The following is a 144,179-nucleotide window of genomic DNA, read 5'->3' on the forward strand; positions in this document are numbered from 1 at the left end:
CACAGTGGTAAAATTATTCCCCTGAAGTAATTTCTTTTGACAAGATCATTTGCCTTGCAGATGCAGTGATTAACTACAGGCCTCAGTTGTGAATACTGCAGTTGTTTTCATCCTCTACACATTCTTGAATTCTTCTCCGTTCTCAGTGTTTCATGACCAAAGGAAACAGCAACAGAGTTCAAACCTGCTTTTATTTTTTCCTTAGAACAAACATTTTGGAAGTGCCTGATGTGGCAACACAGTCAAAACCAAGATACAATATTCTGCTTTTTATGTGTTTAATATTCTTTCGAAACATATCTGTTCTAGACATTCTTGTTGCATAGATCCAAGTAACCACAGGAAATAGGTACTCCAAAAATCCAGTGATTTATTTATTAAAACCAGTGCAGTGAGAAGGGAATCAGCTGTCAGTACCAGATAATTAACTTCCCATATTCTTTGTGTTTATTTTTTGATACTTTGCCCCTTGTTTGAGACTATGGGATTTATAAGTTCCCTTTCCAATTTTATATTGATATGCCTCCAAACTTTTTTTTTGGGAGCATCCTTCTTGGAAATGAACTTCTTCAGTAACAGCAATAATGCTAAACTATGTTCAGAAATAAATCAAAATATAAACTAACATCCAGCAAGACAAGTCTCTGGAGAAAAGGATAGCAAAAAAGCAATTAGGAGCTGCAATGGCATTCCTAGTCTTTAATATTTTTTAATATTTTTTGTTCATTCATATATTTTGACTTCCCTCTTCCTTCTGGAACACCAGTCATAAAGCAAAGCCTACCCTGTACTATTGGTCCATGTAAATATTATTCCTTCATGTAAGGCCAGAAGAAATCTGTCTGGAAGAGCTTTTACAAGGTTGTCTACTCCATTATTCTCTATTATCTAAAAAAGCCCTTATTTGTGATGGAGACTCCACTACATTCCCAGGTAATCTGTTCTATTGCAGTTACAAGTTGCCTGCTAATTGACCTGAATATTTCTTGGTATGGTTTAAGCTGATTACTGTTTCTGCTATCCCATCCTTCCCTTATGTAACAGCTTTGAAAACTATTATTACATCCCCTTTGATCTGAAGTCTGCTAAATAGGAAAATTGCATTAACTGGACAGATTGAAGACCATTCTCACTTTTCTCCCAAAGTGCCAGTTGTTATTTTTCTTGTGTTGATATCAGTGTTCTACAGGAGGCACAGTGCTCTGGTTAAGGTCTTGACAGTGAGGTGCTTGTGTTATAGAGCTTACTTTCATACCAGGTGTCTTTCCTCCCTCTCTCTTTCCTTTCAGAACCTGATTTTATTAAAGTCTTGCTGACATTGTGATTTCAACTTACAGATTTTCTTCTCAAGAACTGATTTTTCTTGCATCATTTCAGTTGCTTTCATGAATTTCTACCATGCTTTGAGATATGGGGAGATGCTCCTGCTGGAAAATCTGGTGTGAGTGTCTCAGTTTTGTGGGAGCTTTGTGCTTATGCTTCTTTTCAGGCTCCGAACAGGTTTGCATCAGCTTTACCTGACTTAAAGTATTATTTCTCCTTCCCAGTTTTGCTTCATAGGATACATGTGTGGGCCTGATATTTTTGGGCCTTAGAGATTTGAGCCTGCTGGTAGCTGCTAACTCCTTTCCCAAGGGAAAAGTTTCTTATGAAAGCTTCTTCCCAAAACAGTCTTGGCAAAACAACTATCCTTTCCCAAAAAATCTTTCTCCAGGTGGTGTTTTGCTTTCTGGTTCTCAGAGAAAAACATCTGGGCTGTTTCTCTATCTTAATCAATGGGACTGGGGAGGTGTCATTCCTGTTCACTGATCATGCTAAGTCTGTATTGGAACACCTTATAAAATTAGACAATTAAAGCCTTTTTTATGCCTTTTGCCTTCTGAAATATTTGGACTCTTTCTTATTTTGTTCGTGTCCTATAGCGACATACATGTTAGCGAAATACACAGCATAAACATGGAATCTTTAATGGAAAATAAAGAAGAACTGAACAATTTCATTTTTTTAATCATTATTTTTTAAGAGCGGAGGTAAGGGTAAAGGGAAGCCGAACCAAAACATAAGGTGTTTAACAGCAGCTTTTGTCAGACACTGTATGTAAATAGTCCCTTACACATTTAATAAATGCAATATGATTATGTATGCAGGTATTTTTTAGAATAGGCTTTACCATTGCTTATTTTTGATACCATATGGAAATGGAATTATGGAAAATACTTTGCGTCAGCTGAAAAGATCTTTATTAGACTTTGAGATGTGTAGTAATCCCTGTTGCAGTCTGATGCATAGAAATGCAGGTAAGACAAGCCAAAGCTTGCTTCTCTACAACAATGTAGGATGTCTGTTGTTTCCTGCTCCTCTCTTTTCTTCTTTTACTTAAGTTAGGCTGCCTCTAACCTGGTGAAGTGAAAGGTTTTATTCAGTAAACATAGTGGAGGACTGCTGTTTGCAGGTGAGATTTTTCTTCAGCCCTCTTGTCAACTTGCTACTGTATTAATGTCTGCAATGCCTTCCTCCTGCTCCCCTGTGAAGTTACTACCATAAATAATACATAAAATTGTGAACTGCCTTTCACCCTGAAGGGGCAGTCCACAACGTTTCTTTAGACACTATTCAGGATTATGTCAAGATTACTAACTCTTTAGTATTCTTTTTGGTTTAACTGCATTTTTCTCTCACTAAAATGAAAGGAGTACTAAAACCTGCAGCTGTATACTTCCAAATAAATATGGACTACAAACTGTTCCTTTGCATTCTGACTTCGAAGACAGTCTTTTTGATAATTTGTTATATTGAATTTGTACTCCTGGGCTGTAGAGACTATTTGATAGCAGCATGAATGTAGACTGTGAATTCTTAACTCATTTCTATGAGCAATTCAAAGGTGGAAAAATATGGTTTCGATACCTAAAAAAATCGACTCAGAATGAGGACGACATCATGATACTCAGTTTAGACTGAGTTTTATTGCTGTTTTCTAATATCTATCTTGATAAAAAGTGTTCAGAAGCATCAAACAAGAACTGGCATGATAGGTGTCAGTTTAGTGATCTAATAAAATGTAAATGGAGGCTGGTGTCATATCTGTGCTTCTGGGAGAGCCTTATGCCCACTCTATACCATGAAGCTGATTGTCCTGTTGCCAAAACAGGATGTGGAGATGCTTTTCCCTTTAGAAGAGATGACAAACCCTTTAGGGATTCCCTTTAGGAGAGATGATTGGACTTCTTACCCATCTGCATTCTTGAATGCATTTTGCCTAAGGGAAGGCCTGGGTGGCTATAGGGTGGGAACTGGCACATGGAATCTCCTAAGAAATTTTCAAAATTAATATTAAAAGCCTAAGCCAAGCAGTTATTTAAAAATGTAAATGAACCTGATAAGAAGTGGTCTTTTTTTTTTCCCTAAGATTAGCATAATAGTCACATTAATTATGATACTGCTAGATTTTAAATTAGAGTTTCCTTTTATGGAGGAGGAGTAGCAATCTTTTAGTCACAGTAGTTGGAGAAACTTAAAGGTATATTTAAGTTGGCAGCTCTGCTCTCAGAGCCTCTCTTTTTGCATTTTTTCTTCTACTCTGCCTCCCCTTTTGCTGCTGAATCCTTTTGAGCTGGGACATGTCAGTGACTGTTTCATTAATTTGCTTTCTAGCTTTGAAGAGCCTAAAAGATGTGTCATGGCCTGAGCTAGGCACAATGCACACTACTACATTGGGATATAATCCTTGCCTCAGAAAATGTAAAATATGAGTTGGAAAAAAATAAGAGACTGGGAAGAGATGAGGATGGGAGATAGGGAATACTATGTTAATGATATAAACAGCTCACTTTTAATGTAATAGCAAGCATCTCAAACTGCATCTTGCTTAACAAGTACCTATGGCAGCAATTTGTAGTATGAATAGATTATTGAAAAGTCAGAGCAAATCTTCAACTCTGCAAAGGCTAGCAGGAACACCAAGGTAGGTCCCTAGATAGGTAGGGGTTTAAAATATTATGAGGATTTTCTTTCTTTAGGTGATTTGCAAGCAGATCTTTAGAAGCCGTTCTTTTTTAGAGATGTCCTTCGACTCTCCCATGTGATATTTCCTGGCTGCATAAAGCTTTATAAAAAACCCATTGTAACATGATATGAGAATGCTTCTTCCATTTTGACAGAATACATTTGCAAAAAATCTAAGGGGAAGGATTTTGTTGGCTTTGTGTGCGTGCTGTTGTGAACCTTGATCTTGAGAAAAAGCAGAGGAGAACCTGAGTGGAACACAATGACAGCGAGGGACTTCCCTGTGCATGCCTTGCCAGCAGCTGTCTTGCATATTTAAATGGTGTTCCCCACTACGGTGATGGCAGATTGACTTCTGTCTCTCTGCCAGTCCTCTTAAAGGCCAAATTGCAAGCTAAGTAGAAGGGTGAAAGTTACAAAACTAGCACCTTGAATTCCCACCAGAGGCTGACAGGAGGTTTGTACCCATGCTGCTGCATATGCACTGTGATCTTGAAGTGAAAATGTCTTCTCAAAAAGGGGTATTAAACTCTCAGGACATTTTAGCCTGCGTGCTCTCAAGCTGTAGGGAGATGGAGGTGTTACAGCAACCCATTCGCAAGAAAAGGTGTCATGAGAGTTGTGGCAGTCTCAGTTAGTCCCTGGCAGGAGAGTGCTGCTTTAGGCAGCTGCTTTAGGGTACCTCTGTTGTGCTGTCATGCTCTTTAGGCTGCCTGCTTATTCCAAAGAAAAAGCAGAGCCTTCCAGAACTTTAGGGCACGTATCATTCTCTTTCTGAATGTGTAAAAGTTTATGGAAATCACCATAGCTATAGTGACTAGCAAAAGTGAAGCAGGTATTCACTATTCCTGTGGGACACAGATGGTAGAGGCTGATCCCCATTTCCCTGTTTCTATAGTTGGACAGATCAGATCAGTCTAGGATCTAACACCTGTCTCTGTTCTGGGTTCCTACTGCAGGAGGTGGGCAAAGCCTCAGACAAGACTGCTGATGCCTGATGGCCCCAGTCCTTCAGTCCAGGTGAAGGGCTAGGGAGGTGGCTGAGGTTGGTGTTGTACCTCCTGTCCCTGACCCAGGTGGTGTGCTCAACAGCATTTGCTGCAACAGCAGCCCCTGAGCCTGCACCTACCCCACCTTGGTCCAAACCAGCTCTTTTTTTTTTTTTTTTTTCTTTTCTTTTTTTTTTTTTCTTTAAAGAAAGGCATAGTTTTTCTAGAGCATTGCAGTTCAAAAGAAGTTGGGAAAAGATCTCAAGGGTATCAAATGTTGCTGAAATGTTTACAAGATCAGCATGGATATGGCATGTTCTCTGACAGCTAAGTGTAACAGTTGATGTGACCAAAGTGGTTTTACTCTGTGACTAAGTACTTAATCTAACTTGTTCAAAGACAGGGAGAAACCTGTAGTTTTACATCCTTGTATAATTTTCCTAATACTAAGAAGGGCTACTAACTCACAGTTAGTTAGGCTGTTTCTGCCAAGACTTCCCACCTCAGCATGATCTTGCACAGCTGTTTAAAGCTCACTGGCACCTTGTCTCTGATGAGGAAATGCTGATGATGCCACCTGCAGTGGATCTGGTGATTCCTATATGGCACTCCCCTGTTTGGTAGGGTAATGATTCCAGTTCATGGGTCATAGCAGAAACCTGTAGCAGCAACCCTAACTTTGGCAAGCAAGACCAAAGCACGAGCAGAGGAGATGCAGTGTTTATCTCTTGAGAATGCTGTTCTGTTTCCATGGCAGTAGACAGCTCAGTCCAGATTTGGGCAATCTTGTCTGCAAAGTAGCACGAAAAAAATTAGGAGAGGAAAAACTTAACTGCAGCTGAATGGAGGCAGTCAAAATTAATCAAGCTTGCATACACTGAGATTGGGTCTGCCATATGAGACTGCAGAAACTAAGAAGAAACCACTTTGCTTCCCGCATTGCTCAGGAGTCTGATTTCAAATCTGCCTGCCTCAGTCCGTGATGCTCTGTGGGAGACTTCTGTGCCTTGAACTCTCGGAGTTGCCTTTCAAATAGGAAAACTATAGCTATTCACAGTGGAAAGACAAAAGCATTACAAAACTAAATTATTAAACTTTGAACCAATAATAGAAAATTATTATTACAAAGTATCCTTCATACACTGATAATCAATTAAATTGCTGCTGCTTAATGATCATCAGTGCAAACATCTTCAGAAGATGATCTATTAAAGCATATCCCTGCCTTCTTGAGGCATGGGTATTATGGTTTCTTCCTAAAAATTAATGAAAAGAATGGAGATTGCTAGTCATGGGAAGGAGATGATAGATGAGATTTCCAGCTGAATTTCAATGAGGCACAGAAACTAGGTGTAAAAATGCCAGCCACCTGAAAACCTCTGTAGTCCTTATAGTGTGTTTCCATTGCTTTTGGTAGCATGTGAGGGAGGGTGTGCTGACTTCCTCAAATAAATCACTGTCATATGTAATTATGTATCACATTTGAACTGATTTTAGAAGATTAGTAAAAGCTAGCATTAACTGAAACATAAGACTGCTTCCAGAATATTTTATTGAATGGGCCTAATCTTTAAGACACACAGACTAGCTTTTAAATAACAGTTTGAATATCCATTAGGTAGCAGATAGAGTATATGCTGGATGATAGATAATGTAATTTACCAAAATAAAGTGTAATGGCATCTTTTCCATTTTTTTCCCTATGAGTCAAAATATGTCCAAGTCAGTTTGATCACTGCAAAGGCTTAGAAACTAAATATCACTTTAAATTTCTTTGCAAGGTTGTTCAGTGGTACATATACAGTTCCCTACAAATTGTCTGTTTCTTAATACAGTCTTTGCCAATGAAATGAAAATGACAGATGTTACAGATGTTTTTGTTTTGTTTAGGGTTGTTGTTGTGGTTGGTTTGGGTTTTTTTGGTCTAGGTTCTCACAAGGCTTCTAAAATTAGATAATAAAGCACTTCTGTTTAGACAAGTTTAGTTCTTTCAGAGCACGCTCTTCTGTAGCTGAAGAAACCTAATTGTCCTGCAATCTAGGTGATTGTTTATTATTTATATTATGTGAACGCTTAAGACTGGCAACAAGAGGCCTCTTTATGCTGACACGAAGTTTTATTATTGATGTGTTGTCCAAAAACTTCAGTTAAAATTAATGAGAAGGATAAATAGAAAATCACAGAAATTTTAGAAGTAGAATTTCTCAAAATTTTCATGAGACTACCAGGAAACAGAAACTCTTCCAAGCTGGTGGAGGCTGTCTTGGCTCTTCTGGCCATGCTATTAGACAAGATACATGACTTTGGCATTTCCCCATTTTCCATCTCTCTGCACTTTCTGAATAGAGATGGAAAGCTTGTACCTGAGAGCTGTTTGGAGGTACTGTACTCATTTTCCTGTCTCTTGGGACTCTGCATGCTTGACAAGGACATTCCAAGAACCTGTTTCTTCCAGTCTCTGTAAGTACTAAGAGCATCTGGAAGAAGCTCAGCCAATGTATTTACACTTGAACTAAGGAGTAAATTCCTGTTGAGGAGCTCAGTACTGTTCTCTCTGCCTAATGAGTCTCTACAAAGACACTGCATTGCTGAGAGGTGCCAGAGCCTCTAGAAGTGGCATCATGTGCCGGCTAGTTGCAAATGAGAAACACACTTCACTGACCTTTACTGGCATGGAAGGAAATTTTCAGGATAGATCAAAAATCATTTCAATTATTTTAGCATTGGACACTAAAAAATGTAAGTGTGGACAGAGCCTGAGGCAATACCTCCTTTTATAAGCAGAATGTACTATCCTAAAGCTCTTGAGAAAATCTGCTTCCCACAAACGTGAATCAGCACTGACAAAGACACTTGAATCACAGCAGGAACAGGTGACTAATCTTGCCTTCCACCATCTTGCATTGCCAACACCTCTGGTGTTAGTACTGGGGGGGGAAAAGGACACGCCAGGGTCACAAAGGAAAAGGGCAGTGACTTGAAGATTCTGGTGAGGTTGATATTTGGCCAAAGGCCATGTGCAATTTACCCCTGATCTAAAGGAACAATGGAATCAAAAGTGAACGGTGACAGTTTCTAAGGGAGAAGCAGGTGAGAACAGGTACCTGTGAAAACAGGTACTTGGGGTCTGAACATTTATGAGCCTGGAGGAGGTGATTTACTGGAAAGGCTGCACTTGCCTGTGTGTGTTCTTGTAGCATCCCAGGCAAAACAATCCTGCGGTGGGGGATTTTCATCCTTGAACACACCAACTTCTCCCTTTCTTTTGAAGAGAGAAACCCAACGCCAGTTTTAATGTATACACACTTTAGAATTCCATCTCCACCACTAGGGAAGGCAAAGATTTAACTATATAGCCTGGGTCTTACTGGGGATTCCAAATTGGGCAATGCAATTGCCTAATGCTCATCTGGTTTTTTTTTTTCTACTGCATCATCTCTTCTCAGCAGACCCCAGCCTTGTGTTATCTACTTTTAATTTCCTTGATAAATGTAATATACAAAGACCTTTTCCAGGTGTTAATTTTTAAATGAGAGACACCACATTCCCCAAAATTTCCTAAGGAGCTGAAATTTGGGGGAAAGCATATGAAGCACATCTGTCTGTATAAAGCCTCTCATACGGAGAACTCCTGAGTGCTTGTATGGGACTAAGAGTAGGCTGACTTCATCATAGCTTTCACATTTTGTATGTCTGTCTTGTCCAATCTTACTTTTATTTATATTTCTCTACAATAAGACATTTTTTTCAATAATGCTGTGTTATTGATTAAACCAAGGTTGTATCTCAGTGGCATTAACTAAAAATGCAATCCTGCACTGGAATTTAAAAATAATAATAACAACTTTCCGCTGGCTTTGTTTTGAGCTTCATCCAATTTAACTCCACCGTGGCTTCTTACAGTTCTATTTGAGATGTTTACTTAATCTATTAATTCAGGGGTTTTTGCAGTTTCAGAGTAAGATTCTGACTGATTGTTAGTGTACTTCATTATAAAGAGGCTGCCATGTACTGCAAGATGTGTGATGAGTTAGTACATGTAATTGTACATAGTGGAGATGATTATAAATAATAAGGGAAAATAGCAAAATACATGAAAGAAACAAGTAGAAGCTTAATAAAATGTTAATGATAGTGGATATTTAAAATAATTAATTTACTTAATAATCAGCTAAATTGATATAAACAGATCTTATTTTATCTGTTGCACTGTCTTCAGTTATAATTTTTGATTATAAACTTGATTATTTTTAATTTCCCAATTACAACATCATATAAATAATATGAAATAGTGATCTGCACTAGAAAAACTTGGTGGCTTCAACCTCTCATGTCCTCCTCAGGATGGCAGATGTTATCTGGCCAGGTTAAACTTCCCAGTGACCCATTCGTTAACAGGGACAGACCTCCACCAGAAGGTGATTCAGAGCATGACTTTAGCTGAGGTATTTATCCTTAAATTTGCTTTTTTTTTTTTTTTTTGTGCATATCCCTTCTTCCATTTACTCTTGTTGTTAGGCAGCTGGCAACCCAATGACTTGGCATTACAGTACTCAAGCTTGGACAAAGAATGATTGCTCCTCATCAGTAAAATGCTCAGTTGCCTTGGGTTTCTCGTAGTGATCCTTATATCTAATTTCATTGCTTTGCTGGTTAAAGCCATAACATAGGATCTTTCCCTTTGTAAAGGAATTATTAGCCAGCAGGGAAAATCAGTTGTGCATTGCTCAGTGTCACTCAGTTCCTCAAATAAAGCCCTAAATTCTGCGGTACGGAAATGTTTCTGCTTATCTTTTAAATGAATATGTTTGAGCATGTGTGTAAATAGTTTTTGGTTTGTTGGGGTTTTTTTCCCCTTTGCAGACATATTTCATGGTAAGGCTCACTCAGCAGACACATTCTCTCTCTTACATATGTCTCATGCTTTCACTCTTACTGGAAGCACTGAAGAGTGCAAAAATTCAGGTCAAACTCTTGTAGGGAGGAAATTAATTCATAAATGTCACTATGTCTATGTAGAATATTGTGATTCAAGAAAATTTCAGCTCTGGAAAGTCAACATCTAACATAATTTCATCCTTCATTGAGAAGTCTGCCACATGATGAAACTACAAGGAAGAATGACACACAGAGAAATTACCAGCATTATATTTAGTAACAGACAAGTTCTAGAATGTGAAAATTTTTATATGACCAAAGGACTACTATATTCTGGAAAAGACCATTCCTCTTCTTACCAATTAGAAAAATTCTTTCTGTTGCTTATTCTTTTTTTCTGTTTCTTATTTTTGTTGCAATAAAACCCCCCTGCATGCTTCACAAGTCTGAAGTGTCAACTGGTTGCTCATAATACATGCCTTTTTCATGGCAATGGCATTACAGGTATGACTGTAAAGATCTTGTTTATGAGATCCCATCCTTGTTAGTCTCAGGTTTCTTAGGAGTTTGGGTGGGTTGTGAGGGTTGTTTTTTTTTTTTTCTTTGGGAGGTGGTTAGTGGGGGTGGGTTTAGTGTGTTTTTGTTGCTTTTGTTATTGTCAGGGCTTGGTTTTTTTGTTTTGTGTGATCTTCTTTTCTGGAGGGGTCAGCTTGTTAACTTGGGCACAGATGTGGGACTTGAGCAGACGGTGACAGTTCAGAAGGAAGTCCTGGTACTCTGTGATGATACAGTTTGTGTAGTGTTTTGGCAGCTACTGCCACCCTATGGTTTTCCATAATGGATGAATGCTGCAGAGCTTTAATGTGTTGCATTTCCCCAGAAACCTCTTGTAGGTCAGAGGGAAGACAATGAATATTCCTGCTGTCTTACTCACTCCTTCTCTATGTCCCCTTTTCAGAAAAATCCCATCTGCAAAGAAAATCAGGTATGGCATGAGAAGCTATAGGTGGCATTAGGACGGTAGAATCTTTTCCACTGCATTTACAACTATGTCATTGAATATTAATTTTGGTTCCAAGGGTTTTCACTAACTGATTATATCTGCTTTGGCAGGATAGATTTTGCTTTTTTTTTTTAGGAACTTCAAAATGTACATCTGGAGAAAGCTTCCAAAACCCATTTCTTAAAGTTGCTGCTGCTTTGGGAGCCTGTGTTTACATCATAGATGCCACATATAGACAGATCTGGGTTAAAGCAATCTGGTCTAAGCAGAGTGTCCTCAGAGCATTGCTTCCAGCAGAGCTTTGCCCTCCAGACGCCAGCAAGTGCCCAGCTGAAGGCTCTGATGCGGAAAGAGGACGTTTCAGATGCCATTATTCCACTCATTGCCCTCCTTCAGGCCAGGGAATACCCTTTGCGTGGAGGAAGACTTTTTTTCTTTTGAGAGTGGCAAGAGGGATCACCTCTTACGTTGTATATCTTCTCTTTGGGGCTGGAAGCTTCTTTCCCTTTGACCAACCCAGCTCAAACCAGCCAGCAGTGTAGGCTGTACAAAATAACTCAGCTGAGGGCTCCGGCAGAGATATAACAGGCAGAGATATGGGACTCTCTGATATATTATAGTGCACAGGCATTGGCTCCCCGCGTATATTACGGGGGACTCTCAAGTTCCATCCCCTCTGCCACACCCAACCTCACACCTATGCAGTGCACGAAGTCTGAAGTGCATTCACTGCCATTTTTCTTAGCCGACACAGAAACAGGATGCCCTCTCCTTACGCCGGTTCCCAAACCGCGCTGCCGGCCGGCCCAGGGCGGCTCTGGGGCTCCCTCGAGTCGGGGCACTCCCCGTCGGCGGTGCCCCGGTACCCCGCGCATTGCCTGCCCCGCCCGCGGGGCTCTGCAATCCTCTCCCGGGGCCTCAGCAGCTCCTCTCCTCAGCCACCTGTAGCTACGGCCGATTTTTCTGCATTTCTCGGAAAAATAGCTATTCTCAGCCCCGCTCCCTTCCCGCGTGTTTTACTCAAGTGAGCCGAATGTCCGCGTATCAGGAGCGGGGCGGTGTCTTTTTCGGAAAGATGCACTGTTTGTTTTCGCTGTCGCCTGCCTGCGCCCCCCGGGCTGGTAGCGCGGGACCAGAGGGGTGTGTAGTGCTGGCTCGGCTGCCCCTGCCTCCGCCCCGGGGCGGAGCTGCGGCCCCAAATGAGGTACGGTTCACCTTTGGGTTCGTGTTCCCGGAGCGCCGCTGGAATCGCGGCGGTCCCGGTGCCCGGCGCGGCGCGGCCCCGCTGATGGCCCTGCGCTCCGCCGCTGGTCCCCGCTCCCAGCCCCGAGGCGGACTGGCCGCACGCCCCTAGAAGATGAGGGGAGCGGGATCTCCGCGCGGGCGGCGGGAGCCGCTGTTACGCCTGCCGAAGTTGAGCATGGAGGGAGGTGAAACAGCCACCTGAACGCGGAGAAACACCCGAAACGACAACAAGTAGTCTCGCGTGGCAGGGCGGCACGGAGGGCGGCTGGGGCCGGAGCCCGCCCGGGAACAGAAGCCGCTGTCACTCCTCCGGCACAGGTAGCGGCGGGGCGGCGGGAGGGACCGCGGGGCTGGCGGGGAGCGGGAGGGATCCGCGGCCGCGCTGATCCCACCTGCCCTTCCCCGAAATGCGCGCCCTCCTGATTTGTCTGGGAAAGTAGCGAGGCGAGCTCCGCAGAGACAGCTTTTCCCAGGGTATACCTGCCGCCTGCGCTTACGGGGTGCTCGGTATTTCTTCGCAAAAAGCAGTCCTTTCCTCCCTCCCACAGTGGGGGTGGGGAGGAAGAGAAAAATATCTAAGCCTTCTTTTTTCCCCCTCGTTAAGCTGTTAGGATAATAAAAGATAGATGCCCATTAAATAATTAACCGTACACTTTCTGTTCCATCAGCTCGGTTCGCACAGCCCCGCGAGGGAGAAGGGGGTGGGGACGGTGGCGGATCCATAGGCGGTCGAAGCGGCAGCAGTGCCATTTCGGCAGCCTGCTTCCAGGGGAAGCGGGAGGCAGCCCGGAGCTGTGCCCGGAGCGGGCAGGCGGCACAGCGCTCCGCGGAGGAGCGCGCGGAGCTGGCCGGCGGTGGGTGGCGGGGCGGGCCGGTAGGGCTCTCCCCGGAGTGCGGGTCCGCGGGAGATCTTGGGAGGGGTCTGGGACAGGTAGCGACCGCGGGGAGCGGTCCTCCCACCGTGGTGCCTGTGGGGCTTCTCCTCGATTTCTTCTGTTTGCGTTTAAGGCAGAAGCTCGTCCCCCGCGGACCTGCCGGCGACCGGCTGCCTCCCGCCCAGCGACCGGCGCGCCCCCCTCCCGATCGCCGCCGCCGCCTCCCGCGCTCTCCCCAGTCATGTCCCACCCGGAGCGATGGGGAAGCTCGAGGACAACGAGAGGGTGATCCTCAACGTGGGGGGCACGCGGCACGAGACCTACCGCAGCACCCTGAAGACCCTGCCGGGGACCCGCCTGGCTCTGCTCGCCTGCGAGTCCCAGAGCGAGTCCCCGGGCGGCGAGGAGCCGCCTCCGGCCCCCAACCCGCCACCGCCTCCGGCGGGCGGCTGCCCGGAGCCCGGCAGCGGCTGCAGCGCCCGGGGCAGCGGCGGCGCCAGCGAGTTTTTCTTTGACCGGCACCCAGGGGTCTTCGCCTATGTGCTCAATTACTACCGCACCGGCAAGCTGCACTGCCCCGCCGACGTGTGCGGGCCGCTCTTCGAGGAGGAGCTGGCCTTCTGGGGCATCGACGAGACCGACGTGGAGCCCTGCTGCTGGATGACCTACCGCCAGCACCGCGACGCCGAGGAGGCCCTCGACATCTTCGAGGCACCCGACCTGCTGACGGGCGAGCCGCCCCCCGACGGCGACGACGACGACTTGGCCGCCAAGAGACTGGGCATCGAGGACGTGGGGGCGGCCTCCGAGGGCAAGGGCGGGCGCTGGCGGCGGCTGCAGCCCCGTGTCTGGGCGCTCTTCGAGGACCCTTACTCCTCCCGCGCCGCCAGGGTAAGCGCCGCCGGCCGGCGCTCCCACCGGGGGCTGGGGAGGCCGAGGGGCTGCTGGGGTCCCCAGCTGGGGCATCGCGGGGAAGCTCGCCCCGCTCGGGGTGTGCGTGCAGAAAGTGATGCTTTGGTGGGCCTCTGCAAGGGGGGGACATCAGTGCGTGTGGGGCGGTGATGCTCGTGCCATCCACATCTGCAGCCCTGGGGTCCCGCGGTGCCAGCATCCTGCCCATGGGAGTGTACCGGGGTGAGGTGGGAGCTGCCCCGAGAAGCCTGCAAGGGAGCCACAGTCACCCCCTGGCCTGTGTGGGGGATCTGGAGGGGGTGACTCACTGGTGGACCTGTTTGTGTGTGGGTGTGAGCAGGAACAGCCCCAAGGCACCCTCATCCTCGCTGAGTGCCTGCATGAAGGTGCGCTTGGGGCTGGGGCAGCTGGCCTGAGGTCTTGGGCTTGGGACAGGTGGTGACAGTGGCACAGGAGAGCGACCTCAGTCTTTTCTGAGCTTTACTCTGCACTGGGAGGTGATCCTGCCTCAACAAAGTAAATGTGACAGGGGGTCACCCTGGCTCTTCCTCCATCGATTTCTCAGGGTGACCCTGACTGGCTCAGTGACTGAGGGTCTGGGGACAAGACAGTAAGTAATCATACAGACTTTCTCTTACTTAGATAGGGAATTTAGATTTTTATGCTCACTACTTTATACTTTGATGACTTGGATTTTAGTTCTGTCTGTTCATTGCAGTTGTCAGTGGTGATGCAGGTTCGCTCTCTAACTCAGGGCTTTGGAGCAAACAAATAGTTGTAATTCCTTTGAGAGAAATATGCTCTAATTTAACCAGAAAAGCAACCCTCAGCAAATCATCCCTGCAATACAAGACAAAGGACTTGTAACAGGAAATGTTTGATTATAAAATGGCAGTAAGTATTTTGGAGTGTATTTATCAGGATTTCCACAAAGTATTCAGAGCTAAACCTCATTCTGCAGAAAGTGTAGTTACGGTGAGTGTAATCTCCTCAGTTCCACTTATTCCACTGGCAGTCTCATAGATGTGCGTGTAACTGTGTGGTTTAGTGAACTTCTGGAATGGTACCCCATGGCATGGTGCAGTTTCTGCCTGCTCACCCTATGAGCTTATTGAGGTAAGTTAAACAGAAAGCAAAAGTCCTCACAGTTATTACTGTCACTTGCAGAGTGCCAGTGTTTATGTTATTGAAGGTTGCCCACCAGTGTGTTTTCCCTCGACAGCTGGCTCCAGTTGATTCTTAAAATGCGTTTTTAATAAAGAATGGGTTCTGAAGAAAAGCTACCAGAAGTGTCTCTTTGCTTATCAGTGACATACCCACATCTCTCATCTCAGCTGTTTGAATCCTAAGGAAAATTTCTCTGTCAGTTACCTGACAAACTTTAGTGTATGTGGTGATTGCAGGTTTTCTTTCACCTACTGTCTTGTGGAAAGTTGCTGAGAGTGTCAAAACTGCAGCTTTTATGAAAGAGAATCTTCCTGCTCAACCTTGCTGGAGAACTGAGAAGTATGGAGTAAATGTTAAATGGAAGATGCCAGGAGAAGTAGGAATGTAGGCATGCTGTTGTGCCCTGGAGTTGCAGTTGGGATTTCAGCCCAGTCTTTGACAGAACCTGTAGGTACTTGCTTTCCAAATTTTCCATCTAAAAATGGTCATCCTGAGCCATTAGTGGCTTGGGTGAAGATATTTCAAGTTTGCAAAATGAATACTGTAATTAACACTATCGTAGGAAATTGCAACATGGCAATATGGATCTCTTAGAAGATAAAGTATTTACCTTTTTATAACTTAACTGGTTTTAAAGATTTTATTCTGATTTCAAACCCAGGCTGCCAGAAAAAGGCAGTGTCAGAACCACAACAACAGTGTCTAAATCTGTATTTTCATTTTCTGAAGATCTGTACTTGAACTTTCAGGTAGGAAGACAATTTCGAGAATTTCTGTAAGTTTTAAAGCATTACAGTGAATTTGTATTTAAGGACTTGTGTGCACTTTGTAAGCACTCTTGAACACAATAATTTAAGGTGATGGTAACCTTCGTTTGGAACTGAGACGATGTTTTTCCACACCTGAAACAAGAGCCCTTATTTTCTGAGAATTCTGGCAAATACACTCTTGTTTTATGTCAGCTGAGATGATGACTAAGTCTAAAAACATTTGAGTGAAATTCTGGGCTTACTGAAATCAAGACAAAACTCTGTGAACATCAATCTTTGCCTCACAGTGTTAGTTACTGACTCATACACCACTTAGATTATGGTGAGGCTCCTTAGTGGTAAACTTTCCTATGAACTGTGATAATTTTTTTCTTTTGGTATTACTGATTTAGATTCACTAGTGTCTTTTTTGGGAATTATGATGCTGTTAAAAATAGGATATTTTCTGTTAATGAAATGGTACTTAATATTTGTGATTTTCTTTATTCAAAACTGTGATCTCTAAAAATAGAAATTTATAGAAATTCAAATATAAGTTGCCATGGTAACCTCTTTGGGGATAGTGCACGCACAAGATTATTCTAGCAAGACCATCCAGTGATGTTATATAAATAGTGGAACTAGTTTGTTGACAAGAAAATCTACTTTAGTCTAGATTCTAAAAAAAATTCAACTTCTAATGCATGCCATTTTCTAGTCAGATAGTGACCTCTACTAAACGTGCGGCTTGTAAATATGAAATGTAATCCATGTATATATGATTGCTTTGAAACCTGCAACACTTTCCTTTGTTTCCCAAGTTCAGGAGTTAGATCTGAATGTTATTTCTGTCTTCACATTATCATTTTGGATTTCATGGACCATGAAATGAAATTAAAGAGTGCAGCCGTACTCCTTTCACTCCACGCGTAATAGAGCGATCATTCACAAAAGCCTGTTTGACACAATGCTGTGATGTGGAGATGGAAATCTACTGGCATAAGGTGCTGTCATGGGAGGAGGAGTGCTGGGCCACTGAATCTTTGTGCGTTGGTTTAAATGTCTCTGAAACAAGACACCAAATTCTTACTGGACTAAAACTAAAATTGGTTAATATCTGTAAGTGATTTGGCACTCCAGTGGCTCTGAAGTGCCAGGTGCTTGTTTGCTTTAGTAAAGTGCAAAGATACATCTAAGTAGTTTGTAAGAAAGCACAAGAGGCAATATTAAGTGCTGAGTCCAAAACGTGTCTGCAGATGTCCAGCAGGAACTGCAATGCCAGTGCTCATCTCAGATATCATATTTCAAAGTAATTACCTCTAAAGCCTTTTTACTTTTGAATAATAGTTGAAAAATGGTGCTGTTTAAAGAAGTAATTAGTATTTGTCATTGATTTTTTCCTAAGGATTATGGATTACTCCTGTACTGAGTGCAGGAATGCAGAAATGGCCCTGAAATTCAAGAGGTCCATAGCTATATAATCCTGAATGTTTTGAGAAGACTGTAAATCCATTCATGGGTAAGGGGACAGCACCTCTCACTTGGGGTAGTTAAACAGTGCAGGAGTCAGCATGGCCCACGGCACCTGAGCTGGCACTGCCATTTGCACCAGCTGAAGGCAGCTTACACAGCCCCTTTGCTGTGGTTTCTGCCTCTAGGAAAGATCATAATTGCTTGGTTTACAAGGAAGTATAAATCCTAATTAGAAAGTGTTTGTCAAGTTTGCTGTAAAAGTAAATATTCACTGCAGTGCAAATAAACCCACAAAAGCCTTGCGGTCTAGGCATCAAGATACATCTTGCAAGTGTTCTTAAAAATACTGGTGCTGCTTCATAGTGACATGGGTAGCTGTATTTGAGCAGTGGGTGGTATTTTTGGAGGAAAATAAAGTTCCCTTCTACTGCTTTATATGATGTTAAATTATCAGAGATTCCTTTCAGTGACCCGTTGCATCTACACCAGCTTTGAACATTCGGTGAGGTGAAGAATCAGCTGAAATGAGTGGGATGGGAGGGGGGGAAAAATACGATTTTATAAATTCCCTCAAGAGGCTAAAGATAGATATTATGTTGGAGAACATTCTTATCAAAGATAACTTATGTCTTTATTTGGTGGTCGCATATGTTTTCTCCAGGTACCTAAATACCTGTTTTGATACCTGACAAGAAAGCCTTGATTTAGGAGGCCTGTCATGTACTATGGTGAATGACTGAAGTGAGTTATATTTTTAGGGCTTTGCCTGTTCTGATGCAAGACAAGTTTTATTTTTGGTGGAAACAACACTGCTGCAGTAGTCTGAAATACTGTGAATGGAGTGGTGAAGGCACATTAGTTTCAGAATATATGTTTGTAGATTAATAGTGAATAGCAAGGGTTTCCTTTCTTAACTGATAGGAAGCCCTTTCATACAGAAATGGAAATCTTTCCTCTGTCTTTTGTTCAATGAGGAAAGCAGGTATACTTTAGATTTTACTATTCAGTTATTAGTTAGGCAGACATCTGTCTGAAAATGGCACAAAGAAAATAGTTAAGGTTGATGCTCCAAAGAGGATATTCCTTTTCTTGGTAATCAAAGCACTGAATTTATTTACAAGGGGGAAAATAGTCAATTACATTAATTTGGTGAAAAACAGTCATTCTGCTTGAAGCATTTATACTATGGGAGCTATCTCTTTTAAAGATACATCGAGATGTGTTCCTAATGACAAAAGTCATAATGAATTACTGTTACAAACATTCATACACTCTGTAGCTTCATGTCTGCATGGGCTGACTAAATCACATTGTAAGTATTTTTTATTAATTTACTTCTGGCATGCTGGCTTTTAAAAGTCCCACCTGGAAATTCTAGCTTAATCCATGTTGTATAATCCACTGGTTTGACCTACCCTAAGTGTAGATGGTCTCTGATGGTACTGACATATCAGTGAGGTAAAATCAGCAAGATTTCTGCCTTCCTAACTTCTGCCTCTTCCTCTACAGCTGTTCTGCCTGATGCTGCTAGTGTTTCCATGGAAACAAGCCAGCTCTTCGCTTCCTCTTCCCATTGAAAACAGCCTTCTCACTGTCACTTATTCATCTGGGAAAAGGATTTTGCTCTGATATAAATGACACAGAGATGATCTGTCCTATCATTTCAGAAATAGATGCTATTAGGTATGTGCATGTGCAATACAGCCAGATTGTCTCTCAGTGACTCTGAAATAATTTGGTTAATGGACTTAGGTTGAATTTGCTTTGGTGTAACTGGAAGTGGAAATCAGCTAATTAGACACAGCCCAATATAGTAACTGTGAGAACTATTTTTAAGTGAGAAATCTGGCAGACAATGTTCTCTTTTTTATGTAGTTAATATGGAATGTAGTATTTGTCATGTTTGTTTACAGTGATAAAATTCTTAATGGTTTACTTTGAGGATGAGAATTTATCCTCAGACTGATTAAGATGGTGGTGGGAGGAATAGCTCACAACTTGGGATGAATATTGTATAGGTTTCAGTGCTACTGTCAGATGAGGAATCACGTTATCATGCACATCATATGATGCAGTCGGAATACAAAATATGCAATGCAGGAAAACTGATATCTTCAAGGTCCTTTTATTCTTAAGGTGTTTGGTTCTTAGTCCAAAGTAAATATATCAATCAATACCCTGTGAAGAAATCAGCATTTTGGTGGATTTGGTGAATTTGTGTTAAGTCATAATCAAAAAAGTTCAGAACTCGGATAAATTCCATATCCTTGATTAATATCCTTCACTGTAGCAACTTTAATATACTATTAAAGAAGTTTGTGTAAAATTTGCCTACCCTTCTCTCCCTCAGTGATCATTGGCAGAGCGTGATTGTTCTCTTCCTATGAAGGTGCCTTGCAACTGGAGTAGAAGAATAAGAGATGAGGAAAGGCTCCTTTTAAATTTTTAATATTTTAGTAATCTCTTACAAAAGTGACATCCAGTAGTTTTAAGATGGACGAAACAAGTTTTTCTCATTATCAAGTGCTGTTTCAGCACTATTCATTTCTCCAGAGATGGTTCCTGCTTGTCCTGGGACTCAGATTCGTGGCTCATCTTAGGGAAGGACAGTTGCCTTCAGCCATAACTGGAAAGAGAGGGTTTATGCTCTCTATATTTAGCATCCAAGGGGGGTAGTGTGTTCCCTTTTAATTCTCTTTACTAAACTTTTATTTAGACCTTGCTTCTGTGATCATGGTTCACATAAACTTGTGGGGATTTCTGCAGGGTTTTGGTTGTTAGTTTTTTTTTATGGTGAGTAAATTAGTTAAGCAAATAAAATACGGGTGTAGTAATAAAAGATCAAGCTGTCAGCTGTCAGCCTACTTAGTGTATTTCTTATGGTTATAAGTTCCTTTACACACTCTAGTTCTTTCACAAGCACACACTTTTCCAGTATAAATCAGTAATTACATAGGAATAAAAATTGTATTTTAAAGAAATGCTAAGCAAGGCTATTCAATAATTTGATATGCAGAGGAAATAGGGGAACTACGTCCAGTCTTATTTATGTGTGCTCTTACTTCCAAAGAGCCTTTTCCCTGATGCAAGGGCTGAAACATAAGAATATTTCACATGTCAGAAATAATTTATTCTGGTGAATAAAATATTCAGCGGTGGTAATGTGCAAGGATTTTTAGCTTGGTGATATTTATCAACAGTGATCAAAGGGATTCAAGTTGTAGTGGTGACCTGGTACATTTTTTTCCCTTTAGTGTTATGCAGGTGCATATATTGATATAACTGAATGGTAATTTTGTCAGATGCTATAGAAATAGCTGTAGAAAATGAACAAGAAATCACATGTTTTTGTTTTTTTTTGGTTTTGTTCTACTAATTTGTTTAATTAACATCTTTGTTGGTACTATATGATGACTAAAGCAGTTTTGAAGGAAAAGCTTCACTTCCATCTGTTAATCAGAAGTGTTAAAAATAGAACACCATCTAATCACATGAAATACAACTTCTTGTGATTTGTGATTTGCTTTACAGATTTCCTGGCTGAAGTGGTGGCTTGAAGCTTAAAAATCAAATGATCTGATTATGTATTATAGCAGTGTGTTGTTATTCCCCCTGCTGCTTTTAAGTTGAAAATTCTGAGATGTTGCTGTGGTTTAGGTCTTTTTACCCATAGCTTAATTATTACAGCAGTGTGATAATTCAGTTCTTTCTTGTTACGGCCAGCCTTTTGTAGTTTCTTAGTGTTTCTAGGTGAAACTTAGATATTGGGTCTTTGATTTATTCCAGCAAAACACTGTAAACAGAGAACAGTCTCTTAGCCTAATGCAGAATAGTGTGGTAGAGTTCACTAATATGCATGAAATATGACACGCAATATGATTTAAGCTTGTTTCTGAAATCAGTGTAGTTTTAAATAAGTATAGTTTAAAGTGTTTACATTTTCATTAGTGTACAGCATAGAGAATTACATTTTTCCACTTTGCCTATTGGAAAAGGGTAAGTATGCGTTGAAGAATGTGAATTTGGCTTGAATAATTTTTAGAGTATTAAAGTTATAGTAGATACATAGCAGTAAACTTCTTTTTAACTGTTTAATCCTTATCCTAAGAGAAATAATTCTTCTTTGGCAATGACTTTCACCCTGCTAGAATGCTTACTTTGATAAAAGCACAAGGCCATTCCCATATTAGGGATCTGAACATACCTTAGGGATTTTAGAGCAAGAGAAATCAAATGCTGAAACTCAGTTAATGGCAGAGAAAATGGCATTGGAGCAGATGACATTTGGTAGAGTTGAAAGAGGGGGCTGCAGAACAGTGCTGTGAAGTGCTGGGTACATGCTGTTGCCATAATGCAGAGCACAGGCTGAGTTCCCAACGATTTTGCAAGGGGACTGTGTTGGTGCCTGCTGCAGCACTGAGTGAGAGATTAACCACCCCCAACAGCACCCTGCTGCTGGTGGGCACTCTGAAGGGGTGGGGGGAATAATAATGTCTTCTAGTCACATTCCTGTTGGCCTGAGTAATTTCTCAGATTGTGGACATTCACAAAATATATTGGGCTTTTATATGCTGTGTACTGTAAGATTGAGGATAACCAAATATATAGTAATTAATATTTTATATAAAACCTGTGCAATAAAAGAACTTTAATTTTTTTTAATGTAGGCATAAAAATCGTTACAGAAAAATATAAAAATACCTGAGTATAAATTTTCTTTAGTTTTTGGACAATATCAAAGGAGATGTCCTCAATAGTCCTCATTTTTACATAGGTATTTAAAAATTCTCTGAACTTTTGAAGTGAGCAGTAGTCTTTATTGGCAGTTGGTAATCCTACTAATATGAATGGAAATTATGTTTAATAATTGGTTTCAGGAGTATCTTCGTTTTCACAGGATAACTGTTTAAAGCTGATAGAGATAACTTTGATATTTTTTCTTAGTGTCATCAAAAGTGTTACACAAGTCTTTTTTGTGACAGGAATTTTTTCCCTATTCTAAGTTTAATCCAGATATGGTATGGAGAAGAACTTTTTTGTCTTCCTGGTTTCTGATCTCATTTGGGAAATAATTTTTCTTGCATTTGCAGTTCTAGATCTGATACCTGCCATCAGATTTTCATTTCAATTTTAGGATGTAATTGATGCACAAGCACACCTGAATTTCACCTTGAACATTCTTCCTTTGGTCTGCAAAACCATTTTTAAAAACTATAAATAACTAAATTGGGATGGAGTTACGTCTTTCTACAACTTCCTGAGAAGGGAAAGTGGAGAGGGAGGTGCTGATCTCCTGGTATCCAGTAAGAGGATTTGAGACTGATTCAAAGCTGTGTCAGAAGTTTAGGCTGGACTCTAGGAACCATTTCTTTACTGAGAGGGTGGTCACACACTGGAGCAGCTTTCCTAGAGAAGTGATCAGTGTCTCAAGCCTGTGAGTGTTTAAGAGGAATTTAGGCAATGCCCTTAAAACCATGCTTTAGCTGTTGATTTGACTGTGAAGTGGTCAAGCAGTTGGACTAGGTGATTGTTGTAGGGCCCTTCCAACTGAATCTATCCCATTCTAAAGAAGTAAGTTCTGGTTTTCCAGCCTTATCTTCTTTCCCTTACAATGGAAGATCAAGTCCTTTCATTTAATAGTGATGGTGTTTCATTTTCTCATGGTTTGAAAACAAAAGCATTTATACTAAAAAACATAATAAATTACATCAACTCTTTTTTTTTAGGGTAGAAATCAAACAGAGTAGGATTTCAGTGTGGGTATTGGACATCACCTTTGCTGTATAACTCATTATCACTTCATTATCTGTTAATATTGTATGTTAAATTGATTTAAACACCTTAGGCATCTTAATCCTTTGGCCAGTGAAATTTATTGCAGGCTGTATTAGAGACTATTTGAATATAGTTTCAAATTTGAGAGTTGGGACTCTTGACAGCAAGACAGGGTTATTTTCCTGATTGTCTAGGTGATATACCTGTGCAGCTTGGAATAGAAATGGCTATGGTTGTGGTTTGTCTGCAAAACAGGCGTGTGAGAGTAATAATGCAGTGACCCGTGAATGGTCAACAAAACTGGCTTGATGCATTGCAGCTACAAGGTCTCCTTGGTTAGTCATTGCATTTTTAAGTTGGTGCTTTGATACCACAAAAAACAAACTGGGGGAATTAAAAATGAAAATAGATATAATAACAGCGAAAATAACGTCTTGGGAAAAAACGAGCCATTATGGACTGAAGCAGAGAATGTGTTTTCATTGTCTTGGTTTGTCACAATATAGCCAGCCAAACTTTAAACTGGCAAAGATATTTCAGGTTGCATGTGTTTCTTTTGACTTATGTTCACTGTTTTAAGGATGGAAGATGCTGGGTTTCTACAAACTGCAGGTTTATCTACTTCTTGCTCCAGTTGCCATTTCCTTAATCTTTTAGTGAGATGGGAGTTTTGATCTTTTGATCCTTTCAAAGTTCCTTCCCTGATGACTAGGTTAAGACATTTCTGAAACACCTATGGTAAGTAGGTACAGTCTGCACCTCCATCCAGGAGCTGTGACAGCAGTAAGTGTCTCTTAAAACTATCATTGAAGATTCTCAGAATTGGTTCTGACTTGTTTCTTCACTCTTCAGCTGCACTGCATTGCATTCAGCATCTTGCATTGTCACTGACCCAATAACTAGCTATTTTAGTACTTCTGAATCAATGCCCTTTCCAATGCTTTTGTATTAAAATCTACCATTTTGCTATAGCTTGAAGTGCAATGATAGCTATAGATACCTGTCTACTGTGAATATTACTTCAGTAGCTGTGTTAGCAGTTTTTCTTTGAAAGTGTGATAGCTTGTCTCACTTACTGAAATGAAAACTCTGCAAAATTCCAGTGACTTTTTATTCTCAACAATTGAAAGACATTTAAATCTAATATTTGGTAGTAGAAATGTACCCATTAGTCTCTAGAGAAGTGCAGATGTAGTTTATGTTTGGTTTGCATTTCATTAGAGCAGCCTCTCTTGCAATGCAGTCCTGACAGATTTGTGAGATTAAAGCATTCATCTTTGAAATGATACCTGCTTTCTTCAAATATGAAGAGCTAATTTTCTAAAATGTGAAGAAATATTAAAATCCTATTTAGTACTGCTGCTGTTTGTGTGCTCCTTGCAAACAGGGAACAGGAGGTGTGTATCAGTAATTATAATGAACAAACTTTGCAAATCTTATTTTGTTTGTTTACGGGCAAAGCAATTTTAAAATAACAAGGCAATGGTTACCATTTCCTAATGACACTATGAGTAAGATGTTACCTCCAGAAACCCAAACCTTGTCTGTGGTTGAGAAGGTCTTTGAAAAGTGTAGACTAAAGGAAAACATGTGACCTAAATTTTTCGTTGCAGTTCTGCTATTCAGACAAGTACAGTGTGACAACTGTGTGCACTGAAGAAATGTGAAAATGGGGTGAAAGGTGCATGTCTGACAGGAGGGAGAATGTTTGGGATCCCAGTCGTTTATACTTCAGGTGTTCTTATCCATGCATATACAAATGTGGATGCAAGTATTTTCTGTGTGTACAGATGTATGTACATGCACAGATACATACATTTATAAACAAATTAATACAAAGGTGTTTCTAACCTGTAATTATGATAGACAATAAGATTCTCTTCCCTTCCCTTCCCTTCCCTTCCCTTCCCTTCCCTTCCCTTCCCTTCCCTTCCCTTCCCTTCCCTTCCCTTCCCTTCCCTTCCCTTCCCTTCCCTTCCCTTCCCTTCCCTTCCCTTCCCTTCCCTTCCCTTCCCTTCCCTTCCCTTCCCTTCCCTTCCCTTCCCTTCCCTTCCCTTCCCTTCCCTTCCCTTCCCTGCCCTGCCCTGCCCTGCCCTGCCCTGCCCTGCCCTGCCCTGCCCTGCCCTGCCCTGCCCTGCCCTGCCCAGCCCAGCCCAGCCCTTTCCTCTTCTTTTTTTTTTCTTTTCCCAATTTGTCTTTGGAAGATTTTAGTGAAGAAGGCTGCATCCATGATTTCATTACTTAATTTAGTGTTCTTGCCTTCATATGTTTAGTTCAGCTCCTGGCTCTAAGTCTGAGTAGAGTTTTGTGGACTGTATGAATATCTTGCCTTTTTAGGCTGTGATGGATCAATATTATTAGATATGCATCTATTTTACAATATTGGCATGCAGTAATTAATTGTGTTTGATAACAGAAGTAGTGTTCCATTCTTTATAAATTTTATGTCATTAAACATGGGATAAACTTGAAGGAGTTACATAACTTAAGACCTCTTATTTTCTGTGAACTGCTATCTCATCGGTGACTCTCAGGGCTGAATAAAGTTATTCCTGTTTGTCAAAGCATACATTCTTTATAATATTTTATAAGACATTTTAAGAAAGTCATGTCTCCCAGGGATGCAGTTTTCCCTTCTTCAGCTTTAGTAAAGGGGCATATTAAATAAAATGAGATTTGGCAGTCATTTACATTAGGTCATGTTGATAACACACACAATGTTTTTTCATGTTTAAAGTATTACAGCCTTTTTTATTATGAATCTTTTTTCATTTAGTTTTTTGTTGTTGTTTGGAGTGGTTTTTTTTGGGTTTTTTTTTGTTTTTTGAAACAGAGGATCAGTTCAAGTTAGGTTCATACATTTCTGCTTCTTGTGAGGATTACTGACTAATGGGAAGCATAAAACCGTGAAGCCAACATTGAAGCAGAAGATGCAGAATGTGATAATACAGTGAAAGCTGGGAATGGTGTAGGGATTATGTCACGATGAACTCATTTGGTCAGGCTTGGAGGGACACTGAGAGTGAAGAGGGATCAGGAACTAAAGTGTTAGCAGGGAGTTCTTTAAATCCAGGCTTACATCTTCTGAGGCAATTAGTGCTCAAATAACAGAGTTTCTAAAAAAGAAGGAATTATATTTTTGTTTTTGACTGTAAAATATAGTGCAAAGGAGAGCTTAGGTAATTTTTAATGAAGGTTGGCGACTGTTTGCTGGTTTCTGTGCCTCAAAATTTAGGCATACATAATCATTTAATAGTCCCTTTTTTCTGTTGTGGTGGTTTGTTTTGTTTTTTTTTTCATTTAGTGCATCTGTGGTAGAAGTTAAGTGTGACTGTGTAGTAATTTGAATGTATGCAGTGATGAGTATGAGAGGAAATCCTCAATATATTGATAATAGTGTTTGCACACTTGAAGAGCACAGTTGGAAGAGTGTATTCAGAGAAGAAGGCTTATATCCTACATCTGAAGAATGCAGAAAAAAGAAAATTTTGACTTCAGTAAGAAAGCAGTGACGATTTTGTGAACTGAGGCAAAGTCAACATGGAAGAAAACTCTTCAGTAATTGTTGCTTTGTTGGATATAAACACAAGGAGATTGAATTAAATTCACAGACCAGTAGAAAAGACCTTTAAATCATGGATTAAGGTTGGGGTTGGCACATACTGGTCTGCTATAGTTTTTCTTTCTAAATTTTATTAGGTAAAGAGTTTAAAGAATCTAGTACTCTTCACTGAATGTCTGCAAAGACCTTTGGTATTCGGCATGTGCAGTTAAATCCCATCACAACAGAATGTAAAGTCTTGAAGTGAAAAATGTTGTTCAATCTTTACAGTTGGCTCTGCTGTCAATTTGATCTGATTGATAAATATGATCTGATCTGATTGATCTGATTTGATAAATATGTTGAATGAGCTCGTGTTGATTCTTGTTGTATTCTGTAGCTGCTTGCTAGGCGATGCATTTTATCAGGCTTTAAAAAGAAAAGAGGGTAAGATTCCAAGGGCATGGCCAGTGTCACCAATACTTACGGTAGCACCTAATTTTGTATTTCAAGAGCATTTGCATTACTTACTGAAAGCTAGTTGCTATTCTTTGCAGCTTTTTAATAGGTTAATAATTTGTACTTAATTATATAGATCAGTATTGGCTAAGCATACAGCAGTGTTGTAATTGAGTTACTGTAAATTTTGGTATGAGATTTTTTTCAACATAAATTAATCCTTAATTCTGAAATAACACCCATCTTTGCGTCCTTGTCTTGTACGTTTTCATGTACAAGAGCTGTAGCTGTAAGTTTTCCCTGTAGAGATGGGTGAATTTTTCCTATATATGGTGAATGCATTTTCATGAGCAAGATATGTAACATGTTAACAGTTTATGGTGAAACAAAGCCAAAATTTTTTCTTATTGATCAGAAATGTGAATTGTTATCTAACGTGAAAGCCGTGGAGAGGAAGAGCATTGCCATGGAAATTGAAGTGTTAAAATGTGTTGAAGATTCCTGGGGGCACTAATGATGTTATTTTGATTTTTTTTCCTTTTCCCTCACAAGGGGAAGCTATACTGAGTTACTATATCACGAAATACATATTAGGGAAACTGTACTGAATTACTACAGGAAATCCATTAATAGTTTAACTGTGGTATTTTCTGTTGGGGAAAAACAAAGCAAAACAAAACAAAGCTAACATTTAGTTACATCTGGCCAAGATTTGAGGATGTGCTTAAAGCATGTGACAGTATTGGCTGAATTAATTCCAGAAGATGGCAGTTGGCAAGGCTTGAGTCTGCTGTGATCGTGGACAGGCAAGCAATTTCTTCATTCAGTTAATTGCTTTGGAACAAACAAGATACAGGATACACAAGTGAGCTCAGTTTCTTTTTCTACCTGAAATGATGGCTGCCTGTACTTTTGACAGAGAATAGCTGTGTTTTGGGTATTTCTTCTCAGGTTTTTGAGGTTTGAACAATTATTTTGTAATGTGTTGTTAATAGCTGTGTAAAGCAGGGCTGGATTTCAGCCCTGATTCCTAATACCAGCGTACCGTCAAAACATAAACCAACCATTCTGCTTAGAATTCAGTGCACATTCCCAGTCAGTGAACCAACTGTAAGGTATTTGTCAAGAGAAAATTTCTAGAACTATAACTTCATGTCTGTCACATATGCTTTCTCTTTTGCCCATTTACTGTGCTGATGTTGGATGTTGTTCTGAATTGGGCAAAGCTGGTTCTGAACCGGGAGTGTAGGACAGATCTGGTTTCATATTCATTGCATATCTTAAAAAAACCCAAGCCTTCCATTATAGGAGTTTAACATGAAAAAATAGTTCTGTGTATTTCTAGTTGTAGTTGCAAATTGCTGGCATGAGTGACTGCTTTGAACCTGAAAAAGCCATGAGCTGGTAGCCACGATAATGGTTTGCAGTGCATTTTCAACTGAGTTTGGCAGTAGTTGTTGAAAAGGCTCTCCTTCACTCCTGTGATATTTATTAGAGTGAAAATCCTAATAAATGGAAGTATTTTCAAGACTTTGTAGATAAATACCTTTTCGTAAAGATTGGAGTTCATAGTACTGTTCTGTTGAGTCAAGGCTGTTTGTGCTAAAAAGAAGTACACTGCTTCCTGCATTAGTTTGGCAATCTGTGAGTCAGGAAACGATTTCCTGGAAGATGCAGGGATTAATGGGCAAAGTGAGCGTTGTCAGACTGGTAAGTTAAGTGTGCTAGAGGATGGAGGTGCACCTATAAATAGGAAACCAATCTGCAGAAGATGCATTCAGAACTTGAGGAGAGAGAATCTTAAAGGAGAAATCTAACTGGGGGATCCAGAAGAAGAGCGATGCATTTGAAATGGCAGTTAAATAAAAAGAAAGGTCAAGAGTGAGAAAAAGCCTCCTGAGGAGGGGTGTTTTGTTTGAATGCTATAAATTAAGTGAGGCTTCAGAAATAAGGTACTGGTGATACCCTGAAATGTAGGTTGTGTTGGTTATAGTCACTTCTGGATTTGTTTTATTCTGCTGCCTAGGGAAGAAATAATACATGTTAACAGTTTTGTAGGGAGAAATATTTGCATTTGTCATATTCCTTGGGAATTCTTCAGCTGATTAAAGTATTGGCAGGGGAAGAGAACGGAGAAGGGCAGAGAGAAGCCTCAGTGTCCACTTGTACAAAGCTACAGTGTTAGGTTTAATTACACAGTTGGTTTTTTACTCTTGAAAAGCAATATATTAAATCTTTGAGTTTACCATTAGTCTCTCTGAAGATTTATCTGACTGGCAAAACTTCTGTGTACCTCTGTAAGCTTTAGAATGGAATCCTGCACATGCATTTGCTTTTTATTTTCTGGAGACCCCATGGCTCTCAATCCTGATGCTCTCTGTTAAACGTGGTACCTGTTCTGCAGTATCTGTAGCTTTTTAGATAAGAGATTTTGAAGTTACATATATAACATACGTGGCATTAGGGTGTAACTGTGTTAGGCAAACTATCTGAGTTAAGTGTGTACCTGTATGTAACAATATAAAGAATATTGTTTAAATGGAGAATCTCAAGAAAACTGAACACTAAGTTATTTTTTGTTTTGATTCACAGGAAAGTAAAAAATAGGTCATGTAGGAAGAAGAGAGGCTAAAAACATAAATGTTTAATATTTGAAATTCAGGAAAACCACTATGTGGAATAGAGTTTTATTTTTAATTTCAAACTCATTAGTTTTTACAAAATGGCCTTGAATAAAATTATCCTAAAGGGACTGTCTTCTACATTCTGAGCTGATATACCCAAATGAAGGCTTTTTCTCCATCTCACAACCTACTTTGGGGCTGTTGTTGAAAGAACATTGACGCTAAGGATGATAATTCCAATTTTTGTGGCACTAATCAATAGCAGAAACAGCTCACTCTGAAATTCCCCTTGAAAATAAAGTAAGACTCATACAGCCAAGCAAAGGACTTCCAGCTCTAGATTACTTACAAGCGTGACTTCTTTACACAGTATCAGAATTAGAGAGATGTCAAGTGAACAGGGAAGCAAACCACCTCTTCTATGTTGCTGTGAATATAAAAAGACATTATAAATCCTAAACACTGTATATTAAAAAAAAATTGCCACAGTTGCCACATTGTAAGTTTACGACAAAAAAAACAAACAAAAAACAAACAAACAAAAAAACCCAACAAAACACTTTACTCTTAGGATACATTTTTATCATTTTTATTACTAGGTTTGGGAGATTTATGTATCCATTCAATTAGGATGAAGACCCAGGGAGAGGAAGAACAGTAAAAATTAAAAATGAAGCTTGGAATTTTGTAATACCCCTTTTCCTGAATTATAAGCAATGTCAATTAAAGTGTCAGACAGTCTTGATAAACTGCTTTGTCTGTGCTCATAATCAGACTACTTCATGAAAATTTGAACTATTTTGGAACAAACAGGAAGAAATAGAACAACCAAGCATATGAAAACTGGTATGTGTGAATGATGATTTTGTGACACCTTTTGTCAGAGGTTCACTTTAGAATGCCTTATTGATAACTGTGTGGAAAGGAAAACAGTCAGAGGCAGTTCTACTTCTGCAATAAATTTAGATTTTTCTTGACTTTGTTTTTTTATTCAAGCATATGAATCATCATCATCCTTATTTCATGGAATTGTTACATTTTGGAACAAACTGTTTTTCTTTGGGCTATTTTCTGCTTTTTTTAATTCACTTATTTTTCTGCTTGGTTTTTTTCCTCTTTTTTTTTATTCTTATTATTTGAGGATTCTCTAAATTTAAGTAACTCATTGCTCCTCTGTAGAAAGATTCATCAGTAAGGCTTCTTCCTGTAAGTGTTGGTCTTTATATGTGTGGAGATAGTGGTGCATTTCATGAGTTCAGATATCTGATCCTGTAATACAGAATAAATGGGCAAAGTCCATACCCCTTCTTTTTCCATTTTATTGAGTAATGTTAAAAAACTCTATAAATCTCTATAGGCTCACAGCTCAGAACTGTTAAGTATAATGAACAATATTATTTTCTTTCCAAACACAGTTAGACTTAACCATCTTAAAACTGCAGAGAGAACTACATCTGGTTTTAAATCCTATCTGCAGATCTGTTATATCCCTGTTACAGAATCCTCTACACAAAATCTGCCTGAAAAGGTCTCAAATGTTGTGGTATTTAGTTTCTCAGTTATATGTCCTGGAGGTGCAATTCAGTGCACCTAACACTAGGAATCTAAGTTCCCCATCTTTTTAATAATTTGAGGTACAGGCCTAGATGATTAAAAATAGCTTAGAGAGATGTTCATTTGGATACAGTAAACTCTCTTTTGAGTGTTTTAAATATAATCCTGCTATATGTGTGACTGAAATGGGCAACTGTGCTCTCTACTTCATTGGACTGCATTTGTTTCCCCATAAGCTCTACTAGTGTGAACTAAGCAATGTGCAAAGTGAGAATTGTATTTGTGGCCTAAATGTAGAATTGGCATTGATCTAACTAAATTGTTTGCTAAAGCAAATTTGCCTAAATCCATGTAGCAAGCTTCTATGACTATGCTTCAATCAGTTAAAGAGTGCCCAGTACTCATTTATGATGTCCAAACCCATTTTCCCACACTTAACAGAATGTACTAGAGGCTGTCTCTGATGTAAATAAGTTAATTTGCGAATCAGTTTAGCTAAACTGGAGAAGTTTCTCTGTGATTTCTGTAAAGGTCACTTCAGGTGATATTAAGATGTTCTGACCCACACAAGATATTCTAGGAAGCCACTGTTTCCTGCCTTAAACTATCAGTTCTAGTCCTGTCTGCCTGAGATGTCTGAAGTACACTTTCAGTATGACATGATTTTCTTGAAATTAAAGTATTTGAGTGAAATCAGATTGAACTGACTCTTATCTGCTCAGCTGCTTCTGAGACACTCATTGCTTGTGTTTAATACTTTTCTTTTTCCAGTCCTTGCTGTAGCCCCTTCCAGCTGTAGATTCCGTATATGTGCAGAACGTTTTTGCCATATGTCTGCACAGATTTGGCTTGTGTGTGTTTTGGATTGCACAGCATGAGCCCTGCTAGGGAGAGTAATGAGTTCCTAATGCAATTCACTGTCAAGTTTGTGACCTCATCAAAGTCTAGCATATTTTAGAGAGCTTGGATGTTCTTTTCTCATCAAGTCAGTAAAATCATCTTTATTCCATTCTAGCCTGTCTTCTTAATGTTAATGTGGAAGAACTGTGACAGCTGCCAGCATACTTTATTGCAATTTATAACATCCCATAACCACCAAGTGATGTTTTTTCACTCTTCACATTGGTGCTGAATTCCCTCCTTGTTTGCCATGCCCCTCAAATGCAGATTGAATTCTCTTGGGATCTGCTGTGGCTGCATGACTCTGCTGAGGTAAATCTCTAAATATCTTCAACATTAGTGATTCCCCTTGGCACACCCCACTTTCTGCGTTTCCAAGCCAGGGAGCAGAGGCTGGGATGGCTGCCTCACATGGGAGGATTTACTCGAGGCTGGGATTTGTTCAGAATCAGCAGAGAAATTCTTGTGGTAAACAGCAGGCTTGTGTTTTTGTGGTGAGTTGCACACAGGGGGATCACAGGTCTGTTTGTGCTCTGCCATGTGGGGCCATGAGAGCAGCAGTGACAGAGCTGCCACGGACAGCTGCCAGGGCAGACCTGTCGAGGGCCACGCAGATGCAGCCTTGGTTTTGTTTTTCAGGCCTTTTTTGGAGACAGAGTAAGAGACAGACCGAAACACCAGCAAATATAAAAGCTGGTTTTCTACATGAAAGAATGGCAGTCACAGTCAAAATGGACGACAGCACGCTTTAATTGTAAGAGGTATGTAAATAGTCTCTGTTCAAAGGGAAAGTAAAGCAGGGTCTCAGCAGGCAGCCCGAGAGGAGCCTGCAGTAGGCACACACCTGCTCTGCAGTGCTGAAATGATCTTCAAGTGGAAGGCACAATGTGCTTATGCAGCATCATGGTAGCTTTATTTAGTTTATTTTTATTTTATGAAGCTGGAACAATTCCCTAACTGTAAATTCTAGATCTGCTGCTTTAATTTTTGTTAAAAGAAACTATTGGTACTGCTTTGCCTATTGTCCTCTTCATTCAACGTCTCCTTTGCACTGCTGTGTACCCCTGTTCATTTTGAGGAAATTAATGTGGCCCTCTGTGTTGAGTGGGCTAGTAGGTTATAAAATTGCAACTTTTATATAATTTCCTCTGTCTGTCTCCTTGGGGAACAGAAACACCAAGATCTTCAGGAGATCTTTTTGTTGTTGTAGATAATGGACACATACTTTTTTGTGGATCTCTTATATATTGTGTATACTCACAATATATAGCCCTTAAATGTAGAAATTACAGTAAAAGGCACCTATTAAAGTTGTACAGTTAGCATCCTGAATTATAGAATACTAAAATTCCGTGTTTAGCAGCAACACCATCCTATGTGTATGTTGAAGACACAAGGTTCTAGTGCTGGGTGGTACTGTTCACTTAGGCAGTGAGGGCTATTGCTGCCTCCACAGTTTGTTCACCAAACTGCATTGCATGGCATAGGCATATTGGGAGGTAGTTACTAGTTCTCCATGTCCTTATGTTTCCTTGAAAAGTTTGCAATGGATTCAGGATCTGGTGTAACCAGAAGCAAGGATCCCAGTGTGGACTGGGAATTGCTTTCATTTGCAAATACAGTGTGTTATTTTGTGCTAAAAGGGTTTCCCTTTCATTAGATTGTATCTATTCTACCTCTGTGGGAAGTGAAAATATTCTTGTGACTTTCAAAGTCTTTGAGCAGATGAAAGGAACAGATTCAGTGATTAAATGAAGAATAACAAGGTGGTGCTGTAAAGATGACTTTGGTTTTCTTGTTACATATTAAGCTGCCTTCTCAACACTGCTGTGGGCATCAGAATGATTTGTATCCATCCAAGCTGACTTTTTAATGAGGTTTACTAATGTGTACACTGGTCTGTATGGACAGTTTACTGTGTAGTGTTCAGCAGTGTCAGAGTAGAGTACAAATGCAGAATTTCTGTCAAAGACTGAGAACTGCCCTCCGAATACTGCCAGAATAAATAAAACTATCATGGAAAAACTGCTTCTGAAGAGCAGCTCCCTATTGCACCTTTGTTTTTCCAGAAGCTGGAAGCCAACACTTATTTTTCTAACTGCAGTTAATGGCTTCACCCATTTCAGAGGAAACTCTCCTAGTTCACTAGAAATAGATTGCTTGTCTCCATGTCATTGTAAAAGTCATAAATATGAAAAAAATCCTTGATTTAAATTTCAAAGCAAAGACCTTAAGCTGTTCATGCAATGTGTAGCTGCGCAGCATCACTCAAACATCTTTTGTTTCCTATTTGTATTATAGTTTATAGCAAATGAGACGAGTTGTGAGAAGCAGGTTTGCGGCTTTACTGGCTGGTGGATGCTTATGTGGTACATTAACCTCATACTGATGTATTTCCTTAATTAAGTTTGTTCCCAAGTTAAGTAAGAATTATTGGATTTTTAAATGTTTGTGCTCACTGTAAGATCTGACTTAGAGAAGTTGATGTTTCATGATTTTGACCTGAGGACACACAAACTTCCAAGGTTTGGCTGTTGCAGAGCTTATGTTTAATTCTGGGTCCAAAGTAATATTTTGTTTAGTCAGGAGTCAGGCAAGGTAAACATTAATGTTCATGCCTCAAGAGGCATGAACTATCTCATTTACATCACTAGATGTTGAAGCCCTGATTTGACCAAATAAACATCAACATGATTAACCCTTTAACTGATAAACATATTAAAAGAAAAAAAAATCTTATTTTTCTGGTTATGTAATCTTATAAAAAATTTAAGTCCATTAACTTCAAAAGATTGTAGCTTGAGGACTAAGATTAAAACTAAATATTCAGATATAGTGATACCATAAAAGATAATGTTTTCATTAATTAAATTGTGAAATTCTGGTATTATGAAGACAACACTATAGAACCTATGCGATTTTTGTGTTGTGGTTTACAAGGTTTTGTTGTTTTTCTGTAAAATAGAGTTATCTAAGTAGGCACAAAAACTGTCTTGAATTGAAGTTGTACAGCTGTATAAATATTTCTTGATGACTCCCTTTGAACAATAGCTGTCAGACAAAAACAAGCAAACAAACAAACAAAACAGGAGAAGAATAAAAAAATACCTGTTTGTATTACCCTGGGCTGTAAACACAACACAACACAGTATTCTTCCCTCCTGAGATTACACAAAGCTCTGTCCCTTGAGCTTTGCCAGTGCATTAGTGCCCTCCTCCTTCTGGTGAACCCCTTCTGAGGGGCTCTTCAGGGCCAGCAGCAAAGTTCCACCTCACAAGGACTTGGTGGCAGTCATCCAGCAACAGGAATAGTTCAGTGATGCTGCTCTTCTTCCCCAGGATGTTTGTGTCAGTGGATGGGCCAGGCTCATTCCATCTTCTGCATAAATCATTTGATCTTTGCCTAAATTCCTGTTGAGTATTATCTTTTCATCGATTATCTTGGTCGAATTCTCAAATGTGCCTGAACTGCTCTGAACTGATGACTGATTACAGTATGTTTGGGGAAAGATGGAAACCAGGGAACAATGTAATGACTGAATGTGATCAAGTCCTCTAGGAAGGCAAATACACCTTTTCTTCATAACCTCTGTTCTTTCAAGCATGTCTGTTTTTATTATGGAGCCAAGATGGAAAGATGTGGACTAGTGGATGCTGTCCAGATCACTAAAGTAGTGAGGAATTGAGAAATTATGTCTTGGAAAGAGTACAACCTAAGGTTGTTTGTCTTAGGGAACAGGATAGTGTAGAGAGAGACAGAGGACTTCAAATAGGCTGCTACAAAAGAAGGGTAAGCTTTTCCAGTGCCTATACCAAGGAGGGCAAAACACAGTAGGATTAAATTGGAGGTGGAAGGATTTAGTATAGGTTTAGTTTAATTTTAGTTCAGTGCTTTACTTTAGCCAGAACAGATTCTGATGATACCGAGCTGAAGCCATAAGCATGAAACACCAGGACTTATTTTGGTTCTGTCTCCTTGCATCTTTCCACATTCTGTGGAGTTGCCAACACACTTCAGGATTTAAAGTTCAAGTTGCAATTCAGTAGCTGGACAGTTATAGAATAACAAATAATTGTCTTGGATGAGAAAATCCATACTTCATTCCCATCCACGCTTGCTTTATGTTTTGTTCTTAATTGCAATAGTACTTTATCAGAGTTTTAAAAATAGTAGAAATTGGTAATAATTAGGAGATTAAAGGTTTCTAGTCCCATAAATTTGAGAAATGCGCATTTGCCAGTGGATTGTAGAATAAGAGAGTGGTCTCAAATTATAGGTTAGGGTTTTGTGTTGTCTCGATTAATCTCTTTTTAATGCATTCTTACTTCATGCTGTCGATGTGTATAGCTGCTGAAAACACCAAGTGACAAAGGTAGTTCCCTATGACTCCTATGGGAGAAGTGTTGTGAGCTAAGAGAATAATGGAGTCAGGCAATGGAGACTGAAGTTATTTGTGTTCATATTTAAATAACTGTGTAAAAATAGTGATGTTGAAGGGAGCAGTAGTTCATGAGGAAGAGTTGGCTGGGAGGTTGGAACTCTGCAGTCTCTATGTGCAGTCGTGATTCCTGCTCCAGGGTTTCTAGTCACGAAGCAAGCTTTAGGCTTTTTTGTGAGTCTGAAAGGTGACTAAGGAGGTGCAGCATCCTGTTGTTTTAGCCACATCAAATTCAGAGTCATCATTTATGATTTCTGTCACACAAATAAAGATTTACAAGCCTGTTTGACATAAGAGAAGATGCCAGCCAATTTGTACCTCTGTATCTAGACTCCATATGAAAGATTTGCACTAGTTTATAAATAATCCAGTGGGGGATCTAGATGAATGCAGGAAAAATAGAAACATTTATAGTCTGTGCCTGTGCCAAAAATACTTCATGTTTACTGAGACATCTATCTTCTCATGGAAAATGGTAGCAGGATTTTTACCTGCAATAATATCTGGAAATAGGTTCTGAAAATCTCGAAAATAATAACAGAAGCCTTCTGAAATACCCTTCAAAACCTTGAAATCAACCAGAGTATATCTCCCATATATTTTATATTTGTTCAACTGTTTCTTCTTTCAAATTTGTCATGCCTTCTGATGATGTACCTTTTATTGTTAGGGATTATGCAGAAAAACGCTTTTGAATGCCCTTAAATGCTTCTCTCGATCAGGGTTGTAATGTTTTCCAGTAGTGAGTGTCTTTTATATGTGGAAGTACATTCAAATGCATGAAAGGCTGCTGAAATGCTGGGTAATATTTATTACTTGGCTAGTAGTAAATTTGTCCAAACTGCAGCTTAGAGGAGATTGAATGTATTAATAAATTTTATGTTGGTATTGTTGGATAATTTTGATCTGGGGAAAGAGAACTAATGGGAAAGAGCAGTGTTTTTAATTTTTTTTGAATCACCTACTAATTCTGAAATGTCATATTTGATAGAAATTTCACTAAAAATTAAAAAAATATAAGATTACTTTTAATATTTTGATGTTGAGAGAAAAAACAAAAAACAAAAAACAAACCACACAAAAAACTAAACAGGGAAGAAACCCAGGAAAATGTCCATTACAAGCAGATATCTTTTAAGATCTACTTTTTCTATGTGTTCCTCAAACTGAGAAGTCCATTATTTTTGTTTTTGAAGTAACTGTCTCTGGTTAGATGTTTAAGGCATTCTGGGGAACCAAGAAGAAGACAGGTGGAATTTAGAACTCTCTGGAGGACTTTTACAGTAGCAGCATTAAAAGACAAACCACGCTTGGATGTCAAACACCCAAGGCAAAACCAACAGATTGCTCGAGTCAGAGAAGAAGGTGTTGTGGGCTCAAGCTGCTTGGAATGTGTACCAGGACACCTGAGCCATGAGCACCTCAGACAACTTCTGCGTGGCTGTCAGGAGAAGGTTCATTAATTTCAGAATAACAGTTGTCCTGGGAAAGGAAAAATGGAAATCTGGGCTAGGAATTTCAACAGATGTTAAGAGATGTGGCAAAGCATTTAAAAAAGAACCCAAAGCCTGGTATGGTTGGTGGTCTTGATGGGTTCATTAAATCTCAGGCTCAAGTAGAGGCAAATTTTAGAACAGTGTAGATGAGATTTCATATTAAACATGAATATATTTCATTAAAAGCCTGTGTAGATAGATGTAGTGAGACTTTATGAACATCTGTTGACTTTTTCTCAGAGTTCATTATGCCGAAATATGTTTCTTCTGCTCATTTTGAAGTTTGGACATTAAACTTAATTGATTCATAAGAAGGCGACATGGATAATAGATTGCTATTAATGTGCATAACTTACGGAGGTGAGCTTTGTTCTGCTGAATTAATAAGTGAATTTTAATGAAAATAGCCCAATTCCCAACAGGAATGGAATGGAATTTCGTTGTATAAAAAAGATATAAATATATGTTATCAATTTAGAGTCTTCTCAGTGGAGGAGAATGACAGAAGTTTCAATATGAGAAATCACAACAGTTACCGTCGCTGTTACAGCAGCTATCCTGAATTAATGTGGTATGAATGCATGCAGGCAAGGGAAGGACTTTTCCTCTTAAAGAGGTAAGTATTATCCTTACAGACACCATTGGGAAAACACCCCAGTGAAAACCCAAAAAATCTGCTTTAGAAAGCATTTCTGCTGTTTGGGATGCCTACTGAAAATTTGTTCTTGTATGCTTCAGTAATTTGTGCCATGATGTCTGTTCTTTACACCAAGAAGTTTGCGTTATTGTTGTTGTGCAGGTGTCACTGAGCTGTTGTCCAGGAGTGTAGGCTTGTCCCTGCCCTGTGAATGGCAGCCATCCTGCGGGGGCTGAGTTACCTCGTGCTGGTGGTGTGAGATTCGGCTGTGGAGTCCCACCTGGCTGCTGTGTTGGCAGCTTGCAGACCTATGTGAGTCTTTCTCCTCTTCTAGAGAACTTTGTAGACCTACAGCGAGGAATTTTCCTTTCCCGTTCATGGGAAAACTAGGAGCTCCAGCCTATGTGCTCTCTCTTTACAAGTGTTATGAAGTCTTTTACACAGCACTCAGTTTTGACTTGGCTTCACTGGTGAAACTCGTCAGTCTCAATTCCGTTTCCAAATGTTGAACGACCATTTCACTTTAACACTCAAAGCAGGAGAAATACAGCATTTCTCCTGCTTTGAAAATAAATCAAATAAATCAAATAAATGGTGATTTTTCACCAAGGTGGAAAAGTTCTGATTGAGTCAGAAGCTTAGACCAGAACTGTTCTTTGCAAGAGTAGTTGGTGGTTGCAGGTAAATAAGCTTTTGAGGAGAAGGGGTTTGTACAACTTGCTGGCAGTTTCATACCAGGGGAATGTAGTGCTATGTGTTCCCTGTGCAAGGAGCCTTTTACAAAAGCATGACATAAAAGCTATGTTGTGTGAAGGAATAGCTACTAATAGAAATCCTAATCCTTAAGTATTTTATTTTTTTTAATTATTATTAACAGAAATTTGCCCAGTCCTTATGTTTGCTATACTGAGAGCTGTTTCTCAATCACTGTAGTATGAGTTGAAATAAGATTTAACTCAGTTCAGTGGTCTGTTGGAGTAACGAAGATGGACAGAGTCTGAGGTGAACGCCTCTTGTACAGGAACATCAGCAGACACATATGCCCACCATGCTGGCTCATTTTGTTACTAATATTTTTGCTCACAGCACTGTGAAGGTTAACTGTCTCCAGCAGATGTTTTACCAGTAGTGATAAATTCTTGATGTTGCTGAAAGGTTTTCATTGGAGAGATGCAACAGCATGTTTCCCTGTTGTTTCCATGTTTCCCTGGTACTCAGTCTTGTAGAAAAATTCCTTTCAGAGCAATTCTGCTAAAGGGAGAAAGAAATGCTAAACTAATGAAAGCATGTGTCTTGAATATTTAAGGTTAACAAGGTCTTTGAATGATCAAAGCTGCATATACTTCAATTAAAATGGGAGGAGGAAGAAAGAAACCCTGAAAATATCAAGCACCCCTTGATAACTATATGACTGGATATATGGATTTATCAAATGAGCCCAGAATGTGAGCAGTGCCAGGATTATTTTGACATCTATGCAGAAATGGGAAATGTGATAATTCAGCTTGTGGTCTTCTGCCTGAGGGCTTGAAAAATGACCTTTATGTCCTGATTTATTGGCTGATTTGCCTTAGAAATTAATAATTAAGACTGATTTGCATTAGAAATTAATAATTGGCTAGGTGAATCTGGATATTGAATCCAATTTGGCCTATAATAGATACAATAGAGAGGAGGTGAGCAATGACCCACATAAGGATCATTTTGAACTGACTCTCCAGAATATACATCATGGGGGGCTTTTTTGGAGCAAAATGAACCTCACGGTTGTTTTCTGTGTTAAGGAATCTTCTTCAGAGAGGGAGAAGCAGTATTAGTGGTGAGGAAAGAACATAAAGGCTCATTGGAAAATGTGTATGTGTGGTTGAAAGGGCCAAAAGTGGCACCTCTGCTCTTCCTTCCAGCTGTCCCAGGAGCACAAAGAGTAACAAGCAGTTCCAGGCCAGTTTTCTAGGAGTGCTAGACAGAATCTGCTTCATATCATTTCTAGTATGTTTATAAACTAGCACTCTTTTTGGAAGAATCTGGTCTTGCACCAGTGAATACAAGATTGCATTGCCTGCAATCAATAGCTTTTTTTTTACAATAGAATTGTATTAATTTTCTTAGTAGAAATGTGTGTTTTGCTCTCTGTGTAGTTTCAGGATATATCCAAGGCAGCGATTCTTTTGATCATGAGTTTCTGGCATTTAAAGAGTACCAAGCAGTCTAATGGGCAAGTGGGAAAAGCATTGGAGAGATCTTTCAATTCCGAGGAAACCAAGTTAATCATGGTAAATGATTTTTTTTGAAGAAATCTGCCAAAGTAAAGGCACTTCTAGCTTATCTGTTAGTGATAGTAAATAGAACTTGAAACAACAGGGTTTATTATGTCCCTCTCTTCTACTTGTCATAAAACAATGGAAACTAGAATAAACATTTAATTTTTCTTAATGTCTATGATATTTGGAACAGATAGAATAAGGTGAGAAGAACAAAAAGAGATGAAAAAATGCATTTTTCTTAAATTCTCTCTGTTTATATCTATCTGGGCTTTTATAAATAAAGTGGATAGTTAGTATGAATAACAACTTACTTAGCCATATTTTTAGTTACTTCAAGACAAGTTGGCTAATAATGATGGGAATAGAGGCTGGCAGATGACTACCCCAACTCCCCAATAGCATTTGTTAAATCCGTCTTTCTTTTTGCTGTGTTAAATAGAGCTAGTAATCTGAATATATTTTCTCTTCAATGAAGAGTGATAACTACTATAATTATTAATGCAATGCCAGTTACTTAAACATGTGGTATTTGGTATGAGTAATAGTCTTTCTTTTAAAACAATTTTTACTCCCACGGTCATAATTTCATTACTTCTTCATGTCATGTTATTATTACATGGAGTACACCTAAATGTTCTTCAGAAAAGATATTGCTGACACTTTCAAATTAGTTTTAGGTCTAATTAAACTTCCACCATCACAGATCAGGTATTTGGGATTTTCCAAATTATCTCTTTTTAATAGCAGATGACGTGCCAATGGAACAGAGAGAGAGAGGGAAAGGCACGTTCCTGTGACTTGATATATTTGATCAACCATGCCAGAGTCTTTTTCCCATGAGGTGAAAATGTTAAATGCGAAGTGCCAAGTGTGTCAAGACACAACAGAAAATAAAACTCTCACATTTGGATGTCAATTGGGATGCCACAGAGCTCTATGAGGCAAAGTAAGAACATTGGATGTGTTGAAGCTGATGGGATTATTGGAATGGGTAAAAGTCTTGGAGAAGCCCTTTTTTGTAAGTTAATAATCACTGTCTTCAAGCCTAGAGCCTGTTAGGTTTCCATTAGCAGGCAAATAGCGAGGTTAGGTCCAAACACAAGGAGTACTGAATGCCCTCTGTTGATACAGAGGCAAATGGTCTGATCTCCTTACATCACAGGATGCTAGAATGGTTTGTGTTGGAAGGGATCTGAAAGACAATCTAGTACCAATGCTCCTGCCATGGACAGGGACAATTTTTACCAGACCAGCTCAGAGCTCCGTCCAGCTGAAACACTTGCTGAGATGGGGCATTCACAACTTATCTGGGCAACTTGTTCTGGGGCCTCACCACTCTCACAGTCAAGAATTTTTACCTGATTTCCAGCCTAAACCTCTCTTTCTGTTTAAAGCCATTGCACCTTGTCCTGTCACTCCTTGCTCTTGTAAATAATCTCACTCCATCTTTCATGTGGGCTCCCTTCACGTGCTGGAAGGCTGCATTTAGGTCACCTGGAAGTCTGCTTTCCAGGCTGAACAAACCCAATTGTCTTAGCCTTTCCTAACAGGAGAGATGCTTCAGCCCAAGTGCATAATCTAGAACTTGGTCTTGTTGAACTGCATGGGATTCCCCTTGGCCCATTTTTAAAATGATTTTTAGGCCTGTGAAACATGTCAAAATAATACTACCACCAGTGAAATTGCAGGAGGGATCACATTATTATTCACATGTTTTATTTGCATGTGTTCTGAGTGCAGCATGAGTTTCTGATCTATAGTAGTTGGGGTTTTTTTGATATGTATCAGATATAAATATTGGGAATAGATTGGAATTTTTCAGCACTGAAATGTTTGAGAATTAAATATTTGAGAAGGGAAATTGTGGATCTATTGCATCCACACTTCTGTAGTTAAGATAAATATCACCTGATTGTCTTTATCCTACATGCAACAAATAAAACTGCTGTCACATGTGACTTCTTTTATTCCAAAGGAAGAATTAAATGATATTCTGGCATTGTTTTTGCTGATGTTCTCCATGGCTCTGAGTTGTGGTTTTCAAAGGAGAAAACCCAGAATTTGTGCCAAATTGTATTTAATGACAATAATGTTTCAGCTTATTAAACTGCTCTGTGATTTCCGCTTGACAGAGGTCAATAGTCCTTTATCACTCATCTTGTAAATTGCTGTAAACTGGGTCTAATGGATAGTCGTTACAAACAAAACTCTTTGTTTACACCACAACAGAAACTGTCTTTTTTATTTACTGAATGCATCAGAGAGCTCTTATTACTATTAATTTATTTCAGGAATTTTCTCCCTCAGTATCATTATCCTTTGTTAAGTAGGAAAAAAGTCTCAGTTTTATATGCAAGAATTCCAAGGCTAAACTTTTGACAGACATTCATGTTCTTAGGTTTTTGCTTGTGGATCAGATGTTGAAAAATAATTATTCTTTTGGATAATTTCGTGGAAAATTGGCTTGGGATAATATTTTAATTTTGGGGGGGGGGTTATGAAATAATTATTTTATATTAGTCCAAAATAAAGTGTATGAGAGGCAATTGCTTAAGGGTTTGGCATGGGGTTCTGCTGAGCATATCTGGAAACCTTTAGAAATTAATTTAGTGTGGGATGGAAGCCAAAATACCATGCTGTTTATGAGACTCTGAACAATTCTAGGTGTAGTCTCAACTTCTTGTTAAATGTCACTGTCACAACTGATGGAAGTATTTCCTAGACCTGATTAGGATTTTGATTTCATGCTCTTTCTTCTTATCCTGATAGTTACTTGTATAATTTGATGATGAAATAAGTGTTTTTGCCATACTGATTATGTATTTATTTTCTTCTAACACTAGTAGGAATTTGAGCCACTTTTTTTTTTTTTTTTTTTTTTCTTTTTCCTCATGTACATGGCACACTTACTGAAGTAATCAGTGATCCCAATAAATTCCAGTCAAATCACAGAATGGCTGGGGTTGGAAGGGACTTCTGGAGATTGTCTAGTCCAAAACCATGCTCCAGCAGGGCAGCCTGGAGCTGGTTGCTCAGTAATGTATCCTGTTTGGGTATATCAAAGGATAGGGACTCCACAACCTCTCTGGGCAGCCTGTGCCAGTGCTTGACCATCCTTGAAGTAAAATGCATTTTTCTTTCATTAGACATCATTTCCTACATTCCAATTTGTGCCAGTTCCTTTTGTCCTGTCTCTGGACACATATGAGAAGAGTCAGGTTTCTGTCATTGTTCATTTTCACTGGTGCATGGCTGAGCTGGGACAGCTCTAAACTTGGCTTGAATCATTGTGATTGATTACCTGCATCAAATTTTTTTTTGGAGAGTCTTAAAGCACTAAGATAAAGATCTAAGTTTTTTTCTAAGACCATATGAGAAATCAGTATTCTTAATATTCCATTTGGTGTGATTTACTAGTGTTGCATTTTGATGATTTTTCAGTGTTTAAAATAAATTATTGCTCATTTGATTAAAAAAAACCCCAAACACTGGCTAAATTGGAAGAAAAGTAAATTTCTGTTTCAGCGGAAGCAGCCCCTTCTTATTGCACAAGCAGCTGGTTATAGTTTTCAGTGGGCTTTTTTACTTTCAGCAAGGAAAAAATACAGCACAGAAAAGAAGAAGTCCAGATGTTTACTTCGCAACTTGGGGAAGAATCTTATTAATCTTGCCTGCCATGCCAAAGGGTGAGAGCATTTTTCTCTGTTAAAGTCTGTGTAGCCTTCATAATTGCCTACTCTGAGCAATGCGTGTGAAATCTCCTGTTTTACAGTGGCAAACATTTCCATAAATCTGCCTGAACTATGAGCACAGCACACCAGCAATACAAAACCATCTTGGATTAATAAGATATGTTTTTGTCTACAGTTTCTTCAATGCTCAGCCATTTCCCTGTTTCATAGAAAATTTTAACAATTTGAAGCAGACTGGACTCAGAGACTGCTTCCAGACTCTTTCTAAAGCTCAGGCCTTTTGATCTCTTGTATTTGGGGTCATCTGTGATCTTCAGAAAAATTGTATTGTCCGGACAAATTTTTTTGTGTAGCATTATTAACTCTACCACTACTTTCTACCCTTGTTCCTAAGCTACTGCAGCAGTTCTTCAAAGCTCATTTAGTTAACACAGTGCTACCTGTGTCCTCAAACAATTTAGGAGATGTCAGTGCTTCTGTTATAAGTCATGGTTTTCAGGATGCCACTACATTCTTTCTGCTCAGAAGTATTGTGGACAGGGCATATTAATAACAAAATTTGGCTTTAATTGATTTATTCTAACACAAAGCTCTTGATAACTTTGGCTCAGGTTCAAAGCTTGTGTGAATCCTGTGGATTGCTGTGTTGCCTCACCCCAGCACACAGCCCCAGCCTTCTATCCATGGTCTTTCCTCTGGAAGGTGAAAGGATAAAGGGCTGCTGTGAGGGCTTCTCTCCTCTAAGTGCTTAGGTTAAGAGAAACAGCCTCATTGCCATTCCAACTAAATGTCAAATTTGAGGCCAGTTTAGTGGAAAACAAACAGTTCCGTTATTAAGACACATAACATGTTTTGCTAGTTTAACTGGTTCATGTTCTCTGCTAAAAGAAAAATATTTATTTGTGAAATCATTCTGCATCTCCAACAGCATTATGAATAAAATTTATATACTTGCTTTTCAGATAAGTAGAAATCATGGCTTGATAGCTACTTTAAGAGAAAAAAGCAGAATTGGGTAGAAGTACCATGGTCTGCTTGTTTTAAGCCTGCGGATTTGTGTAGGGGCATGCACCTTCATATAAATGATTTTTTGATGCTTTAGTGGGACATGCGTGCTTTGAGATGATTCTTCTCTGAAAAGAATATATACACTCAGAGTAACCAAGAGTTAAGGCAACAGGACATTGCAGCTGTTCTACTGTAAGAAGTCTGCAGGTTTTGTGAAGGATAATTACAGTTCTTCTGGGAAATAAAAATCCCTTCTCTTCATCAGCTGCAGAAGATATGATTAGGTATCATGAAGCATTGCCTTGGATTATAACCATTCTGATTGCTGAGCCTGAAAATCTGGTCCTTTGAACTGCCTGCTGTTTGATTATAGCTCTGTGTCAGGATTTGGGATTACAGCAAATGACCACAAAGAGCAGAGGTACCAGAAGTGGATTGAAAACAGCCCTTACACTTCAACATACTCCCGTGTGGCAGGTCAGGGCTGTACATGCATGTGTGTAAATGCTTGAGAGGAGAGTGAAAACTTTCTGTTTATAAGGAAGTCAGCAAAACCAGGCATTCCTTGAATATCTGCTCCTCTGGGGGTAGCTGGGGGTCTTTCATGAAGAGAACAGCCATGGATGGCGGTGCTTAATAGGGGAAATGCTCGGATGCCAAGAGAAACTATATATCCTTGTCTTCCTTTTTTTGATCACTGTTTTTGTGCATTACAGCTTATTTTTTTCTTTTTGTGGACTCTAGTGGCAAAATCAGTGTTGATTTAGGCTAGCTTAGGCTTTGCTGAAACTAGGACATTTCATTCCATCCAACAACAAACATTAAAAAATTATTTAAGGTGGAACTTGGTAAATTTATGGATGGACTTGGGTGACAAAGTTGCTAGAAACTGAACCAACTAGTCCATGGGTGTCCATCTTGATGATATCTCCAGAGGAGATATGACTGGTATTGACACTGTTTATTTCTATCCTTTGTGTATGAGTTACTGCCCACAGCCTACTGGAATTGTCCCAGGGCCTTCTGTTGTATATCCTGTCTTCTCAGGGGTTTTCTCTTTTTTTTCCCTTTTCTCCTTTCTTTCTTTTTTTCTTGTTTTCTTATTTTCTTTTTATTTCTTTTATTTTATTTCTTTTTTCTTTTTTCTTTTTTTTTTTTTTCTGGCAGTTTTTGTTTGTGTTTTTTGGGGTTTTTTCTTGCTTTTTCTTTTTTCCTTTTTTTTTTTTTTTTCTTTTTTTTTAGGCATACAAGATTGTCTGCAAGTAGGTATATAGGAAAAACTGGTGGTATCTGTATCTGTTGATACTATGAGATGTGCCAGTATGTCGTTGATCCCTGTACAGTTTGTCACGTTCACATGCTCAGACATGCCAGCATTCACACCCAGGTTTGAAGGTCAGGAGTGGGTTGGTTGGTTGGTTTATTATTGTCTTAATTCCATTGTAGAATGGGGTCTGGTCACTTCCTCTGATTTTTAGGTCTCTTCTAGGACACAAGTGTGAGGGTTTTTTTGCATGGAAGGGGTTTGTTTTGTTTTAAATAGTATTGTAAAATGTTTGTTAGCAGCAACATGGGGTGGCATCTTAAAAAAAGTAAAATGAAATAAAAATCAGTTGTTTAGTTGCCTGCAATAGTAACACTTACCTACTTTGCCTGTGGGCTTAGGGTTGATGGTGGTGGTAACATGTTCTGTTCCTGTGAATGAAAGTGGAGCTAGTGAGTCTGGCACTTCTGTCTTCTGAGTATTTGATTTTTATGATCTCATTAATATTTTTAATGCCTTTTTTTGTGAGTGGAGAATATAATGCAGAACACTGCTTTGTGCAAAACTTTAGTTTTGGAAAAATACAAATAGAAAAGTATTTCATTCTTTTCAGTTCTAAAAATCTGCAACTTCCACATGTAGGAAATACCTACAAAGGTGATTCAAAATATTTTTTCTGTCTGTGTGGGGTATTGGTTTTTTTCCTGTTGCATTTTCAGTTTTTATATCAATGTATTTATCAGGCAGCAACTTGAAAGATGAAATATTTTTCTTAGATCCTGCTCTTAATGAAAACAAAATATAAAACCAACATGCATATGATTCAACTTCTGTTCCTATAGCTACATTCCAGTCACTCATGAAATGTATCCTTAAAAACATGGTTTTAGTCCTGAGTGGATCTCTCTCAAAAAAGATAAATCTCTGTAAATTAAAATTATTTAATATTCAGTCCCTTTTAATCATTTGCCAATTTACTTTGTGTTGACGTAGTCCACAAATATTTTACCTTTTCATTCAATAGGTCTCTTAATCAAACATATTACAAGATTCTCATGTTAAATGATTTGTTTTAAACTTCTCTTGCCATTGTGTGGGCTGCAGCTGTTAAAAGAGTTGACTAATGATTGCTCTTTTATGTACATCAGTGAAGGAACTGTTTACCTAAATGGTATTGATCACTTGTCTGTGAGTTATGGGAGTATTTATTATAGAAACACATTTTCTTTTGTCAAAAGAAATAAAAAACTGCTTCAAAACCTTCTAAATGGAGCACAGGTCCAGGCTATGTTTGGAAATAAAGCTACTGCCTCCAGAGGATTTGCAATATACCACTATCCCATCCAGCTCCCAGCTATAAAACTCCTGGAAGCTGTCATGTCTGGCACTTTTTGGGGTATAGAAGGCAGCATCACAGTAGCCCTTGGGCTGAAAAGGAAGTGTGCTGTGAACTGATGTGAATTTGCAGGGGTTGTACATGCAGGTGTCTTGGGAAGGGTCTCGAGGCTGGTCCTTCCCTGGGGTCAGCGGGGGCCAAAGATCAGTCATTGATAGGTGACCAGTTTATTCAAAGTATTTATCATGTACTTTCATGTATGGATAGGTAATAGATAGTAATGGGAGAAGTGCAGATTTCCCCTTATTCCTCATTCGACTGAAATTCACATTGGAATTGGGGTGAAGATGTTCTGTAAGTTTTTTTAAATTAAAGGCTTGCTAAAATTTTCTTCTCAGCTTACATTTCCTAATGTGGCTTTTATTTTTTATTTTACAATATTTATTCTCTTCTAAAGAAATGCTTTCCTTAGTTCATTTTGCCCTGCTGTCTGACATAAATTCTGATGCTTTTAGCAGTGTTTCTGCCTGAGTTGGAAAGACAGGAAATTCTACAGCCTTCTTTGTCTGTTTTCCATGTGATATAATGCCTTTTGTGACAGGCATTGGCAAAGAACTGAGGTGCAGAAAACTGTGAAGTACATGAAAATCCTAAAGCCATCATATAAAAAATTGAATATCTAAGTGTATGAAGCTCACACAGCATATCATCCTACTACATATTTAACAGTTTTTCCTGAGTAGTAGGCAGCTAGCTTTGGAAAGGCCATGAATATTTAATTCTATGAGATGAAAAGTAACTGTGTAGCAAACATAGAAGAATTTTTGTTGTTGTTGTTTATTGCTTTTATTTGTGTGTGTTTTGTTTTCATATGGATGAATCAGCATTTAATCTCCCAAAAACCTTCTGAAATTATTCCCATCAACTTAGTGGTACTGATTGCTAAGGCAGACCTCATCAGCTGGAGTTTCTCTTTGTGAATATGTGAGCTAAGATGCAGAGCATGACTGTGTCTTTAGTCTTGGGGCAGTTTATGACAAAAAAAAACAAAGGGAGTTGTGAGACTATAATGCTGAATTTAATTATTAAAACACAGTTTGAACCCTTTTTGCTGCTGGGAACTGTAATGTTCTGTAACCTTCTGAACTGAGGAGAGAAGCAGAGACCTGAGATGTTGGCAAATGGTTTTTTGACAGCAACTATCTGGAGAGAAGTGAGCTGTCCTATATGAGATGTTTGTCCTAGTTCTGGTGTTCAGGCTGTTGTGGTTCTGCTGGAATACAGATGTCAGAGAAACATGATTTACAGGTAGAAATAATATATTTTGTGAGTGCAGAAAGCATGGAGGGAAGAAATAGAAAAGGCTTTGGCTGTGTAAGCCCTTGTCAGATAAGAAACCATAAAAACAGAGATAGTAGGTTGATAACAATTGCTATGAATTTAATTATGTAGATCATCTAGACAAGTCAGAGAAAAGAATTCTTCCTACCTGTGGTGCAGAGTGCTGCTGTGATGGATCATATTGTTTGATCTGAAGGAGGAAAGCCTTAGGCTGGTAAAATTTGCTGACATACAGATTTTCCTTCAAGTCTGTAGATATGTTAGGGGGAATGAATGATCATTTTTATCTGGAAAATTACTTTGTCACTATGCTAGAATTTATTTTACTGTTTGTTGATAGACATCTGTTCAAATTATTGTAATGCAGTTTTAAAATACTGGTTTATGTCTTTTTTTTTACTCAAGGACTATTGATTCTGTTGAACTCTGCCCTCATTTTTTTAAAAAAAGGTGTTTTCTTCTCTCTGTCCCTCTGTCCCTCCCTCCCTCCCCCCCCCAATCAATCTGTTTAGCTTACATCTCACTCTCATTTCTTTTTGTTAATCACGAGTTCTCTTTTCTGTGGCAAGATATCAGGGAAGGTAACTGAACATGGCAGTACAAGTTCCCCAGATGTCAAGTCACATGCATTGTATCTAGAACAGAATGATTGCTCAGAAATAATAAAGAAATTATCTCTATGCACTCTTGTTGGAGGCAGAGGAAACCCTTCAGCAGGTGCCTACATTTATTTAGTAAAGATGCTGAAACCAGGCAATCAATCTGCAGCTGTAATTCTGAGGTGGCCAGGAGATCTTCTGTAGCAGCCATCAACTTACTGTCTTTTAAAAAGAATGGAAGAGCTAGTAACAGGTATCAGATTCCAAAGTGGCCCCTGGGAGCAGAACACATGCAGTAAGACAGCCAAGAGCACCTGCACAATTCGTGGCTGTTGAAGAGGGCAGAAGTTAATGGATGAGACAGTTTGTATCAGCTGAAGATTTGTCATCAGTTGGTGTTTTCCTTCTGTAAGTCTTAAAATATAGAATTGTATTCTAAGTGTGTTATCCCTTGAAAGGAGTAAGCCAAAACCTGCAGAAAACAGGTACAATATCCATAGCTCCTCGTTTGAAACTGAGGATTTGAAACACTGTTTGGAAGAACAGTTCAGGATAGTTTGTGCCTTGTGTGTAATAAAATGTGTTTTGTTTACACAGAGAGCAGTTGGAGGAGAGAAGAGAAGGTTTTATTGAAGAGGTAGTGTATTGTTGAACTGTATTTGGAACAGGAAACCCACTGACCCCACTGCCTTTCTTCCAATTTGCATAGTCTAAAAAGAGGGCTGTACAAATGGGCCCGCCCCTGCCTCCCTTGAAGGGACCTTTGCTTTGCACATCTATCAGGAAAGATGAGCATTGGAATTAGAAAGACACAAAGTCTTTTTCTGCATTTTCCCATTTTTCCATTTTCACTCTTGCTTTTTCTTGCCTTTTTTTCCCCTCTGTGTGTGTGCCTACCTTTCATGGAGGTGTGGTCATGAGGATTAAATGCTCTGTCATAGTGTTGCAAGCTATGCAGGAGCTCCTCGAGTACTTTTGCAGTTTTTCAAGTCCTGATTGCTTTTCTTTTTGCACATAAGCTTGAAAATTTGCAAATCTTCAAAGCCTTTAGGCTTTTTCCTCAGCAAAAGTTAATACCAGCAGAATACCACTGAGTATTACTTCATTACATTCATACCCCCTAATAAATACTGTCTCTGAAGGTAAGACAGATGGAATTTGTTTGCTTATGAATTATGCAAAGTAATAGTTTATTAAGTTCTTGAATTTTGATGGACAAATGAGCCGATGTCTTATGTGGGTGAGCTGGGTACTACAGAGTGTGTAGATGGATGCTTCAATTTGCTAACTATGCTTTCAAGTACACCTGTTCTTCATTGTGGCTTTCAGCTGGAAAATCTGCCATCTAGAATCAGACTAGGTTTGGAGCAACAACAACAACAACAACAAAAGAATGGCTATAAATTTAGGTCAAAACACTTTTTTTCTCAGCTGAAAGAAAGCACTTTTTCATGGAACTTGATAACAGAAGCAACTGTTTGTTGAGAAATATAATTAGAAAGCAGAGTTTCCTATTGCATGCTAATGAATGATGAAGGAAGAAAATGAGAGAAATATGTGAAGTGTATTGGCACCGCTTTAAATTTTGCAGATTGTATTGAGTCAGAACCCATTTCGGGTTGAAATGGCAGTTTGGGGGAATTCCATGTTTTTGATATTCTGAAGGCAGAATATGAGGCTCCAATGCCTTTTTTTGATTTAAAGGGAATGAACTGGAAAAGATAGGAGGCAGCAGATGACAAGTGTGTTATTTGGCTATTGCCTAACGTTATTTGCTTTACATACAGACCCGAGATGTGCATCTTTTTTGTAGCTGGACAAAGTTTGATGCAAGATCCTTTTAAAAATAGTCTTCAGTTTTGATTTTGGTTTTGAAAGACACTGCACCAACCCAATTTCAAAATACTAACCCCAAAGTACAAAGAACTGTATTACAGAGTCTCTGGTAGTGTAGTAAAAGGCAATAATTAAGATGGCAGAATGAATCTGTTAAATTGAGTTTTCATGTAAACATGAAGAGTTAACAGCCGTGTAAACTTAATGAAAAGAACCAGTACGTAAAGAGAAACAGGAATAGTAGGTATTAGCAAATTAATGTTTAGTGGTTAGTTTTATAGATCCTCTTCTTCATGTTGGAGGAGAGTCAGAAACTAAAAAAATGAGCTAAAGTAAGCTTTTATATACACTAGTGCCAGTTCATTGACCTCGTATGATTGCAGAGCTGTAGCGAATACTGAAATGTGGCTGTTAGCAGGGAGCCTGAGTGATAAACCATTTCCTCCACTGCTAAGGGCAAAGGCAGATGCCCTTTCCTGCAGGCATCAAAGACAATGTTAACAGTTACCTGTGTGTTACCACCAGGACAGTGGTTATTATGACTGAAGAATAATAGTTGTAAGGAGGAATAATTTTTCTATTTGTCATCCACATCTTACAAAATGCTTTAGGAAGGTATTTAGAGCTAAGATGAAAAGCTTTGCTTTGAAATGAAATGAAGATACTTATACAGGTTATTTCTTTTCTATGGGACTGATAAGCCACAAGAGAGGATGAGTAACAGGCAGCTTGTTGTAAAACTGAGCCACTCTGATAGCTCCCAGAATAGTTAAGGGTATCTTTTTCCTAGTTCTCCAGTTGCTACTTTTTGGTGATTACTATTTCCTGTTCCTATTTTTATGCCAGAGAGAGTGATTTTAGTTGTTGATTTTGGGGATTTGAAATTTTTCCCCCTTCAAAAGGGGTGTATTTTACTGCTGATGCTGCAGGATTCATAAATGATGAGCACTGATGACAGCTGCTCACTCACATTTTTCATCATTATGTAAACTGCCATCTGCCAGAAATGGGCACTGTCCGAATAAAAAGCAAAAAGCTCAGCTGAATATCAACCATTAGGCTGGGCTGAGCTTCAGCAGAGCTTGAACGATCCTCTGGTTGTAGACAGAGCCTCTTGTCTCTGTGACTGGCTTTCAGACAAAATTGGTGCACCTTGTTTGGGCAATTTGCATGCCTTGCTTGTGGTGCTGTGCTCCCAAATGAACATTCAGCAGTGAGGAACAAGGCTGATGATTTAAATTGTTTCCAACATTGCCACTGACCATGGTGGCCTTTATACCATGTTCACTGTGTACGTCAGTGCTATATTTGGGAGAAACATTGGATGACCTGGTTATTGCTTTTCCAACAATACAGCTCTGAAACTCTGCAAATAAATAATGGAAGCATCCTGTGGCCAGAATAGGACAGGACTAATTTGAAACAGGACAATAGAACTGTTTTTTGCTTTGCTGTATAGTGTAGCTTGGAAACAAGATAGAGAAATTTTTGTCCAGTTAGTTAGCGATTATGCATGAGAAAATCCCAGTTAAATATATTTTGACAAATCCCAGTGACAGTCACAAATTGGTGTAGAATCATCACAAGTTGGCAAGTGTGATGCCCATCTACAAGAAGGTCTGGAAGCATGATCCAAGGAATGACAGGCCTCTCAGCCTGACCTCAGTGCCAGGGAAGGTCATGGAACAGATCATCTTGAGTGCCATCACACACCATGTGCAGGACAAATGGAGTCAGGCCCAGCCATGGGTGAATGAAAGGCAGGTCCTGCTTGGCCAACCTGATCTCCTCCTGTGACAAAGTGACCCACTGAATGGATGAGGGGAAGGTTGTGGGTGTTGTCAGCTTGGACTTTACTAAACACTGTGACAGCATTTCCCGCAGCATACTTCTGGAGAAATGGATTGCTTGTGGCTTGGGCAGGTGCACTGTTTTCTGGGTAAAACCCTGGCTGGATGGCCAGGCTCAGGGAGTGGTGGTGAATGGAGATACATCCATCTGGCAACCAGTCACTAGTGGAGCTGCCCAGGGCTCAGTGCTGGGGTCAGACCTGTTTAATACCTTTGCTGATGATCTAGATGAGGGGATGGATCAAGTGCACCCTCAGTCACTTTGCAGATGATACTGGGTTGGGTGGGATTGTTGCTCTGCTGCAGGGTAGGGTCTGCAGATGGGGCAAGGCCAGTTGCATGAGGCTTGAGCAGGGAAAGTGGCAGGTCTTGCTCTTGGGTCACAACCCCATGCAGCAAACAGGCCTGGATCAAAGTGGCTGGGAACCTGCCCAGTGGAAAAGGACTTGGGGGTGTTGCAGCTGAACATGAGCCAGTGTGTGCCCAGGTACCAAGAAGTCCAAAGGTATTGGGGCTTGTGTTAGAAATAGTGCTGCCAGCAGGGTCGTGGCAGTGATTGTCCCCTTGTACTTGGCACTGTTGAAGCCACGGCTCGAGTCTGTGTCCTATTTTAGGCTGCTCACTATAAAAAAAACCCACTGAGGTTCTGGAGGGTGTCCAGAGAAGGGCAGTGGAGCTGGGGAAGTGTCTGGAGCACAAGTCTGATGAGAAGCAGCTGAGGAAACTGTGGTTGTTTAGCCTGGAGAAAAGGATGTTCAGGAGAGATCTTACTGCTCTCTGCAACTAGGTTGTAGCCTAGGTGGAAAGGAGGTTGTAGCCATGTGATGGTTGGTCTGTCCTCTAGGCAACTGGTGATAGAGTGAGAAGAAATGGCCTCAAGTTGTGCCAGGGGAGAAGTAGATTGGATGTTAGGAAAAAATTTCTTCACCAGAAGGGTTGTTAAGCATTGGAAACAGCTGCCTGAGGAAGTGGTTGAGTCACCATCCCTGGAGGCATTTAAAAAAGGTGTAGATGTGGCATTTAGGGACACGGTTTAGTGGTGAACTCCAGTGTTAGGCTAACGGTTGGACTCAGTGATCTTAGAGGTCTTTTACAACCTAAATGGTTCTATGATTCTAACCTCTGTGCTATTTAAATGCTTTTTTGCAAGTTTATCTCCTTATTTTTAAGTTGCAGCTATGTTAGCAGTAATCTAAACCCAGCAGGGTAATATTCCACATTGGCCATTATACAGTAACATTGTAGTGATCAACAGCTGAGACATTTCCTATAGCAAGAGGATTTTATTTTGTTCACAGGCATTAGGTTGCTGTAATGTTCAAAATTTTCAGTCAAAACTACTGATTGACTGTGAGTCTTGATTAAAAAATAATAGTGAAATTTCAATTTTCTTCACGTCCTGTGAGTAAGAGCCATCAGAGATCAAAGATGCCTGCCTCAACAGTGCTGCAGCATAGTGATTAAACAGGGGAGGAGACAAGCAAGGGCTAAGTTTTGTGTACGTGAGAGGTTTACTGCTCTGTGTTGACAGTGACACAATATGATAAATCCTTCTCTTCATAACAGGCCATTTAAAATGTGATTGGCGCATTTAGTCAAAACCTAAATATAAATAGAACATAACCATGCGTATAAAATGTTTGTTGTGTGTCGATTTTCCCCAGGAGCAATAAATTAGCCAGTAAGAGGTTTTGTGCAGTTTTCTGATGTTTATTAGTTACTGTGGCACATTATACTTTAGGAAAAAACCCACCTCTATTCAATTTGTTGAAGCAGTAGAAGAACCTTTATTTGAATGGTGTGTGACTACATGTCCCAGATGATGGGTGCAGGGAAGAGGAAATTTAATTTTTAGTTTAACTTTGCTTCATCAAATGCTCAATGCATCAGAAATAAAAACATTTTTCATTGCAGTCTACACTTGATCTCCCTTATCTGAGAGAGCGGGTTTTGCATTAAGGAGTTTGGAAGTACAAGGACACCGGTTCGGGGTCTGCAGAGCTGGCCTTGTGGAGCAGAGCTATGGACCACACACTCAGGTAGCACCCAGTATCAACATACAATACATCCAGTCTGTACACTATAAACAGTTCTGTACACACACCAGTAAACACACACAGATTTTCCCCCAAGCCTGGACTCCTCCTTAACCTTCTCTTTGTTTCTAACAGTGACACAAAGTCTTCCTTGTTCACGCTTGCATTATTTATGTTTTGCTGCCGAGCCTTTCTCCTGGTTCTTCTTAATCCACCTTGAAAAATCTAGGGTTTTTTCCTCCTCTTTTGGCTTTGCTAGGAGGCAGAAAGCTACAAGTCAGCTATGTTTTCTTTTTCTGTATTTATTGCAAACCTCTTTTACTGCTTTCCAAAGAGTCACCTTTTCTCAAGAGGTCAGCTTCAGGCATCAAGACCACCTGTATCCTTCTGCTGGTGACTTGACTTTAATACTAAATATATCCACACCATCTTATTGAGTGTGATACATTTTTCAGTAGTCTATGGCAGTCTATACTGTAATGCCTAAGCTTTGAAGTCTCTTTAGTCATATTAGCTTGGGGCTTCAGTTCATGCTCAGCCTCAAATTCTGTACTGTCTTTGTTTATTCAGTTTGTTTCAAGGGATGCAACGCTCTAATCTTGACATGAGAAAAGAGCCAAACTTCTAGTGGTTTTCCCTGGTTAAAGTGGACCTTCAACCAGAACATAGGCTTGATGATTCAGACTTAGATCTTCCTAAAGTGAGCAGAGTGCTTCAAAGCCTTTTTCACTTCCTATTTGCAAGGAATTTAGGATGAAAAGGTGAATGAAACATCCGACATAGATGTGTGAACCATTCTGCTAATGTCGTTAGCTATCCTTGTGTGCCAGATACAGAAGTACCCTCATTCCAAGTGATTTTGTGACATTTATAGTTAAGAAAAATTAAATTTCCAGTACTTGTATAGTATTTAAAATAAACCCGTTCTGTTCCAACAGTTGCAGTGGAACAGCTTCTTCTTTTGTATTGAGTTTGTTTTCTTCTTATTCTTTTCCCTCTTAATTTTCACCTGAGAAATGATTCATAGGATTTGTTAAATCTTTCTCTTACGTGACACGTTTGGTCTGATTCTAAGAAATTTTTAATTGTGCCTTTGCTGTTGAGATAAAATAAGCAAGGGGAAAAATGGAAAACTGCATTGCGGAAATTAACCTTATTACAGCTTTGAGGAAATGACTCTGTAATTAAAGCTGAGACAGATATTTTATTCAAATCCCTTCTCTTCAGCTGTGCATAGCATGTTGAAAATAATGCTCTGATGATTTATCATGTTGATGCCCTTTAATGGACAGTTTGTGGAGAGAATTTGTACCTAATTCTGAGAGAGAAAATAGAGTATTTGTGTGTGTATTTAGACTTGGCTGAACTTTTATAGAAAGTAACTTGGAAGCTGGCTTTAACTTCTTGTTTTGTCCCAAACTCCATGTATACTGTTTCCATGGGTGTTCCTATAGAGTGAATTCTGTCTTCTCTCAAGAGCCATGAAATTAGAGTTTGGGTTCTGACATCAATACATATGATGAGTGATTTACTTTTGCCAGAGTAAAAATGGAAAGTAAGCAAACAAAGAAAAAAAGCCCAAAACAGATACAGTTGACTACTTCTTGCATTGCACTTGTTACAGTACAACATGGAAACTATCCATTTGGGATTTTGAGGGAAAAATAATAATAAAAAAAGGGATATGAGTAGATCCTAGCATGCTTGCTCTCATTTGCTCCCATCTCAGCCATATTTACTATTGAGCTGAAAAAGCCATAAGATCAGACTTTTTTTTACTTGGAGAGTTGCTCTCTTCTGTCTTTCTTTTACAGTTCAGTTCAGTAAGTCAATTAGATGTCAGTTCTCATATTAACAGCTTTTTTTGTCCCTCTTTTAAAACCAGCAATATATATTTTTCCATTTAGGAAAAAATATATAGAATATACAGACAAAATACTGAAGAATTTATAACTGACTCAGACATGTTCGGTAATTAGCTCTTCCCCTTGTTCTGGTTTACTATGCCTCATTTTCTTTTTTCAATATTTTCTTACTGCAGTCACTTTAATGCCTTCTTTTCATTTAACAGCAAGCTATAGCAAACACTATAGTTTTTCAGAGCAAAAAGAATAATTTCAGTTTCTTTGAACACAATGGGAACCAAAACAACTCATAGCTGCAGCCTGCAGTTAGATCATCTGTTATTTTTTCATTGCAATTCCATTTTTTTTTGGTTGCTCATATTTTTCTCAAAAAAAAATCTACTCCCGCTTCAGCTTTAGTTATCTTTGGTGAGAATATTTTCAGGTGCTTTTTGAAGAGAGAGTCTCCAGTACAGGTGCTGAGCTGGGGGGTAAGACTGCCCAGCAACTCTTAACAAGATCAGATTAGTAAAAGGGTAAGCTCCTGTCCTCTTGATCTGTAAGATGAAATTTGTTAAGTTGTTCTAAAAAAATCTAAAGCAGGTAACTTGTTTTCAGTTGTCAGTTTTGAAGATACACTGTGATTTGTAAGATTGTTCAGAAATAATTATTAGTAGTGTCATGCACCAAAAAAGGTCTGTGATGCTTCAAAGGGATGCACAAGTCCTAGAGGGATGCTCAGAGTTACTGCTGTGTGTGATTGCAGAAGAAAGTCATGAGGCTTGAACACTTCAAAATTCAGGGCATGCAAAAGTTCAAGCAGCTCAAGCAAAATCCCCTCCTCCCTTCTGCTTCCTCATTATAGTGCATATAATTGCTCAATCAGTTTCATTTCTTTGTAGCATCTCCTTTAGCAGTTAAGAGGTTTGATGATCTAAGTAAAAATGGAGTACTTAAATTATATTTTTTGGTTTTGAGTTTTTTGGCCAAGTAGAAATGCAGACTTTTTGTTTCATTACTGCTGCTTTGCCTTGACAGTCAGGGTTTTTTTTCTGACTGTGATCTGGTCTATTAGAGATCTCTCCTGTGTCTCAAAGAAAGATGCTGTTCTTAAATGTCTATATTGTGCATAATTGTGCAAAACTGGTGGTTTTTTGTTTTTGGTTTTTTTGTGGGTAGAATTTTTATATGCTCCTATAGCTGAAAGAAAAATTACACATGAACAGTGCCCTGTCTGCCAATAGTCTGCCAATATTTAATCTCATCTATGAAAAAGATTTTATTTCCATACAGAAAAAACCATATTTCTTAAAAAAACATGACTAATTTGTCGAGCTAGAGTCTTAATTTCGTGTGTCCAGAAAAATGACTCTAATGTGAGGAAGACACATAAAGGTTTAAGCCTGGCATAGTTTAAGCCCTCTCTGGAGTGTATAAAGGAAGGTGAAAATATACTCATCGGTAGTACAGATTTATACTTTAATAACAGTAAAAACAACAGCAAAAATTACAATAATGATGATGGATACTGCTTACAACTGCTAGTACTGTCACTTTTTGTTTTCAGTAAGAACACCCAGCCTCCCTTAAGAGACAGAGCAGTCTTTGCCTTTAGTTTCCGTGGTGTAAGGCCACATATAGAAGTGTGCTGGATGTGAAGACTGAGATCGTTCCTCCAGCAAAATAAAATTAATCCATTCTTAAATGTGACCTCAAAAAAACCTATAAGTGCATTGCACTGTTTTTATCCCTATAGAGTCAGGTAAGGATTCAATGTAATGGCTTCAAATAAGTGCTTTTTGACATTTGCATTTCTAGCAGAGCACTTTCCATAAAAATAAAGGCAATAGATGGGTTACAAATATTACTGTAATGGACTTTTATGGTAAGGCAAAATAATCTAAATAAATTTATATTGATTAATTATACTTTAGACAGAAGGGGTAGGTGAAATTTGATAGACTTGACATGTGCTAATTACCTCTGGAACTAGTGGTTGCTGACTTACTAGTTAGTAAAGACATACAGCAATGTCAAATCTGCATATACAAGCTATATTAAAATATTCAGATTTACGTTCATAAGATATTCTATTCCCCTGCACACTGAGACAATTTACTTCCAGTCACTGATTTGTGAGGTTTTGATGAGGCTACTGCACTTCAGGCTCATTTTTCAAAATCAAGTAGTTGTGTTGGTTTTTACTCCTGTCTCCCTAAACAGAGAAATGCTAAAGCTAGTGGTGAATTGGGATGTTAGCAGTGAAAGAGAAATAAGTCAGAATATTTTGAAAATGCTGGTGTTTATATTCTTGAAAAATTATTTGAGGAGGAAAAGGAAATGGTTTATAAGTAAAGAAATAAGAAACAGGAATAATCTTTATTTGCAAATCTAGCAGAAAATTTAAGAAGTCATTTAATATTTTTTCATGTTTTTGTTTCCATGTCTGTAAAATGGCATGATAAAGGTGTACAGGAGAGCTTAGCTAATTCAAGGCTGCAGAGTTTTTAGAGACCAGTGGGTGTGTCAGATGAAAACAGCTGCAATTTCTTTTAACTTGAGAATTTACCTTATTTAAATTGACTTGATTACTTTGCTACTTCCTTTTTTATCTAAAGCATAAAGCTATTGAGTGGCTAATTTTTGTAAGTCATAACTTTTATAAGTCATAAAAAACAGTGGAAAAACTAGAAATTAATGTCATTTTCATATCACACAAGAGAGACCATTTTGACAGTCTGTGTTTCGTTCATTCCAACTGTGAAAGAATGTGGAATTCCTAACAGGAATGTACAGAAGCAATAATTTTCAGGCACTATCTAAAAAAAAAACCAACCTATTTTAGATTTTCAAATAAAGTATAACTTAAAAATGCTGATAGCTTGTACTCAAAAAGCTTATTTGGAAGCCCCTGAATTAACTAACTTTCACAGATTTTTAATGAATGGTCTGTGCTTTCTGGCTATCCTACCTGTTTGATTTTGGAAATGCTTTTAGAGTTCTCCAGAGATCATTTGTCTGGGTTTATACGGAGCTGAAGCTCTTTGAAAGTACTTTGGTTGAGATGATTTAAAATAAGTGTTTGGCTTTGAAATTTGGATCTGGTTTCATTTCCCATTAGAGCGGATGGTGAAAAGTAAATATCCTTTAATGCAATTGTCTTCAATTAGTCATATTTTTCTACTGGAAAGCAACTATATATTGTATAAAATAACTATGCCTTAGAATTGAGTGTACCATTGGTTTTTTTATTTATTCTGGATTAGAACATATATTGTCCCATTGTAAAATATTTAAGAGCCCGTCTGTGCAAATGAAACAAACAGCTAAAAAAAGTGAATAATGAATTAATCAGATGCATGTTACTTACGAAAGTGTCTCTAAGGATTTATTGCCTTAGTGAAAAGAAAATTAAATACATTGTGTATTTTTCTGGTGGAAAATCAGTCATCAGGAAGATACTGTCTTTGCCATAAGTAACCGCTCTGGGAACAAATACAGAGAAGAAAAATATGAAACCAAATTAGTTCTTCATCTAGGAAAAAAATACTGAAAGTGCCAGGATTAACCTTCTTTTAATTAAACGATAAGCATTTATCAAGGTAGACAAGAACCATATGTTTCAAAATTGTATCCCTAACATATAATCAGTAGTTAATTTTGCTGGGCTAAGAAATATGGATACATAAAACAGGTGAAAGGAGAAAGTTATTTGAGATCCAGAAAGGAAACTCTTCTAATGTTTCTTTTCAAGTTTGCAAGAGCTCCAGGGACTTGTTTGCAAGGTATTATATAAGAGAGAGGAATGAGCAACCTTTTTAAAGTCCAGGCCATCTGAATACAAAATCAGTGTAGATTTCAAAACCAAGCAGTATCCAAATTCTTTCCACCTTTTCCTCCTGTACTCAGTACTGATGAGGCTGCATCTTGAGTCCTGTGTTCAGTTTTGGGCCCCTCAGTACAAGAAAGCACCTTGGGGTGCTGGAGCAAGGCCCTAGGAGAGCTGCAGAGCCTGGTGAAGGATCTGGAGCACAAATCTGATGAGGAGTGGCTGAGGGAGCTGGGGTTGTTTAGCCTGGAGAAAAGAGGATGTTCAGGAGAGATCTTACTGCTCTCTGCAACTACCTGAAAGGAGGTTGTAGTCAGGTGGGGATCAGTCTCTTCTCCAGGCAACCAGTGATAGAACAAGAGGAAATGGCCTCAAGTGATGCCAGAGGAGGTTTTAGATTAGATATTAGGAAAAATTTTTTTCAATGAATGGGTTCTCAAGCACCAGAACAGGTGGCCCACTGAGATGATTGGGTCATCTCACTCCCTGGAGGCATTTAACACAGGTGTAGATGTTGCACTTGAGGATGTGGTTTGTTGGTAGACTTGGCCGTACTGGGTTAATGATCAGACTTGATCTTAGAGATCTTTTCCAATGTAAATTTTTCTATGACCCTATGTTGTACCTCTCTGTACAAAAAAGGATGCTTCCCGCATGCCTGGCTGTAACTTTGAATGAGATTTAGGTTATACAGTCCATATCTCTTACAAGGATAGGAATGATAGGAGTGAATCAGTCCAGTGAATTGGCCCAGCCTCCTGGTGGTAATCAGAGTGAATGTACCTTTTTTTTTTTTTTTTTTTTTTTTGAGGACAGATGTGATTTTGATTATTAGACCTGTTGCGACACTAATCTCACGAGGCATCCCTACACATCTGTAGTTATGTATATTTCCACATTGTCAACTCTTAAAGAAAAATTGCTCAAGTGTATCTGAGGCTTTTCCCTAGCTAGTTGTTCTATTAATGTCTTACCTGCTTTACTTGTTAGTTCTTACACTTTTTGCATGGCAATTTCAAAAGCTATTTCCCAGTCCTGCCCAGCTAAAAGTGGTTGCTTAATAGATGAAAAAACTGTCTTATCAGAGCTAAGTTACTCACTGCAACTAAATCAGAATCAAGTAAAGTAAAAGTCTAAGTAGTAGGCTAAAGATGGTGTTATGAAGCTCTATGACTTAATAAATTACAATATTTAATTGTCTCTGTGCCTTCCTCTCTTAGAACTGGGGACATTTGTTTCATTTATGTAAAAATTAATTGAAGTAAATGATTTACTTTCTTTTTTCTTAAATATAACTGTGCAGAAGACATAAATGTCTTAAAAACTGAGACAGGAAAAATTAAATTCCTCAAACTTTGGCTTTAAATTTTTTTATTTCTGTCCTCTTTATTAGTGACTTTGGAAAAGAACCATAATAAGTGAACGTCAAACTGGCTTTTCAAAATGGGAATTTGAAAAGCTATAGTTCCTGGAAAAAAAAAAAGATTATTTGCACATAAAAATATTTGACTATTGGTGTTCATGTAAAGGTCTTTGTCTGACTAGAACAGCTTTTATTGGCTAGTCATGTGTGGTTTCTAATGTGGATTTTCTTTTGAAAGCAGTGACTTAAATGGAAAATCAGGCAAGTTAAAATGTTTTCTAGAGACCTTGTCCTTAAAAATGGTAGTTATGAAGTGTAGGTTACACCACACTGATTTTATATTGTGTTACATAAAATTTTAGAAGGCTATCCAGGCAGAAAGATTTGAAACACCATATGCATCATCTAGTATGAATATGCATGGAAAATTAACTGAATGATAATCTAAACTCATAGGCAGTTGCCTGTAGTTACATTTTTTGTTGTATCTCTAGAGAAATTTTAGAAGCAATTCATTAGGGGAAGATTCTCAACTTTCTCATAAAGCTCTTTCCCGCCCCCCCCGCTATTTAAACAGAAATATTAAGAGGCAGATATCTGGGTGACAGCTATTGGAAATAGAATGCAAGAATTTTTTTATGAATGGGAGTAGGATTATTCTTAACAATTTATGTCAGGCTTGTAAAACATCTTTCGCCTACACTTTCAGAACTACAGTAACAAATTCACACTGAGCTTGAAAGACATCTGAGCTTTTAATTATCTTTCTTCCTTTTTGTTCCTAATGGATTGAATAAGATTTGCTGCAATCTCAGTAAGTAAGGTTGTTACCTGTGCTGGAGAGCCAGTGGTTTCACCATGTTTCTGTTAGCCTCATGGGGAAACAGGATGTGTCTGGCTTTTTGAAGTTCCAGCAGCTTGGCTTCTGAAAGGAGTTACCAGCTCTCCTGGATTCTCCAGGGTGAAGATTCATGCTTGGTCAGGTAGATGCAGCTCTAAAGAACTTACTGATTTTAGTCATGCTTCCCAGAAAAAAAAAAAAAAAAAACACCAAAAAAAACCCCCCAAAAAAACACAACAAAAAAAAAACCAAACAAAAAAACCTTGCTTTTGCCCTTTACACCTTCTGATAATTCATGTTCTACCCTCATTACATATCAGAACATGTAGAACATTCAGAACATGTAGAACATTCAGAACATGTAGAACATTCAGAACATGTAGAACATTCAGGACATTCAGAACATTCCTGAAGCTCTACACTTGTGTATTTGGCAGAGGCAGGTATATTCATTGGAATGTCACATGCATAAACATCTTGTAAATCTCTTTGGGATGGTGGTGATGATGATGTAATGATGATGCACAAACACACAGGTTAGAAATAAAACTAAGGGGAAATTTCTCTTGTAAATATTTAATTCCTAATTTCTCATATGACATGGCTTGTGGTTGGGGACCATACACAATTTCTTCCTGCAGTGGTATAAGTTGTCCAGTGTTGAGCATGTGGATCACTGACGTGTTACTCTTCCTACTGTGGTGGAAATGGTCAATGAAAAAACCATTCTCTTCACTTGGCCTAATCCATCTAAATGTTATTTGTCTGTATTTGGCTAGTGTCTGTACTCTCACCACAATCCATGGAAAGAGTTTCCGAAGGCTAAGATGAATCTCCTTCCTGAAATGCTGCCTCTCTCCAAAGACTCTAAAAGATTAATTCTGCTCTTGATTCCTCATCTAGCATTCTTCATCCAGCATTCCTTATCCAGCATATTGCTTTCCTGCAATCCCTAGTTCAGAATGAAGTTTGATAAAAGTGTTTGTGTTTCTCCTAACATACTGGGGTTTTTTGTCCTTATACTATGTGCAACCAGATTTCTATGAAAATGGCCAAGGGTATATATTAGCCCTACCTGGATTTACACTGGGGAAAAGGCAACCTTTAGTATCCACTTTCCCACTCCTGATTTGAGCTTGGCTGTTGTGGTACTTCAGGTTCTTTGACCCCAATCTGTCCTGTTCCCTAGTACAACCCTACCTGCAGACCTATCCAGGCTAGGAGGTCAGTCACTTGGGTGTGTGCACGACTCCTTAGCTGGAAGAACTTGACGTGTTTACACCTGAAGTTTAGACACTGTTCATCCAAAATGAAGCTTATTTGCTGTAATTAGGCTTTTTCCCATGGCTTCTTAGGAGCCTGTTACATGCTGGACATTCCAGCTGCTGCTAACCCTCTCTGCAGCAGCTTCCATTCTTTATTTAACACTGGCTTTCCTTCCTGGGGAAACCTTCCAGAGGAGGAACAAGGGAGAACCATTTTGTGCCTGGGTCTTGACCACAGTTTCAGGAAAAGTCAAAGGAAATTCCTGGACCCATTTGCAGAAAAATTCCCAGCTCCACCTTCGGCCATGTGGTGTGAAGAGGCCTTTTATTCAGATGGGAAAGACTCCTTTAAAACACTATTAAGCCTATAAACCAAACTAGATGATTTTTTTTTCTTTTAAAAAAGTTTTAGTTAGGATTTACTTTTATGAAGCTTTCCTGAGGGCTGATATTTAGTTGAACTGTAGTCTGCTGCAAAAGGGGACAACTGAATGTTCTCTTGAAGTCCCTTAAGCAAATGTTAATTGTCTGAACTACATAAGGACAGTAAATGCTGGAGGAAAGATGCTGCCTGCAACCTTGTGGTAAATAATCAAAGATTGACTAGAACACAAGGAAGGTAACCCTTGGCTAAAGTTAGACTCAAAGTGAGATGTTGCCTGTGAAAATCTGAGCTTTAAGCAAAAACACATGATGGTTGGCGTTTTCTGCTAGCTAAAAAATCTTTCTAATAAGAAAACAAGGACAGGCAGCGTAGTGCTACTTTTAGCAGAAATTCTGCTCCAAGGCTCAGACTTGGGCTATACATGGAAGCTGTGACTTTCTGTCTCTTCTGTAGATTTTATTTAATGAGCTGTAAATGTTATGTGCGAATAACCATCCTAATATTTCTGAGGCTGTCTGCCATACCAAATACTTACTTCACCCTGAGATAAGCCTAGAGACTATGCAGATTCCATGACAGATTTCATATCTAAATATCTAAACCTCAAAACTAAATTGAAAAGATCTGTTAAAGATGTATGAATGCAGACTTTATAATTTTCATTTCAGCTCCTTTTGTTCCTAAGAAAACATTTTAAAGACAAATTGCTAGGAATTATTTCATTGAGTATTTATTAGCATATGTGTCCATCTCTCTGCAGACTCATACGGTCTCAAGCCTTTTGAAAAATTAGTGGTGTTTTGGAGTGAAGTGCTAGTGCAAAACCAAGTATCAGTCAGGTAGCCTAAAGAGATGTAGGAATTGATGCAGCAAAAATATATACAACCAGTTTGGAAAAATGGTTCAATGATAATTTTATAGCCCATGAAAATGTCTATTTTGACTCTGCTGATATTTTTGGCAAGAATCATCAGGAACATGAGTTTGTATGAGTCCATCTAACTCATTGTTCATGGAGAAAAAACACTGAGAAAATATACAGTCTGAATAATCTTAGTTGAGCTTAGTGACAATGTTTTTACTCTGTAGGCAAAATACTGTAGGAATTAAGAAATAATTTCCTCTCCTTGCCCTAGTGCTGTGGAAAAAATGGGACTGTGAGCACTTCCATGTTTTAACAACAGGTGTTTTCTATTTCTTCTTGAAATAGCATAAGAAAACTATAACTGACCTTCAGACATTTGTTTGCAGACTAAAATAAATCAGTGTGGAAACCATTCCATGGTTACCTACTGATTTTGGGCATTTCATCCAGAATCATAACACACAATGTGTGCCTCAGTTCTAAACAAATCAAGTTAAAAGTTTCAGTAAATTAATTCTTAAGACTAGTGATTTATTAAAACGTCTATTGAATTTTCTTCTTTTAACCCACATCAAGTAGAGAATCTTCTGGATGAAAGCTGGTTAGCTCAGTGATTTTGGACAAGTTCAAGGCCAGCACTGAAGTTTATGGCACAGATCCAATGGCAAGTGAGAACTCACAGAATTCACAAAAAAATTAAAGAACAAAAGTTGTAACCTTAGCACACCAATTGCACCATGATATCTCTTAACAACACAGTTCATAAAAATAAGGAAGCTAATGTTAATATCGGCACCCAAAGCGCCTGTCACTCAGATGTTGTGGCTGCATAGGGTAGTTCTGAGGCAGGTGAAAAGGCAAAATAGTTCCTGACTTTATTACTTGGTGAGAGGAGTGTTATGGAATCACTTTCCTTATTTGGCTCATCTGGTCCTATCTGGAACGCAATAAGGCCAATAGGTCCATCTGCTAAGAAATGGAAGGAAATGCTAATGGATCCAATTTCTTTATCATCCCTAATCCTCAGTTCCTTCTGGCAGGTACATTGCCTCATGGTTGCTGGTATTCGTATTTGCCGTATGCTATGTATGCTAATTGTCCTCTCATTGGATTCCACATAAAATTAGTTGTAAGAATAAAGTAGAGAGTAATCCTTCCAGATTTACTCTTCTAGTATCATTTTACTGATGAGGTCTGAGGGTGAAAAGGAAGAAACTGATTGGCAGGACCTGTTGGTTAAATGCTGCATTAGAGCACTGTTAAAATTTTCTTAATCTGACTACAGAGAAAACCTACTTTTAAGTAGCTGGGAGGGGGGCAAGTTTCCATAGTGCCGACCTTCACATAAACATGTTCTAGGAATATGTTTTCAGAATGAGCATGGAGAACCCACATTCTTGTTTTTGAATAAGTTAACTCATTGAAAGTGCAAGGAGTGTTGTCTTTATCAATGAGTGGGTGCGTGTATAAATTCTCTGTAATGCATGTATTTATTTATAACATACTTATTTATAACACATAAATTATAATGTGTATATATTTATATGTCATTTTGGTGTGTTTTAAAGGGAGAGAAGTAATCAACTACTGTGTAACTGTTTTAATTTCACATAATCCATGCAATCTCCTTCCATTCTGCTTGAGTAGTAGATACAGATACTTTTTTAGCATAAAGCTACAGGGCTTAGCAGATTAATTGCTGTAATGTAAAATGACTCCAATGTCCCTGCAGATCATGCTCTGTGAAAATTGCGGCTAATTAAGGCTTGTCGGCTATCCAAGTTGATGCAAGTAGAAATAACTGTACACAAAGCTATATTTTTATAATGAATTAACTAAGTACCATTTCCTCTAAACTTTTTCAGAAATTTTCATGTGCTTACATCCAATATATATATTAATCTAAAATTTTGAAGCAATTAAACAATTACTTATTTCTTGGATTTGAATTATGCTAAAAGCTCTTGGGGCAGGGACTTGTCACTTTGGAGTTGTGAAGTTCTGCTGTCATTGCAATTGAAGGCTCAGTGCTACCACAAATGATTTAATAGCAGAACATAGGAATCCTTGGATTTCATATATTTAGGATATGCATTAAGTAATTTATTGAGGTTTTTACTTTGCTTTTTCTGAATGAGACAAATTTTACAAGGACCTTCTTAAAAATTGGCCATTTGCTCTTTTTATTTTCACAGGTACTTTACATATGACATATTAATTTAAAACTTCCTGTGTAGTAGAAGATGTAAAATTGTAAGATTTATACATTTGCTTGTCTTTGAAGAAATGTCTCTTTTATATAGGCTTATTTTCTTCCTTATGTGAAATATTTCATAATAATCAGGGAAATAAAAAGTCCTTTAAAGTGCAAGGACAGTATAAATTAAAAACCAAAGAAACTGAATGTAAAGCCTAGAAATCATTTAGGTATTGATCTGGGTGTGCACATCCTTACTTTTGAATGAGTCCTGGTACTTACAGAGATAAAGAACTTTGTAGTAGTTGAAGTGTAGGTTCTGAACCCTTCTGTACTGAACTGGTGGCAGTTCATGAGAATATTTAGAGAAACTGTTAACTGCAGTATTTATGAGTATTTAGAAATCCTTAATGTCTGCTTGGTAGCAGTCGAATAACAAGATGAACAGATGTCTCTCCCAATCTTCTTAAAAAAAGCTTAAGAAGAGTGGGATATGACTTATTAAGTATAACTAATGCTGCACAGACTACCTCTCTCTTCATCATAAATGCACATTTTCATGATGTGGTGACATTTCAGTTATGAATAAAGCAAACCTGTGCCTGATTGTGGTACATTTACATCCTGACTGTGGTACATTTATAGTGCTAGCCCTTGGCATAATCTCTGTGACATTTTCTTGTTTAGGAGAAATGCATGCATCTATTTTATTTTCAGGCTTTCAGCTAACCTGTTCAGGTTATTTGGGCATATGAAAGGGAGGCAAAACATACCCCAGCCTGATTGTTGTGAGGCTGCAGAGCATCAGGAACCTGGCAGAAATAAATTGATTCCGGTCTCAACATCTCACATGTTTTTAAGGGGTTTGGGGAAGGTTTTCTCACTGTCTTCAGCTCAGCCTCTGCAGTCCAAGAAGCAAGGTGACTTTTGGGGACTGTCTCCTGACACCTATCCTGGTCATTATCTCCAGCTGGGTGACTTTTCCTAGTTGCTGATGCAGGCCTATGATGAAAAAGCATTAGCTCAGAACATATAGTTTGTTCTAGAGGTTTATCTAGAGTAATTTGTACAATGCATAGTCATCCCTGTCTCATTTATCTAATATGGGTGGAAAATAACTCAGGTTATGAAATTTGCAAGAAAAGCTTGTGACCACAACATTTTGAAAATAAAATGCATTATTTTTGTTTATGCTTTTGTTGTTCTTTATGCAAATTAGCTGGTGAAAAATGAATGCAGTATTTTTTTTCTGTAGGGAAACTGAAATCCTTTACCCTGCACAACTCTAGCTCATCAGTAAACCTGAATGACTTTATATCTTTTGTTTCTTTTCTGTGGTGTAGCATAGAGAATAGCAATGTTAGTTACTGCTTTAATAAATATGTCACTAACTAATCACACTGTGTCATATATGTTGGAGTAATGTTAGAAGTACTTTGGGTGTGGGTGCTTATGCAGAGATTCACACTTCTACCTTTCAATACATTTCACATCCAGGGAGCAATGTCCTGGCACTGCCTCTTCTGCCTTTATATTTTCTGATAAATCACACCTGCTGCCTTGCTGAACAAGCCTTTGAATTCTGTTCTGGGGATTGGGAAACTCTGCAGCTCCCACGTGGATAAGCTGTGCTCTGTGCTGCAGCACATATCTTGTGTGCTCACTTGGACTGTAACTCCCTGTGGGTTCACCTGCCTCACTTCACAGAGGAGTTCTGTTCCTCCTTCCCTTTGACACAGACACATGTGCATCCTGCCTCGTCAAATTTCCTCTTTCCTATTGACCACAAACTCCTTTAATGAAAATTTTGATTCTGGCAAGGAAACAGTAGCAATAGTTTGCTTGTATCTCTGGCACAATGTAGGCAGATCATCAACAAGAATACCAAATACAGTCTGTTTAAAAATGCTGTATGGTATTAAGAATTGAACATTTCTATTCATCTATATTGACTAGATCAACATGTGATCAATGTTATGTCATTTTATGAGGCTGTGTATACTTTCTGTCCTCATTTCCCCAAAAGTAACAAGAAAATCAGTGAAAACAAAGCTGTTCAGTGCATTTGTCATCTATTCCATTCAATGCTACCAACTGATGTGTTTGATACAGGCATCATCCTTTTGAATGTGTTAAGACTGACTTTGTCTTCTTGCAGGCTGTTCTATTTCACCAGAATGATGTACCATCTCATCACTTCTGTGTAATAGGTGGTCTTGCTTCATTATGCTTTTGTTAATTTTTTTCAAACTTTGCCAGGCCAAAGTTAAAGCTCACTGATCTTCAAAAGTCACCTGGAAATCTGGTGAGGACTTGTATGTTTTCAAAATTTCAGTAGAGTCTAGAAATTAGAAGCAGGATTGTGTTATTAAGGGCTTTGTTGGGTGGTATAACACAGGATAGATGTAATGGGAACACTTTCCAGGAGCAATGCCTTTGCCTTTGGAAGACTTCTGACAATTTCAAGTGTTAATGCTACTGGACATTTGAAAACACAGAATTCACTCATCTGTCAGACAACTGAATGAGGTATTGTTGTTTCATAAGCACCTCGCTCCTGTGCATTGGATAAAATTCATACTGCATCATGGTGTTGCTAAATCTTTGTCAAAGTTCTGACAAACCACCCTCTTCCAGAAGGTATTATTACAGGGAAAGCCAGATGTTACCACTCCCCATGTTGTCTGTTTTTCAATTCCTTGTCCCATAGATTCTGGTTCCTTTAAACTTTTCAGGGAAGTTCCAGTGGAGGATGAGGGAAACAAAGAAGTAAAAGAAGATAGTAACGAGAGAGTAGGCTTGTGAGAAGATAGTAACTTTTTGACTATTATGCATGGATACATTACCCATATGTCTGACTGGTTTGAAATAATATAATGGATATACAGAAGCAAAACAATCATGTTGCAAAAGCTGGAAAATATTGAGACAGAAAGTCACATGAAATAGCATCTATAGGAAGAGAAAAGAAAAGCCCTCCATGAATTTCTGAATTAGCAATGTGTTTTTCAGATAAAAATACTGGTATTAGTAGACTCTAAGAATTTTATCATATTACATATGTGAGTATAAGTTAGAAACAAAGTAGTTTAAACAGCTCCCTCCAATTTTGCAGCTACTGAGGAAGAACCTGTATTTCTCTTAAAGGTCTATTTAAGTTATTTTCAAATGATGAGATAAAGGAAAGAAACTATACCTATTTTCCACCAAGGTTTGGTGATTCTGTTGAAGAAATCAGGCGGTGACACGTGGAAAGAGAGCCCTGTATACAAATAAATCATTCTTGACATATCCCTTAGGCAGTTGGCTTTCTTATGCTATGCAGTGCACTGGGACGTACTATTATTATTTCCCATGTGATTATATGTGTGCATATGCTGTCACTTTCCATTTCTGGAATAAGCTGCTTGAGCTGGATTTTTTAAATCTTCCCTCTTTATTCATCAATGAAAAGGCAGTTTGATGCAAATGAAGACTTTACTGAATTTCATTAACAAGGAAAAAAAGTATTTCTCTCGTCTGTCCCATCTCCAGTTGTACAGCTAAGGCAAGTCAACAACCTCTAAGGTGTTGCCTTAGATGCTGGAAGTGGTGTGAAGTAAAATGAGAAAGGTGAAGCTTTAGCTGTCCATCTCCCACTCGAAGGCCTCCAGTTTGAGTGTGTTGAGTGGTAACAGCTAGCACTGAAACCCAAAGGAGCTGTTTGAGTATGCATTATCTCCCCACATGTAGACCTAAGGAAAGATACCTTTGCATGAAGCAGTGGGAAAGATAGTTATCTTTTGTAAATCGCTGCATGATGCCCTCTGCAATTTTCAGGGTGATTTTGTTTGTGGCTTTCTGTCCTTCCATCTCTTCTGCTTACATCCTGGTAAGATAATAATGTTTTCACTGCATTAAATCAGGACTAAGGCCTCTGTGACTCCTGGTCACAATCATATCTGGTTTATCCTGGAGGGAAGAAGAGTCTGGTTACATTTGTTTGTTCATGAAGGCTGTTCTGTCATATTGCTTTTGACAATTATAATTTCTCACTGGCTTTAGGTGCTGGTTGTAGGGGGAAACACAGTGTTAGGCATCCTTGTCAATACAGGGAATATAATACGCTCAGTATTTTGCAAAACTAGTATGGATCATTCTGTGGAAGATTGATTATTCTGATAAATATTGCTGGAAGTTTTATTTCTTAAAATGGATCTTTTTTTTGTTGATCACTTGGTTTTTCAAGAGGTGTGTTGCTTTGGAAAGGCATAAAGGTTGTACGGATTGGCTACAGTGAGAGAGGAGCAGCTTCTTAGTGCATGGACTCTTGTTCACCCTTAGGTTGCTGTTATTTTCCACCTCTAATCATGAAGTTGAGGGGGAAATTCAGACATTTCAATAACCAGCCACAGTCAAGGGTTTATCAAATGAAGCCATGTGTAATACTGGCCTCTGGTGCTCCTGCTTTGTCGTGGACCCAGCATTTTCCCTCCCACTTTGCTCCCTTTGCAGTTTTGCCAGAAAGCTTTGTGCAACTGCACTGTAAATTTGTTTTGGAAATGAATGACTTAAGAAACTCATGAGCTGGGAAAATTTAGCTCAGAAAAACAGCGTTTCTGATGAAAACAAAGGCAAATTCAAAGGATCTTCTTCTGAAGAACCTTACATTATATATGAAGAGAACGACTGATTCCTTGATGATTCTCTTTTCTGTACAGGGGGAAGTGGCTGGAAGTTAACTGGTGTCCGCATGTTATAAAACAGCAGAGGAGCCCTGAGTATGAATTACCCTGCTTTGTGGCTGTAAATAGGGATTTGTTTTTTTAACAAGCCTTCCTCTGCTCACAAAATATGCAGTGTTATGTATCTTGTGCAAACCAAGTTGCTACCAATGACCTGAGCACAAATGGGATCTTTTTCTTGCATTTATTCATTTTACCTTCAGTGGTTCAGTGGTACCCGCTCTCTCTGTGCTTTTTGAGAGGAAATAACGTAACCTAAAGCTATTCCATGTTTCTCCTTTAGCAGCTCCTCATGCCTTCTGAGCTTTTCCTTGTCCCCTGGCTCTTGTGATGGCTTTTGCTGCTCGCAATTAATAGTCTCTGTGCTTTGGCTGCAGCTGCAGCCTGCTCGCTGAGGCTGTGCTTTGGGCAAAGGAGAAGTGAGGAGCCACAGCCTGAGGGGTTGTCTTCAAAATGCACCTAGCACTTGGCTGGTGACTTCAATCAAGTTATTTCAAAGTATCTCTGACTGGCTGTGCAGGCAGTGTGAGTTATCATGCCGTCAAATGTGCATGCTGGATCCGGCTCAGACCTCAGAAGGTTATTTCAGCCTTCTATTATTAAAGTGTTTAAAAATAAACTGTGGCTTTCAGCTGCTGTCCAAGGTGAGGGGTTGGTCAATGTGCCCTTCCCTGCTGGAAGAATAGCTGAGAGCCAGCAGCTCCAGCTCTTCCCACATAGTCAGAAGGAGGTGAAAAAAATCTATGCATCTTCTTGTCTCTTTTCTTCCTTATTCAATATCAGAATTTTTTGCGTGTTATGATATCTGTTGCTAGGAAGGAAGACTGCTTTTGACTCTCTGGGTTGCAGAGGGTATGAAGGAACTACCTAATAGGTGAAAGTATGAGTCCATTCTGGTCAATATTTTTTGATAACTTCAGATCAGCCAGCAGCATTTTTCTTTCTTTGCTTTCTCCTTTTTCGACTGTGAGATCTGTCTTAATACAGTAAAGGCAGAGAGAGAAAGTAGTTTCATATAAAAAGGGTACTGTTTTAGGATTGCAAATATATTGGAACATACAGAAGTTTATTTGGAAGTGAGAAATATGCCTGTATTCATGTCTGTATAGTGATGGTAATTTGAAATGATTTAGTTTGAGATGGTATGCATACTGTCACTTCAAATACATGTTATAAAGTTTACACAGAGAGGTATGGGAGAAGAATGGAGACATAACTTTCTAATCCTTGTGGTTGTGTGTATGTCAATGCCTTAATGAATAATTTAGAAGAAAGTACTCAAGGCCAAACCTTCTAAACGGAAAGGTGATTTTATGGCTACTCCAAAGCATGTGGCTTAAGAGACTATTGCAGAAATAGTTTTCTATAACTCATTGTTTTATAGTTTATTTCAGAATGAATATCATAGCAAGTCAACTGGAGTATGAGATTATGTAAAGCAACCATTTCAATACCAAAAAGGAAATATAATCAAAGCAAATATTCAAATTCCTTTATTCCTTGTTTACATGACAATTGGAACAATAGTTAAATTATATATCCCAAACAGACTCTAGTAGAATTGAAAGTGTGCAAAAACCATCCGTTGTCTTTTGAAACCCTTTCTTAATGGTATCTTATATGTAACCTTCATATTCAATGGCAAAAACATTTCCCTGCCTCCTTTTAATAGTTTCTTTCACTTCTTTTGCCCATCTAAGATCTTCAGTTTCAGCCTCTTAGTCAAATGGATGTTCTCAGAGTGGCAACATCCTGACTTACGTGGCCTCTTGTATAAGGGACTCCAGTTGGTGTCATGCCCATGTTGTTCCTGTACTGTGAAGCACCTACTGTAATGTAGTGCTGAATTATCTTACTCAGCCACAGTAATGCACTCTGAGGGCCAGATGCTGACACGTCTTGGGCAATCATGTGGGTGTTCTGTGGGCTGAAGTGTGCCTCTCCTCCTGCGTACTTGTCTCATGGGTCGTGCTTTGCACTATGCAAGCTGCTGACTGCTCATTGCCTGAACTTTCAAAATGACAGTCCTGGACTTGTACTGATAGTTACATCCTCTGGCTCTGTGGCACTGCCTCTTTTGCTGCAATTTTCCCTTTTACAGGCTTCTCTGACCTTCTTTTAACTCTTCACAGCTCCTTGACTGTCAACAATCCCAAGATTTCATTGAGAACACCTGCAAGGAGAATGCAGTTCTGGAGAGGACTGTATGAAAACCAAGGGTTTGTTGAATGTTAGGAAAACAGTTATTGTTTCCCTCTCCTCTACTCTCCCCTCCACCATATTTTAAGAGGGAGGTGCCTGAAGGTGAGGAGGAATTGCCTGTGTAGCAACAAATAAATTTGTCCTTTTGACTTGGAGAGGTGGAAAATACTGAGAAGGTTCAGGGAGGGCTTTGTCATGATCATCTTCTGAGCTTTGAACTGTGAAATATAAAGACTTCTCAGCCTTCTTACTGAGTGGTGGCAGATGAAACAATACTGTTTTACATTACATGATAACACGTTTGATGGAATTCTTCTTTTCCATTGGCTTCCTGCTGGTTTTGGTGGTCAGTGAGGAATGCCACCTTCAACCCCATGAGCCCTGAGAAAGGTATTAATAATTAGGCCAATGAAGCATGCTGCAAATATCATAGCTCTTTTTGTGAAATTTGAGCTAAATATTCTGATCTTTGTTCATTTAGCGTGCACAAAGAGCCTTTTTGATGTATAATGTCTCAGGGGTAAGCACAATTTGATTATTTTTTGTTCTGCAAAAGGAAGGCAGCTGGTTTTCTTATGTCTGATTAATTACTGTTAAATATTTGTAAGCAGGTGGACATAGTCCATACAAGGGAGGTAAAAATAAGCCTTTTTGGAGAGAGAAAAAATTTCATGGAATTATAAATGTATGGGAACTTAACTTTACAGTTGAAATGAAAATTAATTGCACTGAACAACTTTTCATTATCTGAAAGCAAAACTAAAAGTCAAACCAAAGAATGCTGCACCACTGCTGTAGGAAAATACTTCCCTGAATTGAAGTTGCTTCTAGGTCTCTACAGCATTTTGATAATTAATCCCTATTTGGTACCTGAAAGGCAAAAAATGAGAGCTGCAGCAGTTCAACTCACATATAAACCTGCCTGTTAGGACTCAGGCAGTTTTTTAACATTATGTAATGTCTAGGGATGAAGGACGAGGAGAGTAAGGCAACTAAATACTTCTAGAACTCTGAGAACTCCCAAGGCATTAGTTCATGAGTCAGACATCCTTTCCCCTTGTGAGGATTACTGGTGGAATCAAATGAGAAAACAGAGTGCCTGCTTTCTTTTGTACTCTTACTTCTGAAGCAATAGGAAAAGGAGTTAATCAGGAACTGAATTTTTACTTTGATTTTGCTCTTTAACCAAGGAGCATATATTAGATTTTTGTTTTGCCTTGCTTTGTCTTGCATTCATAATTCCATAGGAAGATGCAGTCTTTATATGTTTAGGCCAAGGATGTAAAAATACAAAGGAAAGTATCACAGATACTTTTTAATTATATAAAAACCATATTTATTTGTTAGAGGATGAAGTTAAATAATGCCTTCAAAGGCTGTCAAAATTTTTTGATTTTTACTTGAATTTCATTAATTTAAATGCTTCTAATTCCTAATTGCTAATAATTTCTGAGCTTTGAAGATTTAAATAGCTATCTACAGTGCAATTTTTGCTTCTTTTGAACTTTCATTATTATTATTTTTTTTCATATGTTCCAGAGCAAAAAAGAGAACATAGAGCCTAAAGGTGCATCTGCCAGGCAACAAGTCAAAGTTTTCTCTTCATATGCTGAAAACCTAGAGCTATAAATAGATACATTTATCAGCAATTCTAAAGATCAGCAATTTGAAAAATTAAGTTTTCAATCCATAGGGACATTGTTTCAGTTAATGTTTGCACTCAGTGGTTATAAATCTGCTTGTGTTATTTTATACCTGTTGCTGTTTCTTACACAGGAAAAGTTCAACAAGCAACAAAATAATCATCCACCTGTTGTGGGTATATTAAAATGGTTGCTCTTTTCTATTCATCTATTTATTTTTGCTGTTTTTACATGCATATAAAGTCCTGGAAGAAGAAATGCAAAATATGTTACAGTAAAATATATCCAACTTAGGACAATGTAGTAATAATAGCACATCTAGGAAACAGGAAATTGGTTGTGAGTATTATTGACTCATTTAGCAGATATTTTGAAGGGGAATGTTAACAGTGGCCTCTGTGTATCCTGGCTATGTGTGTATATTTTGTGAAACAAGTTCAAAAAATATTCGAGAGTGCATTTTTTATAGAGCTAGAGTATTGTGGTATATGATTTTTTCCTAAAATAATTTTTCTATGTTACCTTAATAGCTTATTTTTAGATACAATAATTGTAATAGAAGCTATGTAATAGCTTTGTATATTTTGTATGTAATAGCATTGTATATTTTCAAAGAATTGACGCAATGGAGAAAACATGAAGAATGTTTTTGAAAAAAAATTTTTTTTTCTTGTAACAGAAATTGTGTAGTCTATAATTACCTTTTTCATCTTTGAATTCAGTGGCATTTTACTTGGGAACATGAGGGAGAATTAGGCTTTATCAGTAGTTCTGTAGTCAGAGAGGGAAGTAGCCAGATAAGATTGGATTTTGGTAAACCAGAAATTGTGGTGGCAGTTTTAGTGAATGAGAGGCATTCTTCTGAGAATTGGTATAAGTGACTGGCGAGGATACTACAGCTGCCTGTGTAGCATGGGATGGGAGGCAAACTGTCACTCCAACCTCCTGTTAGTAAACTCATTTCACCTCACTAAGTGACAGTTTCCTAATTTTTAAAACGAGGGTGCAAAAGAGGTGTGCTGTGGTGGTTTGCTAATATTTGTGGAAAAGGTTTGTTGTGTTGCAGTCACTCTTGCTCTCAGCAGCTCTCAGTGCCTCTGAGGAGCCCACTCTCAGCCCTGAAATCTTCTGAAAGGTTTAAATGTGAGTGTGTGTGTCGAGACACCTGTGAATTTCCAATGAGGCGATCTCTGAAAATCCAGTCTTGTTGGTAGGTGTCTGGGGAGAGCTTCAGAACTCACGTTCTCTGAGTCATTATGTCTAGCTTGAACAATGACCAGGAGATCCAGGTTTGCTCCTGTTAAATAGAATTTTGACAGTGTAACAGGAAATGTCCTGGTCCCTGGGGTTATAAGCACTCTTTAAATTATACTGTATCAAAGATACTTTTCTCTTAAACTTTCCTGTGCACTGTTTCTCTAGAGCAAAGTATTTCTCAATTTGTATGTAAAATAAGAAGGTTTGTTCATTACAGTGCACTGTTGCCCTAAGATAGAGGTTCATTTGTAGACTTATTAATAACTGTTTGTTTCTCTAACCTTGGTTGTATACCTGCTTTTAAACAGAAAGGACTGGCCAGTCATTCAACCAAATTGAGTATATCTCAAGATCAAATTAAGATGTCACACTTTGTTTCCTGATGAAATTGCAATGTCATTCTCTTACTAAAAATTACTTCTTATCAGGCTTTAACAATACATTGGGAAAAGGTATTTTAAAACCTGCTCTTATATTACAGTTTCCTTTAATGCCTAACTTAGCAGAAATTTCTTGGGACGTAATTTTATAGCTATTCTATAGCTATAGTCTGAGATGCAAGAAGAAATTATTCTGTTGTGTTTCAGGATCTGAGGCAAACATTTTGATTTGAAATTTTAAAAAAAATAATGGACTTCCAAAGATATTTGAAGAATGTGATGCTGTCTGGTCATAATAAAATTGTTTCAGAGGTAAAATAATCTCACTGATTTTTTTTTTTGAATGAAATTTTACAAGTCTGTAAGCATTTTGAATTTTCTCTCCAGCATAAAATCCTGTATTCAGTGTTTCAGATTCTCCTCATGTTATGTAAGTTTTATATCTGTACTATCCCTCTCCTCAAAACTAGGGTAACTGAAGCCTAACAGTTCTAAGTACAATTTCTGTCACTATCAGACTATTGTCTTACAAAATCTGCTCTCTGAATACAAAGTATCCGCTGCTTATTTCAATGGTATTTGTATCCCAAGCGCATTAGAAGTGAAGATGGGAGGTGTTTTGTCAAGGGTTGGTGTGCACAGAGTTGTTCAGACTGATCTCCTTCCATAATCCATGGTCAAATGTCCTCTCTCATGCCCTGTGGTTCTCCTCTAAAGGAGCCCTCTTTGTGGCCCAGATGAATGGAAACTTAGGTTTGCCCCACTCTCTCTGTTGACTATAAAGAGAGGCTAGAAGGTAGGAATTCTGTGCAAACTCATTGTAAATGTCAGAGAATATCTATTTTCTGGAGCCCCAGTAAGCTTAAGAACATGGACCTTAAAATTTCCCAAGTGTGGCAGCTCTGAATAAGGAGAACATGTATGTTTCCTAGAAAATTATGAAGACACAGCAAGGAGTCAGCTAGTGATTTTGTGCACCTCCAAGCTCAGATGACAGATAGCAAGATTCTTTTACATCATAGCTTTGATAATTTTGAGGACTGTGAGTCACATGGTCACTTGTGACTATTACCTCTGAATTTGGCCTTATTAACCTAGGAATCTGAGAAAGGTAGGGATTTTTAGCCAGGAAGGAATTGGCACGTAGATGCCAATTTAGAAAAATAGGCAAGTGCTAGATTTTCAAAGCAAGCTTATTTTCCACTAACTTTGATGAGATTTATTATTTCTACAACAGCAGGACCTTACAGATGGATGAAAACATCCTTTAAGAACACCTCTTTGAGATAACTTCCAGCCTGGTTAAGAATTTCGTAACATTTACCATTCAAAGATGGTTTGTGCGTGGATATTTTAGATACGGTAATTATAATAGCAGCTGTGTACCACTTTATATTTTCAAAGAATTTCAAAGCACATTTTCATAGTGTATTATATATGGTTTCAACTGCCCTATCTCAGCACTTAAGAAACATACATCAAAGAGTTTTAAATCCCGCCAATCCTACAAGCTCTGTTTCCTCCTTTCTACATAATTAAGTTAATCTTTCAAGGCAAGTTGACACATGTAGTCAATTGGTTACAGGGATTTTTAAGATCATATTTTGTGTTCTTCTAACAGGCTAGTAACTATGGTGAAATCTAACTTGGGAAATTTTCAGCTTGCACTGACAGTTCTTCATTATTAAATTCAAAGGGCATATATGCTGGTTGATTTCTGATTAAATCCATGTCTTCTGGTATGCTGTGTGTAGTTTATCTAGACAGTTTCTTTAACAGTCAAATGTTAAGAGGGAATAATTCACTGTGTTAAGTACAATTATTTGAAATAATAGCGTTTTGATCAGTTATATTTCCAGAATTCCAGACACTGGCAATGTAAGTGGCAATAAAATATTCATTATAGTTCATATTGTTATAATTTTCCTCCTATTTAGCTGCCTTCATGCATTATTAGTAGATGTGAAATTCATAGGCAGCTGGAAAAACAAACAACTACCTAGTGTGGAGCATGAAACCTGCATTCAGTGACTGCTGTGCTATTATGCTGAAAACAGGGTATATAAACAGTTTACTGATGAAGGAAGAATCTTTAATCTGGAGTTTGACCAAGGTCAACTAGATATTAAGGAGAAGGTCATTGGCACAAAGCTGTTTCACCAATAAATGGCCTGATAATCTAGAGAATAAAATCAGGTAGTTAGCATGGCTGGTGGCCAAAAGGAAGAATGTAGTAGGGGCTACAAATAAAAGATTAAATATCATCACAGTGAGCTGATGGTGAGTCAGATGCTGCTCCTGACACACCACATTGCATCTGGACTTCTGAAATTGCTGAACCAACCTGGGTTTCTGTTGCCCCTGTTTTTCACTATTGCATAGCTATTTCTGCTCAGTGGTTTCTGGAGCACATGTAGCTCTCTGTATTTGTCTCCACTTCTTCCTGCATCCCTGTAGAAGCATCCAAGGGAGGTGACCAGGGAAGGCGAGAGGGCCTGGGACCTCCCACTAGGGCCTAGGACCTTGTGTCCAGGGCTGCTTGCTGTGCTCTGGCTTGCTGAACCACCATGAGCAAGCCTTTCCAGCTGGCCCTAGGGGCACAGCTGTGATGGAGAACTGCAGATACAGGACTGTAACACTCCGTGGAATTAGTCCAGACTTGCAGTAACTCAAGTGGCCTGTCGGCTGCTGTTGCTATGAGAAACCAACTACATACTGTCAAGAGAGAAAGATTGCAGATTAAATGTTTATGGCATGTTTATTTACCTTTTCATTAGGAAAGCAAACAAATTATTTGTCTATTGCACGGTCACATTAAAGACAAGATGATTTTTTAGTGCTCCTGGTGAAAATACTGTCTCTCCTTAGAAGTACTCGAAAACCATCCTGAATAGAGGATCTAGCATGCTGTGGAAGTTACAGAGCAGCCCATAGCAATGGCATATTTTCAGTTATGTACATTTTTCAGGGAAAGATCCTGTCTTCTACAGAGCAGCTCTTTCTCTCTGTCCTTTGTTACCAAGTGTACAAGAGCAATTCCCAAAACTGTTACACTGACAGAAGGAAACACTTTAATTCAGTGTTTTCCAGTTATGGTAATTGTGATCAGCTCCTTCCTCAAATTTTCAGTGTTATTTCACCACCTGCAGACATGCATGTGCAATACTAAAAGTGTCTGATCTCATCTACACACTGTTAGTGGTCTGAGTCTAAACCACACACCTAAACCCAGTGTTTCTGTGGGAGCTGGCTCATGTTTAGGGAAAGCTTGGTTTTGATTGTGGCACAAGTGACTGCCAAAACATGTGTGAAGGACTAACTATGTTAAATGGGTACTAGTGATCAGAACATATGTTCTGTCCATGACCCATTTTTCCTTAACCAGGCTGTCTACTTGAGGAATCAGGATACTTCTCCCAGGGGTAAAACTGTAAATAATCATCTGACTGAAGGTCAGCTCTACGAAAATGACTACAGTTATTTGTGGTGTGCTTCTACACTGCAGGGCTAAGAACAGCTCATTTAAAGGTACCCTCCAGCTCCCACTTGTTGACATGTTCCCTCAGGTAGACTGGCTCCTATTTTAATGTTCCATTCCAATACCTCATGTTGCTTTTGGAGATCCTAGTGGGTTCTTCCTTCTTCTTTACTTCTTCCTGAGTCTACCAGGTTGAGAAAATAAACTTTTGAAGCCTGGGATTTATTTCATCATTCTATGATCGTGAGAATATCTCTGTTACAATAGTAAAAACATGAAATGGGTTATTACCTTTTCTTGGTTCTTAAATTCTCTTAATTTCTTAGAATGTTTTCCTTAGTCAGAATGTAGGCTGAAAATCTAAAATATGTTAGAACTGCACAGAATATTCAAACACACACAAGAGCACTTACACTCAGAACAGGAAGACCTTCAGAAAATTTAAACCTTTGCCTCTCCATGTTTTATCTGTGATTTAGAACAACTGTCCAAATTACATGTATCTGAGAAACAGGAAATTCTAAAGAAGTACTCCTTCAGTACTGCATGGTGGCAGCAAGCCTCTGAAATTAATCACCCTGTTTCCAGGTAACCTACTAAAAAAGTTAAGAGGAGGACATTGAATTGAAAAAGTGTTTTATTTTTCTGTATCAAGTATGTGAGCCTTCCTTTCGCTTCTAACTTTGGAATGGCTCCTGTCTCCTCTGTGAGCTGGTTAGCACATATGATAGCAGCTCTCAAGTCTAGCCTGAGGTTTAGAGTAAATTCATGCTGAAGATCAAAATGAGGCTTCTAATCAGCCTTTAATTCAAAACATTTCTGCTGGCATTTCATCAACTTCTGTTGCATCTAAGATAAGAATATCACCAGAGGTTGAATGAGGCTGTGTTTATTTTTTCATTTGTACTGAGCTACATTATGTGTCATTATTACTACCACTATTCTTAGAAATTAGGACTCACTTTATGAAAATAATATTTGGAAATAGCATCAACTCTTTGTCTCCTATAAGTCATTCCAACCAGTAATCATTAAAAAGTCAATGTCAAAGTCTTAAAAATGCCTTGGGGATAGATGGGTAACTTTTATTTTACTGATGTTTTCTGTTCCACCAACCTATCCACTCATGCCTGATTTACAGTGACAGCTGAGTACTGGTTTGGTTTGAAAAGATTCCAATGGCTTAATGCATACATATCACCCAGATTTAGTTCAATAAACACTTTTACCATGCCGTTAGCTTAGTGGTGATATTTAACAGGACCTGGGAGAATTGGAGCTTTCTCACATACCCTGTCACCATTCTGAACTTCATTCCATCTTTATCTCTGAGTCCAATGTATATGAGAATAATAATTAATGATTCACAGATCAGCGTCTTACTGTATATCTGCATATCTTACAAGCCTGTACTGAATGTATTTGTTGGGTACTTTGAAATTACATGAGTTTTTCCAGATTTATTTGGAGTAAAAGAAAGATCTTAAAGTCCCTGTTCCATGCAGAGGCTGTCAGGTTTTATGTCTTCTCTCTAACCTTATTGCACCTTGTAGCTGCAGACCAGCACAGCAGCAGTCAGTCTGTGCACATTGGGTGAGCCTATGCATATGCAGGCACATGGAGTCAGTGTCACATTACCAAAATCAATGTGCTCATTGCTATCTCAGCAAGATTCTTAAGCATGTGCTTCATTGAAAACTCTGAATTGCACAGTCCCTGTCTCAGGTGGTCTGACATTGCCTGGCTAGGTGACTTTTTTTGGCTTACTCTCCCCTTTTGCCAGTTCTATGAGACTTGGCTTGTTTCTCCATTCCATTTGTTTCTCCATTCATTGTGTTGTGCTAAGTTATTTTGTTATTACACCAGTGCAGCTGCATTTGTAATCAGGTCTTGTATGGTAATGATCAGTCACTAAAGGACTACAAGCCTGAATCAGATTATATTTTTGGACAAGTGTCATTGATACTGGGAGCATTAGAGGCAGCCTGGGTTTGAAAGAAATGAGGGAAAGGTGTCCTTGCCTTTGCCTGCTGTTGCTGTGCTATAACATGGATGCATGTATACCACACTAAGTCTCACCTAATAGCCTATTACCTCCCTGGTGTGCCTTGTATATGCACATTCAACTGGTAAAAATTATTTTGCTCTGGCATGTGACTTGCTTTATTGCCTTCTATGTTCCTTCACAGGCCGAAATTTTCAAACAGGCTGTTTCTGATGTCTGTGTGCATCTGTTCATAAATGGAAGTTGACCCTATATTGAATGAGCCAATTTTATGCTTTGGCATTTCTGCAGCCAAGAAACCACTAAAATGTTTTATTTTCTGACTCTATCTACACAGAATTTGGCTCATTTTGCTTGGAAGCTTTCCACCTACCTTATATTCTTTCCTTGAAAAGTGCAAGAACCTCACAGTCAAACCAGTTATAGCAATGTTGCACCATGGCCTCTTTAGCCTCTTGCAATGTGCATATTTTGGTAACAGAGAACAGCAGAAAACAAATATAATCATGTCTTCAGACATTACTGTTATCAGATTAAGTAAAATAAAATAAGAAATGCTTTAACTCAACCAGTACTGGTAGTGACTTTGTGTTTTCCTATTCTGGTTGTCCAATGCGGTCATGGATTTGTGGCAGTGGATAAGGTAATATACTGGTGGTCGCTTCATCTAGACTGGGCTCAGGTCTCAAGTGCACAAAAACCTTTCCAGGCTTCTTCATCCTCAATTTCTAGCATTTGACTATTTGGATTGTTAGCCAGTGGTAGATAAGAAGGGATTTAAAAATAGACATTTGAGTACTTTTTCTGGTCATATCTTGCATAACTTTTCATGCATTTGAAATAAACTGTTAATAGGAAGTTTTGAAACGTACATTTTCACACTTCATATCTAAAGCATTACATGACTCGATAGCATTTGGTAGCCAAAATGTTTGATGAAATCCCTACCTTCTGTCAGTGTAACATGGGAAATAAAACTTCCTTAATTTTTAAATGTATATCTATACTCAGTGATCAAAACTCCATCTTAGCTGTCCTGACATATATTTTAGTTGGGGTCATAACCCTGTTTTTCCAAAAATACTTTCATAACCTGTTCCATATTGGTAGTCTGTTAAGAGAAGCAATATTTCTTGCTTCTCAAGCTCTTGCTATCCATACGTTTCTAGCTTTTAGAATATTTTCCCAGGCTATATAGTGCATCTCTTCCCCAGGACACCTATTGATACTGAGATTCAGCTGAAATTTTATGGCTGAAATCTAAAAAAAACCCAAACCAAAACCAATCCCCCCCTTCCCTCCGCAATGAATAATTATCTGCTCTTTGCACCACAATTATCTGTACCTGAAGCATCAGCTGTTTCCTGCTCATTTATCTTGGGAACAAACTCCAGTGAACTTATGAACAAGAAAAACCCCACAATAAGGAGGCTTGTGTAATGGCCATGTTCAACAAACCCTCTTAATCTTGGTAGTGATTTAACCTCATGTAACATAGAGAATTTTCTTAATCTTGGAAAATTTGCAGATTGGGCCAAAAGAGAAAGTTGTATCTGGTAATGTAGGTTACAGTGAGAGCTGCATTAGGACATTATATAATCAAAGAAACAGAGGAAACGTTAATCAAGAGAAAAAAAATTACAAAAGCTATGACAGCAAGTCATGAGCTCTAGAAGGAGGAACATGAAGTTTGCTGTAAATCCCATGTAGAAATGAAGATGAAAGTCCAAGTGTCACTTGAAACAAAGTGAAAGAACTGATATTTCTATTTGAAAGAACTGATGTTTCTCTTGGGTTTATTTTCCATAAAGCTAAAGGCCTTTGTCAGATCCCCACATTCACATGTTTGCTACAGGCAGCCTGGGCAAACAGCCCTCACCAGACCAGTCCTGTGTTCTGCTTATCTCTCCCCCTAGTGAGTATCCACAGTTTCCACTGCAAGAGGTACTCAGTATTTCATAGGGTTAAGCCTAAATAGCTACATAGATTTGGTTCCATTTGAGTTCCAGATAGCTTCTTTTTTTTTTTTTAATAGACATAGTATTGGTGCCAGCTGTGCAGAATGGATAATAAAAACCCCAAACCCATACAAAAAGCTCACCCTTGCTTTGTCTGATTTCTTCTGGAGTGAAGCTCTTGTATTAAGCGAGTGCCTGGCCAGGCCATTTGTCTGAAGGCCAGTTTTTGTTCTGGACTGGCAGTATAGTATTTTTGTGAGCTCCCCCCTGCTATCACTGCAGCTGCACCTGGCAAGAGGAAACAACCCACAATCTAAAAAGCTCATCAGAACAATAAGGTCTGCTTCTCTCTTGACAGGTTAATTAATTGCATGCTATTATATTTTGTGTGTGGTTCTGGATGGTTTTTATACTTCTCTCTCACGTGTGTTTCCCAGTAGGGTTTGAAAAGGCTGATGCATTGTCTGCCTGTCTGTCATTTCAGATGGTGTTTGATGCAGAAAGAATAGATGGAGAGGAGCAGAATGAGAAAGAGTATGTTGGAGTTTTACAGTTAGAAAATCTTACTGGAAACTGGGATAAAATAATGGTTATGGCTGACTGGAAAACAAAACCTTTTTTTTAATGAATTTTGGGGTTTGAAGTTTGTTTAGCCCTTTGGAAGGCAGAGAAGGGTGAACTTCTCATCAGTCCAAATCTGTAGTTTGGGCACACATTGACTTCTTAAAGGCTTTAACATGGTCTTTCATCTCCCCCATGAGCATCTGGACCCCTGGATACTGGGATTTTGGTGGGACACCTCTTTTATTGGGAAGTGAGACAGAGAAGAGAAGAAATTAAATTCTTTCCTGAGGAGACTGGAATCCCCAATGAAAATTTCATGAGTGATTCTTGTCTTAGTAACAACAGCTTTTCACCTCTTGGATTACCTTATTCTAGAAATTGAAGCAGCAGTGTGTAAATGATGTGCTAGAACTAAGGGAGTTGACCAGACATTAGGATTTTTCAAACTGGAACATTTCCAGATATTGTATAACACTTCTTTATGTCCTCCCACCCAGAAATATATTGAGACTTATGGGAGGAAGAAGTTTGACAGTTTTCAGTGTTCTTGGAAGATCCACTGCCACAGAAAGTTTTAAAATATTTAAGTGCCTTATTCATGCATTAAGACTGTATCAATGTCTACTTTCAGCATAAAGAAAGATATTACTAGAAGAATGTTATTCATGTCTGAGGGTTTGGAGGGCATCTATTGTATTGCCTGAGACAGAAGCTTTGTCTCTACACAAGAACTTGGCAGTGAAAGGCCCTGCATGCCATGCAGTGTGCTGTCCTTCCAAACGTTCACAGTAAGCTGGGAATGTGCTGAAATTGCTAATGGCTCTTGTTAGGCACTGCTCTCGTGTCCACTCTGTGTGGAACTGACACAGAAATCAAGGGTTCAGGTTCACATGAAAGAGGGTGAAGGGCTAAGAGAAAAAAATCCAACCAAAGTTCAATGACTTATCCAAACACCCTCACTTACAACTGCATGTCATTCACAGTTTAGGAATTTTTCATTTCTGGGTGAAATGAATGCAATGACAGAGAAGTGACAGGCCTGAAGGTCCGGGAAGCAACCAGACTGCATAGAGGTGGGAGACAGATTATTTTTATCTGAACTTTGATGGTTTTCATCTCTGTTCTATATGAGAAAGCTAGAAATAGTCCTTTTTTTTGGTACTGGGATGATCTATAATAGTGTTGTGGCCTGAGAGCTGCCTGCTCTTGCCATAGTGGGATGGAATTGAGCTCAGGATCAGGAAGCACTATAGGCACATGGGATTCAAAATCCAAGCCATACAGTAAAAGTGATATCATGGGTCTTTATGGAGTGCTTGAGTGGGGAAGGATGAAAAATATTCAGTATAGGTGACTGTCTTTATTTCCTAATTTAGAAAGTAACTTCTCTTTTCATTGTTTTCCTCTAGAGAAGAGGAGAACTGGGTTCACAGATGGGAGTCACTACTGCTACTGTGAAATCAGATGAATGTATTTATTGCAGTGCTAAAAATTACCTTTGTTACAAGATTCTTCCATTTGTTGGGTGGAGATGCTACTCTCAACCTTGGTACCTTGTTCACCTGGCACCAGTACCCCTCTGTCTCTCCCCAGGGGCCAAATTCATAATTGCACTGAGAGACATGCACTGGAGCAGCCTGATGTAAAACTGCAGGTCAAACACAGTGATACATAAGTAACCTGTACTACGAATATCATTATAAACAAAACTTGGTAAGTCTTGCCCACAAAATCTTGAATTATTTTGTTTTGAGCTAACGATCTGTTGAGGGCAGGGGAAATACCTGACTAGCTGGAATAATATTTGTATTATAGCATCTCCTTTAGTAAAGGAAGAATCAGACTTGTATTCCTAAAATGAAATACTTTCTGCTACGTGCTGCGAACTAGAAAGAATCTTTGGATGCATTTAAGTTTCCTTCTGTTTCCCACAGTCTATCTGGTTTGTTACATACAGTCTGTTAATGTGTCTCTGCTCTTGCTTGGCAAAGTAATCCTGAACACTGCAAGTGATAAGCTTTTATTAAACTATTTTAATGATCATCATTTGTCCAAGTAGTTTCAGTCTAAAAACAACCCCTTCCCCCAACCCCCCAGAGCTGATGCTTTAATGCAGTTTTGTTGTAGTTCTGAAGGGACATCTTAAGGAACAAAGAGTCTTAACGGTCAAGAAGTGGATTTAGGAGGCTGGTGAGAACACTGTCATCCCACTAATTTTTTTGGTTTGCCTCATAAACACCACCAGTGACCAACTTCTGCTCGTATGTCATATGCGTATTTCATCAGCGACAACACTTTTAATTCCACGTACAAGTCACCTGCTCTTTTTTTGAAGAGAAGTATGCAGGCAGATGTAACCAGTCTTGATAGGAAAGTGCCAGCAGTAGATATCCCATGTAGACCTTAAACGGGAAATAGAAACTGCAGAATGTGCCTCAGTGCAGCATTGCATGCCACTCCTTTTGCAGATTACATTCACAAAGGGTCTCTAGTGAGCATAATCTGCCTGGTAGTGGCAGCAGAGGCAATTCCTTCTCCCATAGTCCCCTTTGTGCATAATCATCAGCAATATCTCCAGACATGTCAAAGGTCTCCTTTACTGCCTGATTTGATAACTCTGGTTTCACCACAGAAGCGCTCTCTAGAGAATTCCCTTAATGCAAAGTTTCCTCTGTATGCTACAAATGTTGCTTTTCATTGCTGTGAGAATCATTGGAAAGACACCAGCCCAAATGATAAATAAATAAAATAAATAAATAAAACTACCAGCCCATTGTAAAGATAAGCAGTGCAGAGTTCTTTGCCTTTAGCTAGCCCAAAACCCTAGCTGCACAGAAAATCATCTACCCCAGCCAACTCAACAGCAACTTCACTCAGACACATACATGGTAATCAGAGCACTTCTCACTGCTTTACTGTAGGTGAATTTTAGACATCCAGAACATTTGAGTTTTTATTACATTAGGTTTATATTCCTTCCCACACTCCTTTGTGTGGGGAATGTAATTAAAAGGTCCTGGAATGGGTGTGCTGTGTGTATTCCAACATTGATTTTTTTCATAAGTAAGCTAGTAATGTAAGTTATAAAATAACTGGCATTTGGAATCACAAGGTAAAGATATTTATTGTTTGAATAACTGTTATACCTCTGAAAGAGATGAGTTGTCAGAAGCAGTAGACAGTAGCTTTCCCTGGTATTTTGGAAAGGCTTCTACTGGATTGGGATGAATGCTCTTGTCCTTATCAGCACCTGGTTGTGAAGAAATATATATGCCATGGTGACTTGACAGGTTTGACACAGGAATTCATTCCTGGATTTTCCTGAGGACAAAGCAAGTCCTGTATGGTTTCCCTCTGCTGCTAGCAAGCTTCTGCTCATCAATAGCAAGCTCTTGAATAAAGGAATGTTCAGCAGGATGACGCACAGCATTGCTGGTATTTGTCCTTGTGCTGATTAGTCCAGGCCTGAGTGTAAGTATTAGTGTCAGTCCCTAGGGCAAACTGGTGAAGAAGCTCTAAGAGACTGTTTAAGCTAAATAATAGGAACACATTTGAAATGGTGCTATTCACAGAGTCGGTGCTAATGCTTGCAATGGCAATAGCTTAGAACATAACCTATGTATTAAATAAATGTGTAAATTGGATTTGGAAATATTCATGAGACTAGGAGCTGGGGGAGCCCCCTTGGCTCTTTGAGTCCAATCCTGCCTGATCACAGGCCCAGTGTCAAATATCCCTCTCATAAACTTGTGTAATCTTTTTCATATGGTTCTCCCAGGTTCCAGAGGAGGGCCTTGAAATATCTGTAATCTCAGTTCAAGTGTCTGCTTTGAACAGAGAATGAAATCTGAATGTCACAGTTGTCTGAGTGTCCTAATTGTTGCACTGGTGGCTTTTCTCTTTCTTACGTTTGCTTTCTCAGTTCAATTGAACAGTCACTTCTGCATTCCTGGAGACAAAGGTAAATGGAATTTTAATGTATTAAAAAATGGAAGTAAGCGACATATAGTTAAATAACTTCCATTTTTTAAATACCTATCTTTCAAAAAAACTTCACTGAGATTCTGGGTGACTGGTTGACCAATGCAATTTTTTTTCACTGTGGAGCCAAAAGATAGGTCTGAAAAAAACGTGTCTGTGTGAACTAGTGTTGTCTGGGGTGATATGCTGGATTCCTCAGGGTCCAGATAAGCCTAGCTGACTACAGTTGCAATGAATAATTCACTGTCTCTAATTTTCGCTTTGATCTATGTGATTGTGTTGTGAACTTGAAACATCCTCACATACATCAAGCACAGGAGTTTCAGCAGTCTTACCCTTTCCTCTCTCATGAAAACAGCCTTCTGACCTTAAATTCCTCTCCAAGTACATCACTCTTTCAGCTGCACCACAGTGTTACAGTGCACTGAATTAGGTATCTCGAAGATTTTTTTTTTTAAATATTAAGACTTTTCAGAGCTTCATGTGAGATCATGGAGGAGTTGCAAGGACACTGTCCTGTGTGACCTGAGAAAGGTAAATATGAGATATTGTTTCTATTTTATAGACTATCCAGTGATTTAACTATAGAAAGATGTAAACATTCCTCTGAAGAGGAGCTGTCCTAATTTTATTAGAAAGTAGATTTTTTAAATTAGGGTCAGCATATATGCTCCCTTCCATTTTCCTGGAATCTAGTTGATGCAGGGGAAGAAGCCTTCATCTCAGAGTGAAAGCAGGTTTGAAAGAAAAAAAACATCTTTCATTAGACCAGTAGTTCGGTTGGAAAAATCAGATGAGTTTCCAGGCACATGTGCCCTTCAGATACAAACGTAAAAGTCACAGAAACTTCACAGAGAGTGTGGACTAGCATAAAAATCCTGATGAGGTTGTGAGATGAGGAGAAAAGATGCAAGACAGTGAGTGACTGGACCAGGGGACCATGGAGTGGTATCAGCACTGGAGCAGAAGGAAGATCTCTTACTTTTGGAGATGGAAAACAGGAAGGTGGTTGTGATTTGTGTGAAAGGACAAGGGCTTCAAGGTCCGGAAATGTGGAGTGAGTTAGGAAGATACAGAGATTAACAAGCTGAGCAAACTAACTGAGCAAATATCCTGGGACAAATAGCCAGGTAGCATGTGCAGTGAAGTCTGAGTCTGGGGCCTGGGAGAGGCTGGAAGAGCAATCAGCTCTGGAAAGAGAGCTGCATATGAAAATAAAGAGTGATTAGAGGTATAGGACATAGATATACAAATAAGGTAAGAACAGGTTGCTCAGAAGAGAGGAAGAAAGTCTGGATCCAGCAGTGAAGCCGAGGAACAGAGCTGGGGCTGAGAAAGGGAGGGAAGGACAGGAAGAAAAAGTACCAGGGACACACGGGAATTGGAAATGCAGAAAGGATGAAACTCCGGGCATCTGAGGGAAAAAAAAAAAAATCTGTATTCCCTAGAGGATTTTCAAGGCAGAACCAGGAAGCTGGAGGCTGCTGAGTTTGGGAACTGTGCTCTGCCATGAGTCAGTTAAACTACTCCTGCTGTTGGCTACCCAGCTAGTGCAAATGGAGAGAGGTTTTCTCTACAGGATTGCAACTGTGACAGTTCCTGTAAGAAGCCACAGGCTGAAGTTTCTGTGTTCATGATTTACTTTTATTATGTCTGGATTACTCCACCAAGCCTTCTCCATCAGAAGCTCATCATTAGGACTATCCTACCAAGTAACTAAGGGTTAGTCTGTGCCACGGTCTGGATATCCTATTCCTTATCATTTTGCTTTCCCATAACTAAGTTGCAATCATGAAGCAAAGGTACCACTTACTATCAAATTTATTTTATTAATGTGGTGCAGGTTAAAAAATTAGAAAAATTAACCCAGTGCTACTCAAAAAGTGTATGGAAGGAAAAGCTTCCAGTGAAAGGAGATCTGCTAATCAGCGGTTTCAGGACTGTGCATACACTTTCGAGTAGCTGGGAAATGGATCCATCCCTTCAATTTTTAAGAAGTAGTTTGGTAGTTTTCATTCCAGCACTTGCAGTAGAAGTCTTACTGTATTGTACAGGAAAGACACGGGCCTGGAAAACTAGTAAGTAATTCCAGAATGTTTTGATTAGTTTGGGGTAACAAAAAGAGGTTACATGAGTTGGTTAAAAGGCTTCTCTGATGAAAGCTAAGATGGGCTCTATGACAAATCTTAATGGACATCAAGCTTCAAAATCTCTTCTGAATGCACCCAAGTGTAATTTTAAATTAGACCATCAGACTTGTTTTCAGGGAGAGGAAACATAAATGAGCCTGAGTGCGTAAGTGAGATGGAGATGATACAGATGAAAATGTTTCTGTAATTTTAATGGATGTGAGATTTATGTACTAGGCAAACTGCATTATAATAGAATTTTCATTAATTTATATTAAGAATGTCTCTCTTGTCTCCATTTTTCTGCATGGGTGTAAAAGTCTATTAATAATAAATAGTATTATACTGAAGACTTTTTTTGCAATTTTGACCCATTGAGCCAAATGAGAACTACTCGTGATAAATCAAGTGCAGAAAGATACTGCCTGTGTAGTATTTCAAATTGCCAAGTCCCAGAGCCTAATCTTTCCTGTAATGATGTGAACAGCAGGAATTCTAGAGAAGGGCAACAAAGCAAACAGAGAGGCTAATTTGACACATTATGTAAATTTGGGATTGGCTGAGATGCACGCTTCAAAATCTGCATTCTTCTTCCCTTCAGACAATTTTAGCTTCATTTTGGAATATGCTCTTTTAGTAGTAAGAAACCTCTGAATGTCTTATCCCAGACCAGAATACAAGCTGTGAATTCCTCTTTTTCTCACCTTTCCTTTGACTATGGGAAGAACATTCATTGCGTTTTTGCAGCTGCTATAAATATTTTGCCTGTTTGATTTATAGCAATGTTTAATGAATGAGTGGCAGTGGTTTGCTTATCAAGCCACATAGCCATGCAGACCTTTTCAGTAAGACAAGGGCAAAGTGAGCCTTGCTGATGCCTTTTAAAAAAATGATTGCTAAAATATAAATGCCTGGTCTAGTTAAAATAATGGGCACAGCTAGCTGTTAAACCAAAAACATTGCTGCAACAGTCACAGCTCAGAAAAATCACAAGTGAAGCAAGCTTCATAAATTCAAGTGAATGGAAATGGAAGCTTCTGGAGGCAGCATAATTGCTGTTCAAGGATTCCTGCAGAGCCTTCAAGAGGCAATAGCATGCAGTGGAATGTATGTTGGCATGACCTGTTTTACTTAGCTGCTCCATGGGACAACAAAATGAGATGATTTTGATTTGCCTAGTGGGAAACAACACTGCTCATTGAGGAAATCAGTAATCCTCTTGGATGGTAGGCAATGAGGGATGGAGTACCAGGGAATGTCCTGGGCAGCAGTTCAGTCCTGTCCCCGGGAATCCCACTGCATGAGTGTGGTCCTGCCACCAAAATTCATTCTAAAGTCTTCTTTCCTCTTGTACTTGGCAGAGGAAAAAGTTTTCCATGCTGAGCAGGAGAACATATGTCTAAATCAGAGTAGCTTTGTAAATCAGTTTTGGATTCCTTAGAAAGATATATATCAATTAAATGCAATTAAAATGCAGAATGATTTGTGAGTTTGGTTTTCATTATAATCTGCTTTAAAATGTAGTTGTGACTAAGAGTCAGACATGTATCTGGATCAAACTGGTGTTAGGCTGCTGATTTACCTAAAAGCTTAGTTAGAGCGCCTTAATTTTGTGCCTGGATTTCTGAACATGAAAAGATGCATTAATAACCTTTTTATTTGTGCTCCAGCTGGTAATGAAAGACAACAGTTTTTTAAAACCATAACAAATGAGAAAAGAATGAACAAGCAAGAGAACATTTGTGTCCTCACTACTACATTCAGATAGTAGCCACTCTCAGCTGTAAATACTACTGCACTATAAATCAACACATTGGACATTAGCTATGGGCTGTTCTTAGACAGTATATCAATAAAAGTGTATTAACATACAGATTTTTTTTCATTCAATTGTGACTATGTGTAGAGTTGTAACAGCAGCAGTTGAACTGCTAAACTGAATGCCAAATGTTAGCAGGAGAGGGTACAAATGAAGTAGAACTGTTCTGGGGATTTGAAAAGAGTAGACTTATCTTTTGTAGGAAGAAAACAAAAATATTAGTGGGAACTTTTCTAATTGTGGCTTGATGTCGGTTGAGATATTATAATGGCCAGAGTTTCCCAATTAGAATGCTAAGTCTGTTAGGCTGCTAGGGCTTTTAAATCTTTATGTAGACTTTAAAAATCCCAATGACATTCCACATTATTCCCCAGAAGGAGGATGACTTACAAATTTTAGAGACATAAAATTGGTCTTAGTGCCTGATACTTCATGTATCATGTTTTTGTTTGTCCTTTGATGGTTTATTTAAAATGCTATCTCTGTATCAATTCCTTAATCTTTGGAGAGAAATAATGTGAGAGATTTTGATTTATGAGTGGTGAAGTACATTGATAGTATGTTTGCCTTGAGTTTATAGTTTAAATGCCAGTAGTAAGGTCATTAGCTTCTGATGGTGTTTGTTTCCTTACTAAGTACATCCAGATCCAGTGCACTGAAAATGCATCACACCATAAAAACTTGTGACTTTGCCTTGGTTTTTTTTTTTTTTTTTTTTTTTTTTGTTTTGTTTTGTTTTGTTTTGTTTTGTTTTGTTTTTTTTGTTTCCATGGAGTCATAATTTTCCAAAGGCAACTTACAGCTAAGGAAGAATAGCAGCTTTGAGAAACAGAGTTGTGAAGAGACTGATGGTATGTTTGGTGAGGAATTTGGGTTTATGTAAAATGCACATAGTTCAAGTTCTGCCACACAGAACATTAAATTATATAGAGAGGTAAGTTCATCACAAGAGCTCATTCTGAAATCACATTATGATTTTAGCAGTCTCCTAATAGCCAGATGGAATTAAACAGAAAAAATCTATCATGTTGAAATCAAAATGAGGACAATCTGTCAAATCTAAACAAAGAGAACTCTCTTTAAAGCTGGAAGAGGTATCTAATTCTGTGATTTCATTCCAAGGTTAGTTGCTACTTTGAGTGAAGCATGCCGTATACTTAACAAATGCAGTTTCTTTTTCTGCATAAGTAACATCCTCAGTTGAGTCATATTCTCATTGAATGCTCAAATCACTCAAATTTATTGGATTTTTTATGGGATTTTTTTTGAGACTTTGGTTTTATATGACTAAGCAGCTATAAAACTAGATTAAAAAATCAGCATTGCAAGTTAGTTGGGACTGATTAGAAACAGTACATGATATTGGCTTTGTTCCCTGTTTGACTGGGTCTCATTCAATTCCCCTACAGAACTAGGGGGATTTCAGAAACTGACAGTTTGAATTCCTGGAAGAATAAAGAAGGCTTCTAAAGAATATTACAGGAAAAAAATATGAAAGATTTACAGGAAAAAATAAGTTTCTTTCCTGAACCTTGAGAGAGACAAAAAAAAAAAAAATCAATATCAGCTTATAATATTTATGGTGGGAGTATATAATTTTGATATAACCACTATTAACTGTTTTAGCGTAAGAAATAGATCGATGAATCTTAAAATACATGCAAAGAAAATTTGTAAAATACAATTTCATAATGCATATATATGACCAAATTCTTGCAGTCAGTTAGAGTGGGTGCATGTAACAGATAGATCAGCTTCCTTTTTGGGGTCAGAGGGTTAGTAAAAGGAAGAAACTGAATCAGTTATTTTTTTCAAATAATTTGTATTATATTCTGCAATATGAAAAGACAAGGCTTAAGCTAACAGATGTGAACAGACATCACTGGGAATAATTTTTAAATCTTCAAAATTTGGATTTTTTTTTTTTATTTATCAAAATGAGTATGGTATTAAAAAAATACTGCCTTCCTGTTAAGTATTCTGTTATCCCTAGGCTGTTTTGAGGGTTCTGGTTAACGTGAATGATCTGGGAAAGCAAAGAACCCATGAGGGGAAACTCCTCTACCCTTTGTTTGGTCAGAAAAAATGAAGTTGTTCAGTAAACTCTTACTTTTTGTAATGAAAGCAGGATTTTGGTTACAATAGTGAGAAAGCCATCAAAGTTAGTTTCTTTAGAAAAAAAAATTACAGTCTCTTTTCTTGGATGCTCTATAGTTGTATTTTTAGTATATGAGTGTGGTAGGGAGGAATATTGATTTTTAAAAATCATTTTAAGTTCTAGCAACACATGTGTATTAAATCTCATAATGTGCCTGTGAAGAAATTTATTTAAAGCAACATTTTAATCTTATTTCTTTAAAGGCAATTCTGTACCTGCATTAGAGAATATTAAGTGGTGTATTTTCAAGGGCTTATTAAATATTCAGTCATTTTCTTTTTCCATTGTCAAGTGTGTCAAGGGCAAACCCTCTGTGTCCTGGAATGTAACTCAAACTAAATGAATCTTAAAAGCTGCTATTAAGTGCTCACATTTGAAAATATACATTACACTGTGAGAGGAGTTGAGAGAGGACATGTTGAGATCCAGCCCCAGAAGAAGTTGTATCCAGACCAGATACAAACTTTTAATGGGAAAACACTGAAATATGGTCAGAGATTTTATTGAAAACCTAAATGTGAAGCAAGAAATGAGGATGACTGTGACTATTAACACTCTGCTGTGCATTAACCTCTTCACTGTGACATGTCCATCTTGGAAAACTAAATAATTGTGTAGAAAAAGCCTATTTAAGGGTGTGGGATGGACAGAAGAAACTTATTTTAAATATGGAGTAAGATCAGTCTGATTTTATGAGTATGTATAATACAGCTGAGTGCAAGGGTCAATTTCTAGCTCTGCTGCTGCTTTGTTTGGGCTCTGTCTAAGCTGTTGAGCCTTAGAATGGCTCCACCCCAGGACAACAACCAGTCCCATGTGTTGGGTTTGGTTGGAAAGGAAACGCGTGTGTGTGTGTGTGTCAGATGTGACACATCATCCTCTGACCTTGTGCCTTTTCCTACTGTGAAATCCAGACATAGCTTATGAGATAAGACTGTTATCAGGTCATTTGAAACCACAATTTTTAGTAGTCTTAATTTTTCAAGGCACTTAAGGAGCTATGTGCAAGGTAAAACATGACTTTGGACCCATAAAAGTTCTGCTGATCCACAGACTGCTCAGTTTGGTGCTCTGGAATTGGTTGTCAATTTTGAAATTGCTTTAAACTCAGAGATACCCATTCCCCCATGAGACACTGAATTCAAAGTACTAATCATAAAGTTTTCTACTTCCAACAAATTATCTGCAGGCACCTCAAACTCTAGATTTATGTGCTTCATTGAAAATCAAGTTATAGATGATTAATCCACCGACTGTAAACATTAGTAGAACATAGCAACAGAGCTTGGCTGATGATCCTTTTAACTAGACAAGCTGGGAGATGGAATCTCTACTGTCTGAACCTGTGATGCTCACACACAAGAACAAAATTGGGTGCACACTGCCTTCAAACTATGAGCGGAGGGAATCAGCAGCCTACTGAGAGCTTTAACTGCTTAATGGGGAATGCTCTACATGCTGTGTATTACATACTGAATATTTTTGTAACTTTTAACTGCTCTCTTCTGGCAAAAATGGACTGAACTTTTTATTAATTCACTTTGTGTTAATTTCAATTTCAAAAACGGTGGCTGCACATTTTGTCTACAACCATTCTGTCACTTAGAAAAATGATTCCTTCAGGAGAAAAAGAGAAAACCTAAATGAAGAAAGTTAATTTTATCATATCCATTGAAGCAAACAAGAAGCAATTACTTAAAAAAAACCCCCTTTTTAAGAAATGAGAAAAAGATCATGATTACTTGGATATTATTTGAAAGTTTTTCTTCATCTTTTTTTTGAAGACTCAAAAACGTGTTAGGGCTGCAACCTTTGGTTTAAAAAAGAGTGTGAATAAGCTGTCTTGCTCTCTACCAAGGGTGAACTTGTCTGGCAACTTGTCTAGTCAAACCCAAAGTTTTCAGAACTTCTCACAGTGAAAGGTTGCTAATGATTCAAACAGAAAATTGTCTCCTGCTGCAACCTTTCTGAATCAGGCTAACTCCTTTTAGATTTTTGTGCTTCATAAAAGAAAAAAGGAAATAAAGTTGTGTGTACTACCCTGGTTATTGTGGACTGAGGAACTATTGCAGGACTGAGGAATAGAATTTGGTTGGTCACATCCACCAGAGACTCTGTGAGTTCACATCTGTACTGTCTTTTTCTGAAATGTGGTGCTTGCCCACATGACAAAAATGGATGTATTTTTAGAGGCTAATTACTTTAGAGAAGCTGGAATTAGTACGAAGAAGAAGGAAAGCATAAAATGGGGATAGCACATGACTTCATTTAGTTTCTAACATTACAGATGAATATGAAAAACATGCTGGAGACTTTTCAACACATTTCCTGGATTATGTAACCTAGTACTAAGGAAGCATCTTTGTTAAAGTAAGGTTAATCCCTACACATTTTTTTTTGACTGATAAAATGTTCCTGCTTGCATTGATCTTTGCATTTGCTTCCTGTATGTTCTCTGAATGCTCTGATTGTTACAATAACACTGTAGGTCTCTTGTGTATGAGGCTTCATCTTACTAGGTGCTGCACAAGCTCTCCTGGCGCAAGGAGCTGGCAATTTAAAACCAAGTGCAATGAGAGATAAAAGGAACGTGTGTCTCCTCAAAATCAGTGATGCCATGCATATGCATGGCAAAATGTGTACATCTTACTGTTTTACATTTCTGTGAATGCTTATTGCAGACTTACCAAGAAATCTGTCACCAGATTGGTAGTGTGTTCTTGCCTTTGTTCTAATCTCTGGAAGAGGACTGTCTTTAGGATAGGTTTTGGACATGACTGAATGTCTTTTTCCTTTAGGAATAATAAAACTTCGAATGTAGGTGCACAGCTAAAAATTTCAATCTGCCTTGCCAAGTGCAATGTCAATGTAGAGTCAATGTTAAGCAAAACAGTAATAAATAGCTTGTCAGGCAGTTCTACATCTAGTTACTCTCTTGTTATTTGGCATTTTTTAGAAAGGTTATGAACCTGAATGGACTCTGGAATACACTCCGGAAAACAATGGTAATTATTTACATACTGTTAGGTTGACTGCACTGTTGAATGCACAGTTAATCCTTATCATATCTGAGTTATTGATAAATTATTTTGTTATTGGTAAATTTTACTTTGGTTAGGCTGAATGTAGTTTTCTTTTATTTTCAGAAAAAGAAATCATAGTTGTCTGAAATCACCAGTGTTTCTATTGAAGAGATTGCCCAATATTTTATCTGTCAGTAGTTCCCTCCCAAATTACAAACTACAGCGCTGACTTAGCTTCAGTGACTCTGCCTCCAAAGATTTGTTTGTCTTTTTCTTCCTTGACTGTGTAGAACGATTCTGGAAGATGCTCTAGGAGACACCCAAGGGTCATCCTTAGCCCACCAGTGGCTTAGAGTGTGATAAATTCCCTATTCCCTCTTGTGGAGGAGTTTTGCAAAGATCTGCTGAGATTAATTCACTTAGGTTATATAAATCTGGTTGTATTTGCTGACTCTAGTTGTCTCACACAAGATTGAGGCTCTTTTGTGTGTGTCAGTGTCAGGTGCTGTGAGCTATGAGTGTGCAGCAATTTTGTAGTTAAGGCAAAGGCAGAAAAGCCTGTTCAGTAAAAATCAGACAGTGTAAGATTGTTTCCTTAGCTTGTGGCTAGAAGTCCAGACTGGATGATAAGTGTTCAGTTAAGTCTCTGAATCAGTACTTTTGGAAAGGTAACAGATTTAGAGTGCTTTCAGTTGTAGGGCATGGTGTAATAACATTTTTTTCCTTGACGGAGGAAAGGAAGGCACAAATAACCTGCAAATATCTGATATAGGTAGTTATATGGGATTTTTCATAGATCCATCTCATCAATCTGAATGTAATAAATTTGCCTGACCTGCACTGCAAATTTAGGCTTTTCCAGAATAAAAGTAATTCCCTCTACAGGTTGTAGAGACAATATTTTGTTGTTTAACAAGTGTTCCATGTAGAAAAATACAAGCATTCAGTATTGTATGAGCCCAAATGAGTTCCTGTGGCACATAACATTAAATCTGAATGCTAATACTAAATTCAGTCATTGATATCCCACGTACATAAAATCAGTTTTGCCACAAGGCTGTATCCTGGATTAAAGTGGCAGAAGAGAGGCATTCCTGCTTATGGCTGTTATTTTGGCTGCTTTGCACCTGGATTTTTTTCCAATGACATTCAAGATTTCAGTGTAGTAACAAGATACTAGATATTTTTAATCTGTTTAGGCATCTTTTTGCTTCCTTGGGCCCCTAACACTTTCAAAAATCTTCATGTCTCCAGAAGGCTTTTTTTCCCACAGGATAATAGTGGCTATAAAATGTTTGTTAAGATGCAAATTCAAAATAAAAATACTGTTATTTAAGTACTACACCTCTGCTGTTTGAGTGCTAGCTAAAATGGTTTTAATGTCATTGAAAAGAAGTTAACCATTGTAGCAAAGGAACAAGTGACCTCAAAACACCTTCTCATTTGGTGTATATTCCTCAGTGTAAGAAAATCTTTCTCCTGCTCTAGCTGTTTGGCTCAGTGTTAATATTTGAGATCCTGTGCTCTGTTATTCAATGCTTGACAGTGATGGCTGAGTTGAAGATCAGGCAGTATATGCCTTTTAAGTCATAAAAATTCTCCTGTGATTGCTGTTTCTGGGTTATTTACCTGTATTTTATCAATTCACGTCTCTACTAGAACTGAATTTGTATTTCCCCTTTTATTTGGGTTGTCCTCAATTTTTAACCTGGTTAACAGGTTTGTGGATCCTAAGAGTGTGGCAAAGCTCTGCTACCACCATGTGTGAGGTTCTGCAAAGCTTACTTTTAGTGCTGCCCAAGAGAATCAGTGATGGATGACTACAAGCATAATAGGCTACACAACCAACTCTACTTGTAACACAGAAGGTATTTTCTATCAGTAAATATCCTGTATTTGTAAATCATTGACAATCTAAAGGAAATCTAGAATTTGGATCTGCTCCTAGATCCCTCTGAGGTGCTCTTTGAGACAGGTGTGAATTGTGAACCATAATCTCAAGACTGTCAGGGTCAGCCCTAACAGTCAGCCTACATTTCTACATTTTCCACTGTGTGAGAGCTGGACATCTTTAAGTATTGCTGTGGTTGGTGTGTATAGGGACTGCTTGCAAGGAACCTTGACTACTGAATCAAATTCAGACAATTTAGCACAGATTAAAGAATTTGTTGCCACTTTCCTAATGAGTTGCATTTTGTTATGCCATCCATTGCCAAGACTTTTCCTGCTCCTGGACTCCTGACTGCGTGTGAGAGCTGCCTACTGCTCTCCTTTGGCCTAGATGGAAATTTTTGTGCGTATAAATTTGTCAGCCTTTTGGGGAAAAATTAGTAAAAGTTTTACCATGAACGCAGACATCATTTGTCTTAATGTGAAGAGATGTGTGGTTCTGATGTCTCTTTTATCTCTTTGTGTTTCAGTTCATCGCTTTTGCCTCTTTATTCTTCATCTTAGTTTCAATCACAACCTTCTGCCTGGAAACACATGAGGCTTTCAATACTATTATAAACAAAACTGAGCAGGTCATCAATGGCACAGAAGCTGTACTACAGTATGAGATTGAGACAGATCCTGCACTGACATACGTGGAAGGAGTCTGCGTGGTATGGTTTACATTTGAATTTTTAGTACGTGTCATTTTTTCTCCCAACAAACTTGAATTCATCAAAAACCTCTTGAATATCATTGACTTTGTGGCCATCCTGCCCTTTTACCTAGAAGTGGGCCTGAGTGGGCTCTCCTCCAAAGCTGCTAAGGACGTGCTCGGTTTCCTCAGGGTGGTAAGGTTCGTCAGGATCCTCCGTATTTTCAAGCTCACTCGACACTTTGTGGGCCTCAGGGTGCTGGGCCACACGCTGCGAGCCAGCACCAATGAATTTCTGCTGCTGATAATATTCCTGGCACTCGGTGTTTTGATATTTGCCACTATGATCTACTACGCAGAGCGAGTGGGGGCCCAGCCGAATGACCCGTCTGCAAGCGAACACACGCAGTTCAAAAACATCCCCATCGGCTTCTGGTGGGCTGTGGTCACCATGACCACCCTGGGGTACGGGGACATGTACCCACGGACTTGGTCAGGCATGCTGGTGGGAGCCCTGTGTGCGCTGGCGGGAGTGCTCACCATAGCCATGCCTGTGCCTGTGATAGTTAACAATTTTGGGATGTACTACTCCCTGGCCATGGCAAAGCAGAAACTGCCAAGGAAACGAAAGAAGCACATCCCTCCTGCTCCGCAAGCCAGCTCACCCACCTTCTGCAAGACAGACTTGAACATGGCCTGCAATAGCACACAGGGTGACATCTGCCTGGGCAAGGACAACCAGCTGATGGAACACAACAGATCATCAGGTAGGACCCCACTGGAAATGCATGTCCTCTGAAAACACTTTATAGACCAGTATGTTTGGTAGGGGTCAGAAAGCAGCCAGTCTTTCTGCCAGGAGAAGATGTAGCTCCCACCCTTCTCCCCTCCAACATTTGCGTGTGTCAGTCTCATAGAGGACAAAATAGGTATAGTGATGTTCCCAAACCTCTATGTAGCTGGTCTATACAGTTTTGCTTGCTCTGTTGAGAATGCTTTCCTGCTGATGATATCAACCTTTTCTTTTGCCTGTTGTTTGTTGCGTTATATGGATGTTTCTTGTTTTTTCTGCATGACTGTGACTATTTGAGCAGCCACCGTGTCCCACCCTGTTGGACTCCATGGTGTTTTGCCTCAGTGTCTGTCTCTTGTGTCAGCTTTGCCTGTGCCACATCGTGGCCTGTTAAGCAAGATCCTACAAAGAAGCAGTCATTTAAAAGGAGCAGGTGCTTTACATCCAAAGCCCAGCACTCAAAGGAAATAGGAAGAAATTTTCTTTCTAGTTTTCTTTCCATTTGGCATTCTGCTTCCCTGGCTAAAAGAAGCTCCTTCATCTGTGTTAGATGAGACATTGCATGATATTTACTATTCATTAAATTATACTAGCATAGCTGATGTAAATCTTGTCAAGAGAAAAGAAAATGACAGCCCTTAGCACCATCATCGCTATTAGAGTTGATTTTTGTGATTTCTATTACCTTATTTGTTAGAGTTCCAAAGGATGAATAAGGAGTATTTTATGCTTTACTCAGTGAAATTGCATATCAAATGACAGCCTCAGTCCCTCCAAGCCACTGCTCCATACTCCAAATCTGTTGCAATTAAAGAGTAAATTTTACCTCTCAGTATAATTAAATAGTTTAGCAGCAAGAGTATTTTTTTTGTTGTTTTGTAAGCATATTTAGTCTTAAGCCAAACACAATCTGTTTTCAAAGCTCACATACCTGTCATGAGACTCCAGCTGAAGAGCTGCTAAAGAATAATATGAGCAAAACCACTCATGACTGGTGTAATTCAGTAATTGAAATATAGTATTTAAAAAAAGAGTCTGGAAAATCGGTCTCTGAACAATATCCTTCTTCAGTCTGTTACTGAATAGCATTTATGTTCAAAGAAGCTTGGTTTTACTCTCCAAGCTACTGTTCACAAAGTTAACACAGCTTTTTGAACATCCTAAATATATTTAAAAGGATGGAAATGCTAAGACTGACAGTAAAATATAGTTAGTTTTTCAGTGCTTTGACTGGTACCCACTTCGAGATAACATCTTTAAAGTGTTAATGATAACAGCTTTTTCATGCCCTCAGGTCCTACCAAAGGTATTATGAATGGAGAAGGATCAGTGTGATCACTATGTCTCTCACTGAGAGACACTTTTTTTTTCTGTCTACAGCTTTATTTACAAGGGGTTATAATCTTTGAAATTAGAGAGAAAGCAGACATGCAAGAAGGAGCCATTTTAAAGTGTTATCTTTCTTTTCAGTAGTGCCACCGTTCACATCATGCACTGTAGCTTTCTTTCTGGTAGAGAATGTTATTAGAGTCACTATGAATTATGTGCAAAACTTCAAGGCTGAATTCTGCCCTTTGCATTCCCAGTTCAGAAAAAAAAAAGCAATGCAAAGGTAAAGCTGAAGTTATGTGCTGTTCTGACAAGAGGTTTTTTTCTTGAAGTGTGGCCTGAATTTGAAACGGTAGATGATTTTAAAACAGAGTCCTTTGCGAGTGACAAATCAGGAGAGGTACAAGCTTTGCCATTTGACAAAATAAAGTACAGAGACCAAGACAGCATTTAATGTTGGGTGCTTATGATGACAAGCAGTGCAAGTGTAATAAATACACAAATGAAAGCTAAGTGTGTTATTAAACAGTGCCAAGTGTTGAAAATACAACCCTTCTGGATGAGTGCTTGTCTTTAAAACATTAAACAATATATTCTAAACAAAAATGCCTGGCATGACCTCTTGTTTAGCAAAAACAATAGCCAAAATAGTAAATAAGTGTTTGAAATATCCAAGGCTGAGTGTATTCTGACAAGTTACAGTCCAGAGTAGGTGACTAACTGAGCCTTGGTTTGACTATTTCTTAGTTCATGTTAGTTTAATCTAATTTTATTCAAATTTTAGAAGAAGAACAGGAAAGTTGAAAGATCATTTGTTCTTGAGCAAAACATATATTTTTGCCATTTTGTACTGATTAATGATGAATTGCAATCTTGTTTTCTTCTAATGATTTACTTTATATCTACTTCTTGAGTGATGGGAATATCTGGCATTCAGCGTAAGCTCTTTGTGATGTCTCATTTCCTCATTCATTATTGTCTGTAAATGGGCATGGTGCTTTAACCAGTGTTATCAGGTGAAGACAGTGCAGGAAGTGAGCAGCCACTCTCACCTGGTGAAAGGCTCCCTCCCATCAGACGCTCTAGTACAAGAGACAAAAACAGAAGAGGGGGAACATGTTTCCTACTGACAACAGGTGATTACACGTGTGCTACTGATGGAGGGATCAGGAAAGGTATGGACTTCTTTCATTAGATCATAAAAGGTTACTCAGCAATGTGCTTGTGAAAAACAATCTTAGAGTAAAATGATGTGCACAATGCTCTAAGAGGAAAGACTGTACTCACAATGTATCTTTTTTTCTTTACTCCTACTCATTCTTTTCCTTTTACAAACACTCATCCCCTTTAGTCTTCAAGAAATGTGCTTGATGTTCGACCCTCATTTCACTTGTGTCTTCATTTGTCTATAATCTCTAATGGAAAAGCCTGCAGTTCGGACCTTGCTCATTCAACCACTCATAACTTATATAACTTGTCATTCTAAAAGACAAATTAATCATATTATAACTGTGGTCCATTCTTAGTATAATTTACAGCTGAATACACTTTAAAGGTTGACATGTCAGAAGTTAGCAACATTTTTGTTCTGAACACAAAAAAGCATATCCTGAGATGCTATTCAGATTTCTTTCAAATAAAATTTTGAGCTTATAATGCCAAAATTTTTTTTTCCCTTGGCAATACACCAGTGATACTAAAAGATGACTGTCTACCCCAGCCATAATTCAACTATATAGTAGAAGAATGCTTGACCTTGCAAGGAGGTAAAAATGCCTTTCTAGTTATTTAGCCTCTTCAAATCTGATTACTTGCTGCTCAGTAGGACGGGTGTGCCCAGGTGGAGTTTGCAATACTGTTTCATACTTGTATCTCCTACATGACTGATTGTTTCTGCACTGGCAGACCACATCTGGCTATGGCTGCAAACCCATCATCAGGACATGGCCCTAAGGTCAGCATGCCAGTGGTACTCTTCCCATTTCCTTAGACAGGAACTGCTTCTCTTTCTTGGCAAATCGTGTTCTTCTGACATTGTATCATTCTCAGATTTTGAAATCCTGAGTGCTGAAGTGTAGTTGTTCACCTCAGAGTTCATCTGAAGTAGCCATGTGGCACTGGAAAAACCTTTTTGCCTGAGATTTTTCCATCTTTTTTAAAAAAACCACTTCCTTGGAGTATGGCAAACACAGCTGTCCCAGCCAGCCATATATATAAAGGAATTCTCTTAGGTTGTTCTGCAAATGCTCTTTTTACACTTCAAAGCTTGAGTTCAGTTGGTTAAACCTGTGAAGGCAGATATGCAACCAGTCCCATGTGTATGGTATGCTGGGGCATTTTACGTACTCCTATATGTAATGTTTAGCTTAAACGAAAAATCATTGCAAGCATGTTTTTGCACAGGTTTACTACATTTTCCACTGAGCATGTATTTCACTGTCTTCTCAACAACTAGGATTATTTAAAATATCTCAAATAGTAAGAGTCTTTGAAGAGGTCAAGAACACCTGGCTAAGGTAGATTACCATGGCATCTTGCATGATAAAGTTTTTGATTTCACCCAGCAAATTATGGCAGTAACCATGACTAGAGCAGATCAGAAATAATAAAAGTTACCCATCAGCTACTAAAGATATATTTATATAACAGTAAAACTTATTTTATCTTGGAACATTTTAATTTGTTAATCTAGATTTAAAAGAAAATGGTTTTGTAGTTTTCACTAGAAAACTGGGGCTTGAGTTCAGAATGGACAGTTTTTTGATGAGAAATGTGCTCTTTGTCTGGCTCTGATGATCATAGTTGAGGCTGAAATGTTTTAACCACTGGCTTTGGAGTGTATTTTATACAGGGTAGGGAAGTTAACCGATAAGCAAAAAATATCCTGAAGTAATATACAAATGGGTTTGAATGCTTGAATGTCATTCACACATCAAGTCTACTACTTTTACATTTTTTTTTTCTTTCTTTCTTTCTTTCTTTTGGTACGTTCTTCTTGTTTTGTTTGTTCCTTGGTTGATTCTTGGTTGTGTTCAATTATAATTTATTCTGAGCTTTTTTGTATCTCCATCTCCAAGATGATACTGATTCAGAGCAGGTACACTAAAGTACCTGAAAATTAATGATTTTGGATCACGCATCTCTCATTATTCATCTTGTGTATCTGGTTTTCATTTTTTAGGAGTTTCTACTTTATTTATAATCTTTACCATCTTCCTCTATCAGTTCTTTCCTTTTATCATTAGAAGAGTAGCAAGAAAATAATAAAAACTACTTTCCTAGTTTCTATGTAAAAAAGCTACCTGATTATTTTGATTTTTTTTAATAAGCTTTATGTTTATAGGGAGTTTAAATATATACATTAGCATTGTGCTCCACTTTAATTCCCTTTTCAAACATAATTCTTTCTAGTCCGTGTAAATACTGATAGAAACTCAGAAACTGGAGGCTGTTTCAGACATGTACCAGAATTCTGTGTAGTATCACAGTCTAGCCTGCCCCTGCCATCTGGAGAGAACATTGCACAATGTTTTAGCAGACATGAGGTTATACATTTGCTTTAAGTCTAGTTTTACAGTATGCAGGTCTCAGTAGGTAAGAAATACGTTAATTGTTGTAAGGGGAGAGCCTAAGATATGATTTTTCCTAAAGATGCCATTAGCTGTTACCTAGAGATCCAGACTTTGAGCCAGTAACCATTTCAATCAGAAAAAAGAAAAAAGAGTTTGCTGACATTCTATGTGGTGATTAGCCTTATTGTCATTGGTATTTTAAAGTTGCTGTGGGAAAAATTCTCATTATTTCCCTGTAAGCAATTTAGACCTGAACATCTTAACCTGACAAATGCTTAAATGGATGCTTGTCTTGAAGAAAATAAGGGGTGCCACTGAAATCAGTGAGCCTTCTCATGCTTGCACTGAAGCATGTACCCATGTACTTCAGGAGCAAGGTCCTGCCTGGCTTAATCTTTGTTATATTTTCTTGCTGGTATCTTCAGGCTGATGAGCAGATCCTTTTCATAACAAATTTCAGCAGCTGCCAAAAATACTTGAATATGAAGATAGTTATGCAGTGAATAGCAATGTTTTTTTGTTGGTTTACAGCACAGCCTCTGCAAAGTGGAAACAACCCACAGCAGCAAAAAGTAGGTAGCTAGAGCTCACAGTGTATGTGAACAGAAATGTCTGCAAGTGCAATGTTCCCTTCAAATTGTGAAGCATTTTGTGGTTGCCTCATTTAATTATTAATTGTTTACTACTTGCATATATGGATTAATAACGTTGATTTTGTTCAAATCATCTGGAAAAGAAGCACAGATTCAATGTTTTACATTTGCCATTCAGGAGGCTTTTACAAATACGTCAAACTCTGCTGTTTTACTAGACTTTAAAATTAGAAGCAAAGCCTAAGGGTTAATATTTTTGAAGACAAAGCTTCTTACATTATCATTCAGTTCTTTGCAAAACTGATTTACACATACTGTAAAAAATTTATCTGGTTTCTGGTTTATTTATTTTAAAGAAAAAAATTGTACTTTATTAGGAATTGAATTTAGCAGAGATTGTATAATTCTAACAGTTTCTGTAGCCTGTCTTAATGGGTTTTTGATTATGCTTAGCCAGATAGCTCAGTCACCCTGATGGGATCCTTTATCTTGCTCTCTGTGCAACCCTGCTGAAGCCCACAGTGAGATACTAAGTGCAAGATGAGATGTGGAAGAGCAGGTCAGACCTCTTTTATGGTGGTCTGTTTAATTTTTTGGGGAAAAAGTAGATGCATTAATTTGTAAATAATTTTATTTATTAATATCTTTTGGTAGTAATGTGTCTCAGCACTGAGTTCTTTTGCAGGCAGATTCCCTCTGAGTCCCTGATAGCTCCTTGGATTACATTACACTGTACTGTTTGTCTTTGTCTATTTTTTGGCTGAATTCAACTGATGTCTATGCATTTTCTCATACAAGGCTATGAAAAATCTCGAAGCTTAAACAACATAGCTGGCTTGACAGGCAATGCTCTGCGACTGTCTCCAGTAACATCACCCTACAGCTCACCTTGTCCTCTAAGGCGCTCTCGGTCTCCCATCCCTTCCATCTTGTAAACCAGATGGCGTCAATCGGCTACATAGTATTAAATCAAATACTGTTTACCACATATTGGAAATAAATGTAGCATCAAGCATAGGCTCCACAAATATGGTCTAACTCCTGCATGATACAACTGTCAGTAGTGAGAAAAGCCACTTGTGTAGCTGAAGATTTTTGTCTTGGCTTTTAAAGATTACTTAAGGTAGCATTTCTTCTTTTATCTACTATATTGTCCTACTTTCCTGTGGCAATAAAAGGACAGTTAGTGGATGCTGTTGTCCAGTCTATTCAATAAATAAGCATATTTTCAGGGAGATTTACTTAAAATAATGTGCTTCCAAGTAACTATCAGTCACTCCATTGAATCTCCATTTCTTGTGACTCTAATCCATTCTGAAGATGTCTGCTCTGAAGGGTCTGCTCATTTGCATGGACCATCCTGTCTCCATCACCTGACAAGCAGTGTTGCCGATCGTGGAGACCACAGAGGGCTCTGGATGTGTGTTCTCACATTGTTACCATCCTGCTGAAATGAACGCACTGATAAACTGGTCTGCATGTGGGATTGTTTTTCTTTGTTTAACCTTTTCCTTTATTTTTTAACTATCTACTTGTTTATAAACAACTTTATTTTGTGATTAACTTATTTCGGTACTGGATTGCTGTATCAGAGTTCTGAATGTCTCCGGTTGTTTGCACACAGATAACTGCAAAGAGGTTGTCATTACTGGTTACACGCAAGCAGAAGCCAGATCTCTTTCTTAATGGCTTGGGGAAGGCACAAAACATGCAAGAAAGGTAAACGCCATCCAGACTTGCAATTTTAAGCTAGCAAGTGCTGCTTGGTACTGTAGTATTTTCTCTACTCCAGGGTTCTTCAACATTTTCAGAAGCTGAGTACCAAGTAAAATTGAAACAATTACTGGGGGCTTTTTTTTTTTACCATTGTAAGAGGGTAGTAGTTCTCAAGTTGGGTTTTTGACCAGCCTTATACCTCTGGCTCATGAGCTTCAAAAATTTCTTCAGTCAATGTTTTAAGAGGTGCTTTGTCCTATATGTTGTTTGTCTGTATGTTTTGCAACCTGTGTCCTTGTATTCTCCATCTGTCTCCATAAAGCACAGAGATACTGTTAAAATGCCCCCCTCTTTTAAGTTGAACTAAGAACACTTTTTCTCCTTTTCTCTTTTTTTTTTTTCATATGGACTATACATCTGTGTATAGATAGAAATATACATATTTTTCAAGTGCAGTTAGTATCATCTAGACTAACTCGTGTGCACTCCTAAGATTTTTCGAGCGGCTTTTCAGCACCGACCGGTTGCCTATTGCATCAATCTTCCTCCTAGCAACCAGCATTCATTACAATTTTGAAACTGTATCTCCTCTAGTGGCTTTTTGATTCAATATTAACCTCTGTTTATGCAACAGGACAAATGCAATGGCAAATTTGAGGTTCTGGGCTGGTGAGGAAAAGTAATCCTTAAACTGTAGAGTTTTAGAACTACATGGGGAAGACCATAATGACTGAAATCTTTAGTGATCCTTGAAATTGTTGAATAATTCCTGACTGTCATGTCTTATTTTTTTGTTAGGAAAAGAAATTAAATTTATTGTTGACCATGTAACATGTTCTTCTGTATATAGCCAAGCCCAACAGCATGACCTGCATGTCAGAATTCTTGTACAATAATGTATTTATCAAAGTATACATTTCTGATATTTAGAGATGTACATTGATTTACTTTTGGTAAAATATTGTCAATAGAGAGATAATTGCAAACAGCTTTTAGCAAATGAATTAATATTATATCTGGTGCTGCTGTTATATTAACTACAGTGTTGTACAGAATTTATCATGGATTTTTGACTGCTGAAAAAGGGACAATGGAATTTAGCCATACCAAGGACTGTACTGGAAAGAGACTGCTGCTGCTGAATGGACCCTGATAAACGACTCACACCTTGAGGAGGTCACTGAGACTTTGCGTGCGAAGTAGAGCTTGTTAAAGAAGATGAAAGACCGCTCGTAATTACTGCTGCCAGAGGAAGGGGTGACTAGGCACTCTTGATGAGTCAGTGTAAATAAAACGTGTGTGCATGGAATATCAGTTTTTATCTATAGCAAGGAAAGCTGAATTCATGTCATCATTGCTAAGGCTCCATGCAAAGACCCACGCCCCTGTGTTTATTATTCCTGGTTCCTGCAGTAAGCTGTGCTGTGGATCATACAAAGACACACGCTTAATAATGGTAGTGATGTAAATTACATCTGTCTTGACTTCTGTCATACTAATGGCATATATTGCAAAAGTCACAAATTTGAACCGAGTAGGTTTGCATAAGTCCTTGCTTTCTCAGTTTGCCATGACCTAAATTGTTATGAATTCTAGTGTACATGCCAAGTCCTAAGTTTACTTTTCACAATAATAACAAAAATGTGACTGCAAACAAACATCACTGACTTTGTTCACAGCACACAGTCTTCTTTCTATGTTACCTCAAACTATAAGTATTATCAGAAATAAAATTCTGGCAGCAAGAATATTTTGTGGTTTTTTTTTTTTTTAATTCAAAGTGTTGCAAACCCAACATTATTAACTTTAAAAAATTGTATTAAAATTATATTCTACAAATGTATATTTTACATAAAATATATATTCTTTGATAAGTTATTTTCTGTAATTTTTGTGGTAAATGGATCTAGTCTATTCTATGTTTATGAGACATTGTAGTGCTACGATGTGGTAATTATGTTCTCTCCATCCTACTCAGTGGGAAATTCTCCAGAATCTGTTTTGTCACCCTGGTGTCCTGATTGTAGGGACCTGTCCCAGTTGTGAAACTCTGTATTGTGGAACTTCTGTGAACATGTCAAGGTGCATGCACAATCCTGGTGGAAACCAGTGGAAATGTAATACCTGAATTGGAGAATAAAAGGCAAAAGACCTGGGGAGGAATTTGGAGCATATCTTCTGAACTGGCTCATGAGCTTTCTTTAGCTGCATCGGTCCCCTGCCTGCTACTGGCCATCCCAGTTCTACAACCAGCCTCCTGGAATGCATGAGGTGTTAATTCAAGAGCTAGTATGAGCTGGCTTCTGCAACAATTGAAAATTAATCAGCTTGTTAATGACCCTGTGCCTCATGTGGAAATTTCAGTCAGGCTGGGTATTTTAAGTCTGATGGGAGTTTTGTTGCATCCTGGTGTGAAGTCAGCCTAAAAAAGAGGCGATAAACGGTTGCTTAAAACTTCTAATATACTGTATTTGTGGCAACCAGAAATCCCCAAATACACAAGCAGATTGTCTGAGAGCAGCGAGGTAGCTAATACAGTCTTACAAATGATCTGAGAGGCTGTAGAGCAGTATTTTGGCATACGTGCTGTAATGTAAGAAAGGTTCCAGGAAACAGGATCAGAAAGCAGGTGTTCAATTTCAGAGAATGTGTTACAGCTACATGTTAGGAAAGCTCACTGTGCTGTTTGCCCAAGGGTTAAACGTTGCCTGTACTGTGATTGTGAGCAATACCCAAGGGAAGAAGAGGTGGTGTGGTCAGCCAGCACAAGGCTCACAGCCAGCTCCAGTCACCCAGGGTGATGTCTGCCCCAAGCACCTAGAGAGAGGGGTCTGGTTTCCCTCTGTGCCACACAGGGACAGTGATGATCCCCAGATGGGATGCAGACAAGGGGGTCCATTTTGTTGGTCAATACTGTAGAAAACACTGATGGCCAGATGGTGTCTGACATCTTCTACTGTCTCTGCATGGTAAGGAGGCTGGATGGATCTCCACTGACACAGGACTTCAAGTCCCAAATATCCTGGACACGGTATTATTTTTCTGCTACAGAAGCAATCCCGTGTGTAAATGCTTTCTTTTAAAACACACCTGGAGGACAAGCTGATGGTGAGTCTGGTAACCTATTCATGTGTTTTGAAACTACAACCCAATTTTGGCTATTCTAAGAGGAAAAAGGTGACTTAACTACCAGCTCTCTCCTGTTTCTCACCTGTTTCTGGGCCCAGGAAGGGGTGAAAGGGCATTTCTATGAGGGGTGAGACACCAAGGTTTAACTTTCTAAGGCTGAGAAAGTCTTTGAACATAAACCTCACTCTTCAGGGTACTATTGTTCCCATGTCTCAGATGCAATTGGAGAGATTGGTCTGCACATTCTCATTCATTACCTTTTTTTCCTTTTTGGCCATCTTTTAAAGGAAAGTAGATGCAATGATCAGAAGCAAAATTGAACCAGGAGAAAGGAGTTTTGGTGCAAGCAGGAAGACACTGTGTGGTTATTCTGGGGATCAGATACCCACCAAAGGGTGCTGTGGCCATCTCTGGGCTTCACTTAGATGTCTAAAAACTTATTTAATTCTCATGTAAGTATTACTTAAGGGTTAGAAGTCAAAACTAAAAAACAAGATGTGAATTTACCAGCAATGCATCTGCTAAGACAATTTAGGAGAAGCTGTTACTCATTCACCTTTTAAAATTGTGAAGTCAAGATGTCAAAAATGAGCATCCTTTTGAAGTATGAACTAATACAACAGCAGGGTTTGTGCAAAGATCAAAAGCTGTGATGTGTTGTGGAGATGAGCAGATTATGGGATGTTTGGACTTTAAAGGCAGTTATTGTTCTAAAGCCTCATTCAGCACTGAGAAAATGTCGTTCCAGCAAATTTTGAGACATTGCATTATGAGTTTTTATAGGTGTGTACTGCAAACTGAATTGCTAAGAAGCATGCAGCTAATGATAATTAACATATTCCTGTATAATCAGGGGGCTTTCTCAGGTGTGAAAAAATTACTATTCATAAAATTCTCTTACAAAAGGTCTGGATGAAATTAAAGCTGCTAAAAGAAAAGGAAATTTGACGAGTTTGTTCAGATGTGCAACTGAAAATTATAGGGGGGAGGGATTGATCTAACATTAGCAAACTTGCCAGCATAGTTATGTGTAATATGAATTTTAAAAGTCATGAATGGATTAACTATATGAAAGAGAGCATTTTATCATTTGAAAAAAAATCATGCAGAAGTCAGATAAAGGAAATTGGAATGGAAAACTGCTGTTCGAAAATGAAAATTAATTTATTAATATGCTGTATTACAAGCAATGGCTTGAACAACTCCATAATAGAGCCTTTGAATATTAACTGAGTGAGAAGAAATTACAAAAAAGCAGAAAGGTTTCTGTCAGGTCAAATTTATCAGAATTATTAATATTTTTATAATACATTATTTTCCTCTTGGAAATATATTTTTTTAAAATTTTATTTCCCAAGAGAAAAGTTATTTTAAGAATGGTGGGTTTTAAAACTCAAGTGTTGGCTGTAGAGCAAGTACTGAGCTGTTATTGCTGGTTGTTGGGTACCTAGCTGGTGTGCCATTACGAGCATTTCTCTCCTCCTTTAGTGAATATCCCTGGGACACGTTGAAATTGCAGAGGTGTCTGATTTCTAGCCCCAGAGACAGGGATCTGTCACATGCTGTCTCCATGGGAAAGCTGGGATGCTCTCCAGCCAGGCGTGAGTGGTGCAGAGCTCCTGGCTCTGCAGCACAGCCACACAACCATCCCGAGTTTGGTCTAGGTGCAGCTTCTCACTGCCTTCTGGCAAAATATGCACGATTCTCCCACCCTCTGCAACCTCCTCCCCAAAACCCAACCTTCTGTCACTTGCATTTTTTATTACCAGCATGTTGATGAACAGCTGACAGATCTCAGATTCATGCTTTCACAGCTTCACATTCGCAGATGGCAATATTCTAGCATATTTAAAAAAAAAAGAAGTTGGAGGTGGACACTTTTTGAAAATTTGGCACAAAAATGTTATGCATTTCATTTAACATCTCCTGTATTATTTGCAGGTGGAAGACTGGAGATCAGTTTAAAGCTGGGGCACAGCTAGGCTATTCTGAAACTTTTAGGACACATTCCTTTTATGTTCTGCACCTGGTTAGAGCATTGCTGCATTTTGTTATCACATGAAGCTCTCAGTTTTCTTCTCAAATGGGACTTTGAGATACTTGAGCAAGTCGGAGAGTACTATTTTAAGTTGGAATTGGAATTAGAATTGGAATTGTATTCTCAGGGAAGGGGTGGGATCACCATCCCTGGAGGTATTTAGAAGAAGTGGAGGTGGTACTGGGGGATGTGGTGAACAAGGCAGTGCTGGTTGAAGTGGTTGGACTTGATGATCTTAGAGGTTTTTTCCAAACTCAGTAATTCTATGATTCTTATAGGATTGTAAACATGAATTGTTCTATGCAGAAAAAGATAGTCCCTGGGAAATACTGAAGCTGTTAAAGATGGCTGTAGCTTAACAACTCTTTGTTTTGCAGAATGGTACAGGCACCTTTTTAAAACACAGAAAGCAGACAATTTTGTGTTGGCCTCCTCAGAGCAGTATTAGCCTTGTGTAAGATAATGAACTATCGAACAAAGAAAGTAGAAGTTGTTCTCCTTGACCTTAAGACAGCTTATTTGCAAAAGCAGCAAGATCAGACTTCCTAAAGAAGCTTGGCCTTTTCAGTGAAACCATGCAAAATTCCACCAATCTGAAGAATAGTAAACTTTAGCCACATTATCCCATTAAGCTGATGCTAAATATAGAATGGATTTTCAGTTCCTTACAGGGATTTCCTTGCTTGTGACTAAATGCAGCACCAAGGTTTTATGAAAATCCTATTTTCTTCATGCCTTTGAATGGTTTTGGTCCAATGAATTTTGGCAGTCTAAAAGTGTTCAGATTATGCCATTGTTTAGAGGCAATTTTTGCATTTTTCTAGCATAAAAAACCCGTTTTTTTTTCTGAACTGCAACACTAGAAAGGGGGGGGTAGAAGGAGCACTGAAGGACATGGTTTCCTTGAACTCTTATGAAATCTGTCACATGAAGCTGTGACCACATAGAAATAAGCATACACATAGCTTTCCCTTTGTCAGTGTCATAACATTGACTATAATTCTTATATTTCTGCAGCTTCTCTTAGTTTTGTTTTGAAATCACAGCAACAAAATTTATTTAGTTACTGCTGTTTATAACCTCTACTTAAACTTTGAGAACTATGCTTTAAAGCTCTGAATAATGGAGCAATTAGAGACCTTAAGAGCATGAGGACTGTGCTCAGAGAAGAACACATGCACAATTTTAATAGTTTCATCTGTAATTACTGAAGTATTTCCTCAATACAGGACATTATCTGAACAAGGTCCCAGTGTCAAATGACCTCACTAACAGGAATTGCAAAACTGTCCTTGGCTTACTTAAGCAAGACTAGGTCTTGGGAAGCAACCAGCTTATGGCATGGGTGTTTCCAGGATATTTATCACCAGCATCATAGAATCATAGAATAGTTTAGGTTGGAAAACACCTTAAGATCATTGAATCCAACAGTTAACATAGCAATTCCAAGTCCATCACTGGACTAGCTTTACATGCCTCATCTATATATATTTTAAAATTGCAGAGTGTTTGGCAGTACCCCTGCCCTGTGCCCTTGCAAACTCTAAGCAAGCTGCTTGGGTTTTTTCTCCAGAGCTAAAGAAGATGGATCATTCATGTCTAGAAATTGATGTTACCTTTGTCTTAGATATCTCTTTCATTATGAGTCAAATTGATAAATTGATCTTTGTGAGTGCCTGTTGACAGAAAAATATCCGGATCTGTCTCTCTCCTGGCACGGGGACAGAGGGCCAGTACAGAAGTAACATGGCCCAGCTCCAGTGCTTCTCACAGTGTTTTGCTTGCTCTTGCAGGTGTGCAGTGCCAAGACATGGACATTTCCCCTCACTGTCTCAGAAAGAGTTTCTCTTTCAGCTTGCATTCATCTGAGAAGAGGAAAGGGGTGTGCAACCAGAGCCTGCCTGGGAGGGAGCTCATGCTCAGGTGCACATGGCACATGTTCCCACACTGACTTGCTTCTCTTTTTTTGGTGTTGCAAGAAATCTCTGGTGAAACCATCCTGTCACGTGTACTTCAAGAACAATTCTTGGAAGAACATTAGAAGCTTTAAGCAGAGTTCATATTACCAGTTTGTTTGTTTGTTTGTTTTTCCTTCTGCAATCTACTGAACCCACTATGTCGATTATTTCCATATTTTCTTTGCATGTGCCTTCACTGCTCTCTGTCTTCCGCAGTTTTCCTACCTTCAACGCTGCCCATCTTTATTCAGGACTTACCCACATGCCTCCTTTGCCTGTCTCCTCATTACAGGGCAGCTGCAGCCTGCATGAGAGCTGCTGGGAAGGAAAAAGGTAAGTGAATTTGGACCTGAATTGCAAGGACAGAGGAGTACAGGACTGAGACTTTGTAAGGCAACTGAAACTTGTTGGAGATGTAGCCTTTTGCAGTTGAGTCCAGCTCAGCTTGGAATGGATTTGCAGTTTCTTTGCAGCATCTTTTGTATAGCTGCCACAGTTGGGAACATTCAATTCTGGAACCAAAAAATGCTGTCTGAAAAGCAGCACAGCTGTCAATGAAAAGCAGTTTGCAACTGGAATATGTCCAGTGCCTGGACCATTGCAGAAGGACATGCCAAAAAATCCAGATAAAGATGATTGCTTAGAAACCAAATTCAGAAATTAGATTTTCCAATCACACATTCACTGAACTATTCATTTACCAATCAATATAATAGTACTGAGCAGAATGATTGGAGTGCTGAATATATCATAAGCTATCAAAAATAATGACAAATACTGACATGATTCTTTCTGCTCTTTTTTAAGGCTTCCTGTAATAGCGAATTTCCTTCAGATCCGAAGATTAATATAATGAAATAGATGCATTAGCTAAATTAATGTCAGGAATTAAACATCTGTCAAAGGTAGCTACAAGAATTTACTTCAAGAAAAGGTTTTATATTCTAGTCCTAGACAGAAGCTCTGAAATAAGTTTTATTCATAGTCATCAGTACCCTTCAACAAGGGCATGATTTCTAGACTTTTATTGTCCTTATTACTAGGAAGCTTGTTTCACTTATCTGTATTTAAATCAGTTACAGCAGTTTTTTTGTTCAATCATTTCTGCATTCCTGTGTGTTTTTAAAAATACTGAACAAACTATGTTATATGCTCATCCAAGCTTTCAGATGAGATGTTTTGTAACAGTGGGCAGGGCAGGCAGGCATATGCTTAGCAACAGATATGCTCCAGATTATGGTCTGTAGTTCACAGTAGGTCCCTGGGGAGATTTTTGGGCCTGGCTTCGTCTCAGTGGGGCTGTTACTACCATGTCTAAGATAAAGGAAGGGGTTGGAACTCCCGCTGTCTGATTCCCCATAAAAGTTTCAGCAAACAGAGCTGAGAGGTGCAAGCATCTGCCTATGGCCAGCACTGGGATTTAATTCGCTGCCTTCCTAAAAAGCGCAGCCCACTGAGCAGTGTGGCTGTCCTCTGCAGGGCACAGCTCTGGTGTCACAGCTGCACTGCCAGCAGCACTGCTGAAGCCCTTTCTTGTTCTGGATCTGGTTTCAGCCCTGCAGCTGGCTGCCTTGGTTGGGACCCAGCAGTGGTGTGTGGGATAAGTGTGGCAGTGTCCAAACCTTGACACTAAGCTGTGCAATTCCAGACAAAAGTTTTAGGGAGTCAGAAGGAATGCACTGCCTGTCCAAGAAGCAGTATTTTGTGACAGCCACCATACTGCTGTGCTGCAGCTTGTGTCTGTGTCCCCGTCTTCCCAGGATTTCACAGGAGTGTTTTCTTCCTTGGTGGTGGGTTTCACTCACTGGACTGCTGGCAGGGAAGCAGGGCTGTGCAGTGAGTGCCAAACATGTCACAACCCTCTCTGCATTCCCTTTTGCCTCCATGGCTTTGCAGAGTAGTCACATCATCACAGAAATATTTATATAAAGGCACATCTCCGTGTTTAACAATATCATGTGCTTGGTAAAAGCTGCAAATTGTATCACGTGGCACAAGGCAGTGGGAGGCAGGGGATCTGCTCCAAATTTCTCTGTAGGAGCATTCCTTTGGGAGCTCAGCTGTAGGTGATTTTATTTTCAGAGATAGAGGAGTTTGTGTTTTTGCCCATTGAGTAGGTGGATGGATTCAGAGTGTTATGCAGGTCCCAGTGGGAGGAGGACAGAAGTGGACTGGATGGTCCCTGTGTCTACACACTGGCCTGTCTGCACCAAGATCCAAGGAGTCTGCTGGGTGGAGACCATGCTGTGAGGGCTTGAAACAGTCTACCCTAAATCAGTCTCAGTGGCCAAATCCTGCTGGTCCCTCATATGCTGGGGCTCAGGCTGGAGGGGATGAGCTGTGCTGCACAGGGAAACACTGCAGAGGGGCAGGTCAGTGAGGAGAGCAGTGCCAGGGCTGGGGCACAAGTATGGGACAGCTTGGTGGGGTGTAGCATCACCTGCTACATGTCCTCTCCTGCTCACAGCCAGGGACATTGGCCCCTCTGCCACAACAATCTACCTCACTCCCCCCCCCCCCCCCCCCCCCAGTCCCCTTGTTTTCTCTTTTAGAGCTTGACTTGGCTCCTACACACTGAGGAAATGCACAGTGTCCCCCAGGATGCATGCAAAGAAAAGCATTTGCTCCTTGGGTACCCTAGTTATGAGATCCTCCTTTCCTAGGCATCACTACAGCCTCCAGCTTCTCTCCTTCCTGACCCATTGTGCACCCCATGCATCCCCAGCAGCTGGAAACTGAGAAACCACTCTGCCTTTCTGGTCCTAATGCAGTTTTCTTCCTGGTGCTCTCTGTATTGCCTTGTCACAATGAAGGTGGTGCCAATGTGTTTGTCACCACAACCAGACCAACATGGTGTGGCCAAGGTTGGTTAGATGGCTCTGTGGGCTTGGTGAGGACTCCAGAGGCCTAGTTGTTGGAGGTGCAGTTGTTATTATTAATTTTGCTTAAGGGATTGTACTGTTTCCAACTGGGATTGTGCTAATTTTCTTCACAGTAGCTAAGGTGGGATATTTTTTGGATCTTCAAACAAAACAGTATTGATAACACACCCACATTTTGGCTATTGCTGAACAGGGCTTACACAGGATTCAAGGCCATTTGTGCTTCCCAATCTACCTTGCCACCAGGATGAGTGTGCACAAAAATTTGTGAGGGGGCACAACTGGGACTGACCAAAGGAATGTCCAAGACTACCATATGACATGATGCTCAGCAGAAAAAGCTTGTGAGGGAGGGAACTCTCCAGGGCTGCTCTTGGTTGGAGTCTGTCGGCATTGGTCAGCTGGTGGTGAGCAATATTTTTAATGACTTTTTTTCTTGGCCTTGTTTTTCTATTTTGTTGGGTTTTATTTTACTTACTAAACTGTCTTTATCTCAAACCATGAGTTTTTCCAATTTACATATACTCCCAGAACCTGCTTATAGTTGCATTTCAGGTGATAAGAGGGCTTGTTTGTTTGGCTTGGATGTTTTTATGTCCAATTAGGCTTAATTATTGAATTTAGTGTATATGTAGGAAATTAATTTTTTTTCCTTTTCTTGCAACACCATTTTCTCTTTCAAGACCAACTTAAGGCAGTTTTAAGGAGACATCAAAAGCACAGCAGCTGACATTGAAATGTAAGTGCTGGCTTCACAACATTCACAACTGCATGTGGTCTTCAGCCTCATTGGATTACAAGACCACCAGTGTTTCTGAATAAATTTTAGATAACATCAAATAAATTACAGTACAAAATAATAAATGTCCATCTTCCCCCCCAAAAAAGGATTCTAAACAAAACTAAAGGAGAATTCTATCCTTCCACTGGCATGGTGGAGCTTCATGGATGGCAGACATTGTTAAATATTCAAGGAAGGATCCCAGGAGCTTTTGAAAAGTGCTTTGTGTGTAAGGTTCTCTGCAGGGGGAAGCTGGGACTTGAGTAAACAGTACTCTCAGCCTTGGAAAATGCCCTTTCTTGTAGGCACCTGTGCTGTCAAGAAGCAGCTCATCTCTTTGGCCACAGGTGGTTTGGGAGGGTGGTTGATAACCAGGAAGGGTGGCTGATAACCTCTCTGAGGCTGCCACACACTGAGCTGCAGGTGAGAAATCTGCAGAGGGCCTGTGAGCACTGAGGTGCTGCCAGAGACCACTAATTCCCAGTCATGCTGTGCTAGAAGGCAAAAAAATCCAAACCTGTGTCATCATCCTCTCCTCCCTCTGCAAGAAAGGGAATGTTCTCTTTCTCATCAGATAGTGCTGCAGGTAATGCTTGTGAGCCTGACTGCAGTGAGCAATATGTGTGCAGATGGACTGCATGTTTCAGAGCTGAACACTGAATTTTCAGAGCTGTCTGGGCTAGTGTGTTGTGCCACTGGTTACCATCACATCATATAGAGCTGCCTGGAAAGGACAGAGAAGCCACAACTCTGTCTGGAAGCTTGAATCTGGGTCTGTGCCTTGAGCCAGCAAAGCTCTGACAGGCTGGCTTGCACCTCTGGGGAAAGGTGTTTAGTGGTCAGGACATGCTCTCATCATGCTGGCCCTTGGGCAGCCTCCCCAGTGTATGGGCACTTTACAGCCTTAATTCAGACATACTCATTCTGCATTTGAAAGCCCTTGTCTGTGCACCTGGATTACACATTTATCTATCAGTACTTCCTATTTTTCTTTTTTTCTGGAGAAAAAGGAACAAGGATGGAAAAAAAATAACAAAAATGAAAAGTTATACATACAAAGAAGTACTGTGTATCTTTAGAACACTTGTGTAATATAATAGTTGTCCTAAAATGATGTTGACAAGGAAATCTCAAAAAAAAAATTACTTTGGAAAAATTCAGATAGTTTAATGGATGTACATTAGTGCACTTCCTTGCTCTTTGTTTCTGCATTCATTCATCAAAAAGATTCATATTTACTGTTTATGAAAATGAAACTAAAGTAATAACAAAAGTAACTCTCTTCAATAATAATCTCAAATTACTGATACTGATCTTGATTGCACTGGGTTAATTTTTTCCCATCTCAGTAAAAACTAGTAAAAAATTTAAAACTTTTAAAATATTTGACAGTATCAAAATATGATTTTCTCTTGTGGAGTGCAGACTGCTATGTTGGAGAGATACAGTTTTCTCTAGAACTAACTTTGTACTTCTAGCATGTGGAGAAGTCATAACATAAAGTTTTTACTGGACAAAAATAAAGAGATTGTGCCAGCAGTTGTGTGGTGTGGGTCCTGTTCAGAGTTAAGGGTTATTAACCTTTTGGATTGCCCCCCTTTTATATCTAACACTTAATTAAACCATTGTAAAGTGGTTTAATTAAGTTTTAGATTACAAAACCAGTAATACCACAGTAATACCACCTTACAAAACCATTGTAAGGTGGTATTACTGTGAACAAATTTTAACAAATTAGGATGGAAAGATGAAAGAAGTACCTTACGTAAAAACTCTTTGTCAAATTTCTGTTTCAACAAAGTTAGTTTCAGATTGCATATCTATTAGTTCTTTTCATTGAGACCATGCTCAGCTGTCCTTAAGACACATTTGCTGAATCTGCTTTAGTTTCTGGGTAAGCTGGTTCTGACAAGGTAGCCTGTACAAACATGTGCATCATTCTGAAGAGGAACAGCACATCAGTCCTCTTTCAGCATGCAGAGGTTAAACGTCTCTTGTAACACTGACCCTCCACACAGGATGGATCTGACAAGACAATGAGTGCTGCAGAGGGAGAAGTTATTCTGCTGCAAAAGTGTGACACACACAAACATGTTCACAAGAATACTTCAGCAGTCATTAAAATGTTCAACCTTACCCAAATGGTACAAAGACTATTCAAACACTCCTAAATGACATGAATATAGAATTTCTCTTCTTCTATTCATATCACAGCCAATCTCATTTTAGGGAAGACATTTCTTCCTGCCAAGTATGATTGGGAGCACAGTTTCAAACTAAAGAATTGAAATTTGCTGATGAAAGTGGTATGAGAACCATGACAGCAGATTTGTGTTTGTCTGTGTAGTCTGGGGTCAAAAGAGTAAAAAAAGATAAACCCCAGCCCTCCACCTGGAGACCTGTGAAAAAGTTTGGAAAGATTTGTTTTTCTGTTGTTGAACTTACCAAAATCTCAGTGTAGTTTGTTCTCAGAACTTTATGAAGACATTTTCATGTAAATTGGCTTCATCAAGAGTCCATTTGCAGTTGGATAATGAGGAACCTGGTGACTCCTGGCTGGTGGAGAGAGTTGGCACTGGCCCACTGGCTACAAAACTTGGAGATCAGTTGTAACATTCATCAGATTAAGGTCCGTCCCTGCCTTTGATATGGGTTGCCCATGGTTCCTTTCCTTCTTTGGCCTCTAACTGGAGGTGTGAGAAGACCCAGACTGTTGCATCATGTTCATGGTCAGAGCAAAGTTGAATTGCAGGAATAACAACCAAGAATAAAAAAGGGAAGTACAAGAACAATAATCTTTCTTCTGTTTATGAGGTTTTGCGTCTCACTCTGCCTCTCAGCATGGAAGACACTTACAAATGTAGCTCTCTCGGCCACCAGAGGAAGGATATAAATGATTTTGATAGAATCAGTCAGACTGATGGGCTGCGAATACTCCATATTGCTGTACATGCAGCCTTTCAGCTTCTGCCCACGTTTCGTGTATTCCTCACCAGCAGCAAGATAAGTTTAGAAATATGACTTTTCCAGAAAACTCACATGAAATTGCACACTGACTTGCAGGTTGGCCTCAAGCACATTTTTGTTCCTTTTCTCAAAAAAGTATCAAAATGGCATCTGTCTTCAGATTTTCAAACTAGAGTAACCCTGTGAAATTGTCTTTTGAAATTGCTCAAGTGTGAAGAGTCCTAATGCAAGATGAAATAACTATCTCTTAGTTATAATAGAAGATTGAACCTTAAGATTAGGAATAATAGAACTGATGGAAAAAGCCTTAGTGAATGCCATCATGTAAAGACATGAGAAGCCACTGGTAAATATGTAGTGTGCCAAGAGCAGGCATTTTTGAAGTATGAAGGTGTCTTTGTTCAGTCCAGGAAAAAACAGCAAAGATGCAAGAGAAAAATACCATGCTGAGTCTCAAAGTTTTACTGCAATCCACTCATCCAAAGTCTGGCCCTGAATAGATTAATATAGAAATCCAACCATGAAAGGAAATCTAGATTATCTGCCCAAATTTGAAAATGACAAATGGTAAAGGAATATATGGCAACATAATAATCCAGGAATAAGCTAGAAAGGTTAGTCCTTTTTACTGCTTTTGAGCATACAAATAGATACAGAAAATTATTTCTGGGAACGGATCTGAAGGAAAAACATAATTATTTTTTAGTGTATTTAATAAAAATTAAAACAGGCATACACTCTGCATATAATTTTTTTTTCTCCTGCAATAATGATCATACTGATAGCATTTGGAAATACTATCTATCATATGAAAGCATATCTGAGTATGGCTTAATGTGAGTGTAGAGTCTGTGGAGTCTGTGAGTGATCCATGTTTCATCTGTCTGTGGTCATCTGTGATTGATAATTACAATCATGTCCGTTACTGGACTCAGGTTTCTGTAATAAAATTACTTTGTGGGAATTAAAAGTTTGTTTTCCTACAGTTGAGTACATCTACAACTTTTTCTGTCAAAGGTCTGTGCAGTAAATATTCACAGTCCTAAACCTTGCTTGTTCTTTTGTGATAATTAAAATGGTGCATTGAATTCATATCATAGTTTGTGCAGAGATGGGTTTCACTCAAATTAAATGGAGGTTCCAGTAATATTCAATGACAAAAGTGTTTGTAAATTCAAAACTGCTTATGGGTCTGACTCTAATAAATGCATTAAAAATATGTGATGACTCATGCAAAATATTTAAAAGCATGTGTTTAGACTAGAAAGGAGTGTCTGCTAGTTTAGAAAAATATTTATAAACAAGAGGCATTTTTTTTCCATCAGATTAAACAAATTGATGTTTACTTTGCTTCAGGCAGCAAGTTTTTTGCCTTCCCTGTGCCACCAATATGGGTTAGTTCACTTGTCTTGTCTTGTATTTTGCCAAATGTGACAAACCTTTAGATATTCCATAATGCCACAGTTCATCTGAGGTCAATCTAAAATATATCTGGTTCCCCTCTGAAATCCCTGAATAACCCTCATAGAGCCTTTTAAATGCCTTTTTTTTTTTTCCTTATAAGTATTTAGGAATGATGCACCATTCTGTTTCTAGAATTTCTTTATTTTTAAAATTCTTCTACTGAGAACTCTGCCTCTCACTGGCCAAAGGGCTGAGAACACAGCCAAGGTAGCATTTAATGAGGATGCTAATTGCTTCAGTTTCCTTTTGCCAAGCCTCACCCTTTTTTTCCGAGCTCTGGCTCAGTTTTCATGGGACAATACAGAATCTTTTACTGGTCCTTGTTTGCTGCACTTGAAGTTACAAGTATCTGTGACCCCTGGGGCCCTCTTGCACTTTCAACTCTCACCTGTCTGGAAGTGCAGGAGTCAGTACTGCCCTTTGGAAATGGGAATGCTTTGGTCATTTCCTGGTAACACTTCTCTCCTAGGAAGTGCCTCAGTATTTTTAATACAATTTGCAAAGGTCTTCATTATATGCATATTTAAGTATCCAGAAACATTCTGATCTCCAGTTTTCCTCACTGTGTTGTAAAAGCTGTCCAGTTCTCCATGGAAAGCTGAGAGTTTATCTACAAAGCACATCTTGGTGTTAAAAGCTCTATCTGGCATTTGCAACATCTAATAAAATCAGTCAACATGGGTTGCTTAGCCTATTCAGGGGACTGGCACAATGCAATTATGTTTTCTCTGGCACCTGATAGAATTTCTACAGCCTCTCACCATCGCTTATTGTGTCATTGTCATTGTCTTCTGCTGTCATAAAACGTCAGGACTCCTTCTTGAGTCCTTGAGCTTCTTGAACTCTTGCTTAGATTTTTATCCCAAGTCCACTTAAAGCCTCTGCCTTGAACTTGCTCTTCATGCTGGCAGTCTGAGCAGGAAAATCATGCCCCAAACCCCTCACTACTCTAATATTTAGAGTCTTTGGCATCCTTTCTGTCCTGGGTGACACACACTCTAGTGAGGGCACAGGAATTTTAATTTTTTAACCTCTGCATTTTTCCACTATGGATTTGTTCCTCACAGCAGTCCTGACCCCATGTTGTTTATCAGTTTTTCGCAGCTAATCTGGAAGTTGTTTGTTTTATCTTTTTCTGTAAAGTTTTGGCATGTCCATCATTTAACTCTCTCCGGTGTGAGGCAACCTGCTTCTGAGATGGAATGTGTAAGTGCTTTTCACTTTGCATGTTTCTGTCAGAAACTCTTGGTCATGATTGCAGACCACCGAGATAAATGTCATGGTTAACATCTAAATCTTCATTGTGAGAAATGATCCCTTCCTAGCAGAGTAAGTAGGTACACTTGAATGCATGTACTTATGCAAGATCCATTGACTTCAGATGTGCTTAAACCATGTCTGTGAGTGTCTCAGTGAATCACTTTTATGATCAAAATCCAGATTTCAAAGTAATGTCCCTTTGAGCAGGTCGAGATCTTGTAAGCTATTTCTGTGAGAAACTGCTTAAAGATTATTTTCTTTTCTAATTCTTCAGTAAGGTGACTCAGCTCCTTCTGATCATTTGCAAATATCTGCTGGAAATCTTTAACCAGTTCAGGAAAATTCTGGCAGCTTCAAACTGAATCTGTCTTTCAAGGGTGACTGTCACCTCTGCTTAGTGATAGTCAGAGAGCAGGAATAAAGTCCCAAACAACCAGCATAAATTAGCCTGAAAATAGCAGCATTAAATATTGAATGGCTCTGAAGACTGCACACCTTTGGGTATTCATTAACGTAATTATATGTAAGGTTTTGTCCAACAAAATTTTTCTTTGGGAAACCTCATACCTTTATCCACAGTTTATGAAACCCACCACCTCAGGATGTTGTTCCATACCCCTTTCTGGTCTCACCTAAAGAAAGACATTGCACTCTCTACATATTTTGATCTTAAAATCTTGATAAGGGTGTATATCATAGAGAAAAAGCTCATAAGATAATATTTCAGAAGCTGCATTAATCAAATATTTATAAACTAAAATACAATTCCTTAGAATATCATAGAGCTATTTCCCACAAATAGAACATTGGTAATTTTTTTAAACACTCAACCAATTTTGAACTGCAAATTTAATAGGAACACCTGAGTGACAGCTGGCTTTTATGAACAGAAATTTAACTTGGAGAAAAGAGGTGATCAGCAGGCTGGCCTATTTTGGGGAATGGTTGGCTGGCTGGGCACAAGGGATTCATGGGCAGGGAAAGCATGTAACTCTCAATCATAGGGGAAACTCACAGGCTATTAGGCTTGTTGTTAACATCACTGATCTAGCTCTCCTCATAAACATTTTACAGCAGCTGCTGCTGTGTTTTCTCTACCTTGTTCAGAGTGCAATTCTGAATTTAACCCTGTTATTGGAATAAAGCCTCTTAAAATTTACTCTTTATCCAATATTTATCAAATATCTGTTGGCCAAGACCTGCTTTTCTGTGTATCCCTTCACAGTCCACTGTGGTAAAAGCATTATTACCTTACTGGTAGTATTTTTTCTTTCCTTCTTAGTTTGACTTCCTATCTGTTTATGATGCCTTGTCTCAGACAAGATCTTGGCTCAGTTTTCACAGACCTGATGAGGACTGGGTCCTGGAAGGTGTCTGTCCTGCAGGTAGGTATAACCTGGTTGCCCTTTGATGGGCTCACTTCTACAGAAAGCAATCAGACTCTTGGGGTGTAAACTGCTTTTCTCTCCTCTTCTTGGTTTCTGGGGCTTGCAGCCTGCTTTGTGATACCCAGGGGTAGAGTGCAGAGATGTCAACACAGCTCTTTGAAAGGGGAGGTGTAGCCTGATACCTAAGAAGCCTGCAAGTTAGAGTGTTTGGATTGTCTTCCCAGGTTTGCTTCTTGCTGGGAGATGTTGGACTCAGTCTGTTCCCCAGTTCTTATAGCTGCATTAGTGCTGTAATATGTGCTGATGTCTTTAATAAAGTGAGTTTTATGAATGTCAGAATGATGATTATTTGGCTTAGACTCATTCTTCTGAAGTGCTTACTCACATGAATTTTTTTTTCTTTTCAGAGATTTGAAAGAAAATTTGGCTAGATTGTTCCTTTCAAGTAAAGCAATCTCACATTTGCCATGGTTGGATGCAAAGTTGTTCAGCACTAGCTTGCCATTCATGTTCTGAAAGAACTTCAAAAGGGATGCTTTGATGTATTTTATGGACTCCTTCCAGCTGCTGTATAGCTCACAGTGTCTGTACTTCTGTAGAAAATTGTGACTTGTGGGATTTTTACTATTTTACTTACTGCCTGAGGGAGTAGTCTGAGGGTTGCCTTTTGAACAACACACAGGAGCTGGATATCAAGATTACAGTTATAAATGGAATATTTACATCAGCAGCAAAATATCCTGTGACCCTGAAGAGAGATAACTGTTCCTAAAATCTATAATTCCCTATAGCCCCTTAGATTTCTGCAAAGGGAAATGACAGTGTGTGGCATTTTGCTTGCTTCTGGCTTCATTTTCTCCTGTTCCTCAGCTTCCCAAGGGGGTTTGTTGATATCCCTTAACAGTCCTATGGCACAGGTGTTATCCTCTCCAGTGGTAGCTGGGCTATTAAAACTCCTCTCCATGGGAGCAAATGGATGGTGCTGGGGAGGGACCCGAGGATCTTTAGGGACCATTTTGCAGCCTGGCAGTGGCTGTATGCGCATGAGGCGGTGCGCTGCTCTCTGTAAGAGGGGCGCTGGCAATGCCCTGACAAGGCCCTGCATCTCTCCAGGGGCTGTGTGTGGAGTGAGCTTTGTCACTGCAGGATCCCTCACTGGGGGTTTGCTCCAGTATCTCCTGGCCATGGGGTAACCTAAGGATAGACGGGAACCTGTGAGCGGCACACGGCTGACTCAGAGCTCCGCCAGTCCTGCGCCGCAGCCAGGCACGGGTACCACAACTCAGCATGCAGGTGAGGTTGGGTCCTAGGACTTGTAGCTAACTTCTAGACTTCAATCTTTGTTTTTGTAGATGAGCCTGTGCCCATCTACAAAATGTTCTGACATGCTGGGGTCAAGACCAAAGCTGGTGACTGGTGCTTTATCACAGGGCTGAGGGTTGTCAGTCCTGGGAACAGGCCTGACTCAGCCAAGACTGTGAAGTTCATTGTGCAGGAGGTAAGGACTGTCACTAACCTGACCATCACATACTCTGATGTTAAAAGCCATTGCTTTGACCGGCTCAAATACAAATACTTTAAAAGAAAACAAGCATCAGACCAAACTAAAAATCCCCTCAAATTTGAATGTTCCACATGGTCCAGACTTCTACCTTTGGGGCAAAGCTGAGAAGCTAACAGTGTGTGACTGATTTTTAAGTCCATCACTTAATGCACTGTGGGTCTGTTGTTCAGATGTTATGATGAGGAACATGTTATAAGAGCTGACATGGAACAGAACGAGTTTGAAAAAAGTCAGACATCATGTTGAATTTGCGATTCAGATTGAAGGGCATTAATAATAAATTGAAAACATGTATTATACATGGAGGTTCCTATTGAAACATTTCTTGAGGGCAGATGAATTTTAGTGCCATAGCAGAATGATAATAGTTTTAGAGGAAATGTAGATTACTGTCATTTCTCTTGCAAATTGTGTTGAAAAAAATTATGACCAGTGACAGGGCTGCTTACGCACAGTATGTCATAGGGAACTCAACCTACTGCTAAGCTCTGCAATTCCACCTCCAGGCTCAGAATCAGATCTTACCAATCTCTTTGGTGATGGAAGAATAAAACATATGCAGTGGGCTATAGGTCCAAAAATCACCAGGAATATGTCCAGTGATTTTAAAGGAAAAACTGTTGATGCTGTAATTAAAGACCTCTAACTGAAGTCACATTGTCCCTAGAAATCCAATCCTCTTGTCTTATAAAAAGTACATGAAGTAGTGGAAGTTTTCTGGATACTCATTTTTGATGTTAACCTTAAGGGTGATGGGTTGTAAGTGGTATCCGGAGGGATTTCTTCAGATCTTCCTCCTCCATTACAAGGCAGTGAGAGGTAGACAAGGGGTGTAGTCACAACAGCACATGCTCTGATTCTCTCAGAGCCTGCAGGTCTCCCTTTGCCCCAAGCCTTCCATACAACCCTTTTCTTGTGGTGTTGGGCTTGTGTGGCAAGGTACTGGTGGTGGTGGGGCTACAGAAGGGGCTTCTGTGAAAAACTGCCAGAAAGTTCCCCCAACTCTGACAGAGCCAGTGCCAGCCAGCTCCAAGCTGGACTTGCCACAGAACAAGGCCAAGCCAATCAGTAATACCTCTGTCACTACATACTGATGGCAGAAAAAAGGGAACAAAACAGAAGTTGTTTCTCAGAAGTAATAGTGGCCAGAGAAGAGCAGAGTGAGAATACATGAGAGAAACAACTGTGCAGACACCAAGGTCAGTGAATAAGGACTCCCCTCCCTGAGGAGGAAGCAGTGACAGAAACAACATGTGATGAACTGACTCTAGCCCCATTCTCACCATGTCCTTGTGCTGCTGCAGGGGAGGACATCGAGAATCAAGAACAAACTTAAGTCCAGGAAGTAGGAAAGAGGTCAGGGAAAGGTGTTTCTAGGACTTGTTTTACTTCTCATTATCCTGCTCTGATTTTGATTAGTAATAAATTCAATTAATTTCCCCAAGTCAAGTCTGCTTTGCCCATTACAGTAATCAGTTAGTGATTTTTCCCTGTCCATGGCTCATGACTCTTTCATTATATTTTCTCTGCCTTGTCCAACTGAGGAGGGCAGTGACAGAGCGGCTTTGGTGGGCACCAGACATTTAGCCCACATCAGTCCACTACACCTGTAGTGAGTATAGAGATGGTTTTAATGAGCTCTGCCTGTGCCCTGGAAATAGGAGAAATGGTAGCAGGCAACATATGGTACTCGAGAGGGAAAAGGGAGATTTGCTTATGCTGGAGGGCAAGTGCTGCTAAATTCTTAGTTAACTTTAAAATTTCCTTCTGAGTCCAAAATATCTTTGCTCCTCCCCAGACCCTGCAATTCAGCTCAGGAGCATTCCAAGTGGCCCTAGGGGTTCTGGGTAACAGAGTTGTCTTGTTACAGAGATAAAGGTGCCTGCCTCCCCCATGAGAGGTGTAGAAGAGGTCCTCTCCTTGCAATGAGACTAGAGCAGCTTTGGAGTTCTGAACCCAAACTCTGGTCCATGTCTTTCCACATACAGACCTTTCTGTTGAGATAGCTTGAGGACTCTCAAGAATTGTGTTTGACCTTGTAACCTCCCTTCTGCCAAGTGAGAATTCTTCATGCTGGCAGGACATTCCTTTCCTGCTTCCTGCCTGAGCCATGTTGGTGGCTTTGGGCCCATAGAAATGATTGGAATGCTTGCCCACCATTCAGTGCTTTTCTATTTCCCTAAATCTAGGTCAGAGAGTGGCAAAGGCCAAGTAAATGGCAGCTTCCCCATCACCCAGAGAGTCCTGTGAGCTACTGAGCATGGCGAGCACCACCAGGCTCAGAAAAGACACCCTCATTCAACTAAGTGTTTTCCTCCCTCAGCTGCTGTTGTTGCTAGGATAAGAATTTTACTCCCTTTTTTGACATTTCTTCCCTGCCTTAGTGTTTCTGGCTATTTTCACTCAGCTTTCACTTGGGATCTGAAAGGGTTGGACAGGGAAAATGCTTTCCCAGTTATAAGGGTCTGTTTTTGCTTTTAGAAGTGCTACCCTTATGCTGGAGCTGGATGTGGGAGAAGAGGCAGGGTGATGCCTCCTTCTCTCTTTTTGGTGCTCTCTTTAGCTGGAAGTTTGACCTGATTTTGCCCTCACTTGGATTTCAGTGTTAAGTACATGGGGAAATAGCACCCATGCCAATAACACGTTCTGCTTTCATGGTCATCCATTTCCAGGCCCTCTACTGCTAACACAAAGTAAGAGCAGCCAGGGAGAAAAACACTGCTTCGAAATTAAGGGAACAAAATTACTTGGATGAAAAAACAAAGCCGCAAAAATGCTAACCTTTGCAGAGTTTATCAGGAAAAAACCTCAACACACAGGTGGGAGAGACCATCAACATCAACAACTCAGGCTCTGTCTCAGCTCTGGAGTGACACCAATTGCAGTGACACCATGCCAGTTCCTCTATCCAATACTCTACCATGGAGCTTCATGTCAGGATGGGCAGAAATGGTGATGTGGGTCCCATGCTGCATTTCCTTCAGTATTTCAAACAAAGACTTAGGCACTGGTGTAAATACTAGCATCCTGACCCAGGAACAGGGGATGGAAAGGAGCCACACAAACTTAGTGATTGTGAAACAGAAAAAAAATCCAGCCTCCTACAGACACTACAAAGAGTTTCATCTTTTGATTTGAAAAAGAGAAGGTGGGAGGTAAGAGTATTAGGATTGAAAAGCAGACTTATAGCTCAGCAGAGCACACAGACCTCTTGAACTAGACATTGAGAGAGAGCCTTTATCTGAGAAGAAAATATGGAGACTTTGTAAGTGAATTCCTAGCAAGCTATTGGCACAGCTTCTAATAGCTTCTAACGGCCCTATTACTCTCTGGAAGAAATATTTGTAAGAAGCCTGAAATTTATTTAAAAATAAAGCAGCCATACTTGACTGCTAATTGGCAGAACAGTAGAATAAATTAGGCGAAGTCCAAGTAGGTGTCTCAGTAAAGATAACAGAGCAGTGAGAGTTAGACAAGGCAGCAGAAACCTGGGTTCCATGTGGCATTTGCATATGAGTGGGGTGCTGGAACTCCCACACTGGTTGATTTAAAACTAGTCAGCAGTTAGTGGAGCCTAGAGAATGATTCAGTTATCTCCAAAGAAAACACAAGGCATGATTCAGATGTCATTTACAATGCCTTTGAGGAACCTGAACATCTCCATTGGGCTGTCAGATATGTCTCAGGATCTACAGGGGACCTCAGGTCACCTGTAATGACTGCTGGAGGCAAGGCAGATACACAAGGCCATCTTAGATGGCACCAGAAGGCTAAGTTGAAGAAATTAGATCAATTTGAAGATGTATCCTGCAGCCTAGGCACTACCATTTGTCTTTTCTTCACTGGCTATATTGGGAAATAAAATAAATTAACACCTAGCTTACATGTAGACAACCTGTATTTATGTGTCCAGAGCTGAATCTTGCCAGAAAAGCCTGGCTAGGAAAGGGAGGATATTTGTTCTTACCCAGGAGGTTGACAACAACCTACAATATGCACCAGAACATGAAGTGTTAATAAAAAGAAAGGGACCTGGAGGTGCTCTGTACTATCCATGCCAGGGCAGAGGTGGGAGCAGAGCGTGGGGGACAGGCAGTACTCTGAGTGCTGAAACCACAGTGCATCAGCAGCACAGGAAGACCAAGAAGCCTCAGGACTTGAAGTAGCTGCCTTTTATTGAGCTTCTGCCTCTTCAGCCAGAAGTATTAACCCTCCCAGCCCCAGACATATTCAGTGCCAGCCAGTTAAGTTGTTTTAGTGAGCATGGCAATGGCCTGCGCACAGATTACAGGCAGATGCTGTGCCTCAGGTGAGAGGCGTGGTTTCCAGACAAGGGGTCACAACTTATAACATCACTAACTCTGTTTTTCAGGTTTGGCTAACAGATCTCAAATTCTCAGGAAGCTTGTGTCACCTTGATCTGTTCAGTTACACAGTGCAAGTAACTTATGCCATCATTGTCTACATCTGTGAAAACAGAGATATTGGTTCAGGTCTTCTTTGTAAATTGCTTTAGGGTATCATGAGCAAATCTTTTATGTAAATTTCAGAGAGAAAAGCTCTAATAGCAGTTAGTGGTAGAACAAATACAAATTTACAGAAAATCGGCAAAAAATTGGTCATCTACTCTTTTGTGAAACCACAGAGTCCTCAGCTTTGCTATTTTCCAGACTTCAGCATGGAGACACCTTAGACAACAACTTCTATAGACAGTAGATTTAGGAAGCCACAAACTAAAACTGTTTGAATTTCTTTACAAGTGGAAAAATTTGGACTTAAAATTGAGCCTCTTACTAGATCTACTGTTTCTAGTTTTAGGGAGAGTATTTGGGCCACTTAAAGAGGCAAAGTCACAGAAAAGCCGCATTTTTTCATGTCTGGATAAGGACCCCTCACTTATCTGGGTGCTTTTAGGCAGAAGAGAGACTGTAATAGTAACAGTCTGTGTTACAATTTTGTTATGAAGAAGGAGTGTCACACATTATTTCTTTGGTAAATAACAAGACAGCATGCTTCAAAAGAAAAGTTGTGGTATCTGGTTGTAAACAAATCAGCTGAACTTTTCAAAGCTTATACCTGTGAAAAGAAGAACAGGAAAGAATCATAAATAAGAAACAAAGTACACAAATTTACACTACGTAAAATGCATAGCTCCTTACTTAACTGAAAAATTCATCACATTTTATAGCTGAAAGCAATTTTTGGTTTGCAAGCACACATCCTAGAGGGTGCTGTTGGAGAGGTTGCAAACAATATTTCAGGAAAATTCAGGAGGTTGTTTATCTATCAGGCTTATCTGTCCAGTGAAACTGTGAAATTCCAGTTGAGAGAATTTGTTCTCTTGCATCAAACTCCACCTGTGTGCCCAGTTTTCAACTAGGTGCCAGTATCATGAGCTCTTTCAGCATGGAGAGAAGCCAAGCCACCGCCTGTCTGGGCTGAGGTTTGCAGGCTGGAGCACCCACAAAGCAGGGAGAGCCACAGTGGCTGTGATGGTCCCTGCACAGGACAACTGCCCTGGCCAGGAGGGCTGTTCTCCACTTGGGGTCTGCAGGGCCTTCTCACACCCTTCTTCATTCGTATTGTAGACGTGACATGGACAAAGACCTTCACTTTCACTTCTGTACTCACACTACCGTTTGCACTGCAAATATTAATGACACTCTTTTTATCCAGCTGCTGACTTTTTGCCATGTTTGCTGAACACATACATAAGCTGTAGTAAATTATCTGGAAGAGGAAATCCCAAGTTTGCTAGGGTGGAAAGAAGCCCTTGCAAGGGCTAAAGAGAAGATGGGGAGGGAGTTGGGGGTGTTTCTTGTATAGTCTATACGTGCAACCAACTGAAATACCTGAGTTTGAGGAATGTACTAAGTCAAGTCTAAATTGGAGTGTCTACAAAGTAATCTTCCCATTCATTGCTCTTCAACCATTCCTCATGCTTATGAGGTCACAGCAAAAAGATTTGTGACAAGATGGAATATGACAGATTACTTCTGTGGTTTACCAAAATTTCAAGTCATGCTGTGAAACGATGACTCTGCATTTTAACCCCAGGCAGAAACTTGGGCTGTTTCTCCTGATTAAGTTCTTGAAATATGACAGTGTTGCAGACCTATTCTCCTGTATGACAGGACATAAGGGGGTTTGCAATTCTTATCTTAAACTCATAATATTAATTTTTGTATTACTTTTCTTCCTACTGTTAAACTACTTGCTATAGCCAACTATTAATTTTACATGTCCTCATTCCCTTAGTAAGTTTTATTTAGCCTGGATCTCAAATCAAAATACTAGTAATACATGGATAATAATAGCGTTCTCTCAGCAATGAAGTTCAAATAGCTACAGCCATTTTTCAGTCCATGTACTTTTATCCGCCTCAGAAGTTACATTTTATTGCTATCTATTAGAGAAAGTGCTTCCCATTACTGAAGGATATAATTATATTCAATTTTAGCAAAATTTAACTGTGAATTTTCAAAGGCCATCATTTATGTTCCTTTCAGAATAAAAATAAAAAAAAAACCCCAAGAAGAAACAAATGAACAAAATGAAATCAAATTCAAAAAAAGTCATTAAGCTTAAACATTCAAAACTAAGCAAGAAAACAATCCTTAATCATGAGTTAAATAGTACTAGAAGGAGACTGGCCACTTATCAAGATGCTCTTTAGAGGCAATGAGAGACGTGGGCATGTCCTGTGGCAATTTACACCATCTCTAAGAAAAGACTTGAAGCTAAATGGGATGACTTGCTTTCAGATGTCATGTTATTGACTTTAAAGAACAGAAATGTGTACCTTAGACCAGATGTCTGACTTTAAAATGGCAACAGCTAGGTGTCCATCACTTATCAACCATCATTACAGTTAATTACTTTCATGGAAAACAATTCAGTTTTTTCCATGAATGTAATTACAACGCAACAATCAGACACTACTTATGGCAGCAGCCCTGATGACATGCAGGTAATGGCAAAGGGTTTCTCATGGCCACTATATGCAACTGTTTGCATGTCAATCTATCTGTACTGGTGAATTCTGGGTGCCTTTCCGTGTCTCATTTTCAGCTTTTACATACAGTGTTACTAGAGTAAAATGTCACTTGTCCTGATGCACTGGGAAATCAGTCTTACCTAGGTCACTGAAAATGACATAAATACCTAAAGATGTGTTAAATGTTCTCTAATAAACTATTTTTGAATCATCCATCCAATGTTTGGAACTAGAAGATAAAGATGTTTTTCTGGTAGCAGAAGCAGCTTTCTTGTCCAGTGAAGTGCATCTTGGAACAGGACATTGCTCAGCACAGATTCAGATGTTAAAATTTCCACCGTTTTTTTATCAGCATTCAGAAATGCAGACTTGTTTACCACTCTATAGTTATGATGGTACACTACAGGTTATTAAACTGGGGTCTCATTAACTGGAGGACCATATGTAACCACATTATTTTCAGAAACAAGCTTCCTCTGAATGTTGTTTTTTGTACCCTTCCTCAGCCTGATGACGGGGAGGTCAGCACTGGGATAAACAAACCTTATGCAAACTCTGGTATTGTGCTTTTATTTCTTTGCATGCTTTCATGCTTCTCTTTAGGCTTACAACTGCATCAACACAGCAAGGGGAGGAGGTGCTTTCTGAGCCTGGCACACTGTAGCTGCTTGTTCCGGTCCCCCTGATGGCACTTATTGCACCTGCAGTGCAGTCTGTGGCCATACGACCACTTATCAGTCATTTCTGTGAAGTCTAGTGGCCTGACCTGGCCTCTGAGATGTCTGACTTTGCTGAAGCAGTGATCACATATCTTTCCAACTGCTTACTCTCCTGCTGGAATAAAACATATGTTGGAGAGAAGTAATGACATCCGAAGTCACTGTTGCTCATTGCTGCTTGAAGGAATGTCTAAGCCCTGGGGTTAACTGAGCCAAATATTCAGAATTTATTGATCAGAATCCAAACCATTTGAATGACATCTTAAAAATGAGGACTTAAAAATAATAAATGTGCTAATTTTTCGCTATTAGCACCTGTGGATTTTCCAGATTTTCTTTGCAACTAGGAAGGGTAGGTAATAAATAGACAATCTGTTCATTCTCTGATTTCAGAAGAAGTTACCAGAAAATATCCAAAATACTGAGACATTGTACTATGCTGCAACAAAGAGAGAAGGTTTGTATATTTATCCATATGTTTCAGTTAATAAGTAGTTATTGATGATAGATTTTTTTTAACTGAACTGAAGTGTGTTCTCTTACAAGATGAGTTTGGATGCCTGATATAAATAATTTTCTCACACTTTTTATATTCCAGTCAGGAAAACTCAGCAGGGATGTATGAACTTCTCCTGAAGTTCATTAATTTCCAGCATTATCTGCAAATATTTGTCTGTTGGTTGCCTTGTCTTTTATCAAAGATGCTTCTGAAAGATGCTTTGGTGAACTTTGTCTTTTCTTCAAGGAGATCTAAAATCTTGAGATTGTGGAAGAACATTTCTTGGTAAGTCTATCTTCTCAAAAAAGAGATTTGAACAGTTTGTCTCACTGTGTATTTGTTCAAAGTGTAAGAGTGTCACTGCCCCAGGCTCAGCTCTCATCTTTCTCTTTCCTGGAACCCACGTATCCAACCAGAGTGCTCTCCAACAAGTTAACTGTCTTCAGGGCCAACATCAACATTATTTGTAACAACATTAGAGGTTTCTGATCTCTCTCATCTGTCAGAAACAAGATGAGTGACAACCACAGCAGTACTCACTAGAGGAACTGCTCCAAAAGCCATCACTGAATCTGTTTTAAACTCACACATATATATAAATACATATATATTCATACAGAATTGACTCATGATATTTAAGTTTTTTCTTATGTTCATAACTGAATATACTTTCTTGTAAATATAAATTCCTTTGTTACACCTTTAACTCAAAACACTTCTGTACTGGCTGTACCACTATATGAGAGTAGATTTTCACTGGGTTGTACAAAGGCATCTTCATAGAGTAGGTCTTGGCAATGGTGTAAAAGACTAAGCTGTAGACACAGAAATTTTAAATGCAGGGCAGGCCTAACACAAATGATATAAATTTTTTTTCTGAGTGACATATGGACCAGTGGAACTGAGAACTAATGAGATTTTCCTCAATCTGAGGTACAGTGAATTCCTGCAGTGTTGTAGGTTTATCAGTAGCCAAGCAAAGGAATAGATGGCTGCAGTGGGTTGACCCTGGCTGGATGCCAGGCACCCACCAAAGTCACTCTCGCACTCCCCTCTGCATCTGTACAAGGAAGAGAAGATATAACAAAGGGTTCATAGGCTGAGATAAGGACCAGGAGAGATCACTCATCACTAAAGTTATGGGCAAAATAGGCTTGAATTAGAGATAGAAACTGAATTTATTGCTAACTAAATCAGAGCAGGGTAATGAGAAGTAAAATAAATGCTTCAAAACGCCTTCCTCCCATCCATCCCTCCTTCCCAGCTCTACCTCATTCCCCAGAGACACAGGTAGAAGGGAATGGGGGTTATGACTTGTTATTTTTCCTACTGCTCAGGGAGGGGAGCCATTCCTCTGTTCCACTGTGCAGTATCTCCCATGGAAGACAGTTCTCCACGTGCCACTGCAGCATGAGTCCATCCCATGGGCAGAAGTCCTCTCCAGACTGCAACAGTGTGGGTCACTCTTCCACAGGATGCTGTTCTGCAAGGACAAGATTCTCCAGCTGAGGATCCTCTCTCCATAGGCCTCTCACAGGGTGACAGCCTCCTCTCAGGCATCCACCTGCTCTGGTGTGGGTCTCCTCCATGGGCTGCAGGTGGATCTCTGCATCCCTGTGGATGTCCAGGGGCTGCAGGGGCACAGCTGCCTCACCATGGTCTGCACCAGGGGCTGCACAGGAGTCTCAGCTCCTGCCTGGAGCACCTCCTGCCCTTCCTTCTGCACGGACCTTGGTGTCTGCAGTGTTGTTCCTCTCACGTGTTCTCACTGCACTCTTCTCTGGCCACAATTACATCTGAGCAATGACTTTTTTCTTTCTTCTTAAATATGTTATCACAGAGGTGTTATCACCATTTCTAATTGGTTCAGCCATGATCAGTGGCACATCTGTCTTTGGACCTGCCAGGGATTTGCTCTGCTGGACACAGAAGAAGCTTCTGGTAGCATCTCACAGAAGCCACATTCAGACCCACACACTACCAAAACATGGCCATGCAAACCCAGTACAATGGCATATAATAAGCTACAGATATTATTGTAATATTAATCTTAATATCCTAAAACAAATTTAAAGGATTAGTCTATATAATTCATCCATTTGAGGAAAATAATAAACTAACATGTCCTTCCTGTTGACTGAAAGCCAAGATGTAACACAAGGCTGATGTCTGGTGTTTACATACAGCAATCATTTAGTTAATTGTGAGTATTCTGAAAGGATTTTTCAATTTTAGTCTACATATTTTGATCTCATCGGGTCATTAGTCATCATTTCTATTATGGTGCTATATTTTTTCCACTATTTTCCTTTCACCCTTGGCTCATTTGTATGACAAGCTGGAAATGTACATTCCACAGTGAATGACAGCACTTGTTTTAATAGATGAAAATTGACTGCGGGCCACCCTTGCAAAATGGCACATATGAACACTCCTGCATTTTTGGAGAATAAAATTCTGTCTAGTGTTGAAAAAAATGGCAAAAGCAGCCCTTAAAGCAAAGCCACAGGCTGTAGGCCTTCTGAATGCAAATGCTTGTTTTGGATCCAAGGTGATGTGCAGAACCGAGGAAGGAGCAACCATCCACAGGGCAGGAAAATAGACCTGCAGGGTGCCTGATCTTTTAAATAAGCCATAGAAGTGAATGAGTATTTTCCAGCACCTTTTTTTTTTTTTTTTTTTTTTTTAATCTTTGTGGTTTTCCCCATTCAAAGCATGAATACTCTACTTTTGTAACAGGGGATGTCAGTGTTCAGGCAGTCCTCAAATGCATGTCTAGTTTGGTACTTGGAGATGATGTTGGCTGGAGAACCTTCAAAGTGGTCTATATTGCTGTCTTAGTCAAAATGTTTTAACCAAAGTAAAGCCTCACAAATTCCAAACCATTGACTCACACATTATAGGTGCTCTAATTGGTGGAAGGTTGTACTTACTACAACCAGCAGTGTTGTCAGACTCTAACTATGCTGAGGATAAATACTTCAAAAAAGAAAACATTCCTCACGGTAAAATAAGGCAATTCAACACAACATTGACAATTTGCTTTACTGTTCAGCAACCTGGCCATTGGCAATAAAAAATCATATCATTAAATTAGATTTGGCATGCATCTTTTGATGTTTTGAAACATGTTCATGAATATTTTTCCTTTCCAAAAAGAGCAGACAAAATTACAACACCTCTATACAGACAGACCATATTAGGCATTTAATTTCTTCAGGTAGTAGTAGCAAGACAAGAATTCACTTTCTTTTTTAACTAAACGAGATGATCCTAGAGTAAATGGGGAAAATATTTCCTTTTGACAGAGACTGGAATGAAAATATTTTGATTTAATGAAGAAATGTCATTTAATTGCTTTATCTAGGCTTTTTTACCTCTGTCATGTTAGATATGTTGTCCTGAATGTAATTAATTCTAACTGAAATAAAATGCTTTGCTTTGAAGTGTTCTTAATTGAACTTGCCAGCTAACCAAGCTTTTAAAACCATATAAAACAACCTATAAATTAAACAATAATTGACATGGAAGTCGTTGGTGTAGCTCATTAGAATTCTACTGCCAAAAATCTTTGGTTGGTTAATTATATGTGTTTTAAGTAGACAAATGCAATGCAAAAAATTTGTGGAGTCTCATTTAAGATCATGCTATTAAAAACTCTAGGTTTAGTACTTTTACTGAAAGGAAGGAGGCAATCAAGTACTGCTGAAGTGTTTGAAGCAAGTTGTTGAGTCCAGTTTACAAACTGAAGCTGCACTGCCAAGGAAGAGATATTTAAATTTGTGTATGTGATTCCTCTACATTTCTAAATGTTCATTAATCTATTTGAATTGCAAGTTTGAAGTGCTAGAACAGAGCTAAAACTGCAAAACAAAGACTGTTATGAAGGATTTATGTGGTTTTTTTCTGTTTTCAGTGAGTGAATTAAATCCAGTCTGTAGTGTCAGCTTTCCTTAAAGATGGACAGGACTGTGTCTGAGTATTAAAGAAGGACCAGCTGTGATGGATGCACTTAACCCCTTAACCAGAGAAGCAGTATTTTGGTACAAACTCCAAAGGAGGTAAAGCTGTGTTCTGTAGTTGGGCCAAGAACCTCTCTAGAAAACCCACGAAGAAGTGGAGTAACAGTGGATATTGAAGCTTTTGCATCTCTGATCTCTGTGTAAAACATTCTAGCTTGATTATAACTTTATTTTCATTTGTATGTTTCTTCCATATAGCAGGTAATGGAGTGAACCTTGCCATCAGAATTTGTTAAATCATGCTTTTGCAACATGATCTTAAAACCACTTTTGCTAATCTCTTTGAAAGTGGTTCTTAAAGTGATCTAGACCACACACCTGACACAATTTGGCATAGTGATCAGGATTCTAAATCAGGACTCATGACACCAGCAGACAGGTAATATAAATGAGGATGAGAAGAAAAATTCAAATTTGCAAGGCAGATAGATGCAATACTGCATGTAACTTCTACAGTGTTGTTCCTGCTCCTGGAAATTAAGGTCACCATCTAACAAGCTCCAATAGTAATTGTTCTGGAAAACTTCAGAGAGGAGCCGTTTAGTTCCAGTCATATTTTCTAACTCTGAATGAAGTGCTTTCTTCTCCCAGGAGTAGCAAACATCAGAACAGATTAAAAGTTTGTTTTGACGTTCCTGTTCTTCTGCAAGCAACCTGGAAAATTATAGTCTTTTTCTTCAAGACCTCCAGCTGAGGCAGCAGCATCAGGGAGCCAGTGGACCAGATCTAAGACTGCTAAGCTAAAACTGCAGTCATACTGCAAACCAGGGCCTCACTTCTTTCTATTTCAAACCTGTGCCATAATATTTAATACCACTGTCAAAATTATTGACTCCTTCAAATATTCATACCTGCCTCCCCTAGCTCTCATCCCTGGAGGTCTGGAGGCTTTTAAGTCAGATAATTTTACATATATATATATATATATATATATATATATATATATATATATATATATAATAAAACGTTAAGAAAAGGTTATTTTTTATTCCCAAAAGTAGCACTCTTGCTATTATGAAATACATGGGTTTTGGGCAAAACTACTCAGTTGTCAATTGTTTGTCATTCCAGGGTTGTCTTGTTTTTGTAGCCCATTACTGGGCTCTCTCCTGTAGGTCCATGTTTCTTGTGTACTGAGGAGGCAGGAACTGGACCGAGCACTACAGGTTTGGCCTCACCAGTGCTGTGTAGGAGAGAACAAACACCTCCCTCAGCCTGCTAGCAACACTTCTGCTAATGAAGTGCAAGGCATTCTTAATCACCTTTTCAGAAACATTGCTGGATCGTGTTCAACTTGGTGTCCACTGTGACCCCCAGGCCCTTTCTGCAAAGGTTCTTTCCATCTGGGTGACAAGAAGCATACTTTTCAGAAATCTGAATACTTCCTTAGCAAAAAAGACCTGTCTGGCTTATATTATTTCAGGGGGAAATGCTAACAGCCCACTGTTGCCTGCTCTCACTGATAGTGGCCTCCTGCAAAGAAAACCTTGCAGATGTCTGTAGCAGCAGGGCAGAGTACCCTGAAGAGCTATTTCGGATCTCTGTGCAAAACATTCCCAGGAAAATAGCAGTAAGAAAAACTTTTCCTGCTGATTGTTTGTTACAGCCTTTTCCTACTGAGTGAGGGCTTCTCCTGGCCTGTTCTAAGGCCAGTAGCAGCCCTTAGATCAGGCTGAGAACAGGTTTGCATTTCCTTTTAGGTCATGATGACCTTAACTAGAATCTGCTTCCTTAGTACAACCCCTATGCTTTTTCACCAGCTGGCATAATCTCACTTTTGCTATAACTCATGGTTACACTCAGTGTAACTCATAGAAATGAGAGCTATTTTGCTTTAGGTTCCTTTGAGGATGATAGAATTATTAAAGTTGGTCTGGACTTATTTTTTTAAATTATTAGGTATATTTAAGCCTTTCATCATCATGATAACCTTATGTATTAGTCAAAATGGGAAAGGAAATATCATCTTTTTGCAGTTGATACTCAACTGACACCCAGCACTTAGAACCTCCTCCTGACTGCATCTCCTCTTACCAGTCCTTCAGAGTATGAGTTTTTTTCATTTTG

General features: G+C 39.1%; 1 protein-coding gene across 3 annotated transcripts; it reads left to right on the forward strand.

Moving 5' to 3' along the window:
* The first annotated feature begins 9,052 nt into the window (after positions 1-9,052).
* KCNC2 (potassium voltage-gated channel subfamily C member 2) lies at positions 9,053-112,644 on the forward strand. Of its 3 annotated transcripts, XM_063396447.1 has the most exons (5): positions 9,053-12,438; positions 13,129-13,886; positions 102,278-103,208; positions 105,571-105,738; positions 109,527-112,644. In XM_063396447.1, the coding sequence occupies exons 2-5, from the start codon at positions 13,254-13,256 to the stop codon at positions 109,661-109,663; spliced, it is 1,869 nt and encodes a 622-aa protein (XP_063252517.1). In that variant the 5' UTR covers positions 9,053-12,438; positions 13,129-13,253; the 3' UTR covers positions 109,664-112,644. The 3 variants fall into 3 exon arrangements, with proteins under 3 accessions (XP_063252517.1, XP_063252516.1, XP_063252515.1); XM_063396446.1 differs by lacking the exon at positions 105,571-105,738 and having other exon boundaries at positions 9,055-12,438; positions 110,353-112,644; XM_063396445.1 differs by lacking the exon at positions 105,571-105,738 and having other exon boundaries at positions 9,055-12,438; positions 111,488-112,644.
* Positions 112,645-144,179: the final 31,535 nt, after the last annotated feature.

The sequence above is a fragment of the Prinia subflava genome, chromosome 4, assembly GCF_021018805.1.
Source record: "Prinia subflava isolate CZ2003 ecotype Zambia chromosome 4, Cam_Psub_1.2, whole genome shotgun sequence".
NCBI classification, from domain to species: domain Eukaryota; kingdom Metazoa; phylum Chordata; class Aves; order Passeriformes; family Cisticolidae; genus Prinia; species Prinia subflava.

What these genes read in the sequence shown, in the direction of transcription:
- KCNC2 (XM_063396447.1), top strand. Translation starts at nt 13,254, where the DNA reads ATGGGGAAGCTCGAGGACAACGAGAGGGTGATCCTCAACGTGGGGGGC. An exon ending in ACTCCTCCCGCGCCGCCAGG is followed by an intron (nt 13,887 to 102,277) that starts GTAAGCGCCGCC and finishes TTTGTGTTTCAG; the next exon opens with TTCATCGCTTTTGCCTCTTT. An exon ending in GGAACACAACAGATCATCAG is followed by an intron (nt 103,209 to 105,570) that starts GTAGGACCCCAC and finishes TGCTTTAACCAG; the next exon opens with TGTTATCAGGTGAAGACAGT.